At 45.5% G+C, this 144,179-nt stretch overlaps 1 protein-coding gene, 1 long non-coding RNA gene and 1 pseudogene across 15 annotated transcripts; 1 reads left to right on the top strand and 2 right to left on the bottom strand.

The window, feature by feature from the left end:
- Nucleotides 1-7,783: 7,783 nt before the first annotated feature.
- On the top strand, nt 7,784-21,221 carry LOC148161671 (uncharacterized). Its single transcript, XR_015767412.1, has 3 exons — nt 7,784-8,115; nt 17,518-17,693; nt 20,607-21,221. It is a non-coding gene; the product is annotated as an uncharacterized LOC148161671 (long non-coding RNA).
- A 10,926-nt stretch (nt 21,222-32,147) lies between these two features.
- Nucleotides 32,148-112,372, bottom strand: LOC114207991 (putative phospholipid-transporting ATPase IIB). Of its 14 annotated transcripts, none has more exons than XM_088020635.1 (11): nt 112,046-112,372; nt 94,076-94,249; nt 88,718-88,822; nt 81,266-81,416; nt 78,284-78,384; nt 70,216-70,324; nt 69,633-69,796; nt 40,144-40,397; nt 39,356-39,533; nt 36,013-37,233; nt 32,148-32,977 (listed from the first exon to the last, which is right to left on the bottom strand). In XM_088020635.1, exons 1-5 carry the CDS (start codon nt 112,159-112,161, stop codon nt 78,319-78,321), a joined length of 612 nt encoding a protein of 203 aa, XP_087876761.1. In that variant the 5' UTR covers nt 112,162-112,372; the 3' UTR covers nt 32,148-32,977; nt 36,013-37,233; nt 39,356-39,533; nt 40,144-40,397; nt 69,633-69,796; nt 70,216-70,324; nt 78,284-78,318. The 14 variants fall into 14 exon arrangements, with proteins under 14 accessions (XP_087876761.1, XP_087876766.1, XP_087876762.1 ...); XM_088020640.1 differs by lacking the exon at nt 32,148-32,977 and adding an exon at nt 33,984-34,657 and having other exon boundaries at nt 36,013-36,066; XM_088020636.1 differs by lacking the exon at nt 32,148-32,977 and adding an exon at nt 33,984-34,657.
- Nucleotides 66,755-68,398, bottom strand: LOC148161672 (elongation factor 1-alpha 1 pseudogene; annotated as a pseudogene).
- Nucleotides 112,373-144,179: the final 31,807 nt, after the last annotated feature.

Consider the following 144,179-nt stretch of genomic DNA (forward strand, 5'->3'; position numbering starts at 1 on the left):
GCACGGTCGCTGCTAATGGGCTGTGCTCCCAACGGGCCGCATGCTTTCACTTAGCAGGCGTGTCCGGGGCTTTCTCCTGTCAGTGCCCCCTGCCTGCTCCAGCCGCCCGACCGCCTCCTCAAGGCCGGGCTCTGATGTTGCTGCACCCACTGCCTACTCTTGAACCTTGCCTCACCTCTTCTTTAAGTTGAGATAATCAAGCTCCTTTCTCTGCGCTTTTCATATTCCCCTTTGTTAGTACCTATTAAATTATTTTGGTTATATGTTTGTCTTTCCTACTGAGGTGATTAATCAGAAAAAATTTGAGAAAATATTGTAGTAGGCATTCCTTTAGTAATGCTTGCTTAATTTTGAAAGATTTAAAAAAATAAGTGACAAATAATTTTTTCCTGTCTTAAAAAAATAAAATTGGATTATTTAACTTGCTACATAAATGTATACACACTCAAAACATGCTATCAAATCTTGAAATTCACTTCCCTCTTGAAGAGGTTTCATGACACTGCATTCTTAATTTTTTCCTGATTCTCTGGCAGAGCTTTTCTTTTTGTTTTTTGGTCTCCTTTTCCGTTTTTATTTCCTAGCCCCCTAAGATAGGCAGATGTTCCAAGTTCTGTCCTTGGTCTAAAGTTGCTCTGCTCTGTTCTCCTTACCACCTCTGCCACTTTCATGACACTTCTAAATGTGTAGCTCTAGGGAGCAAAAGGCACCGAAAACAAACTACACCACATTGTAAATGCTATACCCGAATACTCAACGGAGCTGAAAGCTCAGCTTATAGAAAACCAAACTACTTACTTAGTGCCCTTCCCAAAGCTGATTTTTGTCCTAAACTTGTCTCTTTATTAACATTATTCTCGAAACTTTAATTATCTTCACCTCTTTTCTTGTTCCTAACATCCAATATTAATGATACTCAATTCAGTGTAGGCTCTATGTTTGTGATAAGTACTATATTTTACACACATTTCATTTAATTGTGTTAACAAACCCATAAGTTAGGTGGTGGTCTTATTTTATGGCTGAATTAACTGTAGTTCAGGGAGATTAAGTCACTTGTACGAGATTACAGATCAGTCATGATGGGGTGGGATTTGAACCCAGAGACTGGTTACAGACCCTGGGCTCTGGACCACTGTTTTGTTCTGCCATAAGCTCCAGAATACTCGAACCGCTTTATTGCTGAGTGTACTTCATACCTCTTCATCTCTGTGTTTTGCTTACAGTGTTTTCTGATCCAAATGCCTTTCCCCTTTTTAGTAAGCTAAGCTATCAGCTAAGAGGCTACTATTATCAAAAACACTCGCCAAAACTTTTTTCTTCCCACCTAGAATTTGGGGGTCTTTCTTCCTCTGAACTTTTGTAACATTTTATTTTTGCTTCAGTTATGACAGTTATTTTCACCCTATAATTATTTTTTTGAGTTCATTCTGTTTTTCCTGGACACTAGAACGTAAGCTGTTTGAGGTCAGGGACTGTGTTTGACTCATATTTAGGTCCCCATCAGCTCAGAGTGTTTAAGAGTATAGGCTTTAAAAGGAAGATAACTTTTCTTTGCCAAACCCTTGTTTCTTGGCATATTATAAGATGGGGGTGATAACAGTCTGTTTTACATTGGATTGTTGTAGCATCAAGGGGATGAGGCACACAAGCATTTAACACAAATATCGGTGTGCCATTCATTGTCACTCACTCACATGAAGACAGACCCATGGTGGTAAGTCACTGATGGATAGTTTGCATCATAAGAGGAAATCTTTTTGTATGGGCTAGACCTTAAGAAAAGTAAAAACTGGATTGTGATCCAAATGGTAGAAATGGTGAGAATATTGATGGGAAAGAAGCTTGATATCATGACCCACAAAGATAGGGCCCCTGCCTACTGTAGGCTCAGAGCCTGTCTTGGATTAATTTAGCCCAGTCCGCTGCCTGTACCGGTGCTGTCCATCTGCCCAGTCTTTCCCATTTAGGACTCAAGGGTCATCTCCTGGGGGAGGCCCTCAGTGGTGGCCTGCTGAAGTGGGTCACCCCACCCTTTTCTCCTAGGTCGGTCAGCTTTTGTACTTATTTATTTGTGTGTTGGTATTTATTCTTATTTTACTATTTTATTTTGCTGTGCGTGTTAAACCTGTTGATAATAAGGGATTATCAATATTTGTTGAAATACTGGGAATTATTGGATTGGTCTAAATAAATTTTATAGAAATTAGGCAGATTTGATACCTGATAGGAGTTACATGCTTTGAGACTGCTTTTTATGAATGTACCTCATCAGGGAGCTGAAAGGATATACATATATAGGGTTTCTACCCTTTTGCTTTGTCCATCAACTTCTCACAATTGATTGTTTTGTTGGGAATAAGTAGTTTGGGTTTGAATGACATTAAATATATCAGCTCTGGGCTTCTTTCAGATTTTCCCCAGAGCTAGGAAGATATTTAGGATCATTTCAAGAAGGATACCTATGTTAACAAAGCTAGAATTAAACATATTTTAGCCTTTATCAGTTGTGAAGATAGTGCAGATCATATCCTATGTAATTGGTGATTGATTAGTGGTTCTTGTTTTTTACTAGTGTTGTACGGTATGGTAGTGGGTGGGGTATATACAAGCATAATATTTCTCTCGGGTTCTGTCTACAGAATGATTTTGATAATACCAGTATTATCGGGTCGGAGCTGGACGGGCTCTAGTATGTGGGGGCACTGGCTCAGGCTCTCGAGCTCCTTCCACGGCTGGCTCGAGTCAGCACTGGGGCAGGTTCCAGTGCGTCAGATGGTTCTAGATCTTAGCTGCCACCAGGGCAGGCCCAGCTCCATGCCTCCTGCAAGGTCTGGTGCTAGAGATGCTCTAGCTCTGTATCGCCCCCTTGCGGACTGTAGGTGAGATGCTGACCTACGGGTTGGGCTGGGAGCTCCGAGGGCAGGGAGGGTGTCTGGGGGTCCCCTCTGAATTCCAGCAAACAGACACAGGTGGGGATGCTGCACGAGTGGATGAAAGAGTGAACACAAGTCTGTGGCCCAGATCTCTCTTCTGTAAGCAACATCCCCCACATCAAGGGGCTGCTGGGGGATCCCTGTGATTCACTACAATGTGAACTGATACCACTACCAGGCACTGTTCTGGGGTTGGGGACCCAGCGGTGAGGAAGCACGGTCCCTGCTCACGTGGGGCTGGCCGGAGCAGAGGTCAAACGACGACTTCACGTCCCTGGCGAGAGTCTCTGATCAGGTGGGATCAGGTGCCGGGAGCAGCGGTTCAGGCCCTTCCCCCTTTCGGGCAGCTCAGGACCGACCTGTATGAGGCACGAGGTGAAGGGCATGCAGGATCCTTGGGCTGAATCCCCCCGTAGCCATGACCCCCAGGTAGCCGGTCCCGTCACCGCCCCGAGTTTTGTCATCCATGAAATGGGCAGGGGAGGAAAGCCGTTCGTGGGTTCAAGAGCCTTGTCCAAGTGCGGAACCGGATCTAGATCATCTCTGGAGGGGGATTCAGCTCTAGTACCTGCCCCAGAGCTCGAGGCAGGTCCAACAGCGATGCGAGCCGCAGCTCCCGAGACTGGGGCAGCTGCAGCTTCAGCTCTCGCGCCAGCTCTGGGATCAGAGCCCGGTGTGCAGCCTGAGCAGCTCCGACACCAGCTACGGAACTGGCCAGCCAAGGGCCAGCACCTTCATCATCACACCCTCGCCATCGTGCGCGAGGTCAGGAGAGGGGCTGGGGCCCGAGAGAGTCCCTCCTGGGCAGGTCACCCCGTGTGCTTTGGTCACTCCATTCAGAGCTCCCCCTCCCCACCCCTCCCACAGGTCACAGCCCCGGGCGTCCCCACCCCTGCTTCCCAAACAAGGCTCAAGGTGGACAAGCAGACCATGGATGTTGGAATTCGAGACTTGTACCTTAAACACTGTATACGTGTTGACCCACAAACTCCCCTTTATGGATTCTGTTGCAAATAGGGGATTATGGACACGGGTCTTCCCTCCACAAGCTGGGATTGAGCTGCCCACAGTAGGTGATGGGTGCACCTGCAGGCTGGGATGGGTGCTGCGCACTGTCCTCCCAGACAGGGGTGCCGTCACCCTTTCCTCCAGGGGACCTCCGCTTCCTCACGTTCTCCCCAGGGCTGCTGGTCCCCAGACCAGACACCTGCCGGTCTGAGGGTGACCAGCGCTGCCTCCATAGAGTTTTTTTTTTTGCCAGAGTCCTTCCCTGGTAGCTCCGCTTCTCTGACTCCCCCCGTGCCTGTCCCCACTTGGACTTGCATGCGTGTGGTCTCTCCCTGTGGAACCCAGTGACTTGGAGCGTGGTTTGGACCAGAGTCCGCTGAAACCTTTCTCTGGCCTGGGGTTGTGAGCAATGCATTGCCCTTTGGGGTGTGTCTTCCAGCTTTCTGCATTTCCCTGGTTTCTGTGTGGGCCACAGGAGGAACCAGCCCTGTCCTGTCTGGGGTCAGGCTGAGGTGTCCCAGCAGGAACAGGGGTCTCGGCCCCAAGATTGTGCCCATAATTCCTAAAGTGGCCTCTCTGATTACGTCTGATCTGTAACCCCCAGGCATTTCAATATCGAATAAGGGAAATTCTGTGTCCAATAAATACAGAAGGAAACGAGTTCCCTTTGAAAATAGGGGGGCAGACGCAAAAGCCCCTGTTGCGTGATTCCACGTACAGGAAACACCCAGGAAAGGAACAGAGAGAGAAAGCAGCTTAGGGGTTGCCAGGGGCTGGGCTCGGGGAGAAATGGGCAGGGAGGCCTTCTGGTTCAGGGTGTCCTTTGCGGAAGCAGATATTGTGCAGCAATGTTCTGGGGTGCGGTGGCACAGCATTGGGAATATAATTAATGCTGCAGACTTGTCCAACAGAAAACAATTAATTTTATTTAAAATAAATAATAAACAGCGTAGAGGATAAGGAAAGATAATATAACAGTTAATATGTACCAGAGAGAAAGAACACAGTGGGAGGGGATGAAACAATCTGGCGGGGCATCAGGGTCGGGTGACGGAAATAAGGGGAATTGTACAAGGGGCTCTCCCCACGAGGATGTGGGCTCTGGCTGTGGTTCTGGGAGCCCTGCAGGAACAGGAGGATGGGCAGGGCCAGATGCAAGAGCAGGGACAGGGGCCGGATGCACAGTAGGAGCTGGGTCATGGGCAAGTACAGGAGCACAGGCAGGGCCAAGGGAAGGGCCCGCGGCCCTGGAAAGCAGGGGAAGGGGCATCGGCTCTGGCAGGGGCAGGGGCAGGAACAGGGACCCAGGCAGGGGAAGGGGCATCGGCTCTGGCAGGGGCAGGGGCAGGAGCAGGGACCCAGGCAGGGGAAGGGGCATCGGCTCTGGCAGGGGCACGGACAGGGACACAGGTAGAGGAACGGACAGGTGCAGGGGCAGGAGGTGGGTCATGGGCAGGAATGGGTGCACATGCAGGGGCAGGGAAACGGGTAGGGAAAGGGGAAGGAGCTGGGTCAGAGGCAAGCACCGGAGCAGAGGGAGGGGCAGGGCAATGGACAGTTGCAGGGGCAGAAGCCGGGACAGGGGCAAGAACAGGAATACAGGCAGGGGCAGGGGAAGGGGCAGGATCCAGGCCAGGGGCTGGGTCAGGATCCGGAGCAGGGGCAAGAACAGGTGCACAGGCAGGTGCTGGGGAAGTGGCAGCTGCAGGGGCACGGGCAGGGGCAGGGACATGAGTGGGAGCAAGATTTGGGTCAGAGGCGAAAACAGGGACACAGGCATGGGCAGGGGAAGGGGCAGGACTTGGGTCAGGGGCCAGAACAGGAGCACAAGCAGGGGAAGGGGAAGGGGCAGGTGCAAGGGGAGGGACAGGGTCTGCAGCAATGGCACATAGAGGAACCAAGGCAGTATCTGGGTCAGGGGCAGGGACAGGGGCACTGGCAGGGGTAGGGATGGGTCAGGATCCAGGGCAGGAGCGGGGTCTGGGGAAGGAGCAGGGCCACAGTTCAGGGCAGGCACAGGGGCCCTGGCTCCGGCAGGAACAGTGGCAGGAACAGGGGCAGGCTCTCCGGGCACAGGTTGTCGAGCAGGCCCTTCCGGGTCGGTGTCAGGCTCTCCGTGGGCAGGTGCCGGGTCAACTGCCGGCTCCTGGGCTCCTGCTGAAGTCTCTGCAGGCACCACCCCTCCCTGTAGAGCTGCTGAGGGAGTTGGAGCCGGCTCTAGCTCCTTAGGTCGTGGAACATCTGTGAGAGGAGGAAAGCTCACCCCCGTGCCTGCTCTCCGTGGGTATTTGCAAGACAGAGCCCAGCCCAGAGCCTCCCAGAGAAGCCGCAGCCAGGAAGGTGCCCTCCCCGGGACGTCTCCCCGACTGCAGTCCACCCGCTGGGTGCTCTGCACACAGTCTTTGCTCCTGGCCCCACACCAGCCTCTCAGGGCTCCTCCCTGTGGGGCCGGCCCCGACCCGTCCCCACACACCCACAGGCACCCCGCCCCAGGCTTCTCAGCCTCGAGCTCGGTCTCCGTGGGCTCCATTCCTGGAGCACAATCCACTCAATGACCACCAGGGACAGTGGTCTGGGTGGTGTCGGAGGCCTTCCCCCGCAATCCCCAGCACCTGCTCCTGGGGACCCCTGTGGGGTCACGCCCCAGGTCGCGGAAACGTCACGGCTGTCCGCCAGCCTCCTCCCGATTTCATCCGTGGTCTGCAAAGACAGGGACGGGTAGCCGGCCCAGAGGCATCACAGCCCTGCCCAGCCAGCCTCCCTGTCCCCCTGCCCTGTCCCCCTCCTGCTCCCAGATCAGACACACCTGTGCGTGCCCAGCCCTGCACGCGGTACGGTGACCCCCGCTCCAGGGCAATTGGGATAAACCCAGGGCAGAAGCTCGCATCCGCACACACCCCGTCCCACCCAGCCACCCTTGACCTTGAACAAGACCTGCCCACTGGGTATCTGACCCCTCATCAGCCTGCTCTTGAATGGGGTTGGCCCACCCTACATGACCCCTCTTCACACACACACACACACACACACACACACACACACACACACACACACACACACACACACACACACGGGTGGGGACCTGGGGCTGCACAGGTGGATTAGACCCTGTGGGGCTGGGTGGCCGGCTCTGGGACTCCTGGTGTCACCTTGTGGTCTTTCCGACCAAACGGCCAGAGGCGGTGGGGAGCCCTGAAAGGACATCTTGAGACAGCATTTGCTGGGCGCGCTTTCTTCCGTCGGCAACCTCCGGATCTGGGAACACAGCACGTGAACATCTTGGTTTCACTATCTGCAATGTAATGAGCTGGGCCGGGGGCTGTCTCTGGAATGTGGGTTCCTGGTTACCTGGGTTCCAAATTCTGATGGGCTCTGTTGTCAGGGAAGTGAGGTCACCATGGCCGGGGTCCCCTCACCCAACTTCCTCCTCAGACAAGAGCCCCATTAGGCATTATCTATTTAGCTGAAATTAATACTAATGCCAGACACTTGGCCTGAAGTATCATCTTCTCATTTTGATGTAGAGTTTCCCTCTTCATTTGGTCTTCCTTTTTTTTTTTTCTTCTCAAATGATAAAGAATAAATAAGACTGAATATGCAGAGCACTATTTCGTTTTAAAATTGGCTTTCTCAGTACCAGGCATAAGTTTGTACTTTTCTACAACCCAAGGCCCATAGAACCCCTACTGTTAAGCTACTCCATGATACATATGAGATCTCTGAAATTCTGGTCTGACAGTTCTGAGATGACTCAATCTTGCTCCAAGTTCAGAATGTAGCTTATTCACATATACAAGGAAAAGGCTATAGAAACTATTTTCTTTGGGAGTGGAGTCAAATATTTGGTGGGGGAAAAAATAGCTCCATGAAGATAAACCAAGAGGAAGATGGGTAGGCAAAACTAATACTCCATTAGGAAAGGATGTGTTTTTAATCTCTATAAATAATCAGGGTTGAACCAATAGGATATCTGTATCTACCTACCTACCTAGCTACCTACCTATCTATCTTGATACTATGTAGAAAGAGATTTATTATGAGAGACTGGCTCACATTATTACAGAGGCTGAGAAGTCCCATGATCTGCCATCTGCAAGCTGGAGAACAGGAAAGCTGATGGTGTAGTTCTAATCCGAACCGGAAGGCCTGAGAACCAGGGATGCCGACAGTGGTAAGTCCCAGTGTGAGTCTGAAGGCCTGAGAACTGGGGGTGATGGTGTAAGTCTTGGTCCACATTCAAAGGCCTGAGAACCAAGAAAACTGATATTGGAGGGCAGAGAGCAAATTCACCCTTCCTCTCTGTCTTTTTGTTCTATTCAGCCTCTCAAGATTGGAAGATTAGATGATGCCCACCTGCAATGGTGAGGGCAATCTTTACTCACTCAAATGATTCAAATGCTAATATCTTCCAGAAACATCCTCACAGACACACCCAGAAACAATGTTTTACCAGCTATCTGGGCATCCCTTAGTCCGGTCAAGTTGACAAATGAAATTAACTGTCATAATCTTCAATTAAAGCATTCTTATCTGAATAATCTTCAGGACAGCAGCTCTCATAATTTTTGATTGTGAATCATCCAAATTCATTACTCCTCTTTCTATTAAAAAATTTTCAGTTTCAATTACATGCTTCAATACCTGTTTTGTCTTGAGTAGCCATTATGATCTAGCAAAGCAATGAGTAGAAAGGGAGTGCAACCCTGATGTTTATAGCAGCATTATCAACAATAGCCAAATTATGGAAAGAGCCCAAATGTCCACCGAATGATGAATGGATAAAGAGATAAAGAAGACATGTGGATTTTATAGATACATATATAACATGGAGTATTATTCCACATATGTGTGTATATATATACATATACATATACACAAATATATATAGTACAATATGTCTATAAATGGACTATTACTCAGCCATAAAAAAGAATGAGATCTTGCCATTTGTAACAACATGGATGGAGCTAGAGAGTATTATGCTAAGTGAAATAGTCAGAGAAAGACAAATACTATATGATTTCATTCATATGTGGAATTTAAGAAAGGAAACAGATGAACATGGGGGAAAGAGGCAAACTATAGAACAGATAAGACTCTTAACCATAGAGAACAAACTGAGGATTGCGGGAGGGGAGGTGGGTTGGGGGATGGGCTAAATGGGTGTTGGGTTAAGGAGGACACTTGCTGTGATAAGCTCTGGGTGTTCTGTGTAAGTGATGAATCACTAAATTCTACTCCTGAAACTAATATTACGCTTATGTTATTAACTGGAATTTAAATAAAAACTTGAAACTACAGAGAAGAGAAAGAAAGAAGTATATTAAATAAACTCATTTGGCTACCCAAATTTTGTATTCTAATAACAGCTCCATGGACTATAAAATTAGAATAATTGCGTAAAATGAAGCATAGATATTTATTGTCTATAGATTATATTACTGCTTGTGGTTTTTTGATGACTGCCATGAGTAATAAAGAATTAACTCTTTGTAAGTATGAAGACCTATATATAAGAGTGGCTAACATGGAGAGACAAGGATGATGAGATAGAAAATATTTTAAAAATAAGAATTATTAAATCTCATAAAAATAAAGGTAGTCTGAAAATCAGTAAAGATCAGGTATTTAAATGATGATGATGATGACGACGACGATGATAACACGAAGGTAATAATAATACAACCCCAAACTCATACTCTAGTACACATATTTGAAAATGAGAATAGAGTCAGGTAGAAAAATTCAGAGAAGTAACTAGTTTGAGTCAACTGCTCTCCTCTTTTATGTACTTCCCCTACCCCAATCAAAACACTCTAGCACTGAAATGGAAAATGATGAACTAGGGCATTAACAACAGATCTCACTACCAACTTCATTAAGACCAATTGCAAATGACTTATCTCAGAGAAATGAAGAGCACCTTCATCCCAGCAATTTCAATGGGGGGTTGCGTTTCACAAGCACACACAAAATATTATGAAAATGAGCATGTGTGGAGGTTTAATAGCTAATTTTCCAAGTTGATTATCTTGGCCAGTTCATTGGGATGCTCTTGCTTCTTAGCTAATTTAATTTGTTTCATCCTTTTTATTGTCTCGCTTAAATAGCAATTACGGGAGATAGCACTCCATTTAGCCTCCTACTTGCCCCTTTGCTAAATCATGATTTCACCCTGTGCCAGATAGTTACGGGTATATGAAGAGATGGCACTGGTGAAAGGCAGAGTGGGTGAACATACTTGACTCAAGCCTGACTAATCCAGGGAAAAGTTGCCAGTGATCAAAGTGTGTATGTGTGTATGTGTGTGGTGAATACCTTTGAACAACTCATTTATTCAGATATTCAGAAATGTGAAGCATTCCTGCTTGGAAATTCAGATTCACCTCCATGATGCCAACCAATATGCTACAGCTATTTAAAAGCCAGCTTTCAACCTAGGTAAAATATCAGAACCCATCCATTTTGTACTTCTGTTTTAGAACTATATATTTGTCTATGCGACAAAAAGCTATTAGATGCTATACTTTTTAGTATATTGTCATTTAAAAAAAGCTTATTAATTACTTGCTTACAGGTAGCCCCAGGTGAGTCGGAAGGGGCTTCCATGACCTGGAGTGCTCCGCTAATAGACTTTGCACACCGCTCTTAAAACTGTATATTCTGATGAGAACAGTACGAGAGGTCTCAATTCAACATGTATAGATTTTATGCCTTTTTTAATAGATAAAAAGGTAGAATTGGTCTCTGTTTGCAGACAGCTTTACTTGGGGATGAAAAGACAACATAAAACAGAATGCAAAAAACATATCCTGTAGCTGACTGAAGACTCTTCAGGGCCGACTGGTTAATGAAGTTCAGCTGGTAAACTCCTTGAGGTGGTGAAGCCTTGGTGAGAGAGAGTGACTGACATGGCCTGGGTGTCAACCAGGGGACTTCTCTAGAGCCACTTGGCCCTTGCAGCTTTGTGAAATCCACAAAAAGCCACCAAAATAATGGCCCATATTTCCACCCTGTCCCTTAGTCCTCAGGTTCCTTATAGTTCAAAGTGTTGAGGGAAGATTGCAAACACCAGCTTCATTGGAACTTGCATCATTAAGGAGGAAGCAGAAAGGTATGGATCTTCCAGTAGTATTTGCCCTCAGGTATCTCATTATAAAGCATGATAGAACTCTATACACCGGGGCACCTGGGTGGCTCAGTCGTTAAGTGTCTGCCTTTAGCTCAGGTTCCTGCATCGGGCTCCCTGGTGGCCGGGAAGCCTGCTTCTCCCTCTCCTACCCCCCCTGCTTGTGTTCCTGCTCTCTCTATCTCTCTGTCAAATAAAAGCTTTAAAAAAAAAACAAAACCTCTCTAAACCTTTCGCATTACTAATTTCCTTTGTTTATCTTTCACTCTCTTGAATATGTGAAAGTAGAATCCACGCCCCTCCCAAATTGTAATATGATGAGGAAGTAGTAATCATCATCAGTAGTGGTAGTCTCACTCCCCTAGAAAGGCACATGGAGCTCAGAAACCCGACTGAAAATGTGCCCTCAACTCAGCGATTTTTGCTTTAATGTTGTAGTTGTCCAGCAACAACAAATTGTCTCTATAGCAGAAAGGAACTTGTCACATGACTCTCTAGGGACTCTTGTAACTAGAATACATTCTAGTAACCGTAAAAGAGGTGTTTGTACACTAGGTAAAGGGCCCCGGTGTGTCTCTGAAACATAGGGGACACTCACTATTTACTGAGTGAATGAGAGAATGAATGCACAAAAATCTGGAAGGCCATTAGGAGGCTCCAAGATGCCAAGCCCTCCTTCCCTGACTGTGTGGTGTGGGAAAATGAGCAGCCTTCACTTTAATAGAGGAGGCAGCATCCTCAGTGGCAATTTTAAGATTATTTATTTATTTATTTATTTGAGACAGAGAGAATGAGAGAGAGAGAGAGAGAGAGCACATGAGAGGGGGAAGGGTCAGAGGGAGAAGCAGACTGTCCGCCGAGCAGGGAGCCCGATGCGGGACTCGATCCCGGGACTCCAGGATCATGACCTGAGCCGAAGGCAGTCACTCAACCAACTGAGCCACCCAGGCGCCCAGTGGCAATTTTAGCAGGCAGGTAGAGAGAGAGTTCTGGGAAAAGACTGAGGGTTTAGGGGTGTTTATTTACTTTGGAGTTGGAATTCTAGAATGCATCGTGGAAAGGATTATCTAGGAGAGCAGCCGTGAGAAAAATCACTTGCCCAGGGAGAAATACAGAACCAGATCAGGAGAGGAGGATGGGAGAGAAGCAATGACTAGAGGGGTTTATACTTTGACATTGAGGAAGACCTGGATGAAATGCAGAGTGGGATCCAGTGGCCCCCAGGCTTCCACTGGGAAACTTGTTTTCTATTCTGCATTGTGTCAAGGATGTGTGTGATCTCCTGATCTTCCTCTGTTTCAGTAACCCCCAGAAAGGCACATCCTGCATAGAGACTAGCACATATTAGGTATTCAACACAAACTTATTAGTAGCATGAATTCATTAGGAAGTACGGAAGCAGGAAATGCAGGATACAGGCTTGAAATGAAAGAATCTTTATTGCTTCTAACTGCTAGGCCTGCCTTGTGCTGCCAAATCACTTCTGGCCAGTTAGTTGGTATACTTGCAGCACTCTCCTGTGGAAGATATTATCTGACCTGTTCTAAAGCACCTGAAAGGGCAGAACTGAGGACACACGCTACAAGTCAGAGGCAAGTAGATTTCAGCCCCAAATATTCTAACAGCTGAAGTTATTCAGAATAAAAAAAAATGCTGCCTTAAAAATGTAGAAAATTCCAACACAGAAAGGATGCAAGTAAAACTCAATGACTGTGTCTCAGGGATGTTTTAGCGGGGGTCCCTGCATTGGGAAAGAGCTTGGTCCCTTCTACCATTAAGAGTTTAGAATTATTTTTGTGCCTGGTATTATGATAGTCTAATACAATAAGATAAAAGCAAACTAGTTAGGAAAGGAGACACGGATCCAATTTATGAAAAGGGCAATAGAGAAAAAGATTGCATCTATATTATCATTATGAAAGCATTTGCCAATAGGTATAGTGCAGAAAGTTAGAAAATGCTGTAATGTTGGGCTGTAATAGGGAACTAAGATGTACTCTGCAGAACGTAGGAGCAAATCTAAATTAGGAAGGGAGAGACTAAAGGGGTTTGGGGTCATTGAGAAAGGCTTCATGAAGCGGCTAGTTGTTTAGCTGGGCCTCCGGGAAAGGGTTAGAACTGGGACCTGTGCAGGGGGAGGTCCCTCCAGGGAGGACTGAAGTGAAGGAGGCTGCTGTGAGCCTGGCCTGCAAGGGGTTTCGGGAGGAGGCTGAATGATTGGGTTCACTCAGGCCCTCGGTGTGTGCTTTGAATGGAGATGGTGGGAACAATCAATAGTCATTTGAGGGAATGAAACACACTTAACTTCGTCTTGTCTGAAATCCTGCAGTACCCTGAGTCCATCAGCCTGCTAGTGAGGAGACCTGGGAATCCCAGCTGGGTCCGTAACTAGCTGTTTGGTGACGACACATCACTTCACCTCCCTGAGCCTTATTTTCCTCAATTATAAGGCAAGGGAGTTGGTGAAATCAGTTCTTCTCAAACTTGAACGTACAAATGGGGATATTATCCAAATGCAGCTCTGATTTTGAAGGTCTGGGATAGGGCTTGAGATTGTGTATTTCTAATAAGCTCCCAGGCAGGTAGTGCTGATGTTGTTGGTAGTGCTGATACACTTTGAGTAGCATGGGGTTGGATGAACACTACACAGATTAGTTTTAATTACGTTCTCATACCGCCTTTCATAGTTGTTTCATAGTTGTATACAACTACATATAGTTTATATAACTAGGTTATAAGGTTAAGAGTGTCTAGCACAGAACTTAATCCGTGGTAGTTACCCAATAAATATTCATTTACTAACATACAGTTTCTCCCTTAAACACTGTGATTACCTATGTTGATGGTTCGATCCTGGCTTTCAAACATGTGCGGATTTAGGAAATCTCATAAAAGTCAAAGAAAAATCTCAGGACTTCCCTAGATCTTGTCTCTCAAGGCTCCTGCTTCTTCCAGGATAAAAGGAAATAATGGGCCGCATAAATACCTGACTGTTGCATTGGTTGCTTTAGGGAAAAACAATTAGATTGGCTTGCCATGCGCTGAGTAGATGGAATGGAGGTTTTCATTCCATTAACACTCATTCCATGAGTCATTCTAAATTCTTGAAAGTATGCCAATGAACCCCAGTGAATTTACTGCAGTTGCCACTGGTAGCATTTTGCCTCTGCACGCAATCAGCAATACTGTAATAACTTATTTCACAAAGAAAATGAGATTGCATGGTTTATTATTTACGCTACTGTTTTGTTTTAATACTGTTATTGTTCCTTTTTATAAGAAAGCATATTGATCTCTATCCTAAAGGACTGAGAAAGAGGAGACTTGAGAGTTCCCGAACTAGCTATGAGAGTATAGTAATAGTATTGACTAGTATTTTGTAATAGTATTGGATATCACTGAAAATGGTGTTATTGCTTTTTGGATTGATGGTAGTAATATAGAAGTGTTCTAAAGAGGTTGCATTGATTGCATAACACATACCTGATTACGGGAGATTTTTACCAGACTTAAGATGGCTTCCAACAAATGGTCTGTGAAAGTAGTAAGATTTCTTTCAGTCCTGTGATGCCCTGATATCTGACCAAAAGTCATTTACATACAGGACAATTTACAGTGGGAAAATGACATTCACCAAAGGATTCCTGAAGTTTGCCGCTTGTCACCTAATACATAAAAGGCAATGTTGATCAAAGACAAGAAGAGGAAGTATCACGTTCAGAGTCTTTCCATCAAAGTGATCTAATAGCCCAGTGATAAAATCTATCACACCGACTTGGTATGAAACCTCTGCTAATTAGAGAACTCCATTACAACATCAAGCCCATAGAATATCAGTATCAGGCTGAATCTGTTCTGTCAAAAAATAGGCTGGTTGTACCCAAGCCATATTTAAGGATTGCTCCATAATATATGTGTGCTGGGAAAAATGTATTTCAGTCACTATACTTTAGACAGGTGTCTGAAATCCATATTCAAGTAGTTTAAGAAAAAGGAGGATTTATTGGAAAGATCTTGGGGGAGCTGCCATAATTGGAAGAAGAGTAGGCCGACCAAATCAGAGGAAGGGCCTCTTTCTTGGTTTCCACTTCTCTTAGTGCTGGCTTTATTTTCTCCCACTGCCAACCAGCTTTCTCTACTTGGCAGTTATAGGGTTATTGACACCTTGTTTAACAGTTTCCCATTTTACAACTTTTTTTCCACCAGGGAGACAGACTCTCTTTTTCCCAGATCCATGTCAAAAAAATACTGGGGAAGAACTGCAATTGGCCATTTCAGGTGGCTTCTCACCCTTGGACCAATCAGCTGTGACAAGGAGGGCTGGATCATGTAAGAGCATACCGGCTCCCGTTGTAACCACATGGCTGGAGTGGGGAGGAGAACAGAAATTTCCAAAATGAGGGAGGAGTGTCTTTGCCAGAATATGGAAATAAATAGCTGGGTGAGGGCTCCTAATGTGTTGGTTGACAGTAGCATCTAATCCTCGATTTGTTTAATATTCCTCGTGTCTCCTACTGGTCATAAATCCAAGGTTGCGAATTCTGTTCTAGATGTTCCATAGTCCCCATCATACAAGCTGCAGGGATCTTCATTCTCCAGACCGTAGAAAACAAAGCTGCCAGAGTGTTTTCTGGGCCCCACACTTGCCTGGGTTAGTGGGGCTATTTTTGCTTCTGTAATTGATTCGCCTGAGTTACAGAAAGAAGGGGAAAGAAAAGGCTGACTGATGGCGTTTGCCGTGGGCACAGAAGGAAATCTGAGAGTCTCCTAATGCAAGTCCTCTTCCCTCCCCTCTGTTGCCACTAGCCCAGGAAACTTTGTGGTCCTCACAAGGAGAGTGTAAGCCACCCAGGAGCCAGGAACAATAGCATGTGTGTCTTTAAATTCTGGGAAGCTCTAACTATAGTCCTTACACAGGCAAAAGTATAACAAATATCTGTGGATCTGTTGTTAGCTTAAACCAAGCTTAACCTGTATAAAAGGTCAAAGAGGTACTTGGAGCTACATAGTGATTTGTAAACATCTCCAAACGTGAACATTTTACGTCTTGTTATTGTGTCCAGATGGGACTAACAGGGCAGAGTCCTCTATTTGTAATTCTATTTGTCAACCCCGTAATGTATTTTAAGGAAGAATATTATAGTTGATAGCAATTTTAATTATTTACCAATAATGAATGAATCTGGGTCCCTATTTAAGAAATGCAAGATTTGTATGATTCAAGCATATTCTCTCTTACATGCAAACACTAATGAGTCCTATGAAGGTAACAAACTCCAGAAACAGAAGTAAAATCCAAACAAATGTGTTTGTTAGTCTTATTTGTCTTCTGATGATAGATCTTGAACTGGACACATGTCCAGATTTGAACTTTAAAACACAGGTATTCTATTTTAACAGAAAACTTTATAGTAAGTTGATTACGTGACCGTTTATGGTAGAAAAGAAGGGGTTCCTAATGCTTACCACGAAGATAATGCTTGTGAAGATAATGGGTTGCGTTTTTCCTAAGTGGAAATCTTTTTATCGTTTTCCCCCAATTTAGTAAGTAACACAGCATCATTGTAGAAAATTTTAACAATTCAGAAATGAGTATTAAATGTGGACAATTTGAATCCCCCCATGATCCTAATCCCTAGAAATAATTCTTAACAATTTGATGTATATGGGTTTCTTTTACGTCACAAGCCCTTGTAGGGCAATTACTATATTCTAAGCACTTATCTAAACACTTTACAGCTGTACCTCATTGCATCCTCCTAACAACCCTACAAGGTAGATACTGTTTCCTTATTGACTGGGGAGGATATGGAGTTTCAGAGGCTTTCATAACTTGCACAAAGAAACATAGTTCTAAATGGCAGAATTGAGATTCAAACACAGCCTGACTCGAGTCCATGCTCTTACTCTATACACCTTTCCAGATCTCTGTTTATGCATATGATGAAAATGTATGTAACATGTTTCCAAGTTCACCTCCTATGGCTAACCTTTCCTTTAACATCCACTTAAAATGGCTTAACACCCCATTCCATGCAACGTGGGAGTCCAGTGTGCCTCCTCTGTAATATTTCTGTGATTTCTTGGAGGTATTTGTGTGGAATCTAAATCCTACTGCCTGGCAGCATCATGTCTAGGCATTTGCTCTCCTCTCTCTTCATCTCTGGATACCACCTTCTTTCTTCTTTTCCCCAGAGTACCACTGATATAAATAAGGCAGTTGTGTGTAGAGAACTTTTCGTGAAGATCTGGGGGTAAAAGAGAGGATTGCAAATAGGGGAAAAAATGAGTACAGTATTTACAATGATTGTTCTCAGAGCCTAAGGGAAAATTAAAACATAAACTTTTTTTTTTTTTTAATGTAAACATTTTCCAAGTAGCTCCTCCTTGGGCACACTCCATTTCTCTCTCTCTCTCTCTCTCTCTCTCTTTTTTTTTTTTTAGGTTTTATTGACTTGAGAGTGAGAGCACAAGCAAGGTGAGAGGCTGAGAGTAAGAAGCAGACTCCCTGCCGAGCATGGAGACCGACGTGGGGCTCGATCTCAGGACCTGGGATCGTGACCTGAGCCGAAGGCAGACACCCAATAGACTGAGCCACCCAGGAGCGCCTCCATTTCTTGGTAGTACATACTTTCCTGTCTTGGGAACTTCTTTCTCTCAGACTCTGTCCTTCAGTTACTTTTTTCTCCGTCCAATATCCTTGTCCCCTTTACACCCAGGCCGTCACTCTTAAATACCACATCACTCTTCTCTTATTATGCAGAGTGATATTGCTCTATTTCTAAATTTTCCTTTCCATTTCATGGTAAGCGTTATCTTTCACAACAGAAACATTTTATGGTTGGAACTTGTTTTTCCAGGGGTCCTCAATGGGGATTGATTTCATCCTCCAGAAGATATTTTTGTGTGGAAACAAAGAATTATCCAGCCCCAAATGTCAATAGTGCCAAGGCTGAGAAAATCTGGTGTACAAGAAGTGTCCACCTTCCTTTGGGGATTGTTTTCTCTGAACTGGACAATGCAGTTTTGGTGGAGCCATAAACCATACACCTACTCTCTGACTCAGATGGCAAGGACCTCACTAGGCTGGGTCCAGGTTTGGAGCCCCACTTCCATGGCCATATGACCAAGAATGGACATTTGGATCAACCTGCACCGATCCTGGCCTGGGGATGTATCCTACAGATGCATTCCTACATATGTGCACGGCGATTGACCAGGATATTCAAGAATTATTTGTAATAGCAGTTACCACCCAAATTTTTATCAAAGGGTGACTGATTAAATTATGGTAAAGTCATACAAAGAAATACTGTCTTGTGTTTGTTTGTAAAGAGCTAACTGGGTAAGCTAGAACATTTCCCAGAATGCCCTTTCCTGGAGGATACCTGAGTTAGAATTGTCTAAAAGAGGAATTGGTGGAAGCCTTGGAAGATGGAAGTGATCAGCATCATGACTCTCTTAGGGGCGTAGAAGTGAGATGTAGTGCCAGACAGACTCAGGGGTGCTGGTGGTTTTTAGCAGGCCCTTGCTCTTTTTTACCCCATGTCCAGCTTTGCTCGATGTCCTTTTCTTTGCTCCATGTCTTCCTGACTGGTACTTTGCCACAGACCTGCAGAAGGAACAGCTGCCCATAGACTTGCCCCCCATTTTCCTTTTTGGTCCTGTTTTGGCAGCAGGATGTGCCTGGCTTCTTAGGTTGACTGGTTGGTGATTCCTCTGAAATGTCAACTCCCCCTTTTGGATCTCTGCTTCCCCAGCTACCCCCCAATATAGAGTCTAATTTCTATAATATATCCCTAATATCATAACTCTAAATGGTTTTGCTTCCCTGAGCGAACCCTGGCTGACACAACTGTGTAACCTTTGAAAGCAATGAGGCAGCTCTATATACGGATGTGAATTGATCTCCTAGATATATTAAGTGAAAACAGCAAGGTGCTAAACTGATGAAAAATATTACAGATAAAGCTAGAGTCCGTTTTGACCAATAACTCTAATCCTGGTCCCCATTTCTTTTCCCCAGAGGTAAATACTGTTATTCACTCTAAATCAATTCTTATGGTCTGGGGAAGAGTCCTCAGCAAATTGCAACTCCTGTAGGAGTTGTTGTGACAAGATTATTTTATTGACATATAAGTAACATAGAATAAAATGCACACATTTTAAGTGCTCACCTTGGTGAGTTCTGATAATTGTATAAACCTGTGTAGCCATCGCCCCAAACAAGACATAGACCATCCCTCCTCATTTTCCTGGGTTCTTTTCTGGTCAGTTATCCTACCCACTATTGTAACCACTACCTCATTTCTTTTCTTTCTTTCTTTCTTTAGATTTTATTTATTTATTTATTTATTTTAGAGGAGGGAGAGTGTGTCGGTGCATGCGTGAGTGGTGTCGGTGGGGGGATGGGTGGAGGGGCAGAGGGAGAAGGAACCTCAAGCCGACTCTGCACTCAGCACAGAGCCTGATGCGGGGCTCAAGATCATGAACCTGAGATCACGACCTGAGCTGAAGCCAAGTCGGTTGCTTAACTGACTGAGTCACCCAAGTGCCCCACCACTATCTCATTTCTGTCTCCATTAGTTTTACTTGGCTTTCATATAAATGGAATTATATAGTATGTATTCTTTGAGTCTGGCTTTTTTATTCAGCTTAATGTCTTTTGAGATTTGTCCATATTGTTTTTTATGTATCAGTAGTTTGAGATGGTATAGGCTTGTAGGCCCCTTGCGAGCCAGGGTCATTTGAGAACTGCAGTGAGGTTAAGGACAGCCAGGCAGGCCTGGGCCAGGAAGAGAAAATGTTCTCTTCCCCTTATCTTATGTTGCAAGTTCTGGATGCCTGGATCAGCAGGAAGTGGCTCTTGCCTAGATTAGAGGTGTTCCTCCTTGAGACAAGAACATACTGTCTCCAGAGGGAGGGTGGCTGAGAGAATTCTTTAATTCAGCGAACATAAACAGGATACATTCTGTTCTTGATAAATCTTGTGTATCTTTCTTCAAGGATGTTAGTTTAATCCCATTATGTGTGAAAGTACACGTCGTTATGTTTATCTGATTGCTGCAAGTACATAGCTGTGTGGAAAATAAACGACAGCATGCAGTTGCAAGTGCTGCCTTTGCTCTGCATCCCCTGTGTCCTGGTTCTTTCGCAACCCTTACCCAGGGACCCCAACGCACTAGACGTTGACAGTAGTTGATTCTTTTTATGGCTGAGTAATATTCCATTATATAGATAGGCCCACAGTGTGTTTATCCACTTCCTGTTGCTGGACATTTGGGTTGTTTCCAGTTTGGGGCCGTTATAAACTCTTATAGCATTTTGAATGTAACTAAAAAGAGATTGCTGGGGCCCTTATTTGTAGTATTTTAAAGACTGTGCAAACCACTACCTTAATTTTCCCAGAGAACCTTTACTTCCTCTACAAAGAATCAGAAATTAGGTAAGAAATTGTAATTTGTACTTTTTTCCCCCAAAGTCTTACTATAATTTTGGGTAAGAAAATGGATGAATTTATTCTTACTTTACAGATGAAAGACTCATGCCACGTCTTTAAAGGACCTCCAGAATCACAGAAGGAGTCACTTGTGAATCTAGGAGCAGAGGCCAGGCATGGTGTCTCCCTCCAGAGTGCCATCTAGTAGACCACATGTGTATCCAGACCCGTAGTCCTTGGGAAACAGTGGAATGCTGGATCCCTGTCCATAGGCCCCAAAGACAAGTCTAAAGTGCAGTTTTTAAAGGTATGAATGGAACAATTCTAAGCCCAGACCAGAACATAATTTAACAGGAAAGAATATCCAAAGGAAAAAAGACCATCTCTTCAACAAATGGTGTTAGGAAAATTGGACGGCCACATGCAGAAGAATGAAACTGGACCATTTCATTACACCATACACAAAAATAAACTCAAAATGGATGAAAGACTTAAAGATGAGACAGGAATCCATCAAAATCCTAGAGGAGAACACAGGCAGCAACCTCTTCAACCTCGGCCGCAGCAAGTTCTTCCTAGAAACATCTCCAAAGGCAAGGGAAACAAAGGCAAAAATGAACTATTGGGACTTCATCAGGATAAAAAGCTTTTGCACAGTACAGGAAACAGTCAACAAAACCAAAAGACAACTGACAGAATGGGAGAAGATATTTGCAAATGACATATCAGGTAAAGGGTTAGTATCCAAAATCTATAAAAAACTTATCAAACTCAACACCCAAAGAACAAATAATTCGATCAAGGAATGGGCAGAAGACATGAACAGACATTTCTCCAAAGAAGACATCCAAATGGCCAACAGACACATGAAAAAGTGCTCAACATCACTCGGCATCATGGAAATACAAATCAAAACCACAATGAGATACCACCTCACACCAGTGAGAATGGTTAAAATTAACAAGTCAGGAAATGACAGATGTTGGCGATGATGCAGAGAAAGGGAAACCCTCTTACACTGTTGGTGGGAATGCAAGCTGGTGCAGCCACTCGGGGGAACAGTATGGAAGTTCCTCAAAAAGCTGAAAATAGAGCTACCCTACGACCCAGTAATTGTACTACTAGGTATTTACGCCAGAGATAGAAATGTAGTGATCCGAAGGGGCACCTGCACCCCAATGTTTATAGCAGCAATGCCCACAATAGCCAAACTGTGGAAAGAGCCCAGATGTCCATCGACAGATGAATGGAATACAGTGAATACAATGGAATATTATGCAGCCATCAAAAATGGAAATCTTACCATTTGCAATGACATGGATGGAACTAGAGGGTATTATGCTAAGTGAAATAAGTCAATCAGAGAGATAATTATCATATGATCTCACTGATAGGTGGAGTTTAAGAAACAAGGCAGAAGATCATATGGGAAGAGAGGAAAAAATGAAACAAGATGAAACCAGAGAGGGAGACAAACCGTAAGAGACTCTTAGTTACAGGAAACAAACTGAGGGTTGGTGGAGGGGAGGGGTGTGGGAGGGATGGGGTAACTGGGTGATGGACATTGGGGAGGGTATGTATTGTAATGAGCACTGGGTATTACATAAGACATGAATGACAGACCTGTACCCCTAAAACAAATAATATATGTTAATTAATTGAATTTAAATTTTTTTTAAAAGGGAAAAAAACATAATTTAAGTTTTCTGTGACATGGTGATGAAAATCTTTACGGGAATTATGAGAGCTGAACTAACAGTTTCCAGATAATTGAAGTATGATAATAAATCCAAAGATGATTTCTTCTTTTTTCTGTGATAGGATTTAAGTGGAACTTTTATTTTTAACTCAAACTAGATCATTAAGACCATTGGAACTGTGACTTAGAGTGTTTCATATTTATTGGAAATTGAACTAAAAAGATTTTTGTTCTATAAACTTTAAAGATCAATGGATTATTTTCCTTTTAACATCTAGTGTTAATTAATGGGGCTGACACAATTAATGGCATCAAGAACATTTAATTATGTTTCTTATAATGATGTAATCACGTGTTTTAATAGGTTAAGTGATCAGCCTAATCTTTTATCTGTTTTTGCAGCAACTTTATCCTGATTTCTTCTTTGTGAGAAAGCTTTTAGTGCTTTAAAAAATTTGAGATAAACTTTTGTTAAATTAATATGCTAATGAAAAATAGTATGTATTCTTCAATAACGAGATTTTCCTGAACATCATCAAAAGATATGATATTAAGAGGTCTGTTTTTATGATAGCTGCTTTAAATCAAAGATGTTGATGAATTTTGAATTCGACTGGTAAATGTCCAGGCTGATGAGTTGCTTAGAAAACAATAAGAATATTTGCTGAATCCATTTTCAAGGAAGTCTCAATTAATAGAACTGACTCTTAAATCTCCTCCTAAAAGAAGGCATTTCTTTGAAAAAATGCTCTGGGCTCAAAGTTTAAGATATGCAATAATTTATTATGCTCTTAGAGTCTGATCTCAAGCAATTTAATATCATTGTGGCAGATATTTATTTACCATTGAAGTAGGAATCGTTATTTGCTGACACTTTGTGGTTTTTCTTTAAGTAGTCCTATTAGATGTGATAAGAATGAATCAACTTAATTTCATCATAATGCTCATACTTTATTTTTCCAACAGAGGCAGCAAAGCAGTGTTGTTCTATGTTATACACCTAGCTTCTTTCCCCTTAGTGCTGTTTTTATAGTTCATGCCTTCGTGGTAAAAATATGTATGGCTTCTAATTTAAAGGACATTCGACTGGGAACCCAGAATAGTCTTTAAATGTTCCTTAGGTATTTTGAGTGGGTCAATGCTCTCAAAAGATTGCTTTCATCCAAATGCAGTGTCTATTTGCAGTTTTGTAGTGTAGAATAATGGGCAATGCATAAAAAAGAATAAATGCATTTTCAACATTGTTATTTACCTGTAAGTTCTTTACCTTTATTTTTGCTCTCTCTGCAAGTTAAGTGACCACCCCAAGGTCAGAGTCAGATTTGGAGCTTAGAATCTGAGTCATGAGAGTGCTTTATTCTCTGAGCCAAGCCACGCTTCTTCTTCAGTAAAGGAATTAGTGGAGGTCTCAGCTTTCCTTCCTGAAGATAACTGCTGAGACAGTAAGTCACGCCCTTGTTAAACATTAAAAAAACTTGTTCATCCTTGTTATTGTTTTATGACATCCTAACAGTGCAGAGTGAAGGCTTCTTTGTGAGGGATGTCGACTGAAATCAGGCTGCTGGACAAAGCCATGGGTCTGAGTTTTAGTGGACCACTCTGTATTAATCATGGAGAAATAAGAGACTGAAAGTCAGAAATGACAGTGCATGTGTGAAAAGAAAACCTACATTTTGTGATTTGCCTGAATGAGAAAGTGCTCTCTCCAATGTCTTCTCTGACCTTACCTGTATGCCTATAACACTTTATAGTCTAAATCAGCACACATTTTAGAACTTGCTGACTTATAATACCATGCGTTACTGTTTACTTACTATTTAGGTATCATTCATGTCTCCCTCAGCAGATACTGATCCTTTTGACCACAGAGACTTTTTAAGGATTTGGTGCATAATCATATGGATGCTCTTTCTTGCCCAGCAATACCTACTCTGTGATTTGTGGAGCATGGTTATTAAGAACTTGGGTTCTGGAATCAGAGTGCATTAGTTCTTCTGCTTGCTAACTTTGGGACCTGAGACAAATTCCTTAACCTCTTTGGGCCTCAGTTTCCTCATCTGTAAATGAGAATGACAATGGCAACTACCTCATAGCTTTGTTATGAGCTTGAGATGACTTAATATACACAAAGCACAGAAAACAGTGTCTAGCACATAAGCGTTCAGTATTGCTATTTTAAGACATATTTAATGTCATTGACATTTAGGTTGGCCATAACTTATGGATTCAGGAAACCTAAAGATTCTATTCACAGCTGGCCTAGGACTTCTGTGAGCAATTTTGAGTTATAATGGAGTGGTACGGCTCTGGAAAGTTCCCAGTTGTTCAAATGACATGTGAGAAATGGAGCTGAGCTATGAATATAGCCATTTGGGAGAAATTTGGCCTAAGGTTAAGCTGAAGTAAATGGATTGACTCAGAGATCATGACAGTAGGTTGGCACTATATACTCAAAATTATCTTAGCAAGAAATAATTAAAGACAATTCATTGGAGGATTCCAAGGCTCGATAAAATCCTGAATTCAAAATCTCTTTCAGCAAAGTCCTTTAAAGTTGTAGTAGGTTCCTTGGTTGAAATCCAGTAACTCCACTTTGGTTAAATAATCACGTGGTTCTGAAATACAAATGGTGGTGGAGAATGTGGCTGCTTGTATCCAAAGATGATCCTTGGGGCACCTGGGTGGCTCAGTTGGTGAAGCGTCTGCCTTCGGCTCAGGTCATGATCCCAGGGTCCTGGGATGGATCCCCGTGTTGGGCTCCCTACTGAGCGGGGAGCCTTTTCTCCCTTTCCTTCTGCCATTCCCCCTGCTTGTGCACGCTCTCTCTCTCTCTCAAATAAATAAATAAAATCTTAAAACAACAACAACAACAAAAATGGCCCCCAAAGAAGTCTACTTTCCAATATATACACTCGTTCAGTCTTCTCCCCATTACTCTAGGATGGCCATGAGACTTGCTTTTGACCCACAGAATGCAGTGGATGTGACACTCTAGGACGTAGGTCATAAGGCTTTTAGTTTTTGCCTGTTCTGTTGGAATACTAGCTCTGGAGGAAGCCAGTCATCAGGCAAAAAGTCCAATTATCCAGAGAGAGCCATATTATGAAGCAGTGGTGTACCAAGACAGTGGGAGAGGTCCACCAAGGATGTAGAGAATAAAGGGATGCATTGGATATAGAGAATTTGAAAACAATATTAAAATCAACTAAAGGGGCACCTGGGTGGCTCAGTCGTTAAGCCTCTTGCCTTCGGCTCAGGTCATGATCCCAGGGTCCTGGGATCGAATCCCACATTGAGCTCCCTGCTCAGCAGGAAGCCTGCTTCTCCCTCTCCCACTCCCCCTGCTTGTGTTCCCTCTCTCGCTCTGTCTCTCTCTGTCAAATAAATAAAGTCTTAAAAACAACTAAAAATTAGTCTTTTTATTATTACCATGCACAACCAATTATAAACAGTGATAAAATATTCCTTTCCACTCTTGCTGCATCTGTCACTCACCCTACCCCCTGTAAGCCAGTGTGGTGGAGCCCAAAGCAGCCATATGGAAGGAGAGATGTCTGACCAGCCTCCAGATGCACCAGCCATTGCAGACCAGGCACCAGGCACAAAGAGAAGAAGCTATCTAGGGTATCCAACCCGCTCTGGCTTTCAGAAGACTCCAGCCCCTGCTGCCATCTGACTGCAATTGCACAAAAGATCAAAACCATAACCATTCAGCTGAGCCTAGTTAAACCACAGAACTCTAAGAGAGAATATAAGTAGTTGTTTTAGGCTACTAACTTTTGGAGTGGTTTATTATGCAGCAGTTGATAAGCAGAAGAGAAAAGAAACATACAAGGAAAAAGCCTCATCTCTCTTTTTTTTTCCCCCTCCTTCTAGGGATAAAATAGCACTCAAGTCTCCTTTGCTGTGTAGGGTATCTAGATATCAGCTTACCTTCATATTAACAAAAATACTTGATTTCACCACTAGATGGAAATTATATCATAATGATGTTGCCAAGCAACAAGGGATTAAAAACCTCTAAGGAGTGGCCATAGAATGCAAAGAATTTGGTCGGCCTACTAAGTTCCTGCTGCACTTCTCTTTTAAAACCTGGTTGTAGGAAGAAGTGATGTCCACGGGGAGAGAAAGAGAAAGGTATCTAGGGACCTTAAAAAGACAGTGCCCACTTAATGATTATTAGCCTGAAATGATGAATGCACAAGAATGTCAACTTATAACCTTGAAAATAGTCATTGTTTGTGATTTAAAAGGACAATAATTTTTAGGAATAAATACTAGGAACTTTGTCTTTTCTCAACCTCACTTCATTTGAAAAAGCATTTGTAAAGGTTAAAATCCTTTTCCCTGAGATACCTTAAAGCTTTGGACATTTATTACAACACTCAAATTCATATGCAATAATGGTTTTCTGAGCTTTACAAGCCTATTGAGTGATAAGCAAATTCAATGTTTTTTGGGGAGGAGAAAATCAATAGGTTGGGGGGGCTATAAACTTTTCCTTTGGCTGGTCAAAGAGTAGGGCGGAGACAGGGGTACTCTTACTGAGGGCTTTGGGGATAGCTTAGTAGCAGGTACATATGAAGACACTCATGATCAACATAAAGTGTATGTCCCTTAACTCACCAGAGGTCCTTTTCATTATTTCCTCTGGGTGACCTTTCAGCCCTCCATTTTTTCCTGATAATTAAGTTTTTTGTTTTTGTGTTGTTTTAATTTAAAAGTTGGGTGGGGGGAGGTAAACCCAGAAGAAGTCAAATAGGAATTGAATGCATTTTCAATGTTTTAGCAAAACCTATGTGGAACCCCAAACATGCACATTATGGGGGCACCCCCACATATCCCAAATCTTTCCTGAGACGTAGGTATTGAGGGAGAATAACCATGCACGGTGAGTGGCAGAAACCCGCCCTCAGCCTGCCCGCGTTGCTGTGGTGAACACTCTGCCGAGCGAGCGTGACTAGAGCAGACCCACCAAATCCCATGTAAGTGGTCAGAGCACAAATGAGGCTGTCGGTGGGTAGTCCTACCCTATTCATGAGCTCTTTCAGAACAATTTTCATTATTTTTTTTAAATACTGTTCTTGGCAAACACTTGCTACTTGAAATAAAAAATGCATGAGTCACCTACTGGGATAGGCACAGTGTGTGGTTCATTGAATTTAGCTAAATTGTGAGTCATCCATCAATAGTCCTCTTGGTGAACATACTTGTAATAATTTCACACATTACAAACAAAAATCGGTATGATTTTCAGGATTCTTGAAGCTATTTCCCTTGGGGATTTTTTGGATTCTGTTTAGTGTTTTTTTTGTTTTTTGTTTTTTTGGGTTTTTTTGTCTTGCTAGGTGGCGAGAAACTTATCAGCCTGGTTTTCGGATGGATCCAAGGCTTGTCTCTGTCATGTTGTAAAAGAGGGAGGCTTAAGGGGGGTGGGGGTAGAATGTGGAGCTGGAGACATGAGTTGAGGGAAATAATTAATGATTACTATTTGTCCTTGTCAGATCATTGACTTGTAAGATTAATTGTGGCATCTGAAAAATAATCGGCCCCACTCTCAAAACAGTCTGAGAGCTGCAAGAGTATCCACTGGGGCCCCTTTCTCCTGATAGGGGAGGGCAGGCACGGTGGTCCCGAGTGTCTGTGCACCGCTGCCCTCTATCGGATGGCACTAGCGTCTCTCCGGACCTGCGCCCAGATGGAATGAGTGGTCCTGGTCAGGTGGCCTGTGACCCAAGCAAATAAGCATTGGACTAAGACCAACTCTTTTTTTTGGGGGGGGGGGCGGTTTATAGTTGGCCTGTCTAAACCAAAAGAGACCGCTTTCTGGCTAGAGCAGTGAGTCTAGGGTTTCTGGCTCGAATGGCCCTTGCTTCCATCCCGGTGTCTGCCCGGGAAGACACTGGCATCTGTGTTGATGGCATGACAGGTGTTGTGATTAAAATGCTAAATCTCTGTTTTTTCAAGAGGTGAAAATAATCACAAAAGAGAGTATCCCTACCTGTTATTTTTCTCTCTGATAAGTTGCAATAAAACTTACTATAAAGGGACTTTTGCCTTTGGCTACAACCAGAGGTGAGTTTGTATATGGATATGAGAAGTTATGGTTCTTTGCAAACAATGGGTAAGGTGCCCATATCAACAGGATGTATGCAGGAGGCACAGGAAACTGGCTGGGCAGTTTGCTTCCTTTTGGCACATCTTTCTGCCCTCCTTTACCTTCTCCAGCTGGACTAAGTATCCAGGTGGCAGCCTGGGGGTCCTGACTTGCCTGAGTAACTTGGGAAAGTTGTGTAACTTTCAAAACCTCGTTTTGCTCATGTGTAAAACGAGGCACTCGGAATAGATGATTTCTTAGGATCATTTTATTTCCGAGATGCAGTAAATGATCTTTTCTCCCTGGATGGTAACAGAAACACAAAAATCAATTTAAATATCATACACACACTTTTAGACAAATCACTTTCTTTTGAAAAAGCAGTGTGTTCACTGTGATAATTTAGCACCAGGATGTGAGGTGGTGGAAATAGCTTTGGCTACTTTGGTGCTCTAGTCCTTTCATGAACCAGCTGGGTGGGACAGGCATCCTTGCCCAGTGGCCCCGCCAGAGTCTCTAGGGCCAGCAGATGGCGCACTTGCACAGTCCACACGTTTTCCAGGCTCCCAACCTAAACAGTACTGATTAGCATCCAGAAATAACAGCTACTAATGTTTGAATAAATTGCAATATTTTCTAGGCAACTAAAACCATGACTTTTTGAGCTGGAACATTTACTAATATTTGTAATTGTTTGGAAGGTTGTTAATCTATAACACTTTCCACTGCTAAACAGCACCCTTCACCTGGGCCTCAAAAAACCCTTAATGAATTAATTGGCTTACTTTTTTCAGGTGGAGAAATTAGGGTAGAGGATAAGTTGGTTAAGAGCCCCCAGATAATTCAGATCATACTTCCTGGTGATCTTTTAAAATTGTCATTCTTACTCTTCCTTTCTTTAATGCTCATTTCTGATTGTGGAGGGGAATGTGTGTATGTTGGGGGTGTTGACTGAGGGTATGGGAAAAGGAATTGACACCTTAGTCACTTTGGGAGCATTGTCACCTGCCACAGTCACTGTAACTTGACCTCCACAGCCTATATGTGGAAGACCCTGCTATAAGGTAGCTGGAGTTTATTGATTACTTGCTTTGTGCCAGGCATCGTCTAAGCAGTTCTCATATATTAATCATTGAATCCTCCCAACAACCCATAGAGGAGGCAGAGTGAGTGTAACTTGCCTAGAGTAACAGATATTTGTAACTTCCTGGGCTCTGAATCAAAGTGATAAGGGCAATAAATTCTTTTTTAGTGGTAACCACTCTGACCCAGGCTATTTTCCAGCTAATATAGATCATGAACTGATTTTTAACTTTTAAATTATGGGAAATGTACGGGAACTTTGATTATATCATGTCAGCTTTGGCAGTATCAGCTTGTGAGGTTATTGTTCGTTTAGAAGAGTTCCTTCCCCAGTCTCATGCTTAGGAGAAACTGGTCACCGGAAATGCGAATAAGATGTGAATGAAATGGGGAAGTTTGGTGATTTAATTACTCCAGTAATAAATATATTCCAAGCACCACTTTTTCCATTAGCGACCAGTGGCACCAGGGATGTGTAATAAGTCATCAACATTTATTTATTGCAGAAGCCTACAGAGTGCTACGGCCTGTGGGCCAGGTACAAGCATTAGTTCACATAATGAATCACAATTGTGATGAGTCCCGTTTTACAGATGAGGAAACCAAAGTTAGGAGAGTTGAGTATCACAGCGAGTAAGGGGCAGAGCTGGGATTCAAACCAGCCTGTAGGGCTTCTGATCCATGCTGATAACCTGTAGGCTGTGCTACCTCCAGCAGTAAGGAAGCACATATGTTGGCAGGGAGTAGAGCAATTTAGTTAGAGTCAAAGACAGAAAGGAACACTCATGGTGTGGATTTCCTCCTACCTAACAAAAATCCTGGTATAGCAAATAATTTCTAAAAAAGTAAGAGTAAAGGGAAAGAGGAACTATAAAAAACAGGAAACTGCAGGGAGACCTACAGACGTTTCTTTAAATGAGTCTTAAAATTTACTTAGAACAATGATCCATTCTTCCACTGAAGGCTAAACAAGAGGAAGTTGCATTTTCAGAGTTGTGTTGGAGTGCACATTTGGTATCTTTACCCGCCGCTCCTATAATGACATCAGCCCCCACTGCATCTTTCCTAGGAGAAAAAGTTTCTTTAACACTAATGTGCATGCAGATCACCTGGGGATCTTGATAAAAATCTGGATTGTGCTTAGATAGGTCTGGAGTGGGGCTTGAGATTCTGTATTTCTAACCAGCTGCTGATACTGCTTCTGTCTGCCTGGCTCTGAGTGGCTAGCCTCCTCCCCGGTGTGGTCTGGACTTGGCCAAATAAGGTTCTTAACTCTTCTCTTGTCCCCAGCTCTCAAACACCTAGGAGAAAGCTGACTTTAGGAGGAGGCAATGAGGCCAATTCACTGAGAGACGCTGAAGGGAAGAAAAAAGGGGAGAAACAGAAAGAGAGGGAGAGAGACCTGCTAACATACCTTGAATTCTGGACACCAGCTCTGTCCTAGAACATCTCAGTCACACAAGCCAAAAAAACTTCCCTTTGGATTAAGCTAATTTGAACAGCTTGTGTTGCTTGTGATTAAAAGGGCTCTAGCTCAGAAGTGATTTAGGTTTGATATGAAAGTAGCTATACAAAAATACTGCAGATCCTGCGCCTGCTACAAATGGAGACCACCCATCCTCTGGACTAGAACAATGCCGGGCTGCTCCACAATGTTGCTTTCTTACGTCAAGGCCTTTTTACTCTTCCTGGAGAATCTTACGCTCTGCACCTGAGCTTGGTTAGTGTTCACTTTGAGAGCAATGAATAGCACCTTATTCCTAGGAAGAGATTCTTCCCTTTGGTTTGTTGTACTAAATGCTGTTGACAAAAAGACTGGGGCTCAGGGCACTGCTTGGAGAAAGGTGAGGTAGAGGTTCAGGGTGGATTGCCAAAAAGGCATTAGACTAAAACCCAGATCCCTGGGTTTGTATTGCTACTGAATTCTTTAAGCATATAATTTTTCAAAAGAGGTCTTCAGTCATGTTTATAAAAATACAATGTTCTTTTACTGCCTATACCTTTAAAATTTCCATTCTCCAGTGTTTTTACTCAGGGTGCAGTTTTCATGCCAGGTGATCACCATTATGCCTTCTAGAATAATCTTCAGAACTTCTTAAAAGTTAATTCCAATAGACAGAGCCTTCATTTAAAATAATATATTATTCTAAATGTATTAAGTGGAAATGAATATTACAAAAATGTAAGCCTTTAATCTTCAGGATTTTTAGAATGTTAAGTGAAGTTAAAAATATTACAATTTTGTTTTATTAAACATGGTAAAAACCTACCAAAAGGAGCCCAAGAAGAGTCAGTTTTTACAGAGTTATTACAACCATGGTGAACCCTATCTTTAAATGTGCTGTTAATTTCACCAGGAATAGAAGAAATTCTTTGGATTGGTGGACAAAGAACAATGGTGATGGGGAAATTTAATTTCTTTATTTGCTTTAGGCCTCATCACTTTTTTAAAGTAATCTCTACACCCTTGGGGCGTCTGGGTGGCTCAGTCGTTAAGTGTCTGCCTTCGGCTCCGGTCATGATTCCAGGGTCCTGGGATCGAGCCCCACATCGGGCTCCCTGCTCCGCGGGAAGCCTGCTTCTCCCTTTCCCACTCCCCCTGCTTGTGTTCCCTCTCACGCTGTCTCTCTCTCTCTGTCAATTAAATAAATAAATCTTTAAAGTAATCTCTATACCCAAAGTGGGACCTGAACTCATCACTCCAAGATCAAGAGTCATAGGCTCCAATGACTGAGCCAGCCAGGGGCCCTAGCCTAATCACTCTTTCAATGCTTTCTTTGCTTGCTTAGTTTTTTTAAAAAAAGATCTTATTTATCCACTTGAGAGAAAGAGAGCATGAGAGGGGGCAGGGTCAGAGGGAGAAGCAGACTGCCCGCCGAGCAGGGATCCCAATGCAGAACTCGATCCCGGAGCTCCAGGATCATGACCTGAGCCGAAGGCAGTCGCTCAACCAACTGAGACACCCAGGCGCCCCTGCTGACTTAGTTAAAAGGCAAGGGCTGTGCATTAGATGTTCAGGGATCTGGGTTTTAGTCTAATGCCTTTTTGGCAATCCACCCTGAACCTCTACCTCACCTTTCTCCAACCGGTGCCCTGAGCCCCAGTCTTTTTGTCAACAGCATTTAGTACAACAAACCAAAGGGAAGAATCTCCTCCTAGGAATAAGGTGCTATTCATTGCTCTCAAAGTGAACGCTAACCAAGCTCAGGTGCAGAGAGTAAGAATCTCCGGGAAGAGTAAAAAGGCCTCGATGTAAGGAAGCAACATTTTGGATCAGCCTGGCATTGTTCTAGTCCAGAGGATGAGTGGTTTCCAAACCCGGGACTGTGGAAATAGTACCAGAGATCTGTGAGTCCTGAACACACCTCCCAACTCGTGGACACACCGCATGTAGACCTCACACATCCTGGGCTGCTGTTTCCTAATACATGGAAGTGCTGCTTGAAGGATCAAATTCCAAAGTTCCTTCCACAAAGTGATGTGGAAATGAACTCACAGTAGCTTTCTGTTGGACTTTTTCAGAGGAGCCAGATCACAATTCTAGCTCCTCAAACACAGCCCATAGAAGAAGGAAAGATTTTTCTTTCTAAAGAAATAAGACCAGAGTTTAACTATAGAGAACAAACTGATGGTCACCAGAGAGGAGGTAGGTGGGGGATGGGTGAAATAGGGGATGGGGATTAAGGAGGGCACTTGACGTGATGAGCACCCGGTAATGCATGGAAGTGTTGAATCATTATATTGTACACCTAAAACTAATATGACACTGTGTATTAACTACACTGAAATTCAAATCAAAACTTAAAAAAATAACACCAGAGAGAGTCTAGAATATGGGACACTAGGCGACATGGAGGCTGAAAACTAGAGGGTTTGGTTCCAGTCTACAGATAGAATGTGGATCCTCAGGATGCCTTCCTTAGCCTGTTTCCAGATCACTGGCAAACAGACATTACCCCACTGCCCTGCCTCAGACAGAGGGTTGCATTCGTGTTCTCTCAAACCTGCGCATCTACACCCCAGATACTGACATTTGGGGTTACCTCAGTGAGAAGGTCAACTATTTAATTTCTTTAAATTATATGCATCTGTTAAATTGCAAGAATGGGGTATGAAGATGTCCAGTGTCCTCCTCGGGAGGTTTGCTACTTCCTGGGGTGTGTAGTCATCCTCACTCTGCCTCAGTTTTTCTACTGTCCTTGAACCCTTGTTTTCATGACATTTTATAGGTAACCTGGACTTAAAAAGATGAAAACTGAAATTCTTTCAGCAGCAACTGTTGTTTTTTTTTTTTTTAATTCCCTGGACTGATCAGAGGGTGCTCCTTATATATCCTTAGGACTGTGAAGAATTACCTAGAGGCAAGATAAGAGCTCATTAATTAAACATTTCTGTACTGGACACTCATCATGCCTGACAGTTCTCTCATTATGCCTCTGAGAGGGACACTAGCTGTCAGCAGCTGATGTAAAATAATTTTCTCACTGCTGCAACTGGAGGAGAAAAGGCTTGATAGCAGTTTTTCATGTCTATTAGGTAAATTATTTGAGAAAAATGGTTTTGCACAGAAGGGAAAGTCAAAACATCTCATGTGAAATCTTAAATAATTTATTTTTCATGACAAGAAAAAAATTAACTTTCTTCAAATGTAAACATCTTTTACTGTGCCCTAGGGACCCCTCCACTTTAGCATTTGCTGCCTCTTTCCTCAGGTACATTTGTCTATTTATTATATAGAGAATATTCTACGTGCCCTGATGTACTGTAACAGAAATGCTGAGGTTAAAGAATTCAGTTGTTTTTAGTGAATGTTGTGAACTGAGAAATCCAGTACTCTGTGGACTTCTTGGTGGGTGAGATCTCTGGGTACTTTTCAACATTCTTTTCCTTGACAGAGATGAACATATTTAAAAATCCATATCTATGTCCATGATCTACATTTATATATCTATCTATACCCAAAGCTGATGAAAAATTTTGCTTTGTGATTTCATTTTTACATTAATTATAAAAGCAGAGCTCTGGTTATTTGGCCGATCATGCTGGTTTCCATATATAAAACTAGTGGATCATATCCTGATTCCATAGCTGATTATAGCCACATGCAGAAGAATGAAACTGGACCATTTTCTTACACAATACACAAAAATAGACTCAAAATGGATGAAAGACCTAAAGGTGAGACAGGAATCCATCAAAATCCTAGAGGAGAACACAGGCAGCAACCTCTTTGACCTTGGCCACAGCAAGTTTTTGCTAGATGCATCTTCAAAGGCAAGGGAAACAAAGGCAAAAATGAACTGTTGGGACTTCATCAGGATAAAAAGCTTTTGCACAGTACAGGAAACAGTCGACAAAACCAAAAGACAACTGACAGAATGGGAGAAGATATTTGCAAATGACATATCAGGTAAAGGGTTAGTATCCAAAATCTATAAAGAACTTACCAAACTCAACACCCAAAGAACAATTCGATCAAGGAATGGGCAGAAGTCATGAACAGACATTTCTCCAAAGACGACATCCAAATGGCCAACAGACACATGAAAAAGTGCTCAACATCGCTCGGCATCACGGAAATACAAATCAAAACCACAATGAGAGACCACTTCACACCAGTGAGAATGGTTAAAATTAACAAGTCAGGAAATGACAGATGTTGGCGATGATGCAGAGAAAGGGAAACCCTCTTACACTGTTGGTGGGAATGCAAGCTGGTGCAGCCACTCGGGGGAACAGTATGGAAGTTCCTCAAAAAGCTGAAAATAGAGCTACCCTACGACCCAGTAATTGTACTACTAGGTATTTACGCCAAAGATAGAAATGTAGTGATCCGAAGAGGCACCTGCACCCCAATGTTTATAGCAGCAATGCCCACAATAGCCAAACTGTGGAAAGAGCCCAGATGTCCATCGACAGATGAATGGAATACAGTGAATACAATGGAATATTATGCAGCCATCAAAATTGGAAATCTTGGGCGCCTGGGTGGCTCAGTTGGTTGAACGACTGCCTTCGGCTCAGGTCATGATCCTGGAGTCCCTGGATCGAGTCCCGCATCGGGCTCCTTGCTCAGCAGGGAGTCTGCTTCTCCCTCTGACCCTCTTCCCTCTCGTGCTCTCTATCTCTCATTCTATCTCTCTCAAATAAATAAATAAAATCTTTAAAAAAAAATGGAAATCTTACCATTTGCAATGACATGGATGGAACTAGAGGGTATTATGCTAAGTGAAATAAGTCAATCAGAGAGATAATTATCATATGATCTCAATGATATGTGGAATTTAAGAAAAAAGGCAGAGGATCATAGGGGAAGAGAGAAAAAAAATGAAACAAGATGAAATCAGAGAGGGAGACAAACCATAAGAGACTCTGAATCAGAGGAAACAAACTGAGGGTTGCTGGCGGGGGGGAGAGAAGGTGGAGGGATCGTGTAACTGAGTGACGGACATTGGGGAGGGTATGTGTTATAATGAGCACTGGGTATTATAGAAGACTGATGAATCACTGAACTCTACCTCTGAAACAAATAATATACTATATGTTAATTAACTGAATTTAAATTAATAATAATAGAATGAAGCAAAGGAAGGCACATCTTGAAGGTCGTCAGAGACTTACCTCCAGGGCAGCACTGGATCCAAAGAGTCTTACAAGCAATTCCTGGAAACTTTCCTGAAAGAAACACTATTTTAAATATTTCAACCCTTCACAATTGGGTTTTATAATAACTGATGCTCAAAGAAAACCATGTATAAAGCTAGCCTGATGCAAAAGTATCAGATTAGAAAAACAAGCGGGACTAAGGTTTATTCTGAAATACAGGTATTGTGGATGTGTTGATGCCCCGCCCACATCAGACTTCCACCAAAGTGAATCCTCAGCTATTCTGCCCCTGGGGCATCTCCCAGCCTAGGGGCTTGAGCTGTCTACAGGCAGGTGCAGCCCAGAGGTGTGCAGGAGTTTATGCCTCAGAGACAACTCACAGCCATTGGGATGAAAACTCAATGAGGATGAATTACAAGGTGCATCATACACAATTCCTCTGAGGGAGCTTAAAAGAAATTGAACACTAGTTGCCCTCAGTAGTCATGAGCTTATCAATGCATCCTTTATTTTCTTCACCTCCTTCCCTGTCTTATTCTCCCCACTCCCTCACTCCAGTTTCCTGGTCACCTCTCAAGTAGACTACCTGTACCAACATACCTGCCTCTGGTTCTGCTCTTGGGGAAACACACTAAGATGTGGAAATGATTCAATATTAGGAAATCTCTTCATGTAATTAATTTCATGAGTATATCCACAGAGAAAAGCAATATAATCCTCTTAACAGATAAAAAAAAATTCACTATAATTCAACATCCATTCTGATGAGAACTACTGTTAAAATTTGAATGGAAAACATTTCCTTACTATCTCTATCAGTTAGGGTCCATTTAAAAAAAATAGAAACCACTCTAGACTTGTAAAACAAAAGTAATTTGATATGGGAATTGATTACAAGCATAATGGAAGGACGGGAGGAAGGTAAGGTCACTAAAAACAGTAACCGCAGTGAATGACCAGTATCCTCGGGCTTGAGGGACCATGTTTTCCAGCAGTTAAGGGAATGATGCCACAGAGGCTCCTGCTTTTTGGTCAGCTGCTACGCAGGACTCAGGAGCCTGCACCCCCCAACCACTGTTGGCCATTGCCACGGTCACTGTTGGTGGTGGTGTTGCCACTGTCCTTGCTGTGCTGCCACCAGATATGCCATCAGAGACTGGAAGTAGGAAGAGGGTTCCATCCTCGTCTTCTGGTCTCCCACCAGCAGAAAGATCAAAAGTCAGCTGGTGACAATACCTGCGAAATGCGGTCTTTGGTATTCCAGCCCTCCTACTATATATATCAAAGTACAAACTTGGTAACCAAAATCATACAAAACGGAAATAGTAGCCTGGAATATTTTCCTTTATTGTCAGGGACAAGACAAAGAGGCAAGGTATCACAACTCCTTTAAAATATATATATATGTATATCTGCATATATATATGATGATATACATATATATCATCATCCATTTTAGGTGTACAATTCAGTGATTTTTTAGTATATTCATAGATACATGCAACCAACAGCACAGTCAATTTTTGGCAATTTTTATCACCTCAGAGAGAAATCCTGTGCTCTTTGCCTTATCACCCCCTTTGCCCCCTCCCCTGTCTCCACATGGTTCCTCCATCCAGCCCTAAACAACAATTAATCTATTTTCTGTCTCTTCAGATTTACCTATTCTGGATTTTCATATAAATGTAGTCGTATAATACTTGGTCTTTTGTAACTGGCTTCTTTTGCTTAGAGTATTTTCAGTGTTCACCCATGTCTAGTATGTATCAGTACTTCATCACCCTTTATGGCCGAATAGTATTGCATTGTATGAATATGCCTATATTTCACAACTCTTATTTAATATTTTCCTTAAAACTGTAATTTGGTTGGCTAATATTTTTCTTTAAGTTTCCTTTAAGTTGTAGCTCTTATTTAATATTTTCCTTTAAGTTATGAAAGTAAGCATGACTATTGGAAAATAAAAGAGAAAATTATCTTTATTTTCCGATTATATGATTGTCTACCTTGAAAACCAAAAGGATTAAGGAAAAATGATTATAACTAATTAAAAAGCTCTGCACAGTGACTTTCCTGTATAACAGCCAGTCAGCAAATACTGTAGAAAAATATTTCATCCATAATATCAACAAATGCTTCTATACTTATTAACAAAACTATGGTGCAATGTACAGGATACCCACACACACAAATCTCAGAAACATGAGACTTCCATAATGAAGCTGTCCTGTTGCTAAAGAGAATATTGTAAATGTACTGTAAATTAATTTATAAATATGTTGCTCTCAAATGAAAATCCTAATGACACTTATGTAGGAGCTTTATAAAACAGTTCTTAAGATTACCCAGAAGAATAAATGGATGGGAATATATCAGTAAAATTTTAAAAAAGAAAAATAGTGAAGAGAGAATTTCATTATTAAATATTTAATGTATTACAAATAAAATAATTTAAGCAGTTTTCTTATGTACCAAGAATAGACAGAGTAATTGGTAAAATGTAATATATAATCCAGAGGCAGTGTTAAATATGAGTAAGAAATTAGTATATGATAAAAGTATAATTAAGATTCATCATTATTATTCAATAGGACACCTGACTAGTCATTGCAACCTTGCAGTCATGAACGCTCCTAGTTGCAGACATAAAGAAAAAAAAAACACTTTAATAAGCTGTCTTATGCTACATTAGCTAACATTATTAGGTAGCTTTCAGAATTTTCAGAGTTGAAAGAGAATAACTTGTATACCTAGCAAAAATATCCTTCAGAAAGAAGGTGAAATGAAGGTATTTTCAGGTAAAAACTGAGAGGTTTATTCACAAACAGATGTGCACTAAAAAAAAAAAAAAAGCTACTAAAGGAAGGTCTTTAGGCAAAAGCAAAATGATCCCAGAAGGAAATAGAGAAATACAGGAATAAATGAAGAACCACAGAAGAGGTAAATAGGTAGAAAAATATAATGGATAATGGAAAAATTGTATAAAAAAACCATAATAATGATGTTATTGGGTTTTAAATATATGCACAATTAAAAGGCATGAAAATAAGAGTTTAAAAAGGCGATGGTGATGTAAATGGAGTTGAAATATTCTAAGGATCTAATATTGTCTGGGGAGTGACAGAAGAATTGAATATAGATACAAAAGTTCTAAACAAAATATTTGCAAATAGAATATCAATTTATTAAAAAAGGTAATATATCATAATCAAGTTACTTCTATTCTAGGTAGGCATGCAAGGTTCTTTAATATTAAAAATGTCAATCAATGTAACTCAACACATTAACAGAATAAAGGGGAAAAATAATATGATTTTCTCAGAAGATGAACACACAGTTGGTAAAATTCAGTACTTACATTTGTTATTTAAAAACTTAGGAATAGAGAAAGCTTCTTTAATCTGTAAATATGTGTCTTCAAAAAAACCTACAGTAAAATCATAGTTAATGGTGAGATACTGAAAACTTTCCCTCCGATCCCAGGAATGAGACAGATGCCTGCCATCATCACTTCTGTTCAACATTTCCTGGAAATCCTAGGCACAGAAAAAGGCAAACAAAAGAAATAAAATATATAAAAATTTGAAACAAATGAACAAACAAATACATCTTTCATGAATTGTAAATGTCATGATTACATGTCTAGACAATCAAACAAATCTGCAGAAACACTATTAGAATTAATGAGTGAATTTCGGAAGGTCACTAGATATAAGATCAGTATATAAAATTCAAGATGCAACAAACAATTAGAAAATAAAATTTTAAAAATAATATTACAATATCACTGAAAACATTAAATAACTAGGAGGAAGATCTAATAAAAGATATGCAAGACTTTTATACAGGAAACTATAAAACTTTATAAAAACCACAAAACTATATAACTAAACGAGAGATGTATCATTCTCATGGACTGTAAAGCTCAATATTGTAAAGACATAGTCCTCCTAAATTCATCTATAGATTCAATGCAATCCCAAGTAAAATTGCAGCCGACAATATTTACAACAAAACGAGGTGACCATGGGTGGGAGACAAGGACATGTGCCCCTGAAGGAAAGACTGGCTGCCCAGCTCCGAGGAGCTCTCAGCGATTTCAGGATCTGCCTCAGCTGCAGAGAGCCACCTTGCCTGCAATCATACCTTTCCCGGGGCAGGCCACTTCCAAGAGCTGAACAAGAGGAAGTATACACTTGGCGCCGTTTGCATCCACGGTGGGACAGTTGTGACAGGCAATACTTTCTCCAGACCTCTGCTGGGTTGCTGGAGGCATTGCCAGCATGCACTGAAGTTCTGCAAGTCCTTCTGCCCCATCATTCCTTTCATCTGTGTTGTTTCCTAAGAAGCACTCTGCCCTCTAAACTCCATCATAATGGATGCTTCTGGCAATCCCCAACCTGAGACATAAGGCATTCCTGTGAACTGTAAAATACTAGCAAGCAGGAAAAACCAGTAACTATCATGATACCTGCATGGGACCTGCATCTTCACTGGGGGAAAGCAGAGGGAAACAATGCAATGTTTGACCTGAGAAGAGCAGATCTCTAAAGTCGCCTCTAAGTATTTCCTAAAAAGCCTGATGGGCTAGGTTGCAATCCCTGAAAATGATATATCCCCTCTGGGAGAGGTTTTGCCAAGTCTGATAATGGGTTAGTGCAAGGGGACAGTGGTAAGGCCTGAAGAAGATGAAGAAATCTAGCCCTTGTGAATTTTCAAAACTGACCATCCAGGATTCCCTTCTTAGTGTCCCAGATGAGTATGACAGGGATAACAGGTGGGGGGAAGAGCAGGTGTAGGTAAAGGTGGGAGATGGGGACAGACCTGGGGAATATAAGAAGTTAAGCTGCTATATTTTTGAACACCAAGAAAGCAACAGAAGAGGGAGCTCTATAAAGAAAGCTGCCCCGAATTAGGCCTCCATATAAAAGTTTTTTGTTTTTTTTTTTAAGATTTTATTTATTTAGGGCGCCTGGGTGGCTTAGTCATTGTGCGTCTCCCTTCGGCTCGGGTCATGGTCCCAGTGTCCTGGGATCGAGCCCCGCATCGGGCTCCCTGTTCAGCAGGGGGCCTGCTTCTCCCTCTCCCACTCCCCCTGCTTGTGTTGCCTCTCTCGCTGTGTCTCTCTCTCTCAGATAGAATCTTTGAAAAAAAAAAAAAGATTTTATTTACTTATTTGAGAGAGAGAGAGACAGAGCATGCTCAGGGGGCAAGAGGCAGAGGGAGAGGGAGAAGCAGGCTCCCTGCTGGGCAGGGAGCATGATGCGGGGCTCGATTCCAGGACCCCGATTCAGGGATCATGACCTGAGCTGAAGCCAGACACCTAACCGACTGAGCCACCAAGGCGCCCCTCCATATAAAAGTTTAGGAAAACAAATTTCATGTGATAAATAAGCCACAGAAATTATTGAGGTAAAATCCTACATAAAACTGTAAGAAAAAAAATCACTGTTAGAGATAATTATACCATTCCAGAAAGACAAGCCAATAGGACAGATGAAAACTGTAAACTCCTATTTTAATGTGAGCTAGAAGACATGAAGAAAATACAAGACATGACCCACTCCCCCCGAAAAAAATCAGAATTAGAAAAACAGAGAAATGAAGTGATAGGACTCAGAAAGAATTAGAAGAAGAAATACCATATGACCCAGCAATCCTGCTTTATCTATCCAAAGGAATTGAAATCAGGGTCTTGAATTGCTATCTTCACTCTCAAATTTATTGCAGCATTATTTACAATAGCCAGGACATGGAAGCAACCTAACTGTTCATCACAAGATGAATGAATAAAGAAGATGTAATATATAAATGCAATGGAATATTCTTCAGCCTTAAAAAAGAAGGAAATCCTGCCATTGGTGACAACATGAATGAACCTGGAGGATATAAGGTAAGTGAAATAAGCCAGACATGGAAGGAAAATTGCTACATGGTACCACTGAAATGAGGAATCTAAAATAGTTAAACTCATAGGAGTTTAGAGAGTAAAATGGTTTAGAGAGTAAAATGGTTTAGTTTAGAGAGTAAAATGGTGGTTGCCACAGCTGGGGGCGGGGAGAAACAGGGAGGTATTAGTCAAAAGCTATGAAGTTTCATTTTTTCAAGATGAATAAGTCAGAGAGATTTACTGTAAAACAGACTGTCTATACATAATAATACTGTATTTTATACTTAAAAATTTGTTAAGAGATCTGATGTTAAGCGTTCTTATCACAAAGCAGTAAAAATAAAAAAAATAAGTAAATAAATAGGGCAGGAGGAAACTTTGGGAGGCAGTGGATATATTTATAGCATAGATTGTGGCAATGGTTTCACAAATGTATATTTACCTCCATATTCAAGTTGTGTCAATTAAATATATACAAATTTTTCTATGTCAATCATACCTCAATAAAGTGGTTTTTAAAAGAGAGAAAGAACTAGAAACTAAAAGAAAACAGTAACTTCAGACATAAATACTAAACTAGAAAGAACACAGGGATAAACATTTTGGAAGAGCATTTAAATATTATTTTTATTTATCATGCATGTAGGTTTACATGCTTACTCATGAACATCTAGACTCTAGACTTCCATTCTTAAGAAAGATATTCACACAGAAAAAAATCTCTCAGTGAAAAATGATAGATTATGACATCATGAGTTAGAAAAAAAAAAACAAGTTCCCTGACTTCAGAGGAAGAACTTTTAAGTCACCCAGCCAATCTTCCTCTCCACCCGCTACCTTTCTTGCACACCTGGAATACTCTCTTGCCCAAGTTGCCAAGGGCTTTACTGCCACACTGACATGGGTTAGAATCTTATTGCATGATCTCAGACAAGTTATTCAACTTCTCTAGGCTCTATCTTCTTGATCTGTAAAAGCAGATAATACATATAATCTACCAATGGTTTAATATGTGAACTAATGTCTGCAAAGGATTTGGCACATAATAGTCAGTGCTCGGGAAATGTTAGCACCCTTTCTTATCACTCATGAATTGACCCTTCGGTTTATCATATTTGGCTAGGCCACAGTACCCAGATATTTGGTCAAACATTATTCTAGATGTTTCTGTGAAGATATTTAATTTTTAATTTTTTTAAATTTTTTAAAAAGATTTTATTTATTTATTTGACAGAGAGAGACACAGCATGAGAGAGAAACAAGCAGGGGGAGTGGGAGAGGGAGAAGCAGGCTTCCCGCCCAGTAGGGAGCGGGATGGGGGGCTCGATCCTAGGACCCTGGGACCATGACCTGAGCCCTGGGATCATGACCTGAGCTGAAGGCAGACGCTTAACCACTGAGCCACCCAGGCGCCCCAGGCTACTGATTTTAAATGTTAATCTCATCTTTAAAATACACAGAGGGGCGCCTGGGTGGCTCAGTCGTTAAGGTTAAGCATCTGCATTCGGCTCAGGTGAAAGAATGAAAGAATCTCTGAAATGTCCTTTTTCTTTTTCTTTTTTTTTTAAGATTTTATTTATTTATTTGAGAGACAGAGAGAATGAGAGAGAAAGCACATGAGATGGGGGGAGGGTCAGAGGGAGAAGCAGACTCCCTGCTGAGCAGGGAGCCCGATGCGGGACTCGATCCCGGGACTCCAGGATCATGACCTGAGCCGAAGGCAGTCGCTCAACCAACTGAGCCACCCAGGCGCCCTGAAATGTCCTTTTTCCCCACTCCTGGCCAAACACTGTGCCCCAAAGCTACCCCTTTTCTCTTGCCTACCTCATCTTATGAATCCTGCTTATGACTGGGGCGCCTGGGGAGATGATGATGCTTTCGAATTGAATATGTTCGGTGCATTCTTCAAGGAGGGCCCTCTCTGGCTCTGACAAAGGCCGTTCAGATCCTAGAGGCTGGGACTTTTGTAGGGACAAACGGCTGAGGGAAAAGAGAAGCAGGCTTTGTGCGAAGCCCTGAATGAAGCACTTTCCATATAGAGAGTCTGAATGGGAGTGGTCTTATCTTGTATTTTTGTGAAAACCAGCTTTCTTTTCCTCTCTTCTCATTCCCTCTATCCCTCTGTCTTCCTTCCCTTCCTTCCAAAAAACAGTTAATTAGCTGGTACTATGTTCCTGACACTGTTTATATGTGCCAGAGATGCATCAATGACCAAGACAAAGTACCTGTACTCGTGAAGCATGAGTTCTAGTAGGGGAGAAACACATATAAAATACAGATAAGAAGAGACAGTGGCAAGAGCTAGATAGAGAGAGACTGAGAGGTGCTGTTTATCAGGATTAGGCAGGGAAGTCCTCACATTGAGGTTGAAACCTGAATGGAAGGAGGCAACATACAGAACTCTATGGGAATATGATCCTGGACAGAGGGGACAGAGTCAAGAATGTGGTGTGTTTGAGGGATGAAAAGATCAAAGTATCAGGAGCATGGTGGGCGAGGGGAAAATGGCAAGAGATGAGATTGGAGAGGGAGGCAGAGGTCATATCACATGGACTTTGGAGGCCAAGGTAAAGAGTTTGGATTTTATTCTAATAATCGAGGGAAGCCATTGGCAGGTTTTAAGCAGGAGAGTGATGGCGATCTGATTTATGCATTCCATATATTTTTGACCTTTTCACTTGAACCCTGGCTAGTAATTTTGAGTCTGGCAGTGCCATTAGAAAGCCTCAAATTACCAGCTCTAAATCAAATTGGTCAGAAGTGCTGTCACCCTTAGTTGAGAGTTGAAGTCAACATAGGAATCAACCCAATTTAAAAATGAGCAAAGGATTTGAATGACGTTTCGTAAAAGAACATATATGAATGGTCATTAAGCACATAAATAGATGAATGAACATTAGTCAGGAAAATGCAAATTAAAATCACAGTGATATGTCACTATACACACACTAGAATGGCTAACATTAAAGACAGACAATATTGAGTGCTGGTAAGGATGTGAAGTAACTGGAACTCACATACAGTGCTGATGGGGCTGCATAATGGTACAGCCACTTTGGAAAATAGTTTGGCAATTTCTTATATTTTCACTTTACTGTAAGATTCAGAAATCCCCCCCTAAATATTTACCCAAGAGAAATGAAAGCATATGTCCACACAAAGACTTGTACACACATGTCCATAGCAGCTTTATTCATAGCATCCAAAACCTGAAAACAATCCAAATATCCATCAACAGGTGAATGGATAAACAAACTGTGGTGTATTCGTACAGTGAAACTCTACTCAGCAGTAGAGAGGAATGAACTTCTGCTACAAACAAGCAGGAATAAATATGAAAAATATTTGTTTAATAAACAAAACATTGTTTAGCAAAAGAAGTGAGATGAAAAGACAGTGTTTAATGTGGGATTCCACTTATATGAAATACAAGAACAGACAATAATCCACATCGACTGAGAGGAGATCAGTGGTCGCCCCCGGGACTTGGGGTGAGACAATAAAAGCCTTGAGGAAATTTCGGGGGATGATGAAAATATCCTGTATCTTGACTGTGGTGATGATTACACTTATGTAAACAAATCAAACCATATATTTAAAATGGGTGCATTTTATTTATGTGACTATAAAAACCAGCAGGAAATACTTGCAGGATATTCCCACGAGGGAGCCCCTGCCTTTCAGAAAAGCTTGTAATCCCAGGCTCTGTTAAGCCTTGGGGAGTCAATACAGAGACACACCTATCTTCTTCCTTCTTTCCTTCCGTTTCCCACTTCTAACTCCAAGTAACCCCAACTCCAAGTTTCCCCACCAACTGAGTCAAGTATGACATGGAATTATCATTTCTAATAGGCAAGACTAATAAGCTACCCAAATATCCAGCAACAGTAGAATGGATAAAAGACACACTACGTAACAACAAAATGAATGAATTACGGCTACCCACAACAAAATGGGAGAATCTCACCAACAGTACCGGGTCCAAAAAAAAAAAAGAGCACTCACCTAAATATACCCCTCTACCCCATGGAGTTTTCTAGGCACCCATGTTGAAAAGCAATTAACCACAAATTTAAGGCTTTGTTTCTGAACTTTCAATTCTGAATTTTTGCGAGTTCTATGCTGTCTACATTATTCTAACGTTGAATAAAGTTTTGGAATGGAAAAGTGTGAATACTAAAATTTTATTCATCTTTTTCAAAACTGTTTTTCACTATTCTGGGTCCCTTGTGTTTCCATATAATTTTAAAATCAGCTTGTCAATTTCTGCAAAAAAGTCAGCTGGGATGTTGAGAGGGATAGCACAGAATATGTAGATCAATTTGGGGAGTACTGCCATTTTAACAATATTAATACTTCTAATCCATGATATCTAGGATGTCTTTCCATTTACGTAGGTCTCCTTTAGTATATTTTGACACTGCTTTGTACTTTTCAAAGTACAAGTGTTGCACTTTTGTTGCTTATTCTTAACAATTATTTCATTTATAAGTATTTTATTCTTTTTAATGTTATCATAATGGAATTTTTTTCTTAAAAAAATCACTTGAGCCTTTGGGTGTGTCTATTTCTGGGTTCTCCACACCATTCCACTGATCTTTATTTCTTCTTACACACTGTGTTGGTAAATAAAGCTAGGTAGTATGCCTTAACATCAGGAAGTGACCCTTCTCACTCTATTCTCCTTATGAAGGCCGTTTTTGCCATTTTAGCCTTGACAAATTAGTTTTAGAATAAGCTTATTGTGTCTAAAAAAGTAAAAACAAAAAACAAAACTTCGGGGCACCTGGGTGGCTCAGTGGTTAAGCATCTGCCTTCGGCTCAGGTCATGCTCTCAGGGTCCTGGGATCGAGCCCAGCGTCAGGCTCCCTGCTCCATGGGGAGCCTGCTTCTCCCTCTCCCACTCCCCCTGCTTGTGTTCCCTCTCTCGCTGTCTCTCTCTCTCTGTCAAATAAATAAATAAAATCTCTTAAAAAAAAAAAAAACCTCGCTGAGATTTTAATGGGAACTGTATTAAACCTATATTCAATTTTAGGAAAACTGGAATTTTATAGTGTCTTTGATTACTTTCATGAACACAGTTATTTTCAGCATACCTAAGATTTTGTTTTCATTAGTACTGCCTATAAGAGTACTTCATTTTTAATTTCAGTTTCCACATGTTGGAAATGGGATTGGTATTTGAGTGGTGATCTTATAATTGGCCACTTCGCTGAACCTATTCATTATCATTAGTTCCAGGTTTTTCATCAGTTCCTTGGGATTGTCTATATACACAATCATGTCGTCTGCAAATGGGGACATTTTTAGTTCTTCCTTTCCAATCTGAATTCCTTTAATTTCCTTTACTTGCCTTATTCTATGTAGCTAGAAATGTCAGTTAAATAACAGTGGTTAAGAACAAACATCCCTGACTTACTCCCAGTCTGAAAGGAGAGGCATTCAGAATTTCACTGTTAAGTATGATGTTGGCTCTATGTTTTTACAGATGCCCTTTAAATATAATTAAGGTAATTACCATCTAATCCAAACTGTGGATAGTTTTTATCATGAATGGGTGTTGGATGTAGTCACATGTTGATATGATCCTATAATTTTTTTTTAACCTGTTCATAGAGTGGATTTCACTGGGTGATTTTAGAATGTCACAATGGGCCTTAAGTACCTGGAATAACCTCCACATCATCATGATGTCGAATTTTCTATATATATTGCGGATATCAACAGGCAATTATTTTCTTAAAGAATTTTTTTTGTGTCTCTATTCACAGGGAATATTTGTTTTCTCTTGTTGTGCTGTCTTTCTCTTGTGCTGACAGGAGGATAGTAACTGGACTCCTAACACGAGCCTGGGCAGTGTTCCATCCTCAACTATATTCTGGAAACTACTGTGTAAAAATGACACTAGTCTTCTTTAAGAGTCTCAAGGAATTCTTCATTGAAAACATCTGGACCTAGATATTTCCTTCCTGGAGATTTTAAATTGCTAACTCCATTTCCTTACTGTTTGTAGAACCATTCATACGATCTGTTTAATTCTGACCGAGTTCGGATAGTCTGTGGTTTGGGAAGAATCGGTCCATCTTATCTAAGCTGGTGTACAGCTGTCGGTGGCGTATTCCGCAATGACCCTTTCAATGGCTCGGGACCAGCGGTAATGTCCCCTCTGTCATCCCTGAGATTGGTGAATACTTTTGCTTTCACTGATTTACTATCTTGTCTTCCTATTCTCTGTTTCACTGATCTGCTCTGATATTTATTTCCTTTCTTCTGCATGCATTGGTTTAATTCTGCTCTTCTTCTTCTAGTTTCCCAAGCGAGGAACTTGGATTATTAATTTGAGATCTTAAGTTGGCACTGACTGCTATGAAATTCCCTCTCAGCACTGCTGTACATGCATTCCGTGTACTTTGTTGTCTTTTCATTTTCATGCAGTTATATATATTTTGTTTCTGAGATACTTATAACTAGAGCACACTGTTTACTTTTCACATATTTTAGAGTTCTCCTGTTGCGCTGTTTCTAGTTTCTACTTTGATTCTACTGTGATGAAACAACCGCTGTATGATTTCAAATTCTTTTCCAATTTTTTGAGGTTTTATGGAAATGCTTTATCTTGGTACATGTTCTATGGACACCTGAAATAAATATGTGCTCTCCTCCTGTTTGGTAGAGTGATCTGTATACGTCAGTTAGATCTGACTGGCGGATTCAGTGAGGATCTTCTGTCACTGCTGATTTCCTGCCCAGCACTTCTATCCAAGGCTCAGAGAGTGGCGCTGAAGTTCTCACTCATAACTGTGGATCTGTCTATTTCTTTTGTTCAGCTCCAACAGTTTTTGATTCATGACTTTTGTGATTCCGTTATCTGGTGAGTGCAAATTGAGGATTATTTTCTTCTTCCTGATGGGTAACCCTGATATCATTATGTGATGTCCTTCTTTATCTCCAGTCATTTTCTTTACTCTGAGCTCTATTTCACTGGATATTAATATAGGCCCTCCTACTTCTGATCAATTTTTTGTGGTTTATCTTTCCCATCCTGTTACTTTCTTTCATCCTACCTGTGTCATTGGATTTAAATTCCTTGTGAATGGCACACAGCTGGGTCTCACTTCTTTATCCACTCTATCTCAGGATTGGTATATTCAGACTGCTCATAATAAAAGTAATTACTGACACATTAGAGTATAAGTCTGCATTTTATTATTTGTTTTCTATTGGTTTCCTCTGGTATTCATTCTTCGGTTTCAAATTTCCTGCTTTCTTGTGTGTTACCTGAACCCTTTTCAGGAGTCCATCTTAGTATCTCAGACTGTATCTCTATGCATATTTTTTGTAGTGTTTGTTCTGGGTACTAAAATATACATGCTAATACTTATTAAATTGTTTAAAATATTTATTAAATTGCATTCCCTCAAAAAAACAGGATAAAGAAACTGTCTTTCAAATTTACCTGTTAAAAAAGATGTTTAGGCTGAGTAACGAAGGAGGACCCCTCAAGTGTCACCTTCAGTCCTGCTCTGCTTGTGTCCCTCTGGATCCTTCTCAAACACCTGGACTTCAGAGCCGATGTTAGGACCTGGACAACCTTCCACTTCTAAGTCTCCTGTTCCAAACAGTTACCCTCCTTGACACATTCCTCAAGTAGTAATATTGAAGTCGACAGATTCGTCTACAATTTTAGGTGCTTCTTAGGAGGGTGCCTTCTTAAGCCAGGAAACAATCTTCTTCGGGTTTTCCTTCTTCGCCCTGCAAGCATGATCTAACCTTGACTCTGCAGAGTTCTAGCCTACCACTTTCTAAGTGCATGTCAATGAGCTGCTTCTCCTACGGAGAGTTTGAGGCTGGAAAACGAGGAGTTTAAACCCGGACTCATCTAACATGAAAGCCCACATTCTACTCTCTCCCATTGTCCAGGCTGCTGCTCTCCTGTGAGCTGTACAACACTCCCTATACCCGCAAACCTGGTCCAGGTTTGGTGAACACACTTCAAACACCCACACAATGACTATCAATACACTAAGTTTAATTTCACATTCAGATACAGAATTAAAAGGGCTACCCTCAAATGTAAAATCCACCATGGAAATATCGAAGCATTAATTCCTGAGTAGCAGTATGGTCAAATAACAGAGAAATTACTTTTCTGGTTAGTGATAAGTACTGCTAGGATCCTTAAATAAAAAATAAAAGGACAAAGCAATTTGCAACCATATTGTTACTATTTCTTTATGATGGTTAAGTCAACCAGTAACTTTTATCACTACAAAAATCACAAAATTGGTTTAACAAATATAAATCCACTAAAAATTTATCATTTCATAGTAATTACTAGAAATTATATCTCAAATTTTTCAATATGAGTGTAAAACTGGAAATATAAAAAAACTAAGTCAGGTACAGAGGCCACCCCTATTTTTTAGCGTACAACAACATTTCCTAAAGGCTAGTGAAAATATTTTAGAAGTCCTGCTGCTACCAAATCTGTAAACATCAGGGTCAGGTAGGGACCGTACACATGCTCGTATACAATATGGATCTAGTGCGGGAGGACTACCCACACCGTGCTGCCCAGGGAGCACTGAAGTGACAAACAGAAAGAAAGACGTACAGCTACCACCGCATTCAAGTAAAACGTTTCCCTGGACGTCTACAAAGGCCCACGTCACTCATCCATCTCTCACAGGTGGAGAGCAACCTGGGGGCCAGAGAGAAGCTCAAGGGGAAGGCCCAGACACAGATCTAGATGTCTGTCTTTCACATCCATCTATAGAACTGAAGAGATGAGCTCTTACAACGTGGCCAAGATGGGCTCACGTGTTACTCAGTAAAAATGGGAGCGCCAAAGGGTGCACCACTCCACCAACCTAGGCTGCAAAGGGAAGGAGAATGCGCATAAACAGGAGAGCAAAGGAAATGAGAAGGCCAAACAGCATTCCCTGAATCACAACGAGAGACTATCTGCTCTTCAAACCCCACCATCAACACTATACCGTCTCTTACAAGGGAAACAAGAGGTGATGGAAGTCACTGCTGACAGCAGGTCCCAGCCCCGAGTCCACACTGCTGGCACTCCCACCTTCTCCAGGCAGGCCACTGTGAGCTGCCCTGTGGAGGGCCCCCCCCACCCTCCCCACTGTGGACAGGAATGAGGGAGGCCTCCAGCCAAAATCTCATGGAACTGAGGCGCTGAACCTGCCAACAAGCCTCGAGTGAGCTGGAGGTGACGGCCACTTGGCTGACTACAGCCCCGAGAAGGACCCACACCAATCTATACCCCAATTCCTGACCACAGAAACTGTGAGGTAATCAACACTGGTGTTTGACTCACATATGGCTCAATCATCTCTCATGTCAGCATTTATCCTACAGAAACAGGCAGAGATGGATGTAGAAGGGTGCTCACACAGCACTTTATAATAACAGCAGAACACAGACACCACCTGAAAATCTAAGCATGGATCAAAAGCTAGTAACTTAGTGTCCAGACAACTGAATGCTATAGAAATGAGCTCCAAAATCAGTTTGTTCAATTTAGTCCCATTTTGTAAAATCAAACATACCCAAAAACATTCTCTGTATACAGATTACTGTAGCAAGATAAAGCCCACTTTAGTCTTGAGGAAAAAGACCTTCTTGTACCAAACATCTCCACGATGTGGCTCAGGCTGGGTACATGGCACCAGATGGCAGCATGGGCTCCAACTATTCTTGGAAGAGGCCCTAATAGAACTTCTCAAACAAGAATGTTTTTTCAAAGCTGTTCTAGAGCCTTAAAAACAGAGAGAAAAAAAAAGAAAGAAAGAAAAAGAAAAACCAGAGGCTGTGCATTCATGCACCGTTCCTCAGAGAAGTCAGGACATGCAGAAGTACTGCATCCACAGCAGGTGGCCCACCCAGTCACCCAGCAGGGCACCTGAAAACTTCCCAGTCTGACACTGAGGGGTTTCTTAATGGCCTTTTCCTACAATGGCCTAATAAGCCTTTTCTTTCTAAGATTCTCTTACTTCCACTGACCTTTCCTTCTTCAAGTTTCTCAATCCCAAGAATAATATCCAATTCCCATGTGTAATATATCTGTCTATAAAAGGAGGTTTTAGAAAATGAAACATATTCTAAATAGGTTCTAACTAATGTAATTCTTTGGTCCAATGAAATAATCCTAACAATGCAATATTAAGCAGTTCACACATGTCTTCTTTTAGACAAAATACACTTTCACCCGCACACACTGAGTGCACTGAAGCCGGCTCCGGAGAGTCTGGGTTTCCTTTATGTCCATCGTATCTTACACAAGGAGTCACAAGTTAGAATCAGTGTCTCAGACCATTTCTCTTCAGATTCAAAGTTACTGCAATCAGGCTAAACGTTAATCACTGGCATAGACAGGTCTAAAATATATAAAAAATGCATCAACCTTTTCCACTATGATGAGGTCTCCAACTTGTATGTCTGAACTCTTAACGTGCACTTTACCTTAAAAAAAAAAGAAGTATAATCAACTCAAGGAAACAACAGCACACCAGAGTTAAAGTTTCAATTGAAAAATAATACTTTAGAAATAACTTTTGGGGAGGGGGGGAAACACTAGGAATTTATCTGTACTTATACTTTCAAAATAAATTTATTTCACACAGACACAGTCACTAAAAATTAACTTCTCTCAGTCAGCTCCAAAGTGCAAACAGTTAACTGCCCCCCAATCAAAGATGCGGGGTGTGGGACATGGCTCCAGCCGGCAGGTTCTTCCCAAATCTGCCATTATTTCAGGTCTGGGTCCAGCAATGACGACGAGAAGCAGCACTAAAGATGATTTAATGAGTGAATAAAATGAAGATATAAGATCCTCATATTAATATTGTGAATGCCTTGATGGACACGGAACTGACAGAACAAAAGTAAAGAAAACGATACATAAAATCACCGTGCACTGGTAGCTTTACAGATGGTTCCGTACTGGTAACTGATACCGATAAGGCTGAAAGCCTTATCGAGAAGTGATTCTTCTACATGATACAGTGTGTAAATTCTTAGATTATCTATATAATATCTAGTATCATAATCATCTATAAAATTTAACAGACAGCACTATATAATGTGAAGATCATACAGAGTAGATGAAATGTTATATACATAACTCGAGATGCCATCCTACATGAGTAACAAAACTTACTCAAGTTCTCTCTCTCCCTGGGACTCTGGACCCTCCCTCCCTCCGTCAATCTCCCTTTTAGAACTGGCAACAGCCTTGTGGATCTGTTTTTACCTTTTAGTGGCTCTTTTAACATGGGAAAAGACCTATGTCTTTACATTCAATTTATTCTGAAAGCTCACAGAACAAGAGGTAAGTTCCTATCACATTATCAAAAACTAACATTACCAGCCATACCACTTTTAGACCACGTTCAACTTATTACAAACTTATTTCCTAAATACTTCTTGAAGCAGCTGAGTTTCATCAGTGTCACACCTGTTCCTAAAGATGTTTTGAGGACATCAAAAAAAAGTTCTGTAACTATTATATTTTTTCATGTTCCTCAAATATACAATAAACACATAAGGACTAGAACTAGTGGGGGGGAGCTATTTTTTTATTCATATTATAAAATAGCAATGTTCTTTAAAATTACATGTGAAACAAATCTTAAGATATCTTCATAAGTGGTAAGTATACGTCTATTCATAGCCAGAAAGTATACTTACAAAAGAATGTCTATTTTAATTATTTTTTCATTTGGTCCCTTCAAGCTTCATTGTCTGTGCTCCCACGATTATGTTTTCTATAGCTAAGCACCAGGCAGCAAAGTTACTCACTGATCTCATGCTGAGTATTACTCAACAGAATGCCTGTCTTATCACTTAATTTTATTTTCTCTCCTACTATCCAATCCACTTTTGCTTCCCTTCTGCTTTTCTATATTCTTTATAATGGACCCATTCAAAAAGGAGAGGTAGAGAAAGAGCTGTAATCATAAGATAAAATAAATGTATAAACAATTGATACATATTTTGAAACAGAAAAATATATCCTTTTCTGACTCCTTAATCAAGATCTTATATTTCTGAGAAAGAGAGATATTACTCACTCGGTCACATAACAAACACAATTTATATTTAATAGCCTTTAGTTTGGGGGCATTATATAGTGATTTTTATTCGTTTCTATGGAACTTACTTACAATTATATGTTTCAGGAAGACAAGTGAAAGTAAAATACAGTGGAGAAAGTTCTCACGTTACGAATATGACAATATGAACAAAACAGAAGAAGGCTATCATGTCAAACCAGTATGGCAATCTGCCTCACATACCTCCTCAAAGTACACACTTCTGAATTTTGAAGAATTGGTCAAATTGCTTAATGGCTCTTGGCTAACAATTTTAATTAATCTCTGTGCAGGGGACTCCTTGTACTTCCTTTACAGCCTTGGTCCCATGAACTCACTGACTTCTCTTCTCTTTCTTCAAGAGCAGTTAGGACATTAGACAGAAAAGATGGAGGAATATTACTTGCTCCCCAGGCACCTGACCCCCTGCAGTGACAGCCCAGCACCATGACCCTCGCTGCCCAATGGGAACAGCTCATGCCCACAAGAACGGTTTGATTTCCGGCCACCCTTTGTGAACTGAGCTGACAGCTGACCCTAGTGACATACTATTATCAGAGTTGGGGGACTGATAACAGAAGAAAAAAAAGAAAATCCCTAAATTTTACATGTCATAGCACAAAGAAAAGACAGAACTGCCACCTGCTCTCACAACCCAATAGAGCCATCAACAACGCAAAGTGTTTTTGAAATGGGCATTTAATATTTAATAATTTCAGGGGTGCCTGGGTGGCCCAGTTGTTAAGCATCTGCCTTCGGCTCAGGTCATGGTCCCGGGGTCCCGGGATCGAGCCCCGCATTGGGCTCCCTGCTCAGCGGGAAGCCTGCTTCTCCCTCTACCACTCCCCCTGCTTGTGTTCCCTCTCTCACTGTGTCTCTCCCTGTCAAACAAATAAATAAAATCTTAATGAAATAAAATAAAATTTAAGAATTTCAGAGTTACACTTGAGAGAAGCAAGTTCTAAATACAGTAATGATGTATAGGCCAGCACTTATACCTAAGGACAGTTGTTTTTAAAAACACTGTTTTCAATTTACCTGGAGTACAAGCTGGGGCCTTTTCTGGTGAAATGGTTAACAGTGAATGTTACCAAATAAGGTTAACAGCCATCCTTCCCCCTCTCTAAACTACTGCAATGAAATCCTTCCATTAAGCTCTCCTCCTAGCAAAAAATGTTCCCAGCCACCATGCTTCCAAAGTGCAGCAGCTTACATGTTTCTCACAGAAGAAAAGCATTCGACTGGCTTGTTGCATGAACCAAGTTTCACAGGCTTCTTTGAAAGATCAAGAAGTAACTCAAAGGACTACTTCTCCTTACTCCAAAGCTTCTTAAACATAGACCCTGCCCACCAATCTCAGTGCTATTCATTTTTTACCTGAATAAAGAGAATATTCCCCTAAATGGTCTCCATTACTATCAACTCCCTAATTCAATATGAATTCCAGATGAAGTGGGTGGCAAAACTAAGGATTATGTTTATCTCCACCAAAAAAAAATCTCCATTATTTGACAATTACTTAGAAGATAATTCAGACTTACATCATTATACACATATTCTTCACAACCAATCTCAAATTAATTTTCTGGCTTTAAAAGGGTCTACATTTGCTTTTAGCACTGTATGCTACAACTCTCTGGGGCCCGAGTTCTCTATACTTGCTGTTTCTTTTGACTGGAAGCCCTCCCTTCACAGCCCTCCTTAATTCCACAGCAAACAGAGCCTCCCAAAGCCTTCAGGGACCCACATGAGCGCCCAGTATGCACGCACACCTCTGACAATGTGCTTACCTGCTATGAACAGACTAACATCACAGTGTCTACTAAACCCAGATCCTGTGACAGGTTCAAAGCATAACTGAAATATACTTTTATGACATTTAGTTTGTTTTTTGCAAATGCATCAAACTTACCCCACTTCAAAACAAGACAAGTTTATGACCAATCTATTCTTAATCAGTTAAATGAGCCAAATGTCGTAATGGACCAATGGCAAAGTAGCTCTATAAGCCACACTGAACCAGACACAGATTACCAAATAAGGATGAAATTATATCATTACTTCTTTCCCAACAAAACACACACAGGCAATAAGAGTGGAAGATAATTAAGCAACTTTTTAAAAAAGGAACTGATGACATATAAATGGCACTCTAGAAGGTCACCAGGGGATGACACATGTAGTTCCCAGGCAGACAACTGCACACTACATTAGCAGGTCGTGTGGCTTGTCTTTGTTGTTTGGGTGGGACCGGCACCCCCCACCAACTCTCTCAACACTTTAAGTGGCTGAGGAGGTAGAAGCCGAATTTAACATGGATTATGAAGCAAAGTGGGTAGCTGGGAAATGTAATTAATACGTTTATTTACATATAGAAGTAAACTATATTTTAAAAGAGACCTAGACTCTGAAAAGAAATATTGCTGAGAGAAATTTTAAAACTTAAATAAAGGGAAAGATCTATCTCATTCATGGGTCAGAAGACGTAGTATGAATAAGATGTTGATTCTCCCTCAAATTTATCTATAGATTCAATGCAATCCCAGTCCAAATCGTAGCAGGCATTTTCTACAGAAATCGACAAGCTGATTCTAAAAGTCATATTGAAATACACAGGACCTAGACGACACTCTGAAAATGAGAAACAAAGTTGAAGGGAAAACAGTACATGATTTCAAGAATTATTATACAGCAATGGTAATCAAAAAAGAATGGTATTAGCATAAAGAGACAAACAGATAAATGGAGAAGAGAGTCCAGAAATAAACCCACAGATAAAAGACAAGTGATTTTTTTTTTAAAGATTTTATGTATTTATTTGAGAGAGAAAGAGAGAGAGCACAAGCAGGGGAAGCAGCAGAGGGAGAGGCAGAAGCAGGCTGAGCAGGGAGCCAGATGCGGGACTCGATCCCAGGGCTCTGGGATCATGACCTGAGCCGAAAGCAGGCGCTTAACCGACTGAGCCACGCTTAACCAACTGAGCCACCCAGGCGCCCCAAAACACAACTGATTTTTGACAAAAGTGTAAGGCAATGCCATGTGAAAAACATCACTCTTCCAAAACATGGTGCTAGAAGCATTTGGATATCCACATGCGAAAAAAGTACTTACACAAACACCAGGTACTGGTACAAAACTTTACTCAAAATGGATATACCTAAGGCAAACCCTAAAACCAAAGAACTTCTAGAAGAAGAAACATAGGAGAAATATAGCAGAAAATCTTTCTGAACTTTAGTTAGGCCAAGCAAAAGCACAATCCTAAAGGAAAAAACTGCCAAATCAGACTTCTTCAGCTAGAACATGAGAGGGGCTGGAAGCAGCGTGAAGGCATTAAGAGCAAGGAATCGGCAGCTGAAAGCCACTGGATCGGGTGTATGAGGGAGGAAGAGGGAGAGACAGGAGGAGTGCCTTGCGCCAGGTGAAGCAGCCCTAGGCCCTGCTTGAAAAACCACCAGCACGTGACAGGGCTGCAGAGGAAGAGCGCACTCAATGAAGTCCAGAAGGTACACCAGGTACATCAGAGAGGTCTGCAGTGGGAGCCAGAGGCAGGGAAGGAACCTGAGGGCTAGAAACACAGCGGAAAAGGCAAGGGTACGAATAGAGATGGACAAAATCTCGTGACAATGAAGGGCGCTTTACAGTCTGAGGCTGTCCCCGGTAAGCGATGGAAACAAAGACGGGCCCCGTGAAACCCGTCTGGGAGCCCACAGGCCAGGACTCTGCTCCGGCTGGGTGGCCCATTCTGCCTTCAGCTGAAGGCGGGCAGGGGCAGGGAGGCATGTGGTATCCCTCCCCCAACACAGGCTGGGGACAAAAGTGGGAACAAAATGGGCAAGGCCCTGCCCACAGGAAACCTACACTCCAGAGAGCTGACAGAAAGCAGAGCGAGATCAAATACAGTGATGTCTGAATGGTAGTAATTACAGCCTAGGAAATTAAAAAAAAAAAAAAAAAAAAGGAAATACTGCTGTTTTGGGGTGAGGGTTATAAAGCATCTTGCTGGAAGTAACCAACTTTTACTCTTAAACATTCACTAGCAATAATTAGAGTAGTTTTAAAAAGCATTCTTTAGCAATAACAAAAAAATTAAGATGCTCAAGTTAAACAAAATCAAATCTTTTTCTTGTTCCATCAGTAAAAAAAATGAGATAGCTTTAGAAAGAATATGGAAATAATAAAATATTCTATCGTGGTAAGAAACATTTAAAGCACATAATGTTCTTTACTGGATCAATTATATTAGGCAACCACTTCCCCTCTAAAATGATGTCCCTAGCTAAAACAGTCTATACCATCCATGTAATTACCAACAGAGTTCAGAAGCTGCCAGAAGAGCGTATCCATACAGAATACTTTATAGCCCACCACGGCACACATCTTTTGCCTGAAGCAATATGCAGAACTAAATAATGAAATTAAGTATCGATTGCAATTCACTGCGTTAACTGAAGATTTTGTAGAAAAGTACAAGGGTTTGAAAAATTAGTATCTCAATACTAAATATTTTCTCAACTAACAGGTACAAATGAAAATTTTTAGGGTCTTACTACTGACAGGACATTTCAAAGTCTTGGTGAAGCCTGCTGGTGTTTGCATAAGAGAAATGTCTAATCTTTGTTTTCTGTGCTTAGAAAGAATTGTTATACATCTACCAAATGTTAAAATACAAAATATTGTTAATATGAACAGTCCATAATTAACAAGTTCTAAGGTTCTCAAACACGAAAACCAGAAGCTTTAGGAAAAAGCCTTCCTCTCTCCTGGGCCTACAAAGGTACAAAAACTCCAAGGCCCTACATGAATCAGCATGGTGACATTACTACTGAGAGGTATATGAACTAAAGATGGTTCAAAATTGTCCCTAGTCTCTCATTTCCTTAGATTTTCAATAATCCCATGGCAGTTTCTTACTGCTCAAAGACTCCCAAGTGTGGAGGCTGACATCGATCCTTGGTAGAAGAATGAAGAAATCACGGATGAAGACGGCAAGCCACCATGAGCCTATTTATGAGGTTTCGACGCCACTGGTCTAACTCACAAGCAGAAGGAAAAACTCCCAATCATCTTATATTTAGAGTGTTTCGTGTTTCTCAGGGAAAACAAGAAAAAAATGAAAACGAAAAATAACTGATGGAGAAAGGGAGGGGAGGAGGGAGCGAGGGAAAGATTTTCCAAGACACTAGAACATGCTAAAAAGGAACATTATTTAAAACTGGAATGGAACTGGCACGGAAATCTGGATGAGCCCGTGCAGCAGACAAGAAAGCGAAGAAAAGGGCCCAAACAAATCTGATCCATTTCTCCAAGGTCTGAGAAAAGAGCTTTAGTCACGTTAATAACTGCTTTTAAAGGAACTAACTAACCATTTGAGGAGAAAAAAGAAGACAGATCCCTTTCTCCATACAACGCACACCTGATACGTAAAATTACAAGCGGCTACGGAAAATGAACACACAGAAACACTGTAGGGAGATTAAAACACTCATTTACATCGGGGTTGAATGGACCTTCTAAGATTGAAGTAAAAACCACAGAGGAAAAGATCAGATCTACATACATAAAAAGTACAAATTTATCTACATTTAAAAGAAAAAGATACAAAAATGAGTCAAGACAAAAATATTTGTCACCAGATAAATTTCTTAGAGAAATTATGAAAAGGTAAAGATGTATGAAAAAAGATGAATAAACTTTTATCAAAGATCAAAATGAACAATGAAATGTTAAAAGGTAAGCAGCAAGCAAAACACAAGGAGAGCATTTTTCACCACGGAAGTTGGCAAGTTAAAGAAAGTAAAGCGGGCAAGGACGTCAGGAAAAGGGAACCCTCACTGGGCGGCTGGCTGACAAGATCAGGCTTCAAACTTTTCCTATTTGATCTGGAAATTCCTCGGGTGTCATCCCATTTCCTGAGTCCCTACATATGCCAGCCGCCCTGCGTAACTCGGGAGAAAATAGCGGTATGAACACAGCTGAGAAGCCGATAATTAAGGGTGACCACCAGAGTGACACCAGGTAGCAGAGAGAGGTCCCAGATGCTAGCACATATAGGTACCTACACACAAAACAACAATCACTTCTCACCTGTGAAAAGGTACTTTGTGTTAGCCAGTTTTTTCCATTACTTTCTCGTGGCCCCTAATCTCCAAACAATGCAATAAAAAACACGGTGTAAAGGGGGATGCCTGGGTGGCTCAGTCGGTTAAGCGGCTGCCTTCGGCCCGGGTCATGATCCCAGGGTTCTGGGATCAAGTCCCACATCGGGCTCCTTGCTCAGCAGGGAGCCTGCTTCTCCCTCTCTCTCCCTCTGCTTGTGCTCTGTCAAATAAATAAAAAATCTTAAAAAACAAAACAACACAAAACATGGTGTATGAATATCATGAAGTTAAGCTCATACAGATCCTCTTAGGGTGACGTGAGGAAGAAAGACTGGTGAGGGTAATGAGTACATACCTAGTTCCGGGTATCTATGTCCACCTTGGTACAGCCACAGAGAACTGAACTGATGAGATAACAAATCTCAACTGTCTGTGTGTTCCTGACACATACTAGGATCAAGAACTACTGGGCGCCTGAGTGGCTCAGTTGGTTAAGCGACTGCCTTCAGCTCAGGTCATGATCCTGGAGTCCTGGGATCGAGTCCCGCATCGGGCTCCCTGCTCAGCAGGGAGTCTGCTTCTCCCTCTGACCCTCCCCCCTCTCATGTGCTCTCTATCTCATTCTCTCTCTCAAATAAATAAATAAATAAATCTTAAAAAAAAAAAACTACTATTCTATGGTACAAATGTAGTAATGTATACTGTACATTCTTCTATGGATGCTTTCCAAACGCTGCTCAGACCACAGACAGGAAAGAAGACCGCATGATGTAAACACGTGAGAAGGTGAGCACATTTATCAAAGGACTGCTCTGACTACATACAGAAAACACACAGAAAGGACTTCCAAGTACCCACTGTTCTTCACCTGCACTGTCACAAAAGTGGACCACTGAGAGATGAAACCACTCGAATAAGAGAAGGAAAGTCACTGACGCCTCTCTGCGGACTGCATGGCGACAATCCATTCTGATTACTTCTGAGTTTAGGAGCTCTCAAGCAATTTCTGATGGGAAAATTCTGCTAACATTTGAGAATACTGTTTTTTAAAAAACCCAACTATCTGAAGACATGACTGTCACAAAAGGAAATCCTTCTTACCAAGTGGAACATGCAGTAACTCATGAAACCAGTTACATATTAGGATTTCCCTGTGAAAGTGCACATCACCCACAATGTGTAAAAGGCAGTAAAGACGGATTTTAAGATCCCTTGATTTTTCAAGAATAACTATGACACACAATTTCATTAAAAGATGAATTTCATTAAGATAATTCATGATATTTTATGTAAAAAAAAGCTACTAAGAATTTTAACAAGTATGTAGCAACAGTGTTGACGGTAAGGATCAAAGATGCTAAAACAGACAGGAATAAAGGACATGGCCACTTTCTGTGGATAAAGTTCCTTTTTGGCAAGGAAACTGGAACACCAGAAGCATGTAAATATGTAAATGTTCTTCCTCGCATACACACACGTGCACACACGCACAATGCCCACAATGTTCAAAGACAACAGACTTCCCTCTCTCCTATGTCTGAATATTAGAAAGCACGTTAAATAACAAAATGCCGTAACCATGACAAGAAACAGCTAAGACTGACTGCAGTCATCACCTGCAGTCACCTGCATCATTCTGCAATCACAGAATTCCAGATCCATTTCTGAATCGAAAGTCCCACATTAGCTTTAGGTGTAAATTTGGAATTTCCACCAACAGTGGGTGACACGATGTTGTCCTGCTGAGATCTGGTGGCTGATGAAGACAAAAACAAAACTCTGAATTTATCGTCCCTGCTAGGATAGTGCATGAACTCTTTAAAAAGCGTCGTCCAGGACTTACTCATGTTTGAATCCCGTCAGGTCATCGCAGTGTCTCACACACACTGGGTCCTTAGGGACTATCGGGAACCGAACTGAGAGCCAGCCAGTGGAATGACTGCAGCCAAGTGTGCAGTTCAGATACCTCTCCTGAGCAAGAGGTAAAAAGAATCAAAGTACAGAACGGCCCCACAATTCAAAGTCCTCGTCAGGGATTTTTGTAAGAGCTGCCAACAATTTCACATTCTCCTGCTAGGCTCTGACTCAGAGGCTGTCCATTGGGCTAAACATGAAGAATAAAGTCGTCACAAACAGGGAGAAAGCAGTGACAGGGGCAGCAGCAGACACAGAGAATTCCCACACGGCAAGAGAAGCAGCTTCTCAAGTAACGACACATGCAGCTAACTAAACAGCGTCCGTGTCAGGGCACCCGGCTGGCTCCACAGGAAGCACATAACACCCCTGATCTCACGGTCGTGAGTCTGAGCCCCACACTGGGTGCAAAGATAACTAAAACAATAAATCAATAAACTGAAAAAAATAAATAAAGAATCTCAGTGTTGACTGACATTGCATACCAGTTAAAATACTCTCTGCTTCTAACAAAGCACCCCAAAGATAGGAGCATACTTAAAAGTGGACATGGCTTTCCTTTTCCACAGAAAACATAGAGAAAACTTTTCCCAGAGTATTTCTACAAGAATGTGCTTAAGAACTCCAAATACAAAAAGATCAAATACTGTAAATATAACAAACCACAGTTAAGTCACATAAGGAAGTAGCCATCAATGCCATTCAAAGAACAGATCACTACGAAATACTAGAAATTAAGGAGATGAACGTATTCTTGACAAGAAAACAAATTTCAAACTAAAGTCAATGAGCATATACATGCATTTTTTTTTACATCCCAGATTTTACCTATCAGTCATTTGCATCAGAATAACCAGCCACAGAGCAAAGCACTACAGTTGAAAGAACACTGGGTTTGACATCAGAATGGTCTGGGTTCAAATATGAACTCTACCAAAACTGCAGTGGCTCAGGGCAAATCACATGGCCTGAGCTTCAGGTCCCTCACCTGTAACATGGAGATAAGCCAACCTACCTTGAATGGCAGTTATGCAAATGAGCAAGTTACTGACACTCACGAGGAAGTCAAAAAAAAAAGCAGTATCATCATCATCTACACGTAAAAATGTCCTTCCAAAGATCACCAATGATGATCTATCTTGTTTAAAAAGGTAAATTTGCATTTGTCTTTGAAATAAACCCACTGACAATTATTTTTAAAATATTCTGAGTTGGAGTGTCACAGAAGTGTAAAAGATATGATTAGTATGCCTTCTTCATTTTTTACTATTTTTAGGTGACAATGACATAACAAAATCAGCCATTTTAAAGTGAATACAGCACTGAGTCCATTCACGATGTTGTGCAACCCACTCTATCAAGCTCAAAAACATTTCCCTCACACAGAGGACGTGTCATGCCCACTAAGCAGCTGCCCCCCGCCCGCCGCTGCCGCCACTTCCCAGGGCCGTGGCGACCACAACCTGCTTTCTAGCTCCATTCATCTACCTGTTCTGATACTTCGTGTAAATGACATAGAGTCCGTGACCCTTTGTGTCTGCTTTCTCTCACAGAGTGTAATGTTTCCAAGGGGCATCCGGGTTTATCAGTATTCATTAATTTTTATGGTTGGATAATATTCCAATGTGAAAAAACACCATAATTTGTCCATTCACCCACCGGTGGACATGTGGGCAATTATAAATAGTGCTGCATGAACATGGGTGGATGCCTATCTGCCTGAGTCCCTGTTTTCGATTCTAAAGGCATCTGGAAATGTCTCAATCCGCCTTCATTTGTGAATGAGAGGTTTACGGACATCCAATGCTTGGTGGATCATTTTTTTCTTTTCCCATCTTAATAATGTCACCCCACGTCCTTCTGACCTCCAGCGTTTCTCACTCAAGAGCCCTTCCTTGTGTGTTTCTCTCTTGCTGCTTTCAGAATATCCTCTTGGTCCTCGGGTTTCAACAGTTTGATTGTCATGTGTCTCAGTGCGGATTTCCTTGCATTTATCTTTCTAGGGATTCACTGATTTTCCCGAGTATGTAGAGTCATGTCTTTCATCAAATTTGGGAAGTTAATGGCTACTACTCCCTACAACATTCTCTCCACCCTTTCTCCCTTCCAAGATGCCCAGTGTGTGCACATGTAGTACACTTGGCACCACCCACAAGTCCCTTAGGACCTGCTTATTTTCCTTCACTCTTCCTTCTGCTTCTGAGAATGGGTAATTCCACTTGAAATTATCTAGTTATTGAAATTACCTAGGTTCAAGGTCACTGATTCCTTCTTCTGCCAGCTCAACTCTGCTGAAACTCTCCAGTGAGTTTTTCCTTTAATTTATTGTACTTTTCAGCACCAGAATTTTTGCCTTTTGCTTCTTTTATAATTTCTATACCTTTATTGGTATTCTGTATGTTAATACATCATTTTTCGGGGTGCCTGGGTGGCTCAGTCGATAAGTGTGTCTGCCTTCGTTTCAGGTCATGATCCCAGGGGTCCTGGGATCGAACCCCACACCTCGGGCTCCCTGCTCAGCGGGAAGCCTGCTGCTCCCTCTCCCTTTGACCCTCCCCCTGCTTATGTGCCCTCTCTCGCTGTGTCTCTGTCAAAGAAAGAAATATAATCTCAAAAAAACAAAACAAAAAAACCCATCATTTTTCCTAATCCTGTCAGTGTTTTTCAGTTGTTTCCTTTAGCTCCTTGGACAGCCTTAAGGCAGCTGATCTAGACTTTGTCTCCTAAGTCCAGAATCTGGGCTTCTGCAGGGACGGTTTCTGTTCATTTCCTCTGTGACTAGGCCACATGGTTTCTCTGCATGTTCTGTAAGTTTTTTGTGGAAACCTGTACACTTTGACTATTATAATCTGGTAACTCAGGAAATCAGGCACTTCCCCCTCTTCTGGGTTTGTTTTGTTGTTCGGTATATGCTGCAGCCATGCACGTAGAGTGACTTTTGTAGACTCATTTTGTAAAGTGTGTATTCTTTGTCATGTATGGAGAGAAGTCTTTCAGCCAGTGTTTTGGAAAGGATTTCCTTGCATGGGGAGGGGGCGAGACTAAGAAAGGGAAGGATGGTGGGAGGGAAGAAGGAAGGCGTTGCGAGGGGGGAGGAACGAAGCAAGGGAGGGAGAAAGGGAGACCAACCTCTCCCGATCGTCGCAGACTGCCTCTGTGCTGGGGACTCCAACACAGAGCCAGGCTGCCTAGAACTCAGCCTGAGCTTTCACCTCTGCTTGCACTGAGCCTAGAGACTGGCCAGAGGCAAAACGCTTTCTCGGGGTCTTTTCTGAGTGTGATCTAGGGCTGGCCTTGGATGTGACTTTCAAAACTCCCCAGTAAACACGGGCACTTTTACATGCCCCAATTTTCCAAAGAAGTCCCCTCTCCAGCTTCCTCGGCTTGGCACGTGACCCTCTATTCTGTGTGTCGACTGTCAATGCTGGCCCCAAGCTACTGCTGCCTCTCCTCAGCCTGACATGGGCTTGAGAAATGCCCACCGGCTTTTGGCTCCTCTGTCCTGAGTGACATCCATGTTAGATGAAAGAAAGACATCCTGAGTCCGTCCTTCATGTGTCCCTCACAGGTTGGACAGACAGACACAATTCTCTGCAAGTAAGTTCTGCTCTACTCCCTTCAGAGCAGGGTCCAGAGTCCCCAGTCCAGATTGTGGGCTGCATTCCTCATGGCAGGAGCTTGACTTTTCCGTGCTTCTGTGGAAGAAAGGAAGGGCATGCAGGACTGCCTCCTCTGCCAGTTTCTCAGATGCCACCATACCATTTAGTTCTGAATGATACAATTAATACACAGAAACAAATCTTTACACAGTCCAAACACCACAGTTAAAAACAATTTAAAAAATAAGCCAGGATCTGTATTATATTCTAAAAAAGACATACCAAGGTTACACCTAATTTGCCTGGCCATTCTGGGGACTCTCTTTTCCAAAACGCAAGCATACCTCTTTTCTACAACACACCTAACCTCTATCATGCCACAGCTTTAAGCATCAAAGCTTCTTAATAGTTAATCATTCAACTTAACCTCAAAAGAATAGTCTTTTCAATAAATGGTACTGGGACAACTGGATACTCACATGCAAAGGAATGTGAACCCATATCACACACCATACACAAAATATGAAATGAAAGTGGATCACACATCTGAATGTCAGAGCTAAAACTATAAAATCCCTGGAAGAAAATAAAGAAGTAAATCCTCGTGACCTCGGGTTGGTAAACTGTTTCTTAGCTCCAATGCCAAAGGCAAAAGCAACAGAAGAAAACACAGATGAGTTGGACATCATAACATGAAAACTCTGTGCGTCAGAGGATACCGAGAAGAAGAAAACACACGCCACAGAACGAGACAGAATATTTCCAAACCATATGTTGACAAGAGATTTAAATCCAGATTGTATAAAGAATGCTTACAAGTCAATAATTAAAAAACAATTAATCCAGTTAAAACAGTAAGCCCGGGGACGGGTGAGCCTGGGGATGGGTATTTACGAGGGCATGTTCTGCATGGAGCACTGGGTGTTGTACGCAAACAGTGAATCGTGGAACCTACATCAAAAACCAATGATGTAATGGATGGTGACTAACATAACACAGTAAAATAAAATTAAAAAAAAAAAGGTTGTATGTTTTTTTTTTTTTTCTCATTAAACTTTTGTTTTAAATGGGTCTCAAAATTCTGTGACAGATTTTTGGTCAAGTTGTTTCCATTAAAAAGTACTGATTTTAAAATCTAATAACTTAAAACTGCCACACACACACACAAAAAAAACATGGTCCACAAAACATTCTCCTTTCCTTCTGAAGGTTTTACGATGCATTGTTATCATTAACCCGTCTTTTACTATTAAACTTAAATGGCCAATTGACACAAACAGTTCTGAGACCGTTCTTCCACCACTGATTAAGACTGGGGTGGCAGGTATTGGGGATAATATTCATTTAGCCTTCTGAGCTTTCTGGGCAGACTTGGTGACCTTGCCAGCTCCAGCTGCCTTCTTGTCCACTGCTTTGATGACACCCACAGCAACCGTCTGTCTCATGTCACGAACAGCAAAACGGCCCAGAGGAGGATAGTCAGAGAAGCTCTCAACACACATAGGCTTGCCAGGAACCATATCAACAATGGCAGCATCACCAGATTTCAAGAACTTGGGACCATCTTCCAGCTTTTTTCCAGATCGACGATCTATTTTCTCCTTCAGCTCAGCAAACTTGCAAGCAATGTGAGCCGTGTGACAATCCAGCACAGGTGCATATCCAGCACTGATTTGGCCTGGATGGTTCAGGATAATCACCTGAGCCGTGAAGCCAGCTGCTTCCATGGGTGGGTCATTTTTGCTGTCACCAGCCACATTGCCACGACGAACAATTTGACAGATACGTTCTTGACATTGAAGCCCACATTGTCCCCAGGAAGAGCCTCGCTCAAAGCTTCATGGTGCATTTCAACAGACTTCACTTCAGTTGTAACACTGACTGGAGCAAAGGTGACCACCATCCCAGGTTTAAGAACACCAGTCTCGACTCGGCCCACAGGGACAGTACCAATACCACCAATTTTGTAGACGTCCTGGAGAGGCAGACGCAAGGGCTTGTCAGCTGGACAAGTTGGTGGCAGGATGCAATCCAGAGCTTCAAGCAGTGTGGTGCCACTGGCATTCCCATCTTTACGGGTGACTTTCCATCCCTTGAACCAAGGCATGTTAGCACTTGGCTCCAGCATGTTGTCACCGTTCCAACCAGAAATTGGCACAAATGCTACTGTGTCGGGGTTGTAGCCAATTTTCTTAATGTAGGTGCTGACTTCCTTAACGATTTCCTCGTATCTCTTCTGGCTGTAGGGTGGCTCAGTGGAATCCATCTGGTTAACACCAACAATTAGTTGTTTTACACCCAGTGTGTAAGCCAGAAGGGCAAGCTCACGGGTCTGCCCATTCTTGGAGATACCGGCTTCAAATTCACCAACACCAGCAGCAACAATCAGGACAGCACAGTCAGCCTGAGATGTGCCTGTAATCATGTTTTTGATAAAGTCTTTGTGTCCTGGGGCATCAATGATGGTCACGTAATACTTGCTGGTCTCGAATTTCCACAGGGAGATATCAATGGTGATACCACGTTCACGTTCAGCTTTCAGTTTATCCAAGACCCAGGCATACTTGAAGGAGCCCTTTCCCATCTCAGCAGCCTCCTTCTCAAATTTTTCAATAGTTCTTTTGTCGATCCCACCACATTTGTCGATCAGATGACCAGTAGTGGTAGACTTGCCCGAATCTACGTGTCCAATGACGACGATGTTGATGTGAGTCTTTTCCTTTCCCATTTTGGTTTTAGGTTGAGCGGTGGTTTTCACGACACCTGTGTTCTGGCGGCAAATCCGTTGCGAAAAGCAAAAAAGGTGGTATCTTAAAAGAGGTACACACAATGAGAAAAAAAAAAAAACAGTAAGCAAAAAATCTGAATAAACATCTCTCCAAAGACATACAATCACCTAATAAGCAGATGGAAAGATGCTCAATAGCACTAGTCGTCGGGGAAAGACAAATCAAGCCACAGTGAGATACCACTTCACACCCGACAGGACGGCCACAATAAAGAAGACAGACAGTAACAGTGCCCGTGAGGATGTGGAGAAACCGGAACCTTCACACACGGCCGGTGAGAATGCAAAATGGGGTAGCCAATTAGGAAAACAGCTTGGCAGTTTATCAAAAACAAAGTTACCATATAATCCAGCAATTTCACTTCTAGGTGTATTTACAAAAGAAATAAAACAATGTTCACACAAAAACACTCACATACGGACATTCGCAGCAGCACTATTTACAACAGCCTAGAGTGGAAACAAACCAAACGTCCGTCTACAGATGAATCGGTGAACACAACGCAGAATACCACAGAGTGGAATATTATTTGGCAACAAACAGAAATAAAGCCTGACAGGTGCCACAACACCGACGAACCTTGAACACAGAATGCCAAGTGAAAGAAGCCTGTGACAAAAGCCCACATACTGCACGATTCCACTTCTGTGACCTGTCCTAAGAGGCAAATCCACGGAGACAGAAAGCAGACCGGGGGCTGCCTGGGCCTGGAAGAGGGTCAGAAGGGGCAAGAATGGGATGATGGCTAATATATTCAGTTTCTTTCTAGAATGTTAAAAATGTTCCAAAATTAGGGGCGCCTGGGTGGCTCAGTTGGTTGGGCGGCTGCCTTCAGCTCAGGTCATGATCCTGGGGTCCTGGGATCAAGCCCCACGTCCAGCTCCCTGCTCAGCAGACAGCCTGCTTCTCCCTCTCCCTCTGCCTGCCACTCTGCCTACTTGTGCTCTCTGTCGAATAAATAAAATCTTTAAAAAAAAAAAAAAAGGTTCCAAAATTAGATGGTGCTAATAGTTTCATAACTCTGTGAACATACCAAAAACCACTGAACTGTATACTTTAAATGGATAAACTTTATGTTATATGAAATATATCCCAATAAGCTACAGAAATATTTTTTGGAGAATTATTTCAAATAAATAAATCCAGTGTACAAATGTCCACATGTAAACAGAAGATACAAACTCCATTTTAAGCCTCATTTTATAAACAGGCTTCCAAGTTCTTATGCATACTTGTCTAGCTCTTCAGTGCCCTCCTTCACTGTCCCTCGCTGAGGTAATGACTGTCACGGTGTCACTTTCCGACAGGCATAATGCCCGCCTATAATGGCTTCTCCCACACTCCTCTACACATCGCTTCTTCTCCACTGGGACTGAGAGACCAAATAAACAAGCTCCTTAAAAACATAAAATTAGGGAAGGGTTAAAGCCCTGAATGAAGTGAAGGAGAAATGGGCATAAAGCAGTTATCATTTTGGATCATGACCATTTATTGTAGGGGCTCCAAGTCCCTTCACTTAAGGCCATGGTACCAGATGTCTGTCCGACCTTTACGACTGCGTTTAAATAGAACACAAACAGAGATTTTAGGTAAGGTGATATTCACAGAAAATGTGCATACACCAGTTGGGTTTCACATGTGTTCTCTTGAAATTGTAGTCATGAGATTACTAAAAAAAATTAATTAGATACCATATGTAATCGAAAAATACTATTTTGTAACAGAATGAAGACACGTTTTCTTTCACTTATGTTCACTCTAAAATGATGATTACAGTTAGCAAATGATAAGCTAGATCAAAAGGGTCTTGCTAACCTCTTACTGTAAGCTTGCTGTAGAGCTGTGAATTCACTTCCTTGTCTCGCTGAAAACGCCGGAATTCATCAATTGCTTCCCTCATGATAGTAACAGCCAAAACAAATCCCTATAAAACAAAATAAAATATGGTATTTGAGAAAACTAGCTTTAACAAAAAAGTTAAGGGAATATTCTTTTACCAAGCAGTTTTACTTCCCCCCCATTTATATTACTTCTAAAACATAAACGAAAACAAAGAAAAAAGACAAAAAAGTAATAATGAAACACTACAAGAGGAATATAACACATACTAAATGATTTACAATTCTCCCTATTCCCAAATAATTTTTTTAAATTCATATCATAACATGTACAAGCTAAACATCAGAAAATACTTAGTAACCCAAAGAAAAAAGAAATCAACAATCTGAAAAAACAAAAAAACAAAAAAAACCCCAGGAATTCTCTTTAGAACGCTCGTGCCTTTAAATATCAAATTACCAAAGGCTGACATAAAATCTTATGCTTTCTGCGCTTGAATTCTGTTGGTGGAAGAAAGCAGGAAGGAACGCGGCGCAATCCCAACACGACAGCCTCCTCCTGTGCAGGCTTGTCCGCTTTGTAAGCAAAACCTCAACAGGTCAACTTGAGGCTACAGAATTAAACTCTTGATGTGCTTGTGATCTCTTGTGAAATCTGTTATGCCCCCGACATGTGGCTGACAGCTCAGAGGCTACACTTGTGTTTTCCGAGTGTGAACACTCTTCAAGTCTACCTCTCTATGACCACAGACTCTTCAGAAGGCTGCATGTTACACGGACGCGCATTCCCCAGGCTACTCTGTGAATGACCCAACGCTGGACAACTGCCCTCAAAGGACAACAGTCTGTCACTCCAGGGCTGTGTCTGTGTCACCAACAGGCCACATGAGGTGAGCCCTTGTGTTTACTCAAAGTTGATCCTCCCTGCTACGCTGAGTTGTACCATCACCGTCATCTGACTGTAGACTATTCTCATCACCCCAAAGAGAGAGAAATCCCACACTGGACAGTGGTCACCCTCAGCTCCTCCAGCCCCCAACCCCTGGCAACCACTAGTCCAACTTTCTGTCTCTATGAATTCGCCTCTTCTGGGTGATGTGGCCCGTTTAGCATTTTGATGAACAGCCAAGCTTCCTCCCAAAGTGGTTATAACCCTTAACGTGAGCTTATTGGCCATTCGTATCTTCTTGGGATAAATGTGTGTTCAGATCCTACACCCACTTGTTAACGGTGTCATTTGTCTTTTCACTGTGAAGCTGTAAGAGCTCTTTGTATTATTCTGGAAACAAATACCTCGTTAGACATGGGATTAGCATATGTGAGAGTACAAATATTTTCCCCCACTCTAGGTTATCATTTTATTTTCCTGATGGTATCCTCTGATGTCCAGAAGTTTTTAATTTGGATAAATACAATTTAAGTTTTTCTTTAGTCACTTGGGCTTTTACCGTCCAAGATCACAAAAATTGGCCTCTATGTTTTCCGCCAGGAGTCTTACAGTTTTAGGTCTTCCGCTGAGGTCTATGATCCATTACGAGGGGTTTTCTGGGTATGACCTGAGGGAGGGGCCCAACTTCCTTCTTTCGCATCCAGCTGTCCAGGTGCCCCAGCACCATTCGTGGAGTGCACTGAACAATCCACCGGACGGTGTGAGCATCCTTGCCGAAAACCAATCTGTCATGAATGTAAAGGTTTATTCCTGGACTCTACGTTGTGTTCGTTGGTCTAGTCATTTCTCCTTCTGCCAGTCCCACACCTTCTTGATTACTGTGGCTTTGAAATGAGCTCTGAAATGGGGAAGCAGGAGTCCTCCAATGCTGATCTTCTTTTCTGGGTTGCACTGGCTACTCTGGGTCTCCTGCATTTCCATATGAATTTTAGAGTCAGCTCGTGAGTTTCTGCCAAAAAGCCAAGTGGGATTTTTGACAGATTGTGCTGAATCTGCAGATCAATTTGGAGAGTGCTGCCACGGTAACAATACTGTCTTTCAATTCCTGAACATGGGATGACTTTTATTTATTTAGATCTTTGATTTTTTTTTAAAAAAATGTTTTATTAGTTTCCAGCAGGCAACCCTGTATTTTAGCTAAATCTATTCCTATTGTTTTCTTTCTGATGCCACAACAACAGAACTGTTATTGTAATTTCATTTTCAGATGATCACTGCTGGTATGCAGAAATACAAGTGGTTTTGTGTATCTATGTTGTACCCGACAACCTTCCTACCTCATTTCTTAGTTCTAACATTTCTCTGTGTGTGGACACCTCAGACTTCCCAGTGTACAAGATCACGCCACTGTGAAAAGAGCCCAGGCCTCCTTCTTCCCTTTCTATCTAGATGTGTTTTAGTACAGGTAAAGACAGAGAAAAAACTATGAAAATCCAAAGCAGGAGACACCAAAATATTCTCTTAACAAACTTAGTGTTATCAAAAGCCTTAAAGTTTGCACACACTTTAACCAAACAGTTTCACTTCTGGAAATTTATCCTAAAAAACAAAACAAAACAAAAAAACAAGGATCCCAGCAGCAGCCAATATAAAAAACTGGAAATAACCTGAATGTCTATAAATAGGAAATTCATGGTACACCCATATGTTGAAATACTGTATTTCCTGAATTCAAAGATGCGGTTAGTCTCAGGTGGGAAGACAATACCACTTTAAAAACAAAAACTCTAAGTCTCAACTGAGTTTTAGTAACAGGAAACATAACGCATCCACCGAAGCAGGAAATACAGTTCTATGCAGCTGTTCTCATGCAGGAGAATATTTACTGTTGCAGACCATGTTCACAGTGTATATGTAATTCTTACAATTCTACTTGTGACCCCCTTGCCTTGAGAGAGAGAGGGGACAATGGCTGTCAAGCCTATGTTCCTTAGAGACTGAAGACAGTATTGTCAGAGGAGTGGCTCTGAATCAGGCAAACGTGGCACCATCACCGGGAAGGTTTTCTGCACTACAGATCTGCTCGAGCCCTCTGCCTGGGACGTGTACTTTCACCTCCCCTCTCCAAGGAACAGGCCCACACATACATATGTCACCTAGACTCTCCAGGTCAGTCTGCCTTCCACCCTGGACACCTATGACTTAAAGACAGCAAAAGTTACTTCTCCATTCATCAAGTAATTATAAACCACAAAACATAATAGTTCCTAGTGCTTCCAAGAACTCAGGAAGTGAAAATAAGCTCTCATTTCTAAGGCAGTAATATTAGAGAAGATCACCAAATAGGGGCAGGTCCCAACTTCTGAAACTGGAGGGAAGCACTCTTCAAGGAGACAGAGCCCTGGTCACAGGCAAAGACTGCTAGGACCTGCAAGCCACTCTGGGCCACACCTCAAATCTAGGGTTGACCTGAATACAGGACAGATGTGCAGGACCAGCAACAACCAAGAGGTGTCACGCCCATACTACCATGTCAGTCGCCGGCATATCTACCCTGAGAAAAGCCCCAAGAGCCAGCCTTGCAACATAAAGCAGGTGACGAGAAAGGCACAGCCGATGCCATGCCACCATTTCCTTCTTAACAACTGGAGTCTACCACACATGGGCCTCCACCTTTAGGGTTTAGATCTACTGGGTCGTAACTGGATCAGAACAGACCGGTGGCCTATGGAAGATGTGGACAAGTGGCCCCACAGGAGTACCTGGACCTTCCCGTGACCTCAGCACCAAGCAGGTCAAAGATGGAAGCTACAGTAATGCCACCTAGAAGAGCCAAAAGCAAACCCAAGAGGGTGACGGTATTCCACAGCAAAACCACAGTATTTGTGGCATCAGTCTGTCAGTCACAATGCCTGACAGGAATGTGTCACACAGCCGGTTCATGGGCCGGGACTAAATCTTGTACCACAAAGTAGAATTCCTTCTTCCCACTTCTCCGGATGGCCCAGGGGCCATGTGGAGTAAGTGCCAAAACAAGAGGTATTTTTATAAAAAGAGAAAAAATTCTACTGATATATCATGTATTAAATATTAAATTATATAATTATATAATTCTATTGATAGAATATCAGTTTAACCACACCAGAAACTTTTCTATGTATTTTAAATAAGCTACCTTTTAAATGCCACAGAAACGCTTAGCTCTACTTAAGACAGGGAAACTCAGACACAAGCAGCACACGTACCTTTGCAAAGGTCACACTAAATGTGCAGCTTATGTTAAGCATGTTTGTCTCTGGACAGCAGGAGGTATAAGTCCAGGTATGATTTGGTTTCTCCTTTCTATACTCCATCCACACCTCCAACATGCAGAGACACTCAGAAGAAAGAGTGGACAGAAGGAAGGACCGAAAATCAGAGTCCTCGCAGACTGACTGATCACCTACGCAGTCTATCTGGCTTTCCATTAACAAAATACCACGAACACAGCTTATGTGGAAGATGCCGTGTTAACGATCCAGACCTCCTTTATCTAAGAACCGCTTGCATGGCTAGATCTATTCTACCCGATTAACTGATAGAAGCATTACAATCCGTTTTGTTACTATGATTACACTAGCTTTTCCTCAAAGAGCTGCTGTGGAAACTGAATGATGCAAAAGGTAATCTTCATTCTGACACAAGAATGCAGTAAAATCACTTATTTTCAGTTTGCTCTCCTGTTCTATGGCAAATATAACAGAAATTAGATCAGAGCTGAAGCTAGTAAATAACATTGCCCAGAGTGCTTGATATAGAAAGATTATTAAACCATCACTGTCTTCAGAAATACCCTCGAGGTGGAGAGCAGAACAAATGTGAAGTGCCCTGTTTAAAATTAGTGGACGTCAGACGTAAGATTTTATAACTGCCGGCTGTATGATGGTTTTATGCTTCCCTGGCAGGCTTCTGGCAAGGAGGAATCTGGAAATGCTAACTAATTCCTTCCTCTGGGCAACCTTACAGGTACTTACAGAACCTGAGAAAGCAGGCAGAGAAAAGACGTCAAACACTGAGTGTGTGTGTAAGGACCACATGCTAGTGCAGGCCCTCGACACAGGACAGGGCCAAACACAGTGGTCAAGAAAGAGCAAGGAATCGGGAGCTAGGAAGGAATCCCGCTGAAGCACACCTCCTTTATTTAAAAAAAATATATATATAGGGCGCCTGGGTGGCTCAGTTGGTTAAGCGACTGCCTTCCGCTCAGGTCATGATCCTAGAGTCCCGGCATCGAGTCCCGCATCAGGCTCCCTGCTCAGCAGGGAGTCTGCTTCTCCCTCTGACCCTCCCTCCTCTCATGTGCTCTCTCTCTCTCTCTCTCATTCTCTCTCTCAAATAAATAATCTTTAAAAAAAATAAAAAATATATATATTATGTGTGTGTGTATACATTTACACATTTTAGATGTAGATTTAGTTTAAAGGTTCTTTAAGTTTGCCTAGATTAATAAAAAAGATCTTCTGTATATAATATCTGAATTTTCAGTTTAAAAAAATTTTTTTCTGAGGTGACTTTGGATCAACGAACCAATATACCTCAGCCTGCCTCTTGGATTCAAAGGTGAATCTAATGGACACATCACCCTTTTAAGAGTTTTGCTAAATCAGAGGTTAAGATGTATATAGCAGTGCAAGCATAGATACTAACAAATCTTCAGTATCGATTATCTGATGAAAGGCATCGATCGTGGCTGCTACCCAACCAAAGAACAACAGGACATGGTTTCGTAAAGCAGACCACTTCTGAGGTCTAATGGTGCGGTATGAGAGCAGGGACATGAGAACCTGGCCAGGCATGTCACCAGGCAACATTAAGCGTTACGCAAATGGGAAAAATGGGCTTTTCATCTTTCTTTGGGGCCCCTGACACACAAGTGCAGCAGAGTAACAATGTCCCTTCCCTGAACACCGCAGCAGGGGCTGACCTAGGCACTTCTGTAAATGCAGTCGTTAATTCTCACACGCCAACAAGAGAAGGACTAAGTACTTCCAACGCCTCTAGCTGACAATCGAGTCAGAGGATGTAAACATCACACGGAAGCACAAGAAGGACAGGCACTGACGCTCACACGCACGCTCTCACTCCAGCTCTGGCCGATACAGTCAATTCTGTGCATGAATTCCTCATCAGGAATCCATCTAAAACTAACATTTTCTTTGGTTAAAAGCTACTGAAATCAGTTAATAGGAAAGATGCAAAAGCAAAACAGAAATGAACACACTTTACCTTAGATTTTTAAGAAGATCTTAAATTCTGAGACTATCACTGCTAAAGTGAATTTCAACCCAAGATGGGAGTGAAACTGAAGAGGTTCAGGGCAACCTCGTGAAGCCGGGGATAGAAAAAGTGGCCAGAAATAAACACACTGAAATCGTAAGTATAGTTGTGTTTTTAGGATGAGCCAGTATTTTCTCTATGCTCTAAAATTTCTGTCATGCTCTACTGCTTTTATTGGAAACTGGGAAAAGTAAGGAGCAGTCTGTCACTCAGACTTCCAGGATGCACACAGCCTAAGGGGTCTCCGGCTCACATGCACAGGGCACAACATACAATCACAGTGACCATTATAGCAAAGTCTGTAACTGTGAAAAATGAGAAGAAACCTCAAAGTCTCTTTTTCTGGAAAGATGGACATGTTCATTCAATGGAGTACTTCAGAGAAGTGAAAAGTGAATGTGTCATCATGGATCCATTTTAGAAATAAATGATAAGCCAAAAAAGCGTGATACAACAGGAAACGGACAGTAAGATAATCTTTATATAGATTTTTTAAAGCATGCAAACAATACTATTATTTTAGTGACACAAACATAAGTAGTAAAATTATTAGGAGATGTAACAACTGAATTTCAGACGCAGAACAGAAGTTGCCTGCGGGGGAAGAAAGGTGCGAGGAACAAAGCCAACAGTCTCTGTCCTCTCTCCAGAGCTGTCCGGCCTGAACCAGCTGTGCTGTCCTGTGACAAGTGGGGTCCGAGCCTCAGTGTCCTTTGTGTGCTGTGTGACACCCACAGACACAGACAGCTCCCTCTCCCGCTCAGGAGGAGATGGGAGCCCTCACTGACCTGCCTTCCAGCACAGCCCCCGCGTCCCTGTGCTCCAGCAGCACCCCAGCACCCGGCCCCTTGGCCTGCACATCTCTTTTCCCTGTTCTGCACACGGCCCAGCCACTCTGCCATCTGGAGAGCATTTGAGTGCCGCCCCTCAGAGGGGCCTTCCTTGACCACCCTATTTAAACAACCCCGCTGTCCTCCAACCTTGCTAATTTAAAGAGTGGACATGTATTCATTCATTCGGTGATTTTGTATTTGTAGGACAATGCAGTGACTTTCACCGCTCAAATCCATGCTACTCGAAAGTCTGTGTGGATGGGAGCAGGAGGGGCTAGTTGAAGGGACCCCATCAGGGAGATTTCGGCCCCCTCTGCCAGTCCTCCCCGGTGCATCTGAGAAGACCCTCGCTGGGGGGCCAAAAGGAAGCAGTACGTTTTTCCAGGTGAGAGGAAGAAAGAAGGCACACATTTTGTCTGTATAAGCTGAAAATTAATGAAAATTATTGGCAAACAGCATCAAACCATTAAAACAGCATTATGTCTGAAGTTGAAATATTTGATGTTAAGTGTCATCTGCCTTCCAAAAACTTCCCCACACTGAGCTGCCAACCAGAAACTGTCTGGACTACTGACTGAGCTACTTCAGCCAAAAGGGAAGAAGTGCCCATCTATCAGGATGCCAAGAGAGTCACTGAGGAGACCCCACCCCATCGTTCCCAACAGCGCCATCGGCATGGGGGAGCCGGGCTGGAGAGACAGACCTGGTATCACAGGGCTCGTACAGGATGCCCCAAGGAGACCACCCCCCATGCCCACCAGCAAAGGCGCCCAGTGGCCTTTGAGCCAAGACGCACAGGCAGCGCACGGGCCCAACACCCCTGGCGAGGCTGCGAAGTCGGTCAGTGGCAGAGCTCTGGAAAACCCTGTAAGCGAAGTCCAATGGTGCACAGCAGCAGTATCATGCTTCTGAAAACCTGATCGATTTATCTCTCAACCATGTCCACTCTGAAAACCAAATACTAAATATTAATAATTTAACTTAATTTCAAAAATCTTTTCTTTTACCAGAGAAGCCCAGTAGGTGTAGAGATAGCCTATTTTCAATGCTGGCACAAACTGTGAGCAGGATAGAGATTCAAGAAAAACTTGAATTGTTCATATAAAACCTAAAAAGGAAAAGAAAAAATTAACACAATGTCTCCAAGGACAACCTTTAAAACTTCAATTAAATAATTAAATCAGCACAATAGCTAACTATATTTCCATCAAACAGTGACAATATGCCCTCAGTTACAGTAAATTAAGTAATTCTGACACTGGCTTCCCAATAACTAAATTACATATATATTTATTTAAAATTATATTTAAAATAAACTGAAAAAACAATTAGAACTTCCAATTATGTTAAAAGCATCCTCTAAAAGTTTTTATTTTCTTGTATACAATTTCCAGTTTTGCACACTCCTCTGTAAATCTCTGTATGTATATCAAAGCAAATGAGATAGGGAAATCTTCCCAATGTAAGTCAATAAATGTATTATTTATATACACACAAATGTGTATCTTGATAACTCAGAAACTCTCAATGGGAAAGTTCTATTAACCTTATATTTATGAAACGGTAAAAAATAAAATATAATAGCCACGTTTCTGAACACGAACATCTGGGTAGCTTTAAAATAACTGAGCGAGGGGCGCCTGGGTGGCTCAGTTGGTTAAGCAACTGCCTTCGGCTCAGGTCATGATCCTGGAGTCCCGGGATCGAGTCCCACATCTGGCTCGCTGCTCAGCAGGGAGTCTGCTTCTCCCTCTGACCCTCTCCCCTCTCATGCTCTCTATCTCATTCTCTCTCTCAAATAAATAAATAAAATCTTTTAAAAATAAAATAAAATAAAATAAAATAACTGAGCGAACAAGCAAAACATACACAATTTGACTTCACAAAAACTGTCGTAATCTCCTCTATTTACTTCTCTCGAAGTATAAGAAATAATGACATAAAAAAGTATGTGAATTGCACACCAACTCCGGAAGACAGCGACCTATATATTCTTTATAATCTCTTGGCAGTTGATCTGCAATAATATTTTCAAATACAAAAGAAGTATTCTTCAACAAAATTTTAGGAATGCAAATCCTGCAACTTTGTTTTTGTTTTTTAATTCAAATAGAGTTATTTTTAAGGAAGAAAACCCAAGAGCCAATATATTAATAGACTTCTATTTACAAATTCTCAAATTATTAAATTTAAATTGAAAATCAAAATGGAACAAATTTCATGTTTATAGATGAGAATAATTCAAACGGCACACTATCATTGCAATTAAACTTACAACCTTGCAACTTCCAAATCAAAATCTCTTTGGATGCCATTTTATATGCAACTTGGAGGGTATGGAAATTTTAACAAGAGCAGAGCAATGGGTTAAGTACTTATTGTTGACTTTTTAAAGAGTCTGGAACCACAGTTTTTATATAATGAAGTTTTCTACATTACCATACAGCTGTTTGTGCAACTCAAAAATCAGCTACAATGATAACACGTTTCTATTCATAATCATATTCAATTGCTGTCTAAAGATGTTTTGAGTCATTTCATAAATTAATCTCAGCAGGAGAGAAAGCTCTTTCTCCTCAGTGATTTCTTTAAAATCTCAGGTAGCATAAATTATATCTATTAGCAATTCAAAAATTGCCATTTGTGCTAAAAATGGCATAGAATTCCTACTGTGCAATTACCAAATGTTTCTAAAATACTACGTTTTAGATGAAAAGCCTAATTTAAGAGACAATCTAAGAACGAGAATTCACACGGTAACAGTGGTGCAGCCACACCAACAGGTGCTCTCAGGACACAGCCCATCCTGGTGGGCTGCAGGGATTTGCTCTGGTCAGAGTGAGGCTGCACTGTGGGCTTTAAGCCACTGTAATCAATACTCTGTTGTCTACCGAATGAACTTTTTGACCTTTAGGAAAATGTACAATGCTTCGCCAATCTGCGAGTATTTAAAATTTAAAGAAAACAGTAACTTCATTCAAGAAAGATGAGAATATTTATCTGCCTGAAAGACAGCTTACATTTTATTATCCTGACAAAAGAGCTATCTTTTAATGACGGAGACAGTAGTTTTGTGTGTTTTACTAAAGAGTTAATTAGATATGAAGCATTCACCAACTATTAGATGGATGGGGGAGGGTGGTAAGGGGCAATCAATGCCCAGTATAAAATCAGCATGATTATTTAAATTAAAACATGAAAAAGAAAACAGCCCTTATTTCACTTTACCATTGTAAAGAGCATAAGAGCAAATAACTAGAATGTGTCAGAAACTTTGATATAGAAATATAACCAGTACCAGCTTCCTTTTGCCTTTAGAAAGACGAATAAATTGGTCTATAAAAATAGGAAATGTACAAAAACCAAACATTAGTCAATCATCCTAAATACATACTCAGTTTTGTATCTTAAGCCAAAAATACCACTAGCAACAAAAAAAGTAATGAAATATTTAAACTTCATTATTTACACCTACCATAATACCTAATTAAAGATAACTAATGATATAACAACATAACATGGCTTGAAATTTATAATGTGAAGTAGAAAATATTATCTATCAATGCTTATAGATATTTTGTTACTGAGTCACGTTTGTATAAAAAATTATTTTACTTTCATCATGAAGTTCCTTGGCAGGCTTTAAACTTAACATTCCACTTCACCTACAAACAAAACTTAAGACTTATTTTCTGTTAATTTAATTTAGGCTTGATTATTTCTACAATAATATAAATATATTTATCTAGGACTGAAGTCAAACTATAAATTTTCTCACATTGAACTTCATGATGTACCCATTAAAAGTGCGCATGAATTATTTAACAACTACGTGAAACATGAATGGTTCAAAAGCAAAAGGTCACTGATTTGGACAGGACACAATTAACGGGAAAAAAAATTAAAAAATAAAAAAAAAAAACAGTGAAAACAAAAGGAGCCAGCAATCTCTGACATGAAACCCATTCTTAAGAATGTAATAGTCTTACCCCAGGTATAAAGGTAAATACATTGTACTTTTGATTTTTTATAGAATTTCTGGGATGCTTTTCTTCACACTTTTCAGGATATCCAAGCCACACCGTGCGAGCTTTCAGTTCTCTCTTTCTTTGACAAATATTTATCAGCCAATCACAGCAACTGCATGAAAAAAAAGACACTCATTATATATGCTTTTTAAAAAATGTTTAAATTAATGCTACATATTTAGAGCCAATACTGATTGTTTCTGTATTTACCAGACACCGAAAGCATATCAAATGTTAATCTGTAAAGGTTATCTTCAAATAGGTTATACTGAAATAACTTTGACATAAAACACTGAAAGAGACTTGTATGAGTGCATAATGACTTCTAGAACCTCAGGGAAATGATCTTCCCTGTTTAGACCCTCTTACTGACAAAACCATTAAGTTTCTGAAGCAATCAATGCTCTTCTATGAGGAGAAAAGGAGAGCCGTGTCGTTTGCAATTCTCAATACACCGCTCAGTGATCCGATGACAAAGGTCCTCGGACATCAACTCTCTCAGGTAATCACTCTTTTCCTCTCTTAAAGAGGACTATTTTAGTAGCATTCATATAAAATGAAGACTTACGGCTCCATTCAATATTGGGAAAGAACACTGATGTTTAAGGGGATAGGGCCAAAGCTATCTTCCAGTCCGTCCATGTGCCATAGTGTCAGGACTCCAGCAGCACAAACACTTCCACTTCCTGGACATCCAAACCGTTATGTTTGGATAGAGAGAATAAACTTTTCTCAAAATACTTAAGAAAATGGTGAAAAGGTATCAAAATCGCCTAAACTAAGCATAAAATAAGAATCGTGAATTTAAACTTCAGCATTAACAGTTTGGCTTTGCTCAAATCTCCAAACTGCAGAAGGAGACCTAGAATGGCTTATGAAGGCAGGTTGTTGAACTGTATCTTCTAGGTGTAGTCTGGGCTACACCAGCAAGCCAGCAGCAAAAGGCAGAAGCTCTGAACTTCACTCTGTGACAGACTCAGCTGAAAAATTAACATGAAATTTTGTGTGACAATGTCAGTCTCAGGAGGTGTGATTATAAAATGAAGTTGGCATATCAGGACTTCCATCTTGAAATCACTGCATGTCTTCCACGGCAGGTGGGGAGGGCGCACTAGCCCTTTACTCCAATCACACTGACACAATCTTCAGAAGTCGCCTTACTTTGGATAGCACCCACGGTGGCATCCTATAAACTGAAATCGGTGTATCTCTACTGAATCTCTGCGTATTTCTTAGCTGTGCACAGAAAATCTTCAGTCCGGAAGGACAGGAGTGTGCCCTCCAGGTGTGGGCATCCACCTCTCGCCCGCCTGCAGGACTGGGAGCACTGCTACCTTGAGGAGCTCCCTTGGGATGGCAATCCTGAGTGCCAGGGGCACAGCCAAGCAGGTCGGTTCTAAACCACCCCCCGAGGACCCATCCCACTTCAACTTTTAAGAACAGATAGCATCCTCCACACATAAAGGATACTTTTAAATCCCAGCAGTTACAAACCAGGATATTGTTAAAGCGAATAAGATTGCCACAGTACGTATTCCCGCCTTTACTGCCTTTTGTTGGCGGCGGGGGGGGGGGGGAGGGTTAAGTAGATTTCAGTAAAATATCAGGGATATGTGATCTTGCTCATGCTTGAATGAAACAAAAACTTAAGTAAGGCTTCAAATACAATATAATCTGCTTCAAATCACTCTTTCTCACCTCCTGTCGCTTTCACCACGTGGCCTGCCCCAAGGTCAGGCTTCTAGCGAGCCTTCTTCCCTCCAGCACGACTCCCCTGGCCACCGGCAGACCTCGCGGCCCCACACCCACCCCTCCCCGCAGCACCAGCCCGCACAGCCCAGCGCTCCAGGGGGGCCTTCCCCAGTCCTTCCCGGCGGCAGCTCTGAATCGCCAACCTCTTACTAGTTGCACACAACACGTTCTCCTGAGGCGCGAACACCTCCGGTCCCGCTGCACCAGACAGACACGCCGTGAGAGCTCGGAGGGGCTCTGCCCTCCTCGGGATGTAATCAGTCCGACACCTGCGGCGGCACCACAGCGACGGGAGACTCACACATTTTACACAGGCGGGAACGGGAGGCCGGAAAGGTACATGACTTCTCTGAGACGAGACAACCAGGCGGGGGCAGAGCGGAGAGCAGAGCCCGACTGTGCGCAGCCCGTCAGCGCAGTGCTCACGCCGCCCCACGGCAGGCCGGGCCCGTCAGAACGCGGCAAACGCAGGGCACAGACGCCACAGGAGCGCCCCGCAGCTCGAGGGGCTGCGTGCGCGTGCGCGAGAGCGCGGGTGACGGGACGGAGCGCGCTGGGGGGCGGGGCGCACCGCGGGGCGCGGCCGGCACCGCGCAGCCGCCCTGAGTCACACTCCGAGGGCTCCAACACTCCTTCTGGCACAACAAGGGTCCGTGCCTGCGCTGCCCAGCGAAGCGTCCACCGGCCGCACGTGACTATTTTCATACGAATTCACATGAAGTGCAATAAAAAGCCCAGTTCCAAGGTCACATTAGCCACATTTCAAGGGCTCGAGAGCCGTCCTGGCCACTGGCTCCCACAGTGGACACCACAGATCTAGACCATTCCCACGTCACGGGAGTGTCAGGGGCAGGGCTGCCCGTGGGAAGCGCAGCGCAGCAGGTCCAGCAGATGAGACACAAGCCTTCAGCGCTGCAATGACGGCGAAAATCGTCCAGCGAGGTATTCAAATACGAATTCTTGTTCTGAAACACCTAACTGCCTAATATGACAGTTTAATGTACACAAGTCAGACAAATCTAAGATGAAATAGAAGACAGGCAAAATTAAGTGTGTGAAAAATAAATACAAAATTTAGGAAACGTGGATTTTACCGAGTTTACGGCAAAAGGCTCTACAAATGCAAAACCACTCTGCGTCACATGAACGCTGCAGACCACAGCCAGAAGAAAAACCTCAACACAACACACTGTGTGCTGTACCTGCAACCGACGACCCACGAAGTTCCAAAGCCTTCCACGCTATAAACTCTAAATTAAATACCAGGGGCTAAAAACACATATAACTCAACAGTTTACTAATTTTTTTCTCTACAAACTGGTAGAGGGAAAAAAAAAACCCAAGATCCCCAGACTTCCGAGATGTAACTCAACTATTTGTAACACTTTGCTACTAAGAACTATCAAGAAACAAAAGTGTTATTACTAATTATTTCCTTATGCAAGCACAGAAGCAAGTTGTCGTTAGCCATAATCAAATCACACGCTATTTCACAAAATTAAATGAAAACAACGCTTGAGGTTTTACAAGCCTGGAGCACCACCAGAATTGCCACTGGATGATGCAGACAGAAAGCAGGACCAGAAAGGAAGACAGGTGACTTGAATGCAAAGAGTAAAGGGCATAAACACCAAACATTTAAAACAAAACAAAACAAAATCTGTAACCCAAAAAGTAAATGTAAGCCTTACTAAGTTGTAGAGCTAAGCAGGAAAATAAAATTATGGACAATTTTTTAGTAAAATATACTGGTCAATACTGATACGGAAAGGGAGAACCTCAGAGACGGTGGGAGAAAATAACCAGGAGCCGCAGCTGATAATACTTCCATGCAGACGGAGCATTTTCTAAATGTGTGATCACTCAGGGGACACTCCCCATTTATATATAAGTCACCTGCCATCATCAAGGCAAAGTGACACTAAATCCAATATTGCACAAAGTGTATTCTTCCTTACAACATTGTAGGATTAGCAGCTTTTCACAAAGGCCTCTATAATCAAAGTAATACTCTCATATTAAATAAAGTATCTTTAATATACCAAGATCCTGTCTCCTAAAGCTTGAACTAGCCATAGTTATATAACTCCCAAACTTCAGAGAGCCTTCTTCCCAACACAACCAAATTTAGACACTTATGCTATCCAACAGGTACCCATGGTTACCAAGAGCAGCACAGCCTACTATCTTCTTCAAAGATTAGCATCTCCCCACGCTTCTGCACTGCACATGTGCTGCAGATTCCCTGAAAGTGTAGAGACCCACTAAGAACAGGAACAGTTCCGGTGTTTGACATCCCGCCCCCGCCCCCACCCCACCTATCCAGTCCACTGTTCCTATGAAAATGTCCTCAGTGGCTCCACTTTCCTAAGGGACAAAGTGACTTTTAGTAAGAAGTGAAATCTAAGTCTCATGAGAAAGACACCACCACCAGCCCCAGAGAACTAGCGTATCGACGTGCATCACAGGAACTCACAGGAAGGACAGTCCAAGTTTTAGAGGGCAGATTACAGTAAAATTTCAATGTGTCAGAGCTGCAATTTTTACCAAATAATAAAAATGAGAAAGCAGTTTTTAAGCCATGAAGAAATTAAAGCCCACTCAGTTGCTAAAACTAGGAAGAATAATTTTAAAATAAGCCTCACTAGTCAGAGTCTACAGAGATACACTGAAATACTTACAACTCATTATTGTTATTTGCTACCTACCTTTATTGCAATATTCACCAACATTTCCTCCTACAATTAAACTAAGTAATTTTATGTATCTCCTACTCATTGATCCAACACCTAATAATGTTAATAAACATTGTATTTTATAATGCTTAACATTTAGGGGGAAAAAAGTAACAAATACTCAAAAATAAAAATCTGTAAGAAATGAAGAAAATAAAACGAATCTAAGTTGTTAGATGTACAATTTTGTTGTGTAAGGTGCAGTTTTTATTTATTTATTTTTAAAGATTTTATTTATTTATTTGAGAGAGAAAGAATGAGAGAGAGCATGAGAGGGGGGAGGGTCAGAGGGAGAAGCAGACTCCCTGCCGAGCAGGGAGCCCGATGCAGGACTCGATCCCAGGACCCTGGGACCATGACCTGAGCCGAAGGCAGACGCTTAACCGACTGAGCCACCCAGGCACCCAAGGTGCAGTTTTTAATTTAAACAGTAATTTCTCAGTATGGCAGATAGCACTGAACAAGAAGCGCGCCGACAATATCCTGGATCACTGCTTATTCCGTACAGCAAAAAAGACACACGTCAGTGCCATACAGACTGATTAGAAACCACCAACATGGTTCAGTTAGTTTTTTCTACACGATCACCACTTACAGAGATAAAGAGTTTATATACACATCTATTATGTTTTATTGTTTTAATGTCCCCCAGACATGGGTGTTTTGCTAACATCTAGATCTGGAATATTAACATTTTCCTTTAAAAAAAGTAACATATTACAAATAAAATCCAAAATTTGTCTATGTTCCATTTGGTAAAAACAAAGTGCTATAAAAGACCAAAAATAATTCCACAATGGGGGCATCTGGCTGGCTCAGTCAGAAAAGTGTGTGATTCTTGATCTCGGGATCGTGAGTTCAAGATCCATGTTGAGTGTGGGGATTACTTAAATAAATAAAACTTTCAAAAAATAAATTCAACAATGTTTTCAACACTATGAAAAGACTCCTAACATTAAAAGTCCGTAATTGTTGGCAACTATTTGGGAGCACGGATTAAGTACCACTTCCATAGCACACAAGCCCCCTAATTTTAGAGTCCACAGCATTAACATTAACCGGTCCGTGTCCTCAGAGTTTGTGCCGGTCAGTACCCACGCCCACTTCCTCTGTGTTTTCAGCCATCTCTGACGGCTCCTGTAGCATTCATTCAGTGATTCTCCACGCACACAGATACAGCTTCTCAGCCTCCTCGACTCCAGCGATCCTCATGCCGGGTTCCCCTTAGGATGGCGAGACCGGCCTTTATCCACTTACAGACACCAGTCAGGATTAGCCTTTTTGGAGCACAACTCCTCACCCTAGCACTTTTCCCAGGCCACAGAGCAAAGAGCAAGGGCTTTGGTTTGTCAAAGGAGACCTTGGTTCAGTTTCCGGCTTGGCCCCAGATCATCACAAGAGGGACTTTTCCAGTTCTTGGCTGTAGACAGCGCTGAGAATGGACGCCCAGCTCCCGAAGAAGGTGCGTACCATGGAGAAGAGCACCAGCAGGACGGCTCCCACTCGTCCCTGCGCCCTGCGCGCGTGGAGGACACACAGCTGTGAGCTGCACACCACAGCCATGAAAAGATGACTTCTAATGGCGGCTCCACCCAGATTCCTCTGCTGCAAGCTCTTTCCTCGGTTCACAGCCCGGGGCACCCCCACCCCCAGCTCCCACAGCCACACGTCCACTGCCAAGTCTGCGACAGGTCAGGCTCTCTCACGGACAGACAGTCCTAACATGACACTGGATTCCATACAAATGCACGACTACTGACCTTCCGTCGTTGGTTACTGATCTCTCCACCAAAGCACGACCGATTCTCCCACGTTCTCAGTCCTCATCTGAATCCCGGTCGCCTCCCCACTCAAATGACCCCACGTTCCCAACTAACGGTAAAAGTCATCCTCTCCACCACCACTTCACTCTTCCACTCCTACCCCTCCCCCTGCCTAAAAGGATGGATAGTAGTCTTCCTTCCCAAAACTGTCTGTCTCCCCCAAGGTGTCCCTTTCCTTTATTTTTCAAAGACCTACACCACATGTCCCTTGACGTTTTCAGAAACGTCATCCTTCTGTGTGGCTCCCCTTAATCCCAATGATGACAGGACACTGAAACCTCCATCTCCAGATCCTGCTTCTGAATCTGACAGGATTGTCTGTATGAACACTAACCCAATACAAGATAGATTTTAATTAAGAAAACTGTCAATAGTTTTAGATGAGCAATCTAGGAAAAAAAAAAAACAAAATCCATCGCTCACATCATACTTAATGGTGAAATACTGAAAGCTTTCTAGGACTATGAACAAGGAGCAAGAAGGTACACTCACCACTGCTATTCCATGTAATAGTGTATGTTCCAGACAGACCCATAAGGCAAAAAAAGAAAAGAAAAGGCATACAGGCTATAAAACAAAGAAATAAAACTGTTTGCAGATGACAGGATTGTCCAAGTAGAAAATTACACGGAATCTACACAAACACTCTTGGCACTAACAGTAAGTTTAGCAAGGCTATAGGATACAAGACAAACACAAAATCCAACTCTAGTTCTATACACCAGCAATGAACATGTGGAAACCAAAATTTAAAATACCAGTTATAAACATGAAGAAGGAAAAAGGAAAAAAAAAAAAAAAAAGAAATACTTAGGAATAAATCTAACACGTATAAGACCTGTGTACTGAAAACTACAAAATGCTGATAAAAAGGTCAAAGTTCTCAATAAATGGAGAGAGGTAAACGGTGATCTAGACGATTCAACACAGTAAACATGTCATTTCCCCCAAGTTAATATACAGGTAAAACATAATTCCTATCAAAATCCCTGAAAAGATTTTACAGACTGGGCTAGATTATTCTAAAATGTCTATGGAAAGGCCTAATAGCTAGAGGGCTAAGAAAATCTTGAAAAAGAATAAAATACAAGGAATCAACCTACCCCATTTGAAGACTTAGATAACGAGACAGTTCTCCAGACTGGGTAGCACTAGCAGGGCAGACGAAGGGACAATACAGGCAACAAGCCCCACTCGTGTGCAGCCAACTGACCAGAGACACAGGCATAAAAGCAATTCAACAATGGTGCTGGAGCATTTGGATATACATAGGCAAAAAATAAATCTAAACCAAAACTTCCCACCTTGTACAAAAATAACTCAAAAAGGATCTAAATAATGTTAAACTATAAAACTTACAAAAGAAAATCTTTGAGACACAGGGCTGGGTGAAAAGTTCTTAGACATGACAATCAAAGCGCAGTGCTCAAAAGAAAAAAAACAAACAGTTGGACTTCATCAAAATGAAAGACTTTGGATCTGTGGAAAAACTCTTAGAGGATGAAAAGACAAGCTACAGAATGGAAGAAAATATTTGCAAACTACCCACCTACCAGAAGACTCACAAGTGAAATATATAAAGAACTCTTAAAACTTCACCAGGAAAAAAACCAAACCAAGAAGAAAATGGAATGGACCTACAGATACATTTACTGAAGACGACATGCCTATGGCAAATAAGACAGTCAACCTCACTAGGCCTTTAGAAAATGCAAACAACCTGAGGCCACAATGAGCTGTCAGTACACACATATTCTAACAGCTAAAATAAAAAACAGTGACAACAAGGTTGACAAGGAGATACTGAATCTCTCCTTCACTGCTGGTGGGAATGTGAAATGGTACAACCACTCCGGGAAACAGTTCAGCACCTTCATAAAAAACTAAACATATGCTTATTATGTAACCCAGCAACCGCACTCCTGAGCATTTAGCCCAGAGAAAGGAAAACTTATGTCCATACAAAAAAAAAAAACCTGTACATGATGATTCATAGCAGCTTTATTTGGAACATCCAAAAACTTGGAACAACCTAAATGTCCTATCGTAGGTGAATGCTTAAACAAACATTCATCCATCCCCTGGAATGCCAGTCAGCAGTTAAAAGGAAAAACTATCGATACAACTACGTGAGTGGTTATCAAGGGCACTGTGTTGATCGGAATAGGCCAATCTCCAAAAATCACAAATGGAATGGTTTCACTTATTTGACATTCTCAAAATTAAAATTATAGAAATAGAGACGGATTAGTGGTTGCCAGAGGCTAGGGCCTGGGGTAGGAGAGAGAACATGACTATAGAAGGCAGCAGATAGGAGACACCTGCGGTAATGGGACAGTTCTGTATCTTTACTGCAGTGGTGGTTACACAGACCTGCACATGTAGTAAAACGTAGTGAACTATACACAGTTTACACCAGCATCAACTTTCTGGTTCGATGCAACCACTGCGGGGCGCCTGGGTGGCTCAGTCAGTTAAGCGGCTGCCTTTGGCTCAGGGTCCTGTGATCCAGTCGCACCTGGGGCTCCCTGCTCAGCAGGGAGCCTGCTTCTCCCTCTCCCTCGGCCCCTCCCCACCTCAGGCTCACTCTTTCGCTCTCAAACAAATGGATAAAATCTTTAAAAAAAAAAAAAAAAAGAAAGATGCAACCACTGGGGGGAACTGGGTGAAGGATAAGCAGGACCCCTCTATACTAAGTTTGCAATTTCCTGTAAAGCTGTAATTATTTCAAAAGAAAAGGTTTTTTTTTTTTAAGATTTTATTTATTGAGAGAGGGGGGAGTGAGAGAGCATGAGCAGGGGAGAGGGGCACGGGTAGAGGGAGAAGCAGGCTCCTGATGTGGTACTTGATCCCAGAACCCTGGGATCATGACATGAGCTGAAAGCAGATGCTTAACCAACTGAGCCACCCAGGCGCCCCCAGAAAAGTTTTTTTTTTTAAATAAAACAAAGTAAAAGGATGAAAATCATATACCATGCAAATACTAATCAAAGAAAGCTGGGAGAGAGAGAGAGAGCAAAAGAGAGAGACAAACCAAGAAACAAGTCTTAAGAACAGAGAACAGACTGACGCTCACCAGAGGGAGGTGGGTGGGGGAGGGACACAGGTGAAGGGGATGAAGGAGGGCACTTGTGTTAAGCACAGGGTGATGTATGGAAACCTGAAGCTGATATACCGCCGCATGTCAACTAACTGGAATTAAAATAAAGAAATAAAAATAAAGAAAGCTGGTATCATTTCATTGAAGATAGACATTATGAGCCCACATAGAAGAAATATTATCAGATAAAGATCAATCCAACAGTACGTTAGTAACCCTACACTCGCATCATCTAATAACATACTCTAAAATATATAAAGCAAAACTGACATAATTTAAAGCAGTAGACACATCCTCAAAGATGTTGAGACTCACACAAGTTTCTCAGTAACTGATAAGTAAACTTCGAATATGAATACAGAAGATTCAAACAAGACTATTAACAAATTAATCAAATAAATGGATAAAATCTTTTCAAAAAAAAGCAACACACAGCAACACAGTCAACAGAAAAGTACAAATTCTTTTCAAATACACACAGAAAATTGACTAACACTGCCCATATACGATGAATCATAAAGTAAGTCTCAACACATTACAGAGACTGAAAGAAAAAAGTCCCAAGTATGTTCTCGGGCCACAGTGGAATTAAGATAAAGTCGATCACATGGCACCGGGGTGGCTCAGTCGATGAAGCGTCTGACTTCAACTCAGATCATGATCTCAGGACCCTGGGATCCAGCCCCAGTGTCTCCAGTCTCCCAGCTCAGCAGGGAGTCTGCTTCTCCCTCTCCCTCTGCCCCTCTCCCACTGCTTGTGCTCTCTCTCTTGCTCTCACTTTCTCTCTCTCAAATAAAAAATAAAATCTTTAAAAAAAAAAGATAACAGTCAATTACAAAAAGATAATCAGGAAAATTCCTGACTGGAAATTAATCAGCATGGTTCTAAATTGAACATCAACTAAAGCAGAAATGGCAATGTAAATCAAAATATTTTGAACTAAATAGTAATAATAATACCATGTGTCAAAACTGAAATGCATCTATTTTTAAAAAAGAAAACAGTACAATGCTGGTGACCTGAGAATCCATCTAACGAAGCCAGAAAAAGAAAGGCAAGTTCAACTCAGTATGAAAACAATTAAGGGCAGACCAGACTTCAATGACACAGGAAGCAGACATCCTAAGAGGGACACAGTGTCACTCATACAGTGTCCCAGAGAATGTTTAACCTGAATCTAATGGCGAGGAGACCTCAGACACACCAAAATCTGAAATGTTCTATAAAATACCTGTTGTGTAGTTCCCATAAACATCAATGGAATGCAAGACAAAGTTAGGGCAAGAGTGGCTCCAGATTCATGGAGATGGCTCATGGAGATGGCCACCTAAATGCCAGGCCAGCCTAGAGAGGAAGGGTGCTCTGTGGGCAGGAGACAGAGCTGTGTCAGAGCAAAATCTCCTGAACGTGGCAACGGCCTGGTGGCCATGTACGAAAATAGCCTCTTCCTAAGAAACATGCACGGAACACTAAGATCAAAGAGGAGTGAAGTAACAAGCAACCTCGTCTGAAATCACTCTGAAAATAACAGTGAGATATAAAGAGAATGGTCAATAAATGTGGCAAAAGATTAAACATTAGTGATCTTAGGCAAAGGGCATAGGAGGAATTCTTGCAACTTTTCTATAAGTTTGGATTTATTTCAAGATAAAAGTGAATTTATTTCAAGTCTGGATTTATTTCATGATAAAAGCTGAAAATTTCAAAAGCAAAGACAACACCAGAAGTTTGGCTCTTTGAAAAGAACTGATAACCTCCTATCAAGATTAACAGGGAAAAGGGAGAGATAAATGAACAATATCAGGAATAATAAAATGTGACATCCCTCCAGAACCTCATACATTTTCTATTACAGGAATTTATATATTTGAAAGTAGATAAACCCCTTGAAAAGCACAAAGCATCACAAGGGACACAAGAAAAAACAATTCCGCATAGCCCTGCAACTGTTAAAAGGAATTAAGTCTAGACAAGGTTAAGTACCCCCAAAGAATACTCCAGGAATATTGGCTATTTAACCTAGAAAATGTTTTGTGAAAAAACTGTCTCACTCATTAAAAATTAGTAACACAAGTCAGTGATTTCTAAAACCTTGTTTAGCCATGAAATTCCTTCTTCATATGAAAAGCTTACAATACACAGGAAAGATAAAGACAGACACTAATTGGAAGCTGAGAGGGGGTGATAAGCCTAAATCCTGCTCAGGCTCACTTCCCGATTCTGCGTGGTCGATCTCTTTGAGGGATTCCTCAGAGTCCCTGGGAGTCCACACACCACTGTTTGAATACCACTATGTGAGCCGACCCCAAAATCAAATTGGTTGTAAAAACATCTTTTTACAAACTTCTAAAGAGATAATGAGGATGATAAATAAGATATCTTTCTACAATGACTTGTATCTCTTTTATGGTCAAAGGGATCTAAGTTCATGATGGTTAAGAAAGGCACTGACCACAAACTTTAAAGAGCAGAAAGACTATCGAAGCAGTAATTTATTCGACATACCCCACTCAAGTTATGTTGGCATCAGTCAGCTGAAATCTTGCTCTACCTGTCCCTAGGGCTGGAGGACAGTCAATGGCCAAGTGTCCTAGACACAGAGTGTGGTTTCACAGACCAGCCTCTAAAGTCAAGGGTGAGCACAGCTGATGAAGTTTATCTCAACCACCAGTGAACTTGTTTAAATATGAGCAGGTCTTACCTTTGTTTCTTTCTGGTTAAATTTACTGAAGAATCTTCTTCCAAGTCAAAGCATTTGAGTCAAATAATACACAGAGTTCCAGTATTATTAAACTGCATTTTACAGGCCCCTACCTGCCTTTCTGGATGAGAGCAGGACCGAAGATGGAAGAGAGCACGGTTTACAAATGCTGACACAGTGACCAGAATTGACTCTACCATGCAATCAATACAAAACCACTAATCTTTCTCCATTTTCTAAACATTTAAATGTCGCACAAAAAAAGTGAACTTGAGGACGCCTGGGGGGTTCCGTCGATTAAGCATCTGCCTTCAGCTCCAGGTCATGACCCCAGGGTCCTGGGATCGAGCCCCACATCAGGCTCCTTGCTCAGCGGGGAGTCTGCTTGTCCCTCTGCCGCTCCCCCTGCTTGTGCTCTCTGTTTCCCTCTGACCAATAAATAAATAAAATCTTTAAAAAAAGAACGTGAACTTGGCATTCTGTCCTTTTCTGATTAGCAATGTTTGGTTTTGACTGATGTTTAACACTTTCCGTTATGTCATTTCATTGAGAGTGTCTTCTTTATTTGATATAAAAATAAGTATGTTAGAAGCCGAGCTTCTAAATACCTTAACTGTATACCTGAGAGCATAGGAAATTAGGCAGCAAGAGATCACAAACCTGGTGCAGAGGAACTTCCATCCTCCACAGACAAACCACTCTAGTCCTCTTCTTCTCTGTCTGATCCTAGCTCGTGGTAACGTGTGGTAATCACTTTCATCATTCTCGAAGCCTTCTTCAGACATCATTAATGGCATTTCATCCAAATGGGCAGACTCATCTTCCAGCTGGTACCTGGTCAGAGGTAAGGAGAGAATGCTGAGGCAGGCCAAGCAGCCTTCTGTCACCAGTAAGGGTATTATTTAAGACAAGAGCTGGTCCCATTCTACTAACCACATTTTTCTTGTTTCTTCAAACTAAGCTGTCTACAGCGGAGGCAAACCATTATAAATAAGGGATGCTACTTTCCTTTACAAAAAATGTATTTAGCCAGGGTCAGAAGGAAAAGAACAGGCTGCCCAACGAAGCGAACATGACCACGCTAGAAGGGGAGCCCTCCACAAAGCCACTGGTGTGAACAGTCAGCTCAACAGTACCACCCACTCATGGTGTTCAATTCAGGAATATAAAAACAATCACCCGAAATATTAGCAAAAAATGTATACTTCCAGGTCATATCTAAATATTCTGCTACAGATTGATTGGATGTAAAATGTGCCCAACTTTACATTTGTCAATCAAAGTCGTGGAAGTGACTTTTGAACTATGGAAGTATCTTCTTTTGAAAGGTGGGAACACGGTCCCTTGGTTTGTTGTCAGATTTGATATACGCAGCAAGGATGCTATGTCCCACTTACACTTACTCTGTCTCTGTTATTCCCTTTTCTGAATTTTCTATTCAAAGAAATAATTTCCTCCACAACCAGCATCCCTTTCAGAGTTCAATAATCCTCTTCTGATTCCAAAAACAGGCAGCCTACTGTATCAAGTTCCCATTTTATCTCTCCTCAATCACAGACATATGTACATTTTAAAACTAAAAGCTTACTTTGAGAACCAAGAATTCATCAGAAAGTAGAATGCAGAGCCCACGAATGCTATCTTATTTGATTTTACATCAAACCTCTGTGGTAGGTATTCACCTCAATTGTAAAAATCAGAGCACAGGCCTGTGTGTCCCCGGGACATGATAGTAGTCACTGAAACTGAAATTTCCCCTCGCACCCTCTGAAGTCCACAGACTTTATACAAGACAAATAAAACCAACCAAGCCCACAACTACAGCATAAATGAGTGCCAGACAATACTACGATCTACTTAAAGACAACAGCAAGCTGAAACAGGATAAAGTCAAAGGAAATCACAAAAAGCACACTAATCAAACTACTCGAAGCAAAGATGAAGGAAAAATTCTTGGAAGGAGCCAGAAGAAAACAACTCATTACATGGAGAAGCCCATCAATTCAAATGCCCATGGACTTCTCATGGAGAGAGATGAGGCCAGAGGACAGGAACTCCAGAACACCATGTCTAAGTGCTGAAAGGGAAAAAGGCTCAACCCAGAATTCTATATCCAGCAAAAAGATCCTCCAGGAATGAAGGCAGAACAAAAACATTCTCAGATGAAAGATAAAACTTGGAGGGTATGTTACCATCTGACCTCATACAAAAGAAAGCTAAAGAAAGTTTCAAGACGAAGAAAAATGATACCATCAGGAAACTTGGATTTTTGGAAAGAAAGAACACAAAATTCTTTAAAACGTGTATGACTATTGAAAGCAAAAGCTGTCACATCATCTGGTGAAGTTTTCAGTGTAGAAAGATGTGAATGGATATGGCGGCTAACCTGTAAGAAGCAGGCAATTCCATAGCTTACATTAAGTGTAAAATATGAACAGTGAAAAGTTAGCTATGTATATTGCAATCCTTAGCGTGGAGCTTCTCAACAGCGGTACCATTAACATTTTGGGTCTCAGAATTCTGTTGATGGAGCTGTCCTGTGCACTGTGGAGCGTTCAACAGCAAACCAGGCCACTACCCATTTGATGCCAGGAGCAGCATTCCCCCAGTCGTGACAATAAAAATGTGTCCAGATGTCACCCAATGTCACTTGGAGGACAAAAATCACTACCTACAAAAAAATAATACTTGAAATATAATGGCATATAATGTTAAAAGATTAAAAGTAAAAAGATGGAAGAAGATATGATACAAACACTCGTTCAAAGGAAAAAAAGTAGCTAATATAAGACAAAGAAGACATCAAAAAAATAAAATGAAAGAACCACCCAGGATAAAGAAGAACATTACATAATGATAAAAGATCAAATCACCCATAAGCTCTAACAATCATAAATGTGCATGCACCTACCACCGGTTTCAAAGTACACAAAGTATGAAATATGTAAGTAAAAGGAGAAAGAAACAAATCCATAATACTGCCGGAAGACTTCGTAACTCCTCTCTCAGTAATTAATGGAAGAAACAGTATCAGAAAGGACAGAAAGACATGGACAGCACTGTCAGCGAACCTACCCTGGCACTCCACCCTGTACGGCAGAATGTTCTCATCAAGTGCACAATGAACACTCATCCCCACGGACCGCAACCTGGGCCATAACACAAACTAACAAATTCAAAAGAACTGAAATTAGACAAAGTATGTTCTCTTACCATAAAGGAATTTCTTTTTTTTTTTTTAATAAAGATTTTATTTATTTATTTCACAGAGAGAGACACAGCGAGAGAGGGAACACAAGCAGGGGGAGTGGGAGAGGGAAAAGCAGACTCCCCGCTGAGCAGGGAGCCCGATGTGGGGCTCGATGCCAGGACCCTGAGATCATGACCTGAGCTGAAGGCAGATGCTTAAAGACTGAGCCACCCAGGCGCCCCATAAAGGAATTTCTTTTAAAAATCAGTAACAGGGGCGCCTGGGTGGCTCAGTTGGTTAATCGACTGCCTTCGGCTCAGGTCATGATCCTGGAGTCCCGGGATCGAGTCCCACATCGGGCTCCCTGCTGAGCAGGGAGTCTGCTTCTCCCTCTGAACCTCTTGCCTCTCATGCTCTCTATCTCATTCTCTCTCTCTAATAAATAAATAAAATCTTTAAAAAAAAAATAAAAAAATTAAAAAATAAAAAAAATAAAAATCAGTAACAGAAAGGGACGCTTGGATGGCTCAGGTACTTAAGGGTCTGCCTCAGCTCAGGTCATGATCTTAGGGTCCTGGGATCGAGTCCTGCTTCTGGCTCCAGGCTCAGTGGGGAGTCTGCTTCTCCCTCTTCCCTTCCCCCCACTCATGCTTGCACTCTCTCTCTCTCTCTGAAACAAATAAATCTTAAAAAAAAAAAAAAAAATCAGGGGCACCTAGGTGACTCAGCCAGTTAAGCGTCTGCCTACAGCTCAGGTCGTGATCCCAGGGTCCTGGGATCAAGCTCTCTGCTCAGCGGGGAGTCTGCTTCTCCCTCTGCCACTCTCTCCCTGCTCATGCTCTCTTTCTCTCACTCTCTCTCAAATAAAATCTTTAAAAATAAATTTAAAAATAAATCAGTAACAGGGGCGCCTGGGTGGCTCAGTTGGTTAAGCGACTGCCTTCGGCTCAGGTCATGATCCTGGAGTCCCGGGATCGAGTCCCGCATCGGGCTCCCTGCTCAGCGGGGAGTCTGCTTCTCCCTCTGACCCTCTTCCCTCTCGTGCTCTCTATCTCTCATTCTCTCTCTCTCAAATAAATAAATAAAATCTTTAAAAATAAATAAATAAATAAATAAATAAATAAATCAGTAACAGAAAGATATTTGGAAAATCCACTAATACCTGGGGGGGGGGGATTTGGGACCAAATTTGGGAAGCACCATTTGGGAACAAAACTGTCACGATGCTGGAGAATCATCCAATTCTTCACAACTGCAAATGGAAACTTACGAACAGCAGAAATTCTACAGAGATCAGCACCTTAAGCTAGAACTCACACTCAGAACCAGTCACCACAGGACAACCTGATGTCTGCCTGCTGTGTGATACAAGAAGAAGCAGATCCAGCATTCCTGCCAACACATGTTACACATTTACCGTATTTACTCAATCCCAGAGCAGTGGTTCTCAAAGTGCAGTCCCCAGAAATTCTTGGAGCCACCCCCAGAAACAAGAAACTTCTGGAAGTAGCCTACAGTTGGTATCAAGAGCCCTCGCACTCTGCTGCTTGAGAAGCACTGCTCTGGGGCTAATTTTCACGTGACGGGAAGTGCACAAAATAAGAGCACTACACCCAACTCCAGGAGGTACTAATCCAGACACTACAAACCACCAGCCTGGACTCTTCAAAAATGCCACATGAAAAGAAAGAAAACCACCACAAAGATTTCTCCAAATTAAAAGAAATTAAAAAGATATAACCAAATGAGGGGCGCCTGGGTGGCTCAGTTGTTAAGCGTCTGCCTTGGGCTCAGGTCATGACCCCGGGATTCTGGGATCAAGCCCGCCTCACACTCCCTGCTCTGTGGGAAGCCTGCTTCTCCCTCACCCACTCCCCCTGCTTGTGTTCCCTCTCTCACGGTGTCTCTCCCTCTCAAATAAAATCTTTAAAAAAAAAAAAAATGACAATGGTGAGTGCTACTCCAGATGATCAGGAATATCCAAGAACAGAATTATTTCCATTCTGCTCTAAGATGTTATTAAAATACATCTTCTACAGTACATAACAAGCTTTAAATGTATATGAAGTATACACACAGTGCAGAGTACATAAACGAGCATTATATGTGCCAATTTAGCACTCCTTCAGGGAATCAGTGGATGTGGGTGTTCACACACCTGCATGTGTGTGGGGGCGTGTGCATGTGCGGGTATATGCAGTGACGGTGCCAGGCAGTCCTTTGCTTACTAGGATTCTGTGAAAAGGTCAGAAGGCAAGATTCCAGAAGACTCCACCTTCTTGAAACTTTATTTTTTTGAAACAGGTGCCTAGCTGTCAAGAATCCAAACACAAGTGGGGCACCTGGGTGGCTCAGTTGGTTAAGCGACTGCCTTCGGCTCGGGTCATGGTCCTGGAGTCCCGGGATCGAGTCCCGCATCGGGCTCCCTGCTCAGCGGGGAGTCTGCTTCTCCCTCTGACCCTCTTCCGTCTCGTGCTCTCCATCTCTCATTCTCTCTCAAGTAAATAAATAAAATCTTTAAAAAAAAAAAAAAAAGAATCCAAACACAAGTGGAATTCAATGACTATAAAGATGTCCTTGGACAATAAGGCCAATGCTGACCTGCTACCTAAGCTCCTTTTACCATCTTTTTAACATGTGGTAACTAAAAAAATAAGCCAGCAAGTGGATTACTGAGTTACAGGTTACTGAGGTATCTCCCACTGTTGGACAGAGAAAACATTTATAAATTCCCACTAAATAATGTTTCCGTGCAAATATCTGTACACAGAACTTTCTCCATATTTTTACATGAATTCTTTCAAAGAATCCCAGAACTGCAATAGTTTGTACAAAGTCATAAGCTCTAAAACACTTGAAATATTATTGCCAACTGCAAATTTAAACTCCCACCACTGAGTGCTATGAATAATGCCAAAAGCAATTTTACCTCACCCTCATCAGATGAGAGCTAAATACATGTACCCTTCGCTTAAATAAAGGGAGGAAAATGGCATCTTGTCATCACCGGCACCGATTCACGTTTGCTAGCACCCGGGGTCCTGCACTACTACTTACAAACTGTGGCTAAGGCTGCTCCCCATGCTGTTCAGTGGAGCTGGGCGTATTTGGGGCGTGTGCACTGGGGGCACCCCAGGAACTAGGACCCTCTCCCGTGGCACCAGCCTCCTCACAGGTAAATCTTTACTGGCCAGGAACTCAATGTGCCCCTTCAGCAAATGTCACCAGGACTAGGACGGTTTTTGTTAGTGATGTGGTCCCCAGTGGTCTGCCCTAACTTACTTTTGCCCATAAACCCTGTTACGTCCAGCGAGCATTTCTACGAAATACGAAGTTTTGCAGGGGTATATATAGTATACAACAACAGAAATGGCGATGTTATTTATGCAAGAGTCCATCTCTTCCACACTGATTGGTAGTATCTCTTAAATGTATCGTATTAGAGTAATTTGGGCGCAAGAAAACAGGACTTTAACCTACAACCACATGGAACTGGAAGGGAAGTCAGTGGAAGTTTTTAACACTAGGAGTCATTTTTGTTTCCAAGAGAACTTCTAAAACACGCAAATTAAAACAACTGAAAAAAATTCTTCACCCTTAGCATTCTTCACAGTCTTGGCTAACGAAGCACTCTTAATGGCTAGCAAGAGTGTGAACAACTTTTATGGAGGACAGTTTGTGAAAATGCCCTGACAGCCCTTTTTTGTAATGGGAGTAACTTTAACCATAGGTTCTAATGATCCATGAAAGCAAATATTTGAAAACATGAAAAATGTACAAAAGATTGATCTACCAAGATGACCATGACTGTGCTGTGCTGCTTAAAAGTCTACCCAAAAAGCACGGAAGACTTTAGTTCCAGTGATGAGACCCGGTCCCGGGTGTCGGACACCCACACGCTGTCGCTGACAGCAGTAAGGCGGAGGGAGGGCCTTCCGAGAGTCACAGGGAGGAGCGGCAGCACCTGTCCCCGCCCCGACCAGCACCCAGGGTCCCCTCGCTCCAGTCACCATCCACACACCACACAACATCCCCACAACAGGAGACTCGTCATTTGAGGGGCTCACACAAAAGCTCCTCTCAGCTGTGAGGTAGCGGGCCTAAAACAGAGTCAATAGGTTTCCTCAGAAAAATTCCTTTTTTCTCATTCTCTGCATAAGATCACTTCTTTTAAAACAGTCAACTAGAAAATGAATATTTATACAAAATGCAATTAAAATTCAAAATGCCACTTAAATATATTATAATATAGTATACAAAATGAGATTTTTAGTCTTTTTCATTAAGTTCTTTCAGCGATTGTGCTGCATTTTAGCAAAAGTCACAATCTTATCAAGTTTCATGCTAGAAAAGTAGTACAAAGAGTCTGAAAGATAATGAACATAAGCAACATCACGTTTAGTAACCTCCACTTCAGAGATGGAGCCTTTGAACTGGCAAGCAATTTATTCCATTTCCAAAGCAATTTTCCTATCGTATTGAAAATTTTACCTCAGTATTTAAAAACAATAAGATGATGAATAATGGATTTTTTCAGAGACAGGATAAGCAGAAAATCCTAAGTGTCTGTGTTGCCTAGTGTCATACACACTTAATTGGTTTGTCACTCAAGAAAAATCAACGTTTCCAGCAATTAAGTATAATTCTGGAAACATATTTTTAAAAAGAGTAAAAACAATGTGAACAAAGACGACAGAACAGATGATACCAAACCCAAGAGTACTGCCACACTAAGAAACGGAGACAACTCTCTTAGCTGCTGCCAAAGGTTTAGAAAAATTGGGAACCTTCAACAAAAAACACTCAAGTCCTAGAAGGTGCGTAATTTACATGTATCTAAGTAAAAGTAGGTCAATACAGTAACTAGCTTAAACTCACATTAAGTATGTAATAGCCTTATTGTTTCCATTTTGAGGAGAAGCATTGCTGAGAAGCCAACTGATAGTAAAGGGAGAAACCATTTAAAATATGCCTAATGCTTAAACCTTCTTTAAGAAAAATAAACACTGCCCTCTTTGCCTACATGTTAATAGAGTAGAAAAACAAAGCAACAAAGTACTATAAAGAAATGGGTATGTTTCCTTCATCAAACACAGCTTCCAAGTTCAAGCGTGTCACTGATGAGTCACTAATAAGCAGCAAAACTGTATACTGGGAAACTGGGACTCTTCCCTTCCTACAGTAGCAGAGGAGTTAAACAGCAGAATAGTTGTGTAGAAAAAAAAAAAAAAAAAGGAAAGGAACATTGCCTGAAAGGCACGCCTTGACCTCAGCAATAAAAACAAGCAAGACGCGCAAGGGCCAGTCAGTGCCCACGCCCGGAGATGCCCCCCATGTGGACTATGGACACAGTAACCTCGGAGCCACCGACTCCTCTTCCACGGCGTTCTGTAAAAAAACCTCAATACCAATTTCTTAACATAAGAAATTACACCAACGCTATACATGAATCGAAACAAGCCTCTAAATTAGAGTAATGGGACAATATCTAATATTATGTAAACGCCAATCCAGAAATTAAAAACATACGTGGGCCGATTAGCTCAGGACACATGACCCAGTTATACCCAAAACTGTCATGTTCACAATCACCAAATCTATCTTCATGCTAATACTGTCAGCTGTAGAAACTACAGTGAAACAGACCTGTTCTGGCAGGTTTAAAGAATTTCATGAACTCGAGTGAACTACAGATCCTTAAAAATATGTCTCTGATTCCAAGGAGTCCTGGGCCTGAGCACTTTGATAAACACTATCTTAAGAATCATTTGGTAGCGGCACCTGGGCGGCTCAGTCACTAGCGTCTGCCTTCGGCTCAGGTCGTGATCCCAGGGTCCTGGGATCGAGTCCCACACTGGATTCCCAGGGGGTCCGCTTCTCCCTCTGCCCCTCCCCCTGCTTGTGCTCTTTCTCTCACTCTCTGTCAAATAAATAAATAAATCTTAAAAAAAAAAAACAAAGGAAGAATCATTTGGTACTTGAAAAAACCTTTTCAGCTGTGAAAACACAAAAAAGAAGTTTCATCTTTATAACTAGAGTAAAGGCATTTTTTTAGATCATCATAACTGTAAAATTTTTAAAGATTCAGAGGAAATCGTGTATAGACACTCATTCTGAGTGTCTATAAAAAAAACTGTGTTGCCTCTATTAAGAAACACACGAATATTTTAGAGATAATCAGACAAGAGCCATCTGTTCTCAGCATGGCTCTCTTCTCAAACACTAAAGTTTAACCATTATAATATTGCAAATGACTCTAGGCAGGGCCAAAAGCCACACTGCAACATGAAGCAAAGAATAGGTACTAATAGACATGGATAAACACAATGATGTCCAGTGTCAGTCATTCTCTTTTCAAATGTGAAGATAATTTGAATGACATGGGTACCATTTAAAAGACAGAAATGAAAAATATCAAATTAACAAATACCTTACTTTTACCCACCTATACATACTTCAAGAAGAAAATCAATGCCTCACATTAGTTCACAGAAAATGATCTTAACAAGTAATTGCACTCTTACTGAACTATTAAATACTATGCGTGGGACACAGCATTTCATTCACCTAGTAACTTCCAAAAAAAAAAAAAAAACCCACCCCCCCAAAAAAAACCAAGAACATCCTCCTGTATTAACCATACTCAAATCATATCTAATTTGTCCCCTTGAAATTTTCATAAAGTACAAACCCAATGATGAAAAATTTTATACCAGTTGTAATAATTTATGATCACTACATGTTAAATATATTGTGTCCTAAACTAGCATGATTATAATGAAATAAAAGTAGTTTCACTCCAAGGAAAACCTGAAAACCTTTAAAATACATTACTACAGTTCCTTATACCTTATGAACACAAAATGACATTTTTATATGGTCAAAAAAAAGCCTTTTAAAGCTCACAAAGCAAGAAAAGCCCGTGTCAAAGCTGTTTTTCTAACAACTAATTAGCTTTCAATTGCCAATGTGGAAGAAAAAGACCCCATAATATAAACTTTTGTTATTGGAAATAGAAGACTGAATTTGCACTTTTTATTTTTTTATCTATTTTTTTAGCTGTCTTCTAATTTACAGCACACATTTCCCAAAACAGAAATACTAGAAAAGCCATAATTTGGATATAAAACTTTACTCACTTTACAGTTCTGAAATATGAAATTAGAGATTTGTTATATATTAAGTCAAAAGTACCCTAAACACAGTTAGCTTTGTTAAGTATATCTCACTGCAGTAAGAAAACCTCCAGAGATGAGGTGCGGGAGGTGCTGAGAGGCGGGGCGCTAGGTCTCTCTCAGAGGTGAAGAAAATCTTCCAACCCTGCCCGTGGTGATGGCTGCATTTACCTTGTGAATACATAAATAGTGTATTTTTTGAATACACTGAATTTTACACTCCAAACGGGAGGCCTGTAGCCAAAACTTGTTAGTGAATGGAAAAATAAATAATAAGACGGACTTTCAAATACAAAGAGTAAAGACAAAAACAGAACAAAGGTAAATGACTCCTTCCTGCCAGTTCCAGAACAAGACTTGAGCAGACAGGGCGCCCTCCCCCTCTCCCCCATAAGCTATAACCCTGGGGACGACAGAGGGAAAGGTGAAGAGAAGGAGGCAGACCAGGAGGGACCCAGACCCCAGAGGTCACACAACAGGGAGTTCCCAATGCGCTCCTTCAGCCTCATTTATCCCAAATTGTGTACCAGAGAGTCAGCAGCCAGAAAAACCACGGACATAAACCAAAGAGAGCCCCAAGAACAGCCCAGGCCCTCCTGCCCATCCCTACCACTGGGTTCACAGGAACCCAGACGTAAAGGCCCCCAGGCCATACTGCAGGAGGCCAGAGGCTGCAATAAACAGGCATTCCTCCCCTCCCCAGACAAGGGGACATCAGCAGAGCCCCACGCGGCACCGCAGACCCCATGTCTGCCCAGCGGTGAAGGGGGCACCCTCTTCTCCCAGGTGTCAAAGGGAACCCAGCTTTCACCCCATCTGCCAGCAACAAGGCAGCACCACCTCATCCCACCTCCCTAACCCCAGTCCCATGGGGTGTCAGAGGAGGCCTGATAAAACAGAAGATTATTTGAATAAAGTCCAGAACCTCCCAGCATAATACCCAAAATGTCCAGGATACAATTTAAAAAAAAAAAAAGGACTCATTATACCAAAAGCCAGGAAAATCTCTAATCCTGAAGGAAAAATAACCAACAAATGCCAACACCAAAGGGATGCATATGGTGAAATTATCTGACAAGGATTCTCATATCCATCATAAAAATGTGTCTATGGGCAATTACAAACATACTTGAAGCAAATGAAAACAAACAAACAGCTATTTCAGCAAAGAAAGCTAATATGAAGAAGAACCAAATGGAAATTCTAAAACTAAAAAATACAATAATGGAGATTTGAAAACAATGCATAGGGTTCAGGGGCAGAAAAGAAGAGACAAAGGAAAAGTCAATGAACTTGAAGAGTGAACAACAGAAACCAATCTGGACAGAAAATGGACTTAAAACAAATGAGGAGAAACTCAGGACGTTTGAGACACAAGAAAGATCTCACAAGGTGTCTCCAGAGAGAGTGTTAGAAGAGATGAAAGAGGGTGGGGCTCAAAAAGTTCTAGACAAATAATGGCTGAAAACTCCTAACCTGACAAAAGATAAAACTTGCAGATTCAATATGCTACGTGAACCCCAAACAGTATAAACCCAAAGAAATCTATGTCAAGACCCATAATAATCAAACTACTGAACTAAAGACAAGAAAAAAAGCTTGTAAGTAGTGAGAAATGACATCTTACCCACAGGAAAAGAAAACATTCCAATGACATCAGATTTCTCATCAGAAATCATGGAGGCCAGAAAGAAGTAGCATAACATTTTCCAAGGGCTTAAAATAGAAAAAGGACTGTCAACCCCAAATTGTGTATCTGGTGAAATTACCCTTCAGGAATGAAGCAGAAATAAGACCTTCTAAGACGAAAGAAAACTAAGAGAATTTGTTTTCAGCAGACCTACACTAAAAGAATAGCAAGGAATTCTTAGAACAGAAATAATAAGGAATTCAGGACCTTCAAGAAATAAGAGAACAACAGAAATAGTGAAAACATGGGTGAATAGAATAGGCATTTCTTCTCCTTTTGAGTTTTCTAGATTATGTTTGAGAGAGAGAAAAACTAACACTGATGTGTAACTCTAGTCATATGTAAGGGAAATATTTATGTACTTTTGCAAAATTAAAGTATTTATGTAATTGTACAAGATAATTACTTTACCAGTAAGGATGAGTAAAGGGATGTAAAGAGGTACTGATTCTTCACTTTACTAACACTGATAAAATATCAACACCAGAATACTGTGATGAATCACATATGTATAATGTCATATCTAGAACTACCACTAAATAACATCTATACAAAGACATACAGTGGAGAAACACCATAGGTAAATCAAAATGGAATTCCAAAAATTGTTCAAGTAACCCACAGAAAAACAGGAAAAAGAAAACAAAGAAACAACGCAGCAATCAAAAAGGAAAATGGCAGATATAAGCCCTAACTTGTCAATCATTACACTGAACATAAATGCTCTAAATATATCAATCATAAGACAGAGATTGGCACAGGCTCAGGTCTTGATCCTGGAGTCCCGGGATCGGGTCCCGCATCGGGCTCCCTGTTTGGCGGGGAGTCTGCTTCTCCCTCTGACCCTCTCCCCTCTCATGCTGTCTCTCTATCTCATTCTCTCTCTCAAATAAATAAATAAATTCTTTAAAAAAAAACAAAAACAAAACATAAGCCAACCATATGCTGACTACAACAAACTTACCTTAAATATAAGCAGGTGGAAAGTAAAAGGATGGAAAATTATATGCCAGGTAAACATTAGTCAAAATAAAGCATGAGTGGCTATATAAATGTCAGAAAAAGGAAAGCCCAGAGCAAAAATATTACTAGAGACAGATGGAAATTATAAAATAATAAAAGCATCAGTCCATCAAAACAGAGCAATCCCAAACATGTCTGCACCAAATGACAGACTGGCAAAACAGTAAAGTAAAAATTGATAAAACCAAAAGGAAAAATAGACAAATGCACAATTACAGTTAGAGACTTCAACGACCCACTCTCAACCAAGAAAACAACTAGAACATAAACTAGCAAAGATAACAGGATCTTATCAACATTTCAGAACATTTCACCCAACGACAGCACAATACACCTTCTTTTGGGCCCTGAAATTCTTACCAATACAGACCATATTCTTGGTCACAAGACAAACCACCAAAATTAAATGAAGTAACACGAAGCATGTTCTTTAACCACAAAGAAATCATGCTAGAAATTAGTAACAGAAAAATAACAGCAAATTTTCCATACACATTCCTAAGTAATCCATGAGACAGAGGGGAAGTCTCAAAGTAAAACAAAATGCCAAAATTTGTGGGACACCGATAAATCAGTGCTGAGAGGGAAATTGACAGCACAAAATCCTTATGTTAAAAAAAGAGGAAAAGTCTCCAATCAATAATCTAAACTCCCACCATAAGAAACAAGAATGAGAAGATAAAAAATAAAACCTAAAGAAGCAATCAAAAAGAAGGAAAAGTAAAGCACAGAAATTAATAAAAGTGAAAACAGACAACTACAAAAAAAATAAGAAAAATAAAGGATAGCTCTTTGAAAAAACTCAAACCTCTAGTAAGACTAACCAACAAAGGAGTGAAGGCACAAACCACCAATATCTGAATGAAACAACATCAAAAAGATAGTAAGAGAATAGATGATGAACAACACTACACACATAAATATGGCAACTTTCCTGAAAAGGACCGATTCCTCAAAGGGCACAATCACAACTCACCCCAAACAAAATAGCTCATTTGAATAGCCTAGTTAACTATTAAAGAAACTGAGTTTGTAAAGTGAAACACCCAAAAAAGAAATCTCTTAGGTCCAGACGGTTTCACTGGGAATTCTACCAAACATTTAAAGAAGAGAGCAACTCTATTCGAAGTCTTCCAGAAAGCAGGAGAGAAGGGAACACTTTCCAAGTCATCTCATGAGGCCAGGCATCAGGGCTAAAATCTGACAGTCACTGCCGTTCCATTCATGGAAAAGAGACATCTACAGTCAAGTGCAATCTGTGCTCTGAGGGGGAACAGGGGCCTGTAGGAGCCAGCAGGGGCATCTAACTCTATCCTGGCTGGGGTTGAGATAATGGAAGGCTTCAAAAGAAAAGTAATTTTCGATGCTGACAGAGTCAGAAATATAGCCACTGAAATATGGAGATTTTAAATGCCAGAAGAAACAGCTAGAAGAATCCAAAATAAGTGCCTTGGGGGTGAGAGGCTGGGGTAAGGAGGAAGCAATAAGCGGAGTACAGAGCCACAGTATATTCTCATTAGCCTTTTACCATATGTTATTATGATAAAATACAACCAACCTTCACAAAATAACGTAAAAGCACAACTTCCAGTTTAAGATCCATCTCTCCCTGCTCCTCTTCCCTAAGCCCAACTATAAGCTTGGAAATAAAGCAAGAGCCAAACAAAGGAGAGCTCTGGAAGGGGGCGAGAAGGCAGCAGTGAAGAGGAAGAGGGTTAGGGGGGCTTGGGACCAAGGACTGAGAAACGACACAGCGGCAGGACGTCCTACAGGCCCTCACCCAACAGCAGGAAGGAGACAGGCCTGGCATTCCCTAACTCCCAACCCAGCAAGGAAAGGCACCCCGGAAAGATCATTCCTCCCCTGGAGGGAGCAAGAGTACACCACCACCAGCAAGACAGATCAAAAAGTGCCGTGGGAAACGGCATCCTTCCCCGTGGAACTAAGACTCCCCTGTCCCATCGAGGGACAGGGGTGCATCTGGGCGGCAGCAGTTAGAGGAACCCTGCCACAAAAACAGGTTAGAAGCCTCAGAAAGCCCCTGTGTCCCCGTGGGCCGAGACGCCCCTCTCTTCTAACCAGGAGGAAAACCAGGCAGCATCACCAAGCACAGCCCCACTTCAGAAGCAGCCAGTCCAGGAAACCGCTTCTATTCAGGGCCTGAACTCCCCTCCTCTGCCACCAGAGACCAGAGCAGCAGGAAGCACCAGCAAGAGGGATTCCAAGGGCCACAGCGGTGCTGAGGCTCCTCCCCTAACCAGACACACCAGAACAGCCAGCAGGCTCGTGCAGAGCGGGTACAATCACAACCACTGCCCATCCAACAAGGCCTTTTCATCACATGGACTGACCATTCCTTCTCTTACCAAGAGACACTGGGCCTGGGGAGATCGCCTCTTCCTTTCAGCACGATAAGCAGGGACAAGAAGGAGTCCCAGTACACCACATAAACCAAGCACACCAAAAACTGTAACACAAAATTAAACTGTCACTGGGATCACAACCCACAAATGTAGGCCAGGACCTACAAGGTAAACCTAAACAGGGCGATCACCTGCTAAAGTAAAAGATATAAACAGAACCCACATTCTCCAGACGTAAGAAACAGAATGTCCAGGATAAAATAAAAAATCATCCATCACATCAAGAACCAGAAGATTCACAGTGTGAGTTAGAAAGGATAATCAACAGACACCAAAACTCAAATTAACTCAGATACTGGAATTATGTGACAATCATTTTAAGCAGCAAACATAAACATGCTTCAACAAGCAATAACAATTCTCTTGAAACAAACAGAAATTATAAAACTGACAAACACACTAGTTCAAATGAAACACTGCTGCATGGAATCAACAGAAGAGTGAAGATGACAAAGGACAGAATTAGGGAATTTGCGAACAAAAATCAATACAATGCACACAATCTTAACACAGAAAAAAGAAACTGGGAGGGCGGGGAACCTAAGGGAATTATGTAACACTAACAAAAGATCCAACATTTGTATCACCCCAGTACCAGCAGGAGAGAGAAGACAGTGGAAACCAGAGTCCTTGAAGAAACTCCCCAACTTTGGTGAAACAAAACCCAACAGATTAAAATCTCTTACTAAATACCAACCAAGATAAACCAAAAGAAATCCACACCAAGATACATCACAGTTAAACTTGTAAAAATGAAAAACAAATAAGACCTTGAAAGCAGTCAGAGAGAAATGACACGTTACCCGCAGGGAAACGCCAACTCGCGCAGCAGTGAACTTCTCATCAGGAATCATGAAGGCAAGGTGGGCAGTAGCCAGTTTTCAAGGCTAACGAAAGAACTCTCAACCAGGAATTCTATACCCAATACATCCATCCTTCCGGAATGAAGGGGAAATAAGAACATTCTAAGGTGGAAGAAATTTCAAAAATTGGCTATAGGAAGCACTTCAAATAGAAGGGAATGGGGAAAAAAGAATCCTGGAATACAAGGAAGGAGTAACAGAAAGAGTAGAAACATGGGTACGTACATTAGACTATCCTTATAATCATGAGTTTTATAAATATTTGATGATTTAAACAAAAAGTGTAACACCATCTGATACTCAAGATAGGATATTTGAAGTGTAGGGGGAGAAGATGGGTAAAGGGACCAAAATGCAAGTAAGGTTTACACACTCTACTCCACAGACTAAAATACGAATCCCAACGCCCCATGGTGATAAGTCACATACGTATACTGCAATACCCAACAGAGCACACACTACAAAAACTACAAGAAGACCTACACTCAAAAACCCCGCAGAGATCTCCAAAAAAAGTTCAAATGACCTAAAGGAAGTCAAAAAGAGAAACAGAAGAGGAATGAGAATCAGAAGAAACAAAATAAACAAATAATAAAATAGCACCTACACTCTAATGTAGCAATAATTAACTTAAATGTAAAGGGTCTAAATACACCAATCCAGAGAATGACAGAGTGCATAACGGAAAACAAGGATCCAACAAAGAGACTCCAAATTCAACTTAGGCTGAAAGCAAACACCATGCAAACATTAATCCACAATAAAGCAGGAGGAGATTTCAGAGCAAAGAAAATTGCCAGAGACAAAGAAGAACATTACGCAAAAAAAGAAACACTCTACCAGAAGACGTAAGAATCCTAAATATGTACACACCAAATGACAGAGCCTCAAAATACCTGCAGCAAAAACTGAGATGCAAGCCGCGACGGAAACCTATTGTGAAATAAATAGCATATTTCCAAATAATGATCTCCCCAAATCAAGCACTCAGAGAATTTCTGACACAATCACTGTTACAGGTACTGTCAAGGAGGAAAAGAGAAATGGTACTTCTGGCCAAACGCTAAACACAGGCACCTCAGTAGGTTCTCCTGTAACCCTTCACCATCCTGTAGGAAAACAACAGTATTCCCCCCCATTTTACATCCCAGGAAATGGGCGTTCAGGTTAATGAGATCAAACTGCTAGTCAGTAAATGAGCCGCGATTCAATTCAGCTCTACAACATTACAACACATACTTTCTGACTCTATGTTACAGCTTCTCAAAGAGCCCAGAACCAAAGTTACTCTAAAACTCGAATCCTGAAGCAACTGGATATTGAAATTTTTTTTTCCTCTTCTGTACTAAAAGTTAGCAGCTTCTGCGGCACCTGTCCAACTCTCGACTTCAGCTCAGGTCGTGATCTCAGGTGGTGGGATCAAGGCCCGCCTAGGGCTCCACGCTCAGGGGGAGTCCGCTTGAGGTTCTCTCTCTCTCTCCGACCCTCCCCCCGCACGCACGCGCACTCTCAAATAAATTTTTTAAAAAGTTAATTGCTTCTACAATTCCTTAGGAATAAAATTTCGATTAACTGCAGAAGACAGTACTTCCTCTTTTTATAAGTTCCTTTTTTATAAAATGTAGTATTCCTCTCTTCGGGCGAGAAACAAGTGCGAGCTGAAACCAACTAGGGGAGGAGGCTTCCATTTTCAACGAAAGGTCTCTATGTTTTAAATGGACGACTGAAGTGGGGTCCCATTAAACAATCTAACCTTGTAAAGCTCCGTTTCTCATTGCTAAAAGCAAAACTTCTGGCCAACGAACATGATTAAGTGCACCTGGGTTTGGCACATAACCTGAACCCTTTGCATCTGTGACAGGCCGTGCTTCTCCACTCAGGTGTGTGCTTCGTGTCTGCACGTTCACGGTCCCTACGGGAACCACGCCGAGGCTCGGACAGCAGCAGTGTCTGCGGGATGAGGGCCCCGCCCGCCCGGCTCCCGTGAGAGCGCCGCAGCCGCACGCCGGCCCCCACCTCCGAGGGCGTCGATGGCCAAGGCAGCCCAGGACTGGGGCGGAGCTGGGGGTGACCCCGCCCGGCCCCGACGCTGGGTCCCGGGGCCTCTCCTAAGGGTGGACGCCCCCCCAGAGTGCAGGCGCGCGGGAGTCGGAGCACTGTGCGCGGCCTGCGAGCTGGGACAGACCCGCGGCCGGGGGGCGGGGGGCCCGGACGGGGCGCGGGGGGAGGGCCGCCGCGGGGGGAGGGAGGTCGGCGCCGTCGTTACCTGCTGGGCCGTTCGGCCCCCGGCCCAGGCCCGGCCGCGCTGTAGTAGGTCGCGCGTTTGCGGTTGGCCACGGCGGCCGCGCTGCGCACCGGGTACAGAGGGATCCGCTCCGCCATGTTCCGGCCGCCACCTTCCCGCCCCTTCTCGATTCGCTGCCTTTCCCCGCCCTCTCCGCTCAGCTCCAACCCGGCTGAGGCGCCGCCCGCGCGTCCGTGCCCGCCCCGCGAGCGCCGGAGCCCGAGAGCTTCACAGAGCGTCGGAGCCTGATGACGACAGCTTGCGGCGAAGGGAGGGCACAAAAGGCGGCGGCGTTAAGAGGCTCCGTCCCGCGTCCGGGCCCGATGACGTCAACGCCGCGGCGCGGGCGCAAGCGGAGGCGGTGACGCGCTGAGGCTCCGCCTCTCGCGCGCCGGGGCCGGATGGCGTCACCGCGGCGCGCAGAGGGGGTGTGTCCCGGCGGCCCCGCCCCGGGCTCTGGGCGCTGGGGGCTGGGCGCGTGCGCGTGCGCGAGGGCGCGCGCCGGAGGCCGGCCCGGGGCTGTGCCCCAGGTGCGCGTGTCCGGGGACGGCGGCGGCCGCGGCCCCCGGAGTCCTGCCTTTCCCGGTCGCCGGGGACTTCCCGGTCCCTTAACTCGCCGCCTTGTCGGGCTTCCCCTGCGCGCAGGTGTGTGCGGCGTTGTCCCGCACCTACGGAATACAATTCCCGTAAGTGGCCTCCAAAGAGTGGGCCAACAGTCGAGCCAAGAGAGTGCTCAACTTCGCGCTCGTGTTGTTAAAGTTTGTTACTGATTCATAGCTTGGAAGTGTGTTCTGAACTCTTTCCCTGCTTTAACATTGAGGTTTTCTTCTGATCAAAAATAAAGCCAGCTGTCCGCGATGTAATTGACCCAGGACCCACAGAGTTAGCTGTGCCTGCTCCCCTCAGTCGTAATTTTTGACCGAAAAAACTTGACTTCCAATGCCTGCTGTTGGCCGGAAGCCTTACCGGTAAAGTAAACAGTGATGAATGCGTTTTGTATGTTGTATGTATAACATACTGTGTTCTTACAATAAAAAGCTAAAGAAAAGAAAATGTTATAGAGGAGCTCATGAGTTAGAGAAAATGCATTTACAGCACTGTTATCTATATTTATTGGGAAAAACCCCCGTAGAAACCCATATTATTCAGGGGCGCCTGGGTGGCTCAGTTGGTTAAGCCACTGCCTTAGGCTCAGGTCATGATCCCGGAGTCCCGGGATCGAGTCCCGGGATCGAGCCCCGCATCGAGCCCCGCATCGAGCCCCGCATCGAGCCCCGCATCGAGCCCCGCATCGAGCCCCGCATCGAGCCCCGCATCAGGCTCCCTGCTCGGCAGGGGGTCGACCTCTCTCTTTGACCCTCCCCCCTCTCATGCTCTCTCTCATTCTCTCTCTCCCTCTCTCCAAAAAAAAAAAAAAGTTATTCAAGGGTCATGTGTCTTGGCAAATAGATTTTCTGTTCCAAGATGGAAATGCTAACGGAGTAGTGGTGTTCTTGGAGACCTCCTTCTAATCCACCCCAGTAGGTGGTCATTTCCTTAATGCTCCTTGAGAGTCGGTTTGGAGGCACCTTTATCATGGGGTCACTTCTCAAGAGGATACTCACTCTAAAGAGTGCCAGCGGCCCCACTTGTTCCAAGGGGCGGACCCCTGCAGAACACCTGTCTCTCCTAGCATCCCACAGTACGTCTTCTTGGAAGTTGCCCAAACTGCTTCCTGGCCCCCTTCAGACAACCAAGGACGGTCAGAAGTACCTGCAGACAAACTGAAGTCTCTTCTACTCCAAAATCCCACCTTAATAGGATGCTTCCCAGTCCAAGGCTTTTCCCCTTCTATGTGATAAAACTTAATTTCCTTTCTAAAACCCTTGAAAGTGACATCAGAAGGGCTCCCTTGCTGCAAGTTGATGGGTAAACAGCCTTTATTAATTTTGTCTTGAGGTCGTTTTGTTTGTGATAGTTTGAGGTATTTATTTCAATGACTTTTATTTTTTACTTTGAAGATTTTAATTGGTCCTTTTTCCTATGCATCTATTCTTATTTCATTTCTGTCTTTTGTTTCTTACTTTCAATTATCTAAGGAGAAGAAAATGTTTTGACTGTTGATTTGTTAACTTTCTTAGCATTGGGTTTCTTCACATGTCCTGGAATTTAGGTTTGCGGGCAGCGGGCAGGAGATAGCGGCTCTTCCCCCTTCCCCTCCTGCTCCTCACCCTTCCCTAGTCAGTGGCCTTGCCATCGCTTCCACCTGCAGCCCAGAACGGGGTCCCACGTGGCATGTCAAGGCTTTCAATAACAGGGAGAGCATGTCAGATGCAGGGTCTGCAGGCAGTGGTATTCATTCTTGGTCTTCAGTTTGGGTCTCTGTCTTTGTACTCCTAAGCCCCCACTGTGTTCAAAAGCCCTAGGCAGCTGTCAGCAACAGGGTTTTGTTGGTTGTTTGGTTTAGTTTCCTACACCACGTAGGACAGCCTCACCCACGCCTGTGGGGTGAGCCCCTTGCCCACTCCGGTGGCCAACTTCCAGCCCCAGAAACCAGCCGACAGGAGCCACTCTCACCTCTGTTTCTGGTCCAATAACTTTGGTGTTTTCGAGCCCTGCTGTGTCTTTTTGTTTTCTGTTTCCATAATTTATAAATCCATTATGACTATGTGTTTGAAGCAATGTGTTCAACATAAACTTCTAAATTCTAGTCTCATCTTGACTATTTTCATGTATTACCTTCTCCATTTGAAAACTTATTTTTAAAAAAGTTAATATTCTTGAGTAGTTGCTCCAACTTTCTGGTTCCAGTTTGCTATTTCGCTGCTTTTTATGTGGCTTGAATACAGGCCACTTTGTAGACACCCTTCTCAAATGACGCCGTGGCCGCCTATGTGCAAAATGAACTTGTGCTCATTCTTTTCCTTACTCCGACTCACTGCGGCAGCTGACATTCACCTCTTTCAACAGCTGACATTTGTTACACCAAGTGCTCGACCACACTCCACAGAGGACACTGTTAACACAACAGCTCAACCACACTGAAGACTTAACATTGTAACACCAGGTCCTTACATGTTTCCCTTCTGTGATAACTTTGAGACAAATCCTCTGGCTCTCCTCGATTAACTCACTCTCTCCTGGATAGTTCTCTTTCACAACCTACCCACTTTAAATAAGAACCCCTCCAGTCTTTTTTCTACATGCTGACCTCTCCTGGCTCCATTTCTGCATTGCTAATTTAGGTCAGTTTAGCCAAGATTCTTCATTCCCATTCTGTGCCCAGGTGAGGGATGGGTGTGGTGGGGATGCAAATATAACTAAGACATGGCGTCTGCCCTGCAGGAGGCTCTTCCTGGGCAGGGAGGCCAATCTGCAAACTGCTGGCTGCAACTTGGGCCACAGTGGAATGAATACGTGCGTGCTGTAAGCCTAAAGTTCCGTTAGGGTCTTTGCAGGAGCTGGATGGCCTGCTGCAGCATTCAGTTGAAGAGTTTAGTGGAGGAACTGTTTACAGATGTGTGGGTGGGAATAAAAACCAAAGCAGTTGGAGGGACTTCCGGGGACAGGTAGATGGGAAACCGTTCTCACCTCCAGGCTCAAAGAGACCGGAAGAGGAAGAGTAGTACTGGAGCCAAGGGGAGCCCAGGAGCCAGATGCCCCCCCCAACCCCTACCCAGAGATGCTGAGGCTATAAAGCCGGGGTCACAGCACACTGCTCACAGGTAAAGTCTACCTGTCATCTGTTTGGTAAAGATAGTTTGTTTAGACATAACCATGCTATTTTATCAACATATCATCTATGGCCGCTTTCAAGCTAGAATGGTGGAGTTGAGGAGGCCCTACAAAGCCTATGTGGCCCTTTACAGGCAAAGCTTGCAACCCCTGTTACAGAGGCCCAGGGCCTTGCTAATATCTGGGAACGGCAGGGGGACATGCCCCGACAGCGCAGGTATGGACTGTTTCTATGGGGACAGCACTTCCCTTGAGCAGTCCCTGAAGGAATAATGAGAGAAGGCATAATAACACGTTAATGGAGGGGACTGGAGTGACAGAGAATACTTGCATAATCTTGAGGAAGGCATGGACGAGTTTTCAAAAAAAGAACAGATGGAGGAAAGAGCAAACCAATAAGATGGTAGAGTTACACCTGAATGTCACTTCATGTACATTAAATGTAAGCCGACTAAGTACACCAATAAAAAGTCAAATTGTCAGATTGGACTACAAACCAAATCCAGATATATGCCTGAGGTCTAAGAGGCCTCATATGGAGAAGCAGAAAGTGAAAGGATAGAAGACCATGTGATCACTGGCCATAATGACGCGTCGTGAGTGTCCCTCACCTCCGCAGAGGAGGACCCCGAGGCACACCATGGGTACGCGGCTGACCTGGGTCACAGCCAGAACTCGAACCCAGGCTCCAAAGGCCATGTTTAGCCTCTGACCCAGAGTTGCCAGCTGAGCGAGAATAAAGAGAATACTGACCGCCCGAGCTTGGACATAAGGCGAAAGGAGGCTGGCATGTCATTTCTTCTCACGTAAGGGTACAGGCCACCCGAAGACTGGGAAAATGGACTTTGTTCATGCTATTTGGTAGAGGTCCCCAACTTAGTGAAATTAGACATTTGCGTGAAGGTTTTTGCCGGTAGAGAAGCAAATAATTTCGGTCCGGGAAGAAAATAGAACATCAAAGGATATAGTTTATTGTCCTTTAGGATATAAACCACTTTTGTGTCTAACTAAGTGACCTGATCCTAACAGCTATGAATTCTAGGTCCTGAAAAACTCTCCCCGGCTGTCTTAAGGTCCTACTCACCCACAGTCAGCTAGCGGGCGATACAGAGCTAGAGCATCTCTAACATGAGACCTTGCAGGAGGCATGGGGCAGAGTCAGCCCTGGCGGCAGCTAAGATCTAGAAACATCTGATGCACTAGAACGTACCCCCGCGTTGACTCGAGCCAGCCATGGAAGCAGCTCGAGAGCCTGAGCCAGTGCCCCCACAGACTAGAGCCCCTCTGCTCCGACCCGTGGACCCCGTCCACAGGCAAAACCCGCTCCGGCATGAGGTCCGGAGCAAAGCCAACTGCACACCAGTTCTCTCATCCGATCCAGCATCATTGCCAGAGTGAGAGCCAGCCCGAGATCGAGAGCCACTTCTCAAGGCAGCTCAGTGCTGCTGTGGGAGGCTGTGCGGGGTTTCCTGTGAAAGGCACAGGGACAGGCTGTGGGGATCAGCACAGGGTGATCACCCTGGCAGGGTGGTGGTCTTCTCTCCTCCTGCCGCTTCGGCACCATCTGCAGATGGAGGACTGGCCACTGCAGCGGGGCTGGTCACCACTGCAGGGTTGACGGGGCTCAGAAGCAGCTACAGACCCAAAGCCCGCTCCAGAGCTCGAGGCATTTCCATCTTCTGCTGCGGTGCCTTTGTCGGGAGCTCGGGAGCTGGAGCCAAGTGCGCCCCAGTGTGGGTAAGCCCCCTGCCCCTGCAGCCAGCTCGTGCCCCCGCTGCACAAACACAGGGGTGCTTACCACCTGGCGAGCTAGAGCAGACGCTCAGACGTGCGCCAAGCGAGCATTACCTCCACCCACAAAGCCAGAGCCACCGCACACAGCAGCCCCCGCACCGACTGCGGACGACGGCCACCCCCGGCGGCAGCTCCCGGGCTAGAGGCCCCTCTACCTGCTCGCCTGGACCAGCTCCAGTGCAGCAGTCCTCTCTGCTGCCGGTTCCTCCACCAAATTTGGCAACAATGCCAGCCTGAGAGTTCACTGAGCCCTGGAGTCCATTCCAGAATCAGCTTGAGCCCCACCACCGGGGACGGAGCCAGCTCCAGCTGCAGCTCCAGCTCAGGTCCTGGGCTGGTTCCACGGCAGGAGCCGGGGGCATCCCTGGCATCGGCCGTAGCTCCGGCCCATGGCTCGAGCCACTCTGCCGAGGTCCACCTGTCACCGAATCTTTTTATTTTTTTCAAGAGAAACTTTTTTTTAGCATTTTATTTGTTAGAGAGAGGGAGAGAGCGCAGAAGCAGGGGGTGCAGCAGAGGGAGAGAGAGAAAGAGATCCCCCCGCTGAGCAGGGAGCCCGCACCAGGACTCGATCCCACGACCCTGAGGTCCTGACCTGAGCCGAAGGCAGACGCTTTAACCGACTGAGCCACCCAGGAGTCCCCCCCCTTCACCCTTTTCTGTTACAGGTTTTATGATTTTTACATTTAACAGTTAATATTTAGATTCAGTAAAAGTTAACCTTCCATCACTTTCAGCTGTACCATTCAAGGCTACTTCCTTAGGCTCCTGCATGAGCTCAGGCTTGGGTCAGATTGACCTGGGTTCAAAGCCACAGCGGAGCCATGTCACAGCCCTGGGACAGGCAAGCTCCTATGCGAACTCTTGGAATCATGCGCGCGGCCATGGCGTGGGGAGGGGTAACTTGCCGGGCTGAATGCCAGGGGTCCCCGTGATGCACAAAGTACTGCCACGGGAACCCACATTCCAGAAACAGTCCCCCGCCCAGCTCATTTCGTTGGAGATCCTCGAACCAAAAACATGTTTGCATGTTGCATCCCAAAGACCGGAGGCTACAGGCTGAGGAAAGCAAACTGTGCAAACACTCCCTCGCTGGGGATGTCGTGTCAGGGCTCCCCGACGTCTCTGTCCATTTGGCTGGAAAGACCGAAAGGAGACACCAGGAAGCCCAGGGCCAGCCACCCAGCCCCACAGGGTCTAATCAATGTATGCAGCCCCAGGTCCCCTCCCCGTGTGTGCGTGTGTGTGTGTGAACAGGGGTCATGTGGGGCGGGCCAAGCCGTTCAAGAGCAGGCTGATGAGGGGTCAGATACCCAGTGGACAGGTCATGTTCAAGGTCAAGGCTGGGTGGGTGGGATGGGGTGTGGGGGGCTGCGCGCTTCTGCCTCAGGGTTTATCCCGCTGGCCCTGCGGGGATGGGTCAGTGTCCTGCGTACAGGGCTGTGCACGCACAGGTGTGTGTGTCACATCTGGGAGCAACAGGGGGACGGGGCAGGGGGACAGGGAGGTTGGCGGGGCAGGGCTGTGATGCCTCTGGGCCGGCTACCCGTCCCTGTCTTTGCAGGCCACAGATGAAATGGGGACGAGGCTGGCGGACACCTCCTCCTACTCCATGAGCTGGGGCGTGACCCCACAGGGGTCCCCAGGAGCAGGGGCTGGGGATTGTGGGGGAAGGCCTCCGAAACCACCCAGACCACTGTCCCTGGTGGTCATTGACTGGATTGTGCTCCAGGAGCCGGAGCCCATGGAGGTCAAGCCCGAGGCTGGGAAGCTTGGAGCTGGGTGCCTGTGGGTGTGTGGGGACGGGTCGGGGCTGGCCCCACAGGGAGGAGCCCCAGAGGCTGGTGAGGGGCCAGGAGAAAAGACTGGGCTCAGAGGGCCCAGCGGGTGGATGGCAGGCGGGGAGATGCCCCAGAGAGGGCTCCTCCCTGGCTGCGGCTTCTCTGGGAGGCCCTGGGCTGGGCTCTGTCTTGCAAAGGCCCATGGAGAGGAGCCATGGGTTGAGCTTTTCTTCTCCTCTCTCAGCTGCTCCACCATCTCAGGAGCTAGAGCCAGGCTCCACCTCTGTCCCTAACTCGTGTGAGGAGCCAGGTGCAGGGGCAGAATCCAAGCCAGCTTCCATGGGGCTCTGGAAACACAGGAACTGTCACTCAGCTCGGAGGCATCACAGCCCTGCCCGATGTCCTCACTGTCCCCCTGCCCAGCCCCCCTGCTGCTCCCAGATCAGACACACACCTGTGCGTGCACAGCCCAGGGTCTCCCAGAGATGCCCCAGGAAGGAAGGAGACCTCCCTGGGACGTCTCCCGGACTGCAGTCCACCCACTGGACGCTCGGAGCCCAGTCTTTCCTCCAAGCCCCACACCAGCCTCCGGGGCTCCTCTCTGTGGGACCAGCCCTGACCCTTCCCCCCACACACTCAGGCACCCAGCCCCGGTGTTCTCACCCTCGGGCTCGGCCACTGTGGGTTCTGTGTGCTCCAGCCGGGTCAGCAGAAGGTGGGCATGGCGCTCCAGGTCGGAACAGGGCATGTTGAGCTGCACATGGGCCACCAGCTGCTTGAGGCAGGGAACGTCTTTGGCTGACAGAAGTCCTCCGAGTCTAGTCCAGCCATGTGCCCAGAACGGAGGAGATGGCCCTGGAGGTAGGTGGGCAAGAAACAAAGTCAGTGGCCGGGACTGCCCTTCCCCACACCCCCTGGGGCAGCCTTGGGGATGCTCCATCCACAGGTCAGGCCCCCCCAGCCCACCCACACTGGCCATCCAGGCAGGGGCAGGTGTGGCCAGCAGGTGCGGGGGGCCGGCAATCTGCATGAGAGGGAGCCCTCCATCACGGGTGTGAGCACCCCTGCCTTCCTCAGGGGAGCGTGCCCCACGCCTCTATCTGTCTGTGGTCCCTCCTGTTGCACTGGAAACCCAAGGAGGGGGTGGTGTGGGTGCAGTGTCTGCTCTGTCCCAGCGCTGGGGAATCACAGAGGAACTGCAGAAGTCTGTGAGGGAAGACGGAACCCAGCAGGTCCTGGGTTGGGGCTTGCTGCGCAGAGCCCACTGGCTCTAGCTCTGCAGGGGGAGCGAGCGCCTGCTCCGTGTCCGGGGAACACCCGCAGCTGACTGTGGAGCTGGGCCAGCTCGGATTTTGCATTGGCTCTAGCTCTGGAGTTGGTGATGGAGCCGTAGTTCCAGCGGGCTTACTCACACTGGGGCGCACTTGGCTCCAGCTCCCGGGCTCCCAAGCTCCCGGCAAAGGCACCGCAACAGAAGATCAAATGCCTCGAGCTGTGGAGCGGGCTTTGGGCCTGTAGCTGCTCCTGCATCCACGTCGACGGTATGGTGGTGACCAACCCCGCTGCAGTGGCCAGTCCGCCATCTGGAGATGGTGCCCAAGCAGTGAGGACGCACGGTCCCTGCTCGCGTGGGGCTGGCCGGAGTAGAGGTCAAACGAGGACTTCACGACCCAGGGGAGTGTCTCTGATCAGGTGGGATCAGGTGCCGGGAGCAGCGGTTCAGGCCCTTGCCCCTGTCGGGCACCTCAGGACCGACCTGTATGGGGCACGAGGTGAAGGGCATGCAGGATCCTTGGGCTGAATCCCCCCGTAGCCATTACCCCCATGTAGCCGGTCCCGTCACCGCCCCGAGTTTTGTCATCCATGAAATGGGCAGGGGAGGAAAGCCGTTCGTGGGTTCAAGAGCCTTATCCAAGTGCGGAACCGGATCTAGATCATCTCTGGAGGGGGATTCAGCTCTAGTACCTGCCCCAGAGCTTGAGGCAGGTCCAACAGCGATGCGAGCCACAGCTCCCGAGACTGGGGCAGCTGCAGCTTCAGCTCTCGCGCCAGCTCTGGGATCAGAGCCCGGTGTGCAGCCTGAGCAGCTCTGACACCAGCTACGGAACTCGCCAGCCAAGGGCCAGCACCTTCATCATCACACCCTCGCCATCGTGCACGAGGTCAGGAGAGGGGCTGGGGAACGAGAGGGTCCCTCCTGGGCAGGTCACCCCGTGTGCTTTGGTCACTCCATTCAGAGCCCCCCTCCCCACCCCTCCCACAGGTCACAGCCCTGGGCGTCCCCACCCCTGCTTCCCAAACAAGGCTCAAGGTGGACAAGCAGACCATGGATGTTGGAATTCGAGACTTGTACCTTAAACACTGTATACGTGTTGACCCACAAACTCCCCTTTATGGATTCTGTTGCAAATAGGGGATTATGGACACGGGTCTTCCCTTCAACAAGCTGGGATTGAGCTGCCCACAGTAGGTGATGGGTGCACCTGCAGGCTGGGATGGGTGCTGCGCACTCTCCTCCCAGACAGGGGTGCCGTCACCCTTTCCTCCAGGGGACCTCCGCTTCCTCACGTTCTCCCCAGGGCTGCTGGTCCCCAGACCAGACACCTGCCGGTCTGAGGGTGACCAGCGCTGCCTCCATAGGGTTTTTTGTTTTCCCAGAGTCCTTACCTGGTAGCTCCGCTTCTCTGATTCCCCCTGTGCCTGTCCCCACTTGGACTTGCATGCGTGTGGTCTCTCCCTGTGGAACCCAGTGACTTGGAGCCTGGTTTGGACCAGAGTCCACTGAAACCTTTCTCTGGCCTTGGGTTGTGAGCAATGCATTGCCCTTTGGGGTGTGTCTTCCAGCTTTCTGCATTTCCCTGGTTTCTGTGTGGGCCACAGGAGGAACCAGCCCTGTCCTGTCTGGGGTCAGGCTGAGGTGTCCCAGCAGGAACAGGGGTCTCGGCCCCAAGATTGTGCCCATAATTCCTAAAGTGGCCTCTCTGATTATGTCTGATCTGTAAGCCCCAGGCATTTCAATATCGAATAAGGGAAATTCTGTGTCCAATAAACACAGAAGGAAACGAGTTCCCTTTGAAAATAGGGGGGCAGACACAAAGGCCCCTATTGCGTGATTCCACGTACAGGAAACACCCAGGAAAGGAACAGAGAGAGAAAGCAGCTTATGGGTCGCCAGGGGCTGGGCTCGGGGAGGAACGGGCAGGGAGGCCTTCTGGCTCAGGGTGTCCTTTGCGGAAGCAGATATTGTGCAGCAATGTTCTGTGGTGCGGTGGCACAGCATTGGGAATATAATTAATGCTGCAGACTTGTCCAACAGAAAACAATTAATTTTATTTAAGATAAATAATAAACAGCGTAGAGGATAAGGAAAGATAATATAACAGTTAATATGTACCAGAGAGAAAGAACACAGGGGGAGGGGATGAAACAATCTGGCGGGGCATCAGGGTCGGGTGATGGAAATAAGGGGAATTGTACAAGGGGCTCTCCCCACGAGGATGTGGGCTCTGGCTGTGGTTCTGGGAGCCCTGCAGGAACAGGAGGAGGGGCAGGGCCAGATGCAAGAGCAGGGCCAGATACAAGAGCAGGGCCAGATGCAAGAGCAGGGACAGGGGCCGGATCCACGGTAGGAGCTGGGTCATGGGCTAGTACAGGAGCACAGGCAGGGCCAAGGGAAGGGCCCGCGGTGCTGGAAAGCAGGGGAAAGGGCATCGGCTCTGGCAGGGGCAGGGGCAGGAACGGGGACCCAGGTAGGGGAAAGGGCATTGGCTCTTGCAGGGGTACGGACAGGGACACAGGTAGAGGAACGGACAGGTGCAGGGGCAGGAGGTGGGTCATGGGCAGGAATGGGTGCACATGCAGGGGCAGGGAAACGGGTAGGGAAAGGGGAAGGAGCTGGGTCAGAGGCAAGCACCGGAGCAGAGGGAGGGGCAGGGGAATGGACAGTTGCAGGGGCAGAAGCCGGGACAGGGGCAAGAACAGGAATAGAGCCAGGGGCAGGGGAAGGGGCAGGATCCAGCGCAGGAGCTGGGTCAGGGGCAAGAACAGGTGCACACGTCGGGGAAGGGGCAGGGGCAGGGGCAGAACCCGGGTCAGGGGCAAGAATCGGAGCACAGACCGGGGCAAGGGAAGGGGCAGGCTCCAGGCCAGGGGCTGGGTCAGGATCCGGAGCAGGGGCAAGAACAGGTGCACAGGCAGGTGCTGGGGAAGTGGCAGCTGCAGGGGCACGAGTAGGGGCAAGGGAAGGGCCATCGGCTCTAGCAGAGGCACGGGCAGGGACAGGGACATGAGTGGGGGCAAGATTTGGGTCAGAGGCGAAAACAGGGACACAGGCATGGTCAGGGGAAGGGGCAGGACTTGGGTCAGGGGCCAGAACAGGAGCACAAGCAGGGGAAGGGGAAGGGGCAGGTGCAAGGGGAGGGACGGGGTCTGCAGCAATGGCACATACAGGAACCCAGGTAGTATCTGGGTCAGGGGCAGGGACAGGGGCACTGGCAGGGGTAGGGACGGGTCAGGATCCAGGGCAGGAGCGGGGTCTGGGCAAGGAGCAGGGCCACAGTTCGGGGCAGGCACAGGGGCCCTGGCTCCGGCAGGAACAGTGGCAAGAACAGGGGCAGGCTCTCTGGGCACAGGTTCTCGAGCAGGCCCTTCCTGGTCGGCGTAAGGCTCTCCGTGGGCAGGTGCCGGGTCAACTGCCGGCTCCTGGGCTCCTGCTGAAGTCTCTGCAGGCACCACCCCTCCCTGTAGAGCTGCTGAGGGAGTTGGAGCCGGCTCTAGCTCCTTAGGTCGTGGAACATCTGTGAGAGGAGAAAAGCTCACCCCCGTGCCTGCTCTCCGTGGGTATTTGCAAGACAGAGCCCAGCCCAGAGCCTCCCAGAGAAGCCGCAGCCAGGAAGGTGCCCTCCCCGGGACGTCTCCCCGACTGCAGTCCACCCGCTGGGTGCTCTGCACACAGTCTTTGCTCCTGGCCCCACACCAGCCTCTCGGGGCTCCTCCCTGTGGGGCCTGCCCCGACCCGTCCCCACACACCCACAGGCACCCCGCCCCAGGCTTCTCAGCCTCGAGCTCGGTCTCCGTGGGCTCCATTCCTGGAGCACAATCCAGTCAATGACCACCAGGGACAGTGGTCTGGGTGGTGTCGGAGGCCTTCCCCCGCAATCCCCAGCACCTGCTCCTGGGGACCCCTGTGGTGTCACGCCCCAGGTCCCAGAAATATCATGGCTGTCCGCCAGCCTCCTCCCGATTTCATCTGTGCTCTGCAAAGACAGGGACGGGTAGCCGGCCCAGAGGCATCACAGCCCTGCCCAGCCAGCCTCCCTGTCCCCCTGCCCTGTCCCCCTCCTGCTCCCAGATCAGACACATCTCTGCGTGCCCAGCCCTGCACGCAGTACAGTGACCCCCGCTCCAGGGCAATTGGGATAAACCCAGGGCAGAAGCTCGCATCCGCGCACACCCCGTCCCACCCAGCCACCCTTGACCTTGAACAAGACCTGCCCACTGGGTATCTGACCCCTCATCAGCCTGCTCTTGAATGGGGTTGGCCCACCCTACATGACCCCTCTTCACACACACACACACACACACACACACACACACACACACACACGGGTGGGGACCTGGGGCTGCACAGGTGGATTAGACCCTGTGGGGCTGGGTGGCCGGCTCTGGGACTCCTGGTGTCACCTTGTGGTCTTTCCGACCAAACGGCCAGAGGCGGTGGGGAGCCCTGAAAGGACATCTTGAGACAGCATTTGCTGGGCGCGCTTTCTTCCGTCGGCAACCTCCGGATCTGGGAACGCAGCACGCGAACATCTTAGTTTCACTATCTGCAATGTAATGAGCTGGGCCGGGGGCTGTCTCTGGAATGTGGGTTCCTGGTTACCTGGGTTCCAAATTCTGATGGGCTCTGTTGTCAGGGAAGTGAGGTCACCATGGCCGGGGTCCCCTCACCCAACTTCCTCCTCAGACAAGAGCCCCAGCCGCGAGGGCCCCTCCCCCAGCTGTTCAATGCTGACCCCCCCCATGCCCCATCTATACAGTGACACCCTCACACCCCACCCCACCCACAGCCCACGCAAGGCCTGGGTGCAGCCCTTGTGTGAGGACACAGAGCTGGGTTCAGCCTGGGCTCCTGCGCGTGCCCAGGGCTGTGACCCTCGACAGACCCTGTGCAGGCCCTTCTGCACTTGGGGTTTGGCCCCTTGACATGCTTCACTTAGCCGCTGAGGCAGAAATGCAGTCCTGTGCTGAGCCCTTCCTCCCAGCCTGCTGTGACCTCACCTGCTGTGGCCTCGGCGTGGCCGTGAGACGAGCGGGACGTGGCCGCCCTCGGTGAGAGGGGGACAATGGCAGCAGAGCCGGCACGAACCAGTCACGGACAGTCACCCCCCAAGGCGGGCGCAAGCTGCGGAGACCCCCGCCGCCCAGCAGGGCCGGCCTGCGCCACCTGACCCCATGCTGCCCAGACGGGAAAGCTAAGTACATTCATGTCGGTTCATAGCACAGAGATCCTGTGGGTGGTCCTTACGTGGTAGTAGCTGACTGATGCCATTCTACTGTGTTCTCCTCGGGTGGCCCTAACCGCACCAGCGAATTGCATCGCCAACTACATACTGGTGACTCCACGTGTCCGGCTCCCACATCTCTCTGTCCTCTGAACTCCAGCCCCCCACGTGGCATCTCCGTTTGGGGGTCCTGGGCTCCAAGCTCAGCCCCCGAGCCTGCCCGGGGCTCCCTGTCCTCGGACTGAACCTCCCTCCATGGCCTGTGCTCTCCCCCCCCCTCACCCTTCCCTCCGCTTCCACCACTCTGGGGTTTTTCACAAGTGGTCTCCTCTTCCGCGGAAGCCCACCCAACTTCCCTAACTACCTCTGTGCCTCAGCTCTCTTCCGAATGTCCCTTCCTCCGAGAAGCCCTCCCTGACCCCTCCTGCTCCACCCGGCGTGAGTCAGACCTGCCGTTGTTTTGCACTCTCTCCAGACACTTTTCCCCGAGGCTGCGGTCGTGTGAAGGGCGGCTGCGCTGGTGCGAGCCTGTCCTGGCATCAGATCTCTGAAACTGAATTTGCCAGTTTGCCTCTCTCTGGCAGCTAGCACGTGCCTGGCATGTCACGGGTGCTTGGAAATGTTGGGCGAATAAGTGGAAGACTTCCTGAGGAAGTGTAGGACGTCAGGGCCCACGGGGACTGGTGGCAGACGCGCTGTGGGACGCATACAGAAGGACGACATTGGTCCAAGAGCCGTGGTCTACTTCCCAGCAGAGAAGTGTGGCAGACTCTTTCCCCCACGGAATCTGGAGGGCGTGGGCAGAATGGGTCCGGTCGGGCATCCTCCTGCCTGGCCAACACCTGCCCTCCTACCGCCTTCCTATCCCCATCTCTCCAAGATCATAAAGGATCCCGCTTGGGCTACGGCCATGGCCCTGGACTTCACCCCATCAGTGGCCTGGGGTATTCCAATGCGTCCCAATAGGCCATTGGCTGTGCAGACCTGCAGTCTTGAGCGATGTTCCCGGGGTCAAGGGGGACCGCGGGTGGAGCCCCGAGGGGACGGGTGGGTGGACGCGGGCTCTCAGGGCAGGATGGTGTGGGCACACGAGGCTGCAGGAGGGAGAGAAGCACTGAGCTCGACGGGATGGATGGGGGCCGGGCGTGCTGTTGGCCTGCACGGGAGGGGCCGTGGCCGTCTGTTACCATCTTTGGGAGAACAGTCACACCGTTTGCGAGCTCCAATATCTCACGTATGTCTACGAATTTTTTCATGCTCGGGAAGCTGGACCTGCTCTGTCTGCCTGCAGTTGAAAGCAGAGTCACAAGGTCAGAGTCCCCAGCTCTGGCCCTCTGGGGACGTCCCCGAGCCCGTGGCCACCGCAGCGCCCTCCGAGCTGGCAGGACAGAGAAGCCAGTGTGCTGCCAAGGGAGGGGCAGCAGGCGGGTGATTGGGAGTGTGCCTCTGTCCCCTCTGTGCTCCGAGGTAGGGGGGTGTCCCCAGTGCAGCCCCAAGGCGGGCACCACACAGGGCCACTTGGGGAGGCCCCTCTGCTCACAGGACCCATGGGCCGGAGCCTGATGCCCCTCCCGCTGCGCTCCTGGCCACGCCCTCCTCCACGGAGACTCCACGGGACCCCTCCGACCTCTCCAATGGCTGTCCTGCAGGCCTCAGTGCCCCGAAGTGGGTTTGTGCCCACTTCCCCCCACCCCTCCCTGGACAGCAGCTCCCCGCCCACCCTCCCTTCACCACCTCCCCCTGCTGCCCCGATCCTGCCCTCAGCCCAGGGGGTCCCCTGCCTCCATGCAGAGGGTCAGTCCCACTCCGGGCCTGTTGCCCTCTGGGCTCCGCCTGTGCACTGGCCGCCCCCACTCAGCCCCGTGGCAGCCACACCAGAGACCCGCCCACCCGGTCCCCCCGTCCGGGCGCCGCGCTCCGCCCGCCCACCTGGCCACCCGTTTGCTGTGTGTGTCCCAGCCCTGACCTCCTACCTCCCACTTCCTGCCAGCCCGCAGCACAAGGGCCGTGACAGGAACGGATGTGTGTTCGTGTCCCCCTAAATTCATCCATCAGAGCCCCAGAGGGATGGTGTGACGTCCTGGGGTCTTGGGAGGTGTGTGGGGTTAGCTGGGTGCTCATGATGGGGTCAGTGCCCGTATAAGAAGAGGAAGACACCGGAGCCCTCTCCCCAACACTTGACATAGTGACGAGGCGGCCATCTGCAAACCAGGACTGGGGACCTCCCCGGAATTCGCCAGGTCGGCGCGCTGAGCCGTGAGAATCAATGTCCATCGCGGGCGCCCGTGCGGTGCGGTCTGTGGCGCTCTGTCAGGGAGCCCGAGCTGAGGCAGGTGCTTCCATACCTTGCCCTCCGAGCTTGTCGCCCCTCCTTCCCCCACCTGACCCGCAGCCCGCACGCCCCCTCCTCAGATTTTTCCACTGGACTCACTGAGGAGCAACAGGGTCTTAGAGGTCTGGCCAGCCCGGCCCAGGCGCACGTAGACCACGCCGTAGCTGTAGTCGGTGGACAGCACGTGGAACCCTCGACCCCCTTCCCTGGACCGGAAGAGAAGCGTGGGGCCGCCCGATCAGGCCTGCACAGCAGGGGCAACTGGGAAGGGTCAGGAGTCCCTCCCACACACCCAACCACCTTCCAGGCCTAGGCTGCGGGCACTTGCATGCTCGTGGGCTCTGGGACCGTGGCCTGCCTGCCCGCCCCGTGGGCCGCTGTCCCTCCCATCCACCCAGCCCTGGGACAGAGGAGCGGCCTCTCCCGGGCCTGTGGCCGTGAAGCCGGGGAAACGCCCACCCCCAGGTCTTTCTCTCCAGGCCCGGGCCTTCATACGCACAAGTATTCCTGAACATCGCCTTTTTCCTATCTTTCCGCAGAATTAATGTGTGTGACTGACACCCCTGTGCCCTGGGGGGGGGGGGGGGGGGTGGTGGCGGCAAGGCGGGAGCCCTTTGTTGGCTCTGGTTTCCTGGAATTTTCCAGTTTGGTGCAGGGTCAGTGCCACAGCTTAAGGGAAACCCTCGGAACACCCACTCTCTGCCGAGTGCTCCCGTGTACGTGGTGGCCTCTCCCAAAATCAGGCCTTAATTTTTAGGGGCAGGAAGGGTTTCAGGGCCGCAGAGATGGTCTGTCAGATGTGCAGGTGATCGTGGGTCTGGCTCCCCCCGCCCCCGGCTCCCTTTCCCCTCTTGACAGGGAGATGTCTGGGCTGTTTGTGGTCAGGGCTCTGTGAAGAATGTGATGGGCCCCCTCCCCGGTCCACTCACTGGCTGAAGGCAAGGACCACCTTCAGCTGGCCCGCTTTGTGGACCTCCAACATCGATGCCCCCATCTTCCTCCTGTCTCTGCCTGGCAAGAATCTCTGGCCCTCAGAGGTGACAGCCAGAATGTACCAGAACCCTGAAAACTGTGGAGAGCATCATGGCGTAGCTGCCCGTGCCAGGCTCCCAGCCGGGCCCTCAGGACCCCACCGGACACTGACATTGGCCTGAGGCCCGGGCCGGGTCCAGCACCCACAGGTCGGCGCAGCCCCTGCACAGGGCCCCGGCTGCCCCTCTGGGCCTTGGCGGGCAGGTGCCGGGTGTGCTGGGGCCCCGAGGGCTGGGCTGTGCTTACCATGTGCTGGAATTCCCTTCCCGTGAAAGGCCTCCCCCTTCCTTCCAGCTCGGCCCTCGGCCCCATCGCTCTGACTTCCTGCAACAAACCCACATTCCTGGGGAGTCAGTTCCCACGGCCACCTCCACTAGAACCTTCCACCTGCCAGCCATCTGGTTGTTCTGGAACACGCTCTGCTCGTTCGGCCTCTGCCCACCTAGCATCCCCGGTGCCCTGAGGCAGCACCTGCCTGCGGCCCTCGACCCTCCCTCCTCTTGCGTGGCCACCAGCTCCTCAGAGAGAGGCCAGGGCCTGAAACTCCTTCCGCCCTCGCGGCACTGCCCCCTGTTCCAGGATGGCCCTTTGGAGATTTTCAGGGAGTGATCTTCCAGCCACCACACACACTGCATGCCTGGCCCCGGTCGGCCTGGCTGTCAGCCTTGGGGAACGCAGGTGTGTGGCTCACCTTGTTCCAGTTGAGGTTGTGGGACTCGCTGGGTAAGCTGTTCCTGCGGCCGGCACCCCGTAGCAGGCCTAAGCACCAAGACCAGCACACACGTCAGCCTCCCTGGTCCCATTGTCACCCTCCTTCCTCGGCCACCGGGGCACTGAGTTTAAGTCTCCCCACCCCCCTGACCCTGCCGTGGGCGTCCAGCCAACCCAGAGCCTTGAGCCAGCCTGGGGTGGGTCAATGTGGGGGGGGAGGGGCTTTGGGACACAGGCGGGCGGCCTAGGGGCTCGGCCTGGCGGGTGCTGCCTGAATTTGAAGGCCATCGTGTTCCCCTGTGAGACCCCTGGGCCTCCCATCCTAGGCCCCGCGGAAGAGAGGCAAGCAGCCGGGAGGCTTCCCTGTGAGTCACTTCATAGAGATATTTGCACGTGAGAAGCAGGACCACGGTGACGATGGGGCACAGACGGCACCAGCGTGACAGCAGGGCTCTCCGTCCCGAGCAGGTGCTGACGGACAGGGCTGCTGGATGTGTGTGAGCGTGCCCACCCCTAGCCTGCACGCACCGCCCCCCTCCGTGAGTGAGGGGCAGCCCCCAGCCCAGCTTCCGCCACGACGTCAGGCACGGCCCCACCAGACCACAGGAGGAGCCACAGGCTCGGTCCCTCTGGAATCCTGCCCCCTGCCCTGGCCCCAAAGCCCCAGGCCTGGGAAAGCCACACTCTTGTGCCCTGGACACTGTGGCACTCCAGCCGCGCACCCTGGTGGGCACCCACGCCCACTGCGTCAGCCCGCACCTGTCCAGACCCCCGAGGGTCTGCTCTAACTCAGACAGACAGTCCTGCCTCCAGCCCAGGGACTGAGGTGACCTCTCCTTGAGGAGCAGCTGACCCCAGCCCAGCCCCCACTCAGGAGCCGAGACCCACGTCCACGTGCCCCCCACCCAGAGCTGGTTCTGGGCTGTATGGCCCAGCCCTCGGTGAGCCCCACGCCCACCTCCTCCCCCTGCACCGACCGGAGCCCCGAGAGGGCAGCGCCCCGTCTGACATTGCCGTCCGCCCTCGGCACAGAGGTGAGAGGCATCTGTAGGGCCTTGTGGGATCGTTTTATTTGGAACTGCCGTGAGTCCTGAGAGCAGCCCGCCCCACACCAAGCTCCCAGGCAGCTGAGCAAGGAGGCCAGCGCCTGGCGAGCCTCACAGGACTCGGCGGGCACAGTCCCACCGGGAGGTCGATGCATCCACTGAAACCCAAGCAGAGCGTTGCACGACCCCAGATTCACCTGGAGGGGTGTCAGCCCCGTCCCGGTCCCCAGGCCTTCTCGGGGCAGAGCTCTGGGGTGTAGGATCTGGGGTGATGCTCAGGAGGACAGCTGACCTGGAAAGCCTTGTGCGCACAGGTGACTGGGGGGGAAGAGGACTTGTGAGGGTGGGCACCCAGGACACACCGCGGCCACCCCACTCTGCCCACGGCCTCGCCCGAGACGGGGTGGCCCTGCAGGCCTGGCTTTGGGCAGGAGCAGGGGACTCCGTGTAGAGCTCCCCACCCCCACCCTGCCTGACTCCCTGAGGCTCGGAGGGACCCCGAGACCCACAGAAGTCAGCCAGGGGCCCGTGGGCATCGGGTGACACTCACGGTCTGGCCTCAATGTGGCCTGCTGCTGAGACAGGAAGCCCAGGACTGGCTCCACCTATCAAAGAGGCGCAGGGCCTCCTGGATGGCCAGCTCTGTCCAGCCTGTGGGGCGGGAGGGGAGCCCTCACCACGTGTGCCCCGTGCCCCAGCCACCCCTCCTGCAGGGGGCCGAAGGGCAGGGATGCTGCTCTGGGACCCTGGAGGCCCGGGGCTCAGCACAGTCAGCGGGAGGTTGCCCAGCGTGGCCGCCCATGGCAGGGAGTTCATGGGGCCGGCCCGTGGTGCCCACCACTTACTGTACAGCTCCACGGTGTTGAACGCCTCGTCCTTGAACTCTAGCTGGGTGAACACAATGGTGTAGTCCCTGAAGTTGGTGCCCAGCCCCTGGTAGTCCAACACTCCTAGGCCTAGGAAATACGTGCACCCCTCAGGGCGGAGCATCAGACCTCACGAGAGGCCCCCCCGGAAAGCATTGTCCCATTGACCCCAGAGCCAGCACACAGAGGGCCTCAGGGACAGATGCCCGGCGAGTGCCTGTCCCAACTCATGCCGGGGGAACCCTCCACCGATCATGTCCCCTCGGGGGCACCACCCCCGACGGAGGCCCAGGGTCACCGCGGGGCACGCCAGGGTGAGCCCTCTGTCTTCCAACCTCTGATAATAAAATCTTTTTAACATTAAAAAAAAAAAGAAAGTTTTCCAGTGTGTGTCTTTCAAGGATGCCTGCGTCTCATCTAAGCTCTCTCAACTGTCGGCAAGCAGTTGTTACTAGTGTTCCCTTAAAATGCTTTCAGTGTCTGAATTATTCTGGTGTCAGCCCTCCTCTTCCGTTCCTGATTTTAGAGTCTTTGTGCCTCTCCCCTTCCCTCTCTCTGCCCCACCGCACCTTCTGAGTTTGGTCAGTCAGCTACTGCTTTATGCACTTGTGGTGCTCTTCCCAAAGGACTCGCGTTCGGTTTCACTGTTTTGTCCTTTTCTTGGTATTGTAGGTTCTTAGGGTCAAAATTTAAGCACCGACTTGAGATTTTTTCTATTCCTATCCAGGCATTTACCGTCTAAGTTTCCCTCCAAACAGGACTTTGGCTCCGTCCCATGAATGTTGGCCTGTGGTACTCTCCTTTCCATGCAGCTCAGCAGACACGTCTCGGCCCCGCCGGTTATTGAGAGGCCTGCTGCTTCGTCCGCACGTGGTTGTGGGGCTCCCGAAGTGCCTCGTCGCTGCCCTTCTCACCTCGCTCCCTGTGGTGGGAGCGCGTGCTTCGTGTGAGAGCGATTCTCTTCAATGCTTCGCTCCTCGTTTTGTGACCGAGCACTTTTTGCACCTTGCAGGATGTTCCGTGTCCCGCTGAGGACGGTGTGCATTTTGCCGTGTGCAGCACCGAGTGTGGTGGGTGCTGTCGGGCTGTCTAATCGGTTGGTGGTGTAGGATATCGTAATCTCCAACTACACCTGGAGGATGGACCATTTCTCCCTTCAGTCGTACCCGTGTTTGCCTCCTGTGTTTTGGTGCCAGGTTGCAAGGTGTGTGCCGGATTGTGCATGCTGTTCTATCTTCAGCGCGGTCCTCTAGTGCTCGTTTCAGCACCGTCATCTCAGACTCCAAAGAAAGGGGGTGCTCGGTGGAAAGAGGCCCTGGGGAGACCTGCCTACCTCTGGGATCCGTCGGACGTCTGGGCGATATGCGGCGAGGGAGGAACGCCCTGCCCCCCTCCCTGCGAGTGAGAGAGAAGCCAGTGTTGGATCAGGTCATCCAGATGCTGGTGGGATGCTCAAACCACCTGCCAGAGGGAGGCGGCCTCCACGGGAGCTGATGTGAATCACACGCGAGGGACGTGGGCAGGTTGGGAGGAGCAGAGCGGAGTGATCCGGGTCCCACGGCTCTTTTCCAGGAAGAACACAAGGCTGCTCACGTCGCACCATGGTCTTCCTCCTGATACCGCCCGACTGGGTCCTCTTCGGGGAAGAAATGTGGACCCCCGACCGGAACGTGCAAGTAGCCGCGGCAGCAGGGAGCAACCTGTCCCCCGGCCGGCAGCTGTCCCCCACGCCAGCACCCCCATCGTCATGACAGGACTGATGAGCTGCCCCTCCACACACACCCTCCCACTGAGCCCCACCTTGTGGGGATCTGCCCTCTCCCCACTTTATGAACGAGGAGCCATGTAGCTGGGGAGTCGGAAGGCCAGTGGGGAAGGCGTGCTGTTAGCTTCCAGAGGGAGAAGATTCGAGAACTATGGAGTAAAGGCCCGTGGCTGCTCTCCCGGGGCCTGGGGACAGGGCCGGGATTTGCTCCCTGGGGCAGCCTCTGCTGTGCTGTCCACACACAGGCCCCCCGCTGGCTGCTGGGGGGGGGCTTACATGCAGCACTGTGCGCAGTGACGCCCTCCTGCCACCTCCGTGGATGGGATGTGTCCCCCGGGCTCTGGGGGTAACTGCCCCTGGCCCTTCCCAAGCCCCTGCAGCTGCGCCAGGGAGCTCTGGTCTCCCCGCGGGGGCCCCTGCTCCTGCTTTGCACGGGGATGGATGGAAAGCCATCCCTGGCGCACCCTCCTCAGCAGTGGCCTTTGGTGGCTCTTTCCACAGCCCTGGCTTCCCGAGCCTGAGAAGCGTGATGCTAGGGGTCAGGGAAGCGGGGGCCAGGTAAGTGGGGTGAAGGCAGGGTCACGATGCCCGACCGCCTCGGGGACTGGCTGTGTGCCGGGGGGCAGTGGGGGCTGCTTCACGGGCTGGCCCCGCACCCAGGCTGAGGCATCGGTGATCTGGGCGTCAGTCTCATCCCCCCGCTCTGCCCAGAGCGGCCAGGCCACTCCTGTGACGTGTCCCTGGGAGGACGGACCCCCACCTGTCTGGCTTCAGCCTCAACCTCTCCTCTGACCTCCCACCTCCTGCCTCCAGGGCCGCCTGTGTGTCCCACCATGACCCCCTGCTCTGCCCCGCTCCTGCTCTCAAGTCCCTGATTTAGTGAAAGTCCTCACCTTCTCCCAGCCCAAGCCAGGAAACAGGCAATCCTCCCTGCCCCCCCCGCCCCCCGCACTGCTCAGAACAGGCCGGCCTCTCCTCCCTCTAGGTACCTGTCTGTCCCCACGGAGTATCTGCGTTCCCTGCCCTGCTCTAGGGGAGGCCCCGTCGTCTTTCCGGTACCTTCCAAGCTGTGTCCCTGTCCTCCGCTGCACAGAACCCATCCTCCTTCGGGAGCCAGAGTGATCTTTCCAGAACAGACCTACGAGCCCCTCTGGGATCTGTTCCCCTAGTGTCAGCCACCTGCTGTGGGTCACAAACCACCCAGTTCGTGGTGGGAGATGTCCCAGCCACTGACGCCCACAACTCCCCAGATCCTGGGGGTGACTAGGCTCAGCTGGGCAGTTCTGGCCCAGCCCTGTCCTGTGAGTGTAGACGGAGGGTGCCGGGCTCGGGGGCAGCTTGAAGGTGTCCTCCCATTTCCAGGGTGGACGCTGGCTCTGGGCTGAGAGCCCGCCTGGGCCCTGGCTTGGCCTGTGTTCCTTCTAAGCCTGTTTGGCGGTTCCGTGATCAGTGTCTCCAAGACACACACGGTTGTGTTGATGAAGTGGCTTCAGAGGACCCACAGCACCCGCGCCGCTGCACAGGATTTGTTAGACCCTCAAGAGCAAGGCCAGCTGGGTGCAGAGCCTGGGGAGGGAGACCCCCTGGATGGGAGGGGCCTCAGGCGCAGACATGGTCTGGAAGCAGCAGCTGCTGGGTCTCAGCTCAGGAGCGCGTGCAGACACGGGGGTACAGCCTGCGGGGACAGCTCCTTCTGGAAGGACCCAGAAGCTTGGGCACCTGTAGCAGCTCCCCAGCCCCACTGACCGGGCGCAGCCACCTCCCTGCAAACTCACATCACGCTATGTGATTTTCAGGATGCTTTACCCCTAGCCAAGGTGCTAACACCCCCGGGAATACATTCACTGAAATTTCCCCCCCTCCCCTTCCCTCTCTTCCCCTCCCTTTCTCAAACTTAGGGAAATTTAAGGTAGACAAGGAAGGGCGGGCTGATTGAAAACTCAGCGGGTGCACGATTGCCAGATTCTTTTCCTCTCCCTGTTTCTGAGATCTCGATTTGGAGCCCACAGATTATTCTCTGTCCCTTTCTCTCTCTGTGCCTTGCATTTCCTGCTTTCTGTCCCTTGCCCACCAAAGAATGTGTGAGGGGGGCTTGTTCCCTCCCGGGGGAGGGCCCCCTGACTTTGCTGGGAAATCCCTGCTCCCACTCTGAGGTCCAGCAGGGACCAGGTTTGCTTAGGGTTGGAAGGGATTTGCATAGGTTTGAGTTTGGGTTTCTTGCAAGTGTGAAGTGCTTCTGGGAGGAGGGTGCAACTGGTGGGCCCCTGAAGGCATGGGGCGGGGGATGGTGAGGTTCCAGGTGGAGGTGGTGAGCACCAGGGCCCTTGGTGCGCTCACCCTCCTCCCAGCTCGCGCATCGCCATGCTGTTCTCTTGTGTTCCCGGAGGAACGATGTCCTTGCCCTCACCCCTTGCCTGGCCCCCATCATCTGGGAAGGGACCTGCAACACTGACGTCCTGAATGAGCAGTTCTAGCTCCAGATCTTCCCCATGGGACTATCGGTGTGTTGAGCACAGAGTGGGGGGACCCCGTCCTGGGGATTAATGCGAAAGTGCATGCATTCAGCAGTCTTACTGGGCTCTCGTGGGCCCGGTGAGGGGACAGCACCTAGCTCCTTCTCAGGAGGCTGCCCGTCACAGTGGGTGACAGCCCCCGCCTGCTGCCACTCCCCTCGGACAGACACAGCCCTGACCCCAGGCCGCTATCTTGCTGAGTCAAGGGGCAGAGCACCCCAACAACGGGGCTTCCGGGGAGCCCCCCCACCAGAGAAGTGGAAGGGGGTCACGTGTGCCCTGTGGATTGGTAGCGAGGAGATGCCTGTCGGGCTGGCCCCTCCTGTGTGTCTCTTAGAGGATGAGGGTCATGAGGGCACAGCCTCAGACAGCACTTGGGTCAGACAGCACTCGGTGCCAGAGCCCAGGCCCCTGAGAGGGAGCTGAGCAGTGAGGCCCTGGGACTCCAGCGGAACCAGGAGCGCGCTGGGCATGGCTGCCGGCAAGTGGCCTGGCCCCTGGGAGCCTCTGGAAGCTGGGGCTGGCCACAGCATCGGCAGTCAGAGCTTCCTTCCTCCACAGAGCTCGCCGAGGCCCGCAGGATGGCCTGAGGCCCGTGCAACCCTTTTCCCAAGCCATCGCAAGGGAGGCATTCAGCCCCATGTGCGGGGGGACTAGGAAGGGCCCAGGTCACCTCAGAGTCGTCCTCCAGGTCCTGGAGAGCAGGGACTGAAATCACCAACCAGACCCTCACGGCCCAGGGTCCGCGGCCAGCGCCAGTGGCCCTGTCCCAACGCTGCCCGCACAGGAGGTCCTCATGCGTCCCCCTCTGGGCCGGGAGCACAGCCCCGGGGCGAGGGCAGGTGCCGGGCTTGCATGAGGGAGCCCTTGCCGGCAGCATCCTTGAGGGAAGCGGCCGTGAAACCACACTCACAACGACTGGGCCCGGCCTTTCCCCTGGTGACCTGATCCGGGCCTGCGGGTTGTGTGCCTGTCCCCTGTTTCAAGGCAGTGGCCGCCTTCCCCGTGTGAGCCCTTGACTAAGCTGCCAGGTGTGGGGCAGGCCCAGGGAAGTAGCCTCAGTGCCTGCTCCAAAAAACCAGACTCAGAGGGCTCACCACACTTGCCTGACGCTGGGGGAGCTGCTGTCCCCACGGTGGGGAGCAGGTAGACCCCTCACAGGGGGACCAGCCATGTGAGGGCTTTGGACTGAGGGAGGGGCATATGTCGACCTGGATCCAGAAGCTGACCCCCTTGGATTCAAGGCTGGGGCCTAAGCAACCCCCCTCAACTCCCCGGGTCCTCTTTCCCCTTCCCTGTCCCCGGGCTGCACCTGATGCCCAGTCTGGGGGAGTTCAGGGTGACCCCTCCTAGGAATACCAGTGGTAGATTGAGGACCTTGTCAGCAAGAGGCTCAGTAGCCTTCACGGGGGGACCTTCCAGGGGGTGCAGCCAGCTGTGGGGACCAGCGACAGCCCACCCAAAGCAAGAGGGGCAGGTGGCTGGCCCTGCTTCTTCTAGCCGGTCTGTTGGGCAAAGGAACGAGGGCTGTGCCCAAAGGAGCTCCAGTCCTGGCAGGTGGGGAGGGGACCCGCAGGGGGCGGCCAGGGGAGGGCACCTGCAGGGTTTGCCCGGGAGCTCAGCTCGGGGCAGTGTTCCTGGCTCCAGCATGCTGACTGTGTGGCTGCATGGGTTTCCAGCCTCCCAAGCCTCGGGCTCCCGTTTGTAAGATGGGGTGCTGAGGGCCCCCATCTCTGGGAGCGGAAGGGAGGGAGGGCCCGCCGGCGGACTCGCTCAGGACAGGCCAGGAGGGTGGCTGTGGCTTAACGCAGCCCGGGGCGTGTCCCAGTGACGAAGGTGAACACGTGCACGGCCCCGAGCTCTGGGGTCCTGCCACCAGCCTCTGGCAGTGACCCTCCTCCCGCCCTGTCCCCCGTCCCTGTAGCTACGTGGTCTTCCTGGAGCCGTTCCTGCAGCCGGCGGAGAAGCAGTTCACGGCGGGACACAGGGTCACCTACTATGTCTTCACCGACTGGCCGGCTGCTGGGCCCGAGTGCGGCTCCCGGAGGACCAGAGAGTGCTGGTTCCAGGTCCCCGGGGCTCCCTGCTGGCAGGATGTGCCCATGCACCGCATGGAGATCAGCAACTTCTCGCAGCGGCTCTTCCTTCGCAAGGTGCACTACCTGGTGTCCGTGTAGTGGACATGAAGTTGAGCGACCACGTGGGCGTGGACAGCCTGTCCCCCCTCTTAGGCACCCTGCATCCCGGTTTCTCCAGGGTGACATTCTAGGACTTCAGCTACAAGCGCGGACAAGGTCCCAGGGGCACACCCCAGGGACCCGGGTGACTTTTACTACGCAGGAGGCTTTTCTCGGGGTTCGGTGCCGGAGGTTCCTCGACTGACCTCAGCTGTCACCAGGCGATGGTGGTCGACTGGGCCAATGGGATCGAGGCCCTGTGGCATGACGAGAGCCACCTGAACAGGTATCTTCTCTACCACAAGCCCACCAAGGTCTGTCCCCAGAGTACCTGTGGGACCGGCAGCTGCTGGGCTGGCCCGGGGTCATGAAGAAGCTGAGGTTTGTGGCTGTGCGCAAGAATCACCGGGACATCCGCAACTCGTATGGGGCTGACCCCGACTCTGTCAGGTGGTGCCACGCCGAGCGGAGCCATCAGAGCAGATTCCGACCTCTGTCCCCTCGAGGGAGTCTCTGGAGCCCGGCACTGCCCACATGGCCATGTTCAGAGCCCCTAGCGCCCCCGCTCTCAGGAGGTCTGCTTGGGGGCCCAAGTTCCTCTCTTTGTGGTCGGTGTGTTTGGATCACTTCTGGGTCATTTGTAGCTGTGAAGGGGTCCAACGTGTATGTCGGATGTTTTCGGTGTCAATGCTGCAAATAACTGGAACTGCACCACAGAAACCCACATTTCAATTTATATTTGAACACCTGCAGAGATGGAGACTCCCCTTCCTTGTACTTTTCTCATATTTATATTTCAGGGCTCCCTTCTGCTGTCTGTCCGTGTTGGCCCCATCCATCAACTTCGCTGACACTCTACTACTGATCGACGCAGCTCAGCACCAGGACGGCTCTGGTGGACGGCTGACTGCACGCGCGGTCATTTACCAGCGCTCACGCTATGACAGTTATCGGCCGACTACACCTCCTCTCCACTTCAGCAGCTCATTTCATCAATAACTTATCTCATGGCCTTTTCCCTTTTATCCAGAAGACAGCAAAACAGAAACATTAAATAAAACGTTTTCACAATATTTTAAACTACTTATTTATTAGTATTGATGGCGTAACTTTCAGTGTCCTGGGTGAAAGGGGTTTTAACTTTAAAGGAAGATACAGAAATCGTAAGGTGACTGGTAGAGGGAAAGAGGTGAACAGCCTTACAAAAAAGCCCATGACTGCTCACAGGCTGTAGTCACCCAGTAAAGAGAGGGCCTAAAACTTCCACTGTGGTGGCTTCTAAGTTGCTTAGATTCAGAAGACAGAAGCAGAAGATGCTGGCTGAGTTTTCTGATATCTAATAGAACCTGTTAAAAATCACTTATCCAGGGGGGCCCGGGTGGCTCAGTAAGTGAAGCGTCCAACTCTCGATTTCAGCCTGGGTCACGATCTCAGGGTCATGACACTGAGTCCACGCTTGGCGTCTGCTTAGGATTCTCTCTCCCTCTGCGTCCCGCCCACCTTTTCTCTTCCTCTCTCTCCCTCCAAAACAAAACAATCACTTGTCCAAAAAGCAGCTGAAATGATATGGTTATTTAACCGTGACATTGTTCAAGTAATTTCAAATGGTTAAAATAAACTATTAGATATTTATAATTAAAACAACAAAAATAAAACTGGATAGTGATGGGGAGGTTGTACATACTGACAAATGTTTGAAAGAGATTTACTGATAGCTTCAAAAATGGAAATATAGACTTGAAGATTTGGCAGCAAACCAGCAGACATGGCCAACTTGTACCCCAGCTCACGGGGCGCGGCTGCACCCTTCCTCACCACGGGCTCACACACAGCTTCTCTTCCGGGTGCACTCCAAATCCACACAGCACCTACGACACTGAGAACATTCTTCCAGGGACCCCTGACCTCAGTAAGTGTTTCGTCTAATGATCAGAGAAGCAAATGAGCAAAATCCGAAGGAGTAAAACAAGTTCTGGGAGACACATGTAAGACAGGGCTGACAAGTAACCCAGACTCGAGATTCTAAAACAGAACCCACACTCGATCCCTTGGGGCACACCCAATGTCCTACTCTAGAAATGAGATGGAGTGGTTTCTGTGAAGGTGAGAGGGACGGGGATTCAGCTGGAAATGAAAAGCAGGTACCACCTGCAGTTCAGGGAAAGAAGACCCGTAGCATCCAGAACAGTCTCCTTTACAAAGCAGTATACTAGCTCTGTGAGTGTAATTGTCTTTTCTGCCATGACGGGGATCCCTCTGAACCTCAAGGACCAAAGGACCACAATTACAGAGACCCCTGGGTAGGAGGGGGACAACGTGCCAGGGAGAGGAATTCGGAGACATGGGATTTAATACAAGTCTACTTCTCTGGGGCCTGGCTCCTTTAGAAAATACCTTCCAAAGATCGTTATGGGGAGAAACTAACAGAACACTCCAAACTAAGAAGAAATAAATAGGGTATCTACTTTCTTGATTAGAAACTGTTCCACACTCCTCACAAAATATACAGAGACATACATGCATAATAAAAAGTCATTTCTCTCTGAACAAGAAAGTTACTAATATATACTGAGCATCTACTAAGTGCCAGTCCTGGCCTATATATATTTGAGGTCCTGTTGGACAGTCGGTAGGGAACATGCCCCTATTTCAAGCTTAGAGGTGCACTGCCCTGAGGTCTCACCGGGACAGGCAGGATGAACGGCACAATGCCATCAGGAGGCCCATCTGACTTCAAAACCCTCTGCTGTACAATCACATAAAATTCACCAGAGTTGAGGAGTGAACACTCTGAACTGTTACACAAACATCAAACATTTGGAGTGCTGGTTGTTGTTCAGACATGTTTCTTTTTTGTGACTTGGCTGACCTAATTCTGTGAAGTCCACTTACCCTGTAGCATGCACCACCCCTCTCCTGTCCCTGACCAGATTTGTATTCCTGGCTCTCTACGGGCTGCTCCTGGCCCCACACCAACTTCTTCTTGGTCAAAAGTGGTGTCTGAACTCACTGAGTCAGATTTTCACCCTTTACCACTGGATACATGTGGCTTAGAGGCTATTCTCCCCAACTGGGAAGTTGGTTCTTGATTCTGCCCCTAGTTCAGTCAGGAATGGACCAGCAGCTTGCAGGTGGTCTCTGTCCACGCTCCTGGGCCCACAGCCATGGTTCTGGCACACGTACAATCTTCTAGACCAACGGGGAGGCATGCGATTCTATTTCTAAGCTCAGCTTCACAGGAACTACCACTAGCCGTGCGCAGTACACCCAGAGACTGTGCTCAGGGCCCCTGAGACAAGCAAGGCTTTGGCTTTGCTGATGGATGTGTGTCCTGGAGGCCTTTTCAAGACCGTCTCACTCTGACCACTCCTGAGCAGAGCAGACTAGCACATGCACGCAGTGTAGAGTGTGATTCTGTGGGACTCCTTTAGGCTGAATCTTTCCCTGGTTCTGGCAATAAAGTTTCTCACTGGACTGCTCTGTCCTTTGTTGGTACGTATCATGGATCCTCCCTTTGAACGACAGACCACCAAGCTCTCCGCTGTTTTCACCACCTCCCGTAGGCATGAACTGGAGCAAGGTCTGCAAAGGTCTGGGCCAAGACACAGGGAATGGAAGAGGACAGCACCCAGCCTTATCTGGAGGGGCCCCTGCTTGCTTCTAAGTGGGCGCTGGGTTAGGGGAGGAGTTGTGGCAGCCCTTCCGGCCCTACAAGCTAGCCGGTGGGGCTGACCAGCTGGGGCTCCATTACTCCCAGACTGTCAAAACGGGGCAGTGCTCCTGCCTCTGAGTGGAAGCTGGTGAGCAGAAGGGAGGCCCAGTCCACCAGGCCTGGGGAAGTGGGCAGCTAGTGGACACCCCTGCAGGGGGACGCCCTGGCCTTAGCCTGGCAGCAGCAGGGACATGGAGCCAGCCCCTGAATTCTTGGCTGCACTGGCAGGAGCAGAAGCTTCTTCCCCACGGAGGCAAATACCACAGAATCAGTTTGTTCTTACTGAGAGCATCTCTGAAGAATATTAATTAGTCTCAAAAGATACATAACTGAACACTTAGGGATTCTCTTCAATGAAAACAAAAAAGTCCTCCAGTGCTTTTCAACTAGGGGTGATTTCCCCCCTGGGGGGCACTTGGAAACTTGTGGAGACCCTGTTTGTTTTCAAACCCGCTGCTGGTATCTTGTGACCTGGGGCAGGAGTGCTGCTCAGCAGCCTACGGCAGGTAAGACCAACGGCCCCAGTGAAGAGCAACGTGGCCCAGAGTGTCAGCCGCGCTCTAGGAGAGGCTCCTGTTCCCGGGGCACAGCAGGAAGGGCCAGTCTTGGGCTGAACACCAGCCCTGCACCTCACTCACCGATGCTCCCTGCCAGTTACCTCGCCCCACTAAAGCTTCCATCTGCACGGGGGGAGAAAATCGCACTGACTTCAGACTTGCGTTGTAAAATTTAGAGGAAAATCTACTGAAGTATGCCAGTGAGAGCCGTATGTCTGGAACTCATTTAGCGACCTCTTTCTCAAGTCTGGGGGACTAGTGAAGGTAGAACGTATCTTCACCGAGCCCAGTCCAGGACACCTCTCACATAACGTCCTAACACTAAAATGGGTCTGTGCAAACCCACATCCGTGCTAGACGCATTTTCCCTTGAGCGCTCTGTTAGAAACTGTAGTCCTGCACATACCACGAGCGTTTTCTTGCTCTTACTACTTTTCTCCGCCAGCCAATGTACCTTCAACTAATCACAGTTCAGGATCTGGAATGTGCCCCACGCAAACCCTTCACCAATGACACTTCCAACCCTTGGAGCGGCTCTCTGCCGTGGTGCTGCCAGCAGGATTCTAGGCGCCTCCACAGAAACCAAGTCACTTTCCCAAGGCTCCAAAAGACAGAGCGCTATGAAATGACTTCTGAATCATCTACTGTATCAAGAGAAGACTTACCCAGGAGACCTTTGTCTGATTACATGTACTTTGAAAGATATATCTAAATACATAAATAAATTTTGTTATGCATTACTTGCCAAAGGACCTAGCACAAGGAGAATATTTTACAAACTGGTTTCAACTAAAAAGGAGAATAGGGAAATTTGTAGTGGATGTTATTTTACAGTTAAACAGTTTTTCAAACTTGATTTTTTTTCCTCTTAAAATATATGCACGTTTATACATGTGTGTGTATGTGCTTATGTGTGTTCTGATTCAAAAGTAACCGCATACAGATCGGATTCTAGATTCTCTCGGACACATACTTTGAGATGTCAGTGCCAACAGCTCTGCTCTAGGTTTGCTTTCTAACATAGAAAATAAGAAGGGAGAATCTCTAGAGACTCTTATATTTCAAACATTCTGTTTCTAAAAGTGAAAGTAATACCTAGGTTCTGTAAACTTATTAAACACTGGAAGCAATACAGTTGTCTTTCTTTAAAGAAAAAAGGACATCTTCATGTTAAATAATTATATGCTGCTTTAAAAATTTAGGGGCAGGGCGCCTGGGTGGCTCAGTTGGTTGGGCGACTTCCTTCGGCTCAGGTCATGATCCTGGAGTCCCGGGATCGAGTCCCACATTGGCCTCCCTGCTCGGCGGGGAGTCTGCTTCTCCTTCTGACCCTCTTCCCTCTCGTGCTCTCTGTCTCTCATTCTCTCTCTCTCAAATAAATAAATAAAATCTTAAAAAAAAAATTCTTTAAAAAATTTAGGGGCAATAGACATATTACTTATTTTCGAGTACAGTTCACATTACTAACTTCGCAGTAACTGACAGAATTAAAGAAGAGAGAATGAACTGTAGCAAAATCAGAAGTATGGCCAACTTGCCATGTCTTACACACACCATATCTAATCATGTTTAACAGCAAGCACTAGCTACAACTGAGGCCAGTGAAGGCTCAG

This window comes from Eumetopias jubatus, unplaced genomic scaffold (assembly GCF_037043125.1).
Source record: "Eumetopias jubatus isolate StellerSeaLion01/CBP00866 unplaced genomic scaffold, mEumJub1_p1.0 scaffold_94, whole genome shotgun sequence".
Lineage (NCBI taxonomy): Eukaryota > Metazoa > Chordata > Mammalia > Carnivora > Otariidae > Eumetopias > Eumetopias jubatus.

What these genes read in the sequence shown, in the direction of transcription:
- LOC114207991 (XM_088020635.1), bottom strand. Translation starts at nt 112,161, where the DNA reads ATGGCGGAGCGGATCCCTCTGTACCCGGTGCGCAGCGCGGCCGCCGTG. An exon ending in TGGAAGTTCCTCTGCACCAG is followed by an intron (nt 88,823 to 94,075) that starts GTTTGTGATCTC and finishes GTCTCTGGTCAG; the next exon opens with TTGGCTGCACACGAGTGGGG. An exon ending in TATCTAAGTCTTCAAATGGG is followed by an intron (nt 81,417 to 88,717) that starts GTAGGTTGATTC and finishes TTTTTCATGCAG; the next exon opens with TTGCTGTGATTGGCTGATAA.